Source organism: Typha latifolia, chromosome 9 (assembly GCF_019914945.1).
Source record: "Typha latifolia isolate L0001 chromosome 9, TyphaL0001v2, whole genome shotgun sequence".
In the NCBI taxonomy this organism is placed as follows: domain Eukaryota; kingdom Viridiplantae; phylum Streptophyta; class Magnoliopsida; order Poales; family Typhaceae; genus Typha; species Typha latifolia.
The window spans coordinates 4,645,597-4,784,976 of record NC_133094.1 but is presented as its reverse complement, the minus strand read 5'-3'; the positions used below and the strand labels follow the sequence as shown (position 1 = coordinate 4,784,976).

The following is a 139,380-nucleotide window of genomic DNA, read 5'->3' as shown; positions in this document are numbered from 1 at the left end:
ATTAATATCCCTTCATCACCGCCATCGCTGCCCATCATCTTCCTTACTATCATCACCTCTATCATTCCTCCTTTCACCCTCTCCATTCACTATCATTCACCCTAATCAAAGCCTACATTCCCTTGTTGCGGATCATCTCTAGTAGTTCGTAATAAATGCCTGCAGCATTCGCAAGGGGCATTTCGGACGCACCCTCTCCCGCGTTCGAACGCGACATACAGAATTCTTATTACTCTAAAATAAACAACTAAACACAAATAAATGCATCGCTTCCCGCATTCGAACACGACATACAGAATCCTTATTATTCTAATATAAACAACTAAACACAATAATAAAAGACTCTCATAGGGTGTTTCCATGCTTGAGATGACTCGGTGAGGTTCGAATCACATCACCTTTCTATTAGACCAGGTGTAAGCTAGTCCAGTGAAGCCCACAAACTATCTACTGGAAATCCCCAATAATGTTGTAGGGAGCCTCGGGATTTGCTACATAATTGCTTATCAGATCCCATTTAGAGATGGAGGAAGAATGATAAAGATCGTCATAAACACCATAGAGGAACCAATTTTGGAGGGTGCTCCAACACTCCACTTTAGCAATGATGAAGCTTGAAGAGCTTTCCAGGACTTTCAATTTGAGGTTGTCATCTCAGAGAAGCCATGATCCGCCTAAGAAGCGGATCAAGGGAACAATGAAGCAATTGCGAAGAGAGAGATTTGTTGTGATAGCCCGGGCCTTATTCTCTCTACACTTCGTTTCTAAAAGGAAAGAGAGGTTAGCATCCATGCTATGGAAGATCTTTTTGAGGCTTCTAGCTGTCGAGGCTCCTCCACACCCTCGACAGTTCTAGGATAGCAACTTCATAGTTGGTCATGCAACACCTTTGGCACTACCACCTTGGCCATATCCTTTGGGGGCTTTGATTCATTTTTTCCTAATTTGAGAGGAAATTTAGATAGTCCAAGGTTTATCAGCTTTGCTCCTCTCTTCTTCCCTGGGGAGAGGAGTTTGCTAAGGGAGAAGATGAACTGTTAGGTTGGGGCTCAGCCACAACGATGGCCGTAGGAATAGAGGGGTTGCTGCAGGTTTTAGTGGAGATATTAGGGTTTATCAAGCTGTAGGTAGGAGTGTTTCCAATGGGGGTTACGACGATTGGTATGAGGCATTCTTGCATGGGTTGGGTCTCCCACGTACAGCTTGATTGGATGTTGGCAGTTGTGGTGATTTGACATATTGGCACATTTATTAGGGAGGGGGGAATGAAGGCTGACATGTTGGAGTGTGTTATGGTTTGACGTCTGTTTCCTGATTTGGATCAAATGCAGGAAAGCATCCCACCCAATCGAGGGAAAATATTCACTAGATATTCTATCGTGGACGGAAAATTATAAAACCAAAGGTGGTCGATCCATAACTTTCTCATCTATATTTTTGGTTATGCCCCTCGTAGATTCTGATTGCAACCGAGATGAAAATACATAAAAGTGGGGGTGAGGGTGGAAGTGACAGGTGGTGGTGATGATAAGGTGAGGAATGATAATGGCGATGGGGTGGAAGAATTATGGTGTTTAGGGGATAAAGATGAGGGGGGAGAAGGGGTCGAGATCCCAATGAGGAGAGAGGACTCGATAGATAAGAAAGGTTAGAGGATCACCCACGTCGAGATAGTGCATGGCTAGGGCTTGAACGAAGAGGAAGGAAGATTAGGATAAACAGAGAGGAAAAGGGATAGAACTCAATAATCATTCATCATAATATTTTTTGTTATCATCCACACCTTAAGAGACTAACTAAACAAGCCAAAAATGACAGATAATAACCCTAGAAACATTGAAATCTTGCTGACCGCATTAGAACGGGGTCAAGCACATTCGAACGCGCATTTCGCATTCTCTGTTGTTGTGAATGTATGAAAGCGTTCGCACGCCAGTATTCAAATGGGGTGTTCTCTATTGATGTGAACGCTTGCAGGCGTTCGCAATAGGCATTCGAATGCACCCCCTCCTACGTTCGAACGCAATATATAGAATCCTTATTTTTCTGAAATAAATAACTAAACAGAATAAGAAAAGACACTCATGGGTGTATCCATGTTTGAGACGACTCGGTGAGGTCCAAATCACATCATTCCATCATGCTTCTGCTCACTTTGTTCTCAAAATACGAATTTAGGATATCACTCCATCAAGGTTGTCCCGAGTTCCCATGTGGCCTGCTCTTGTGTTTGTCCCATCCAGCTTGCTAGCACCTTTGTGACTCTTCGTCCTTCATGTCTAACCCTCCTTCGTGCTAAGACCTTCTTTGGAGCGGGCTCAACTGCCTCTGATTCGGACTCGGGTAGTTGTGTTGCAACTTGCTTAACTGGACCAACTCATGCTCTCAAGTTGGATGCATGGAAAACTAGGTGAACTCGGGATGACTTGGGTAGGTTTAGCTTATATGCAACTGCTCCCACCTTATCCAGGATCTAAAATGGACCAAAGAAGCTATGTGCCAGCTTTTGGTTTTGAATAGTTTGTACCGAGATTTGTCGGTACGGTTGGAGTCAAACATAGACCCAATCGCTAATTTCATAGCTTCTTTCTTGGTGTTTGCAATCATACACTTATTTCGCTCCGTTCTGCACCACTGCTAGATGAAGCTTGGGCCGCTTGAGTACCTTATCACGTTCCACTAGCACCTCATCTATGTCCATATGGTCAAGTGCGCTCGACCAATCATATGATCTCAATGTTAGGGGTATGCGCCCATAGAAAGCCTCAAAAGGGGTCATCCCAATAGCGGTGTGATGAGCCGTATTGTATGAGTACTCCGCCCAAGATAGGTAAGCTAGCCATCTCTTCAGTTGCTCCCCAGCGAAGCATCGCAAATATTGCTTGAGACAGCGATTAACAACTTCGAATTGCCCGTTGGTTTACGGATGATACGCCAAGCTCATTTTTAGTTCAATACCTTGCTGTTTGAAGTTTGCCAAAAGTGACTCATGAAGATTAGATCACGGTCTAAAACTATTGACCTTGGCATTCCATGCAATCGGGCTATTTCCTTCACAAAAATTTCTACTACCTTCCTTGCAGTGTACGAATACGCTAGAGCTGAAAAGTGCGCACTCTTCATCAATCGGTCGACCACCACCATTACCACCGTATGTCCTTTGACATGGAGCAATCCTTCAATGAAGTTTATCTTCACATCTTTCCAAATTTGCTCCAGAATGGGTAGAGGTTGCAGCATCCCTGTTTGTTTCGTCGAGTCCGCCTTGGCGCGTTGACAAACTTCACATGCTCGAACATGGGACAGCACCTCCTTTTTCACCCCTGCCCATACACAATTTTGTGTCAGCCTCTTATAGATTCCAGAGGTTTGCTAATGTCTAGCCATAGAAGTATCGTGGAAGTGGCGAATTAAAGTCACCCACCCATAGTTTGGGTTTGGCTGGTACTCATACTCGCCCTCGGTCTAGTAGTAGACCTTTCTTCACTTCTAATCCAAGATAACTAGATGGTTCTTCCTCGACCTTCTTCATGAGCTCCCTAACCTCTGGATCTTCCACACATGAAAGGAAGGGAAATACTAGAATAGAAATCATGGCTAGCTTAGTCGATTCGGGTTATCGTGATAGTACATCGGCGACCCAATTTTCAGTTCTCTTCTTGTACTCCAATTCGTAGTTGTAACCCAACAACTTTGTCACCTACCGCTACTATACCGGAGTGTGAATCAAGGAAGTAAGGAAGACTTCGCTAGTCAGTACGCACCATGAATCACCGACCGATGAGGTATGGTCTCCATTTGGTGACAACATGGATAATGGCTAGCATCTCTCGCTCATAGGTAGACATCATATGGTTCTTCATTGATAATGTCTTGCTCATGTACGCTGCCGACCTTCCTTCTTGCATGAGAACATCTCAAATTCTAGTTCCTGACGCATCGCATTCCACTACAAAGGGATTGGTGAAATCGGGTAACACCAAGACTAGAGCAGTGGTCATTGTCTTTTTCAATGCTTCAAAGGCCTTCATTGCCGCCTCAATCCAATGAAACTCTCCCTTCTTTAGTAGTGATGTCAAGGGAGCGGCAATCTTGCTATGAATAGACAATAGTAGCTTGTCAATCCAAGAAAGCCCCGTAATTCTTTTAGTGTCTTTGGAATTTGCCATTGCACATGTTTTGCACCTTGGTGGGATCGGCTTCCACTCCCACCACGAAAATAATGTGGCCGAGATACTTTACTCGCAACTGGCCCCATAAACATTTGGACTCCTTCACCTTCAACTCATTATTCTTTAAAATTTGCAATACTTTATGAAGGTGAACAAGATGCTCCTTCCATGAGTGGAAGTACACAAGAATGTCGTCGAAGAAGACTAGCACAAACCACCTCAATAATGCCCTAAAGACATCATTCATCAAACCTTGGAATGTGGAGGGGGTATTAGTAAGTCCAAAAGGCATAACCTTGAACTCATAACACCCATCATGTGTGTGAAATGTGGTATTGTGCATATTCTCGTGCCTCATGCGAATTTGGTGGTAGTCGACTCGCAAGTCTAACTTACTAAAATAAGAGGTCCCCGAGAGCTCATCCAAAAGTTCTTCAATGAACTGTATAGGATACCTATCCTTCACTGTGATGGCATTAAGTGCACGGTAATCCACGCAGAATCACCATGTCCCGTCCTTCCACACTAGGAGCACCGGTGAGGAGTACGAGCTCCAGCTCGATTGGATGATTCCATTGTCCACCATATCCTTGACAAGTCTTATGATCTCCTCCTTTTGTACAAATGGATACCGATAGGGCCGCATATTAGCTGATTTCGCTTTGGGAGTAATCTCAATGTGGTGGTCTTCGGGTCGAGTCGGTGGCATGCCACGTGGCTCCTCAAACACCTCCCTAAATTCCTTTAGTAAGGCAAACAAATCAGCGGGTATTTTTTCCTTTCCATCGTCTACTTGACTCTAGATTAATTGCATTAACAATCCATGGCATCTAGCCTTTGGTAGTCCTACCATCGGTTGAAGTTGCGCTCTGAGCCGCGATCGAATTCCATCTAACCACACTCGCTTGCCACTTCGTTTGAAGTCTATCCACATTTTCAAGAAGTCAAAGGTTACCGGGCTCAAACTTTGCATCCATTGAGTACCCAATACAATGTCATCCCCTCGTAAGACCAATGGGTGAAGATCCAAGGCAAAGGAATTGCCCTGAATCTTCAAAATAACCCCTCGGTGTACGTCATTGGCCCAGAGCGTCATGCCATCTCCTAACACTACATCGAATCCCGAAGTAGCATCTATAGTCATCCCTATCTTCTTGACTACACTCTCATTCATGAAGTTGTCGGTGCTCCTGGTGTCGATAAGAATCCTCATCGTTTGATTCTTCACGGTGCCATTGACCCACAAGTGCATTGGCGTCGGTGTAGGCATGCATGGATATCTCAGCGTGGATCTCCTCATGCCCTCTAATGCTTTTTGGTCTTCCACCGCATCCTCTAGTTCATCTTCCATTATTTTCTCTTCCTCCACATCCTTTGTTTCGTCTAACACCATCACCGTGGCCACCGATTTGGCACATTTGTGCCCGGGGGTGAATCGCTCATCGCAATAAAAACATAGCCCTTTTGCTCTTCTCTCTTTAATTTTGGCTGGGATAAGTCTCATCATAGTAGTTCACTTCTGGTTATGGCCATGGAGTTATTCTTGCACCCGTTGCTCTCAGTGGAGGTGCTAGTTTATCACGTGCATACTCGTGCTAGTTTATCACGTGCATACTCGTGCTAGTTTATCACGTGCATACTCGTGCTAATATGTCACGTGCATACTTGTGCCAGTCTATCACATGCATACTCATGCTAGAAATTATTTTGACATATAGTCATAACAATATAGTCATATCTAATCATCTCTATATATCACCAGCATACTCATATCTAAGATCAGTCTAATCAAATGCATAATAAAATATGTTCAACTAAAATTATCTCTATATAAGATCATATAATCATACTAGAGGCCAAAACATGCATATACATAATTATATAATATATCCTAATTTGAAAAATGTATCTAGGGGATAAAACTACTCATTATCTATGGGTAAACCACTGTTTCATTGCAGGCCGCAAGAGTGGTGCCAAATCGAGGTAAACTCTAAATACTGAATATGACCCTAAAATATAAGGTCAAGGTCGACCAGTGAGACAATGAGGGATAAGCTTCATCGTCGAGAGAGAAACAACCCAAGGAGGTTGGTGACCTAATGACAGGGTAGTCGGCAACTGGAGGCCTGGTGAGGAAGAAGAATAGTATATCCACTTACCCACCCCCATGGATAAAGACTCTGGGCAAAAACCACCACACCTCCATGTACCTACAGTAAAGGCTCCAAGGCTCAATCATGTAAGAAGTGCATCCACAAGAAAGTCTGTGGTGTACACCAAAACCCAAAGCAATGAGTGTCACTCCCAAAACTATTGTTTAAGAGAAAGATGACCTGCTATATGAGTATCATCCTTTTAACTCTTCCAAGAAGGTGGACAAGATAAATATGATATCTACTTATAATTTTAATATTTAGGAATATTGAAGCATCAATTTTTATACAAAAGAATTTATATACAGACACAAGCTAAAGAAAACCGCACGTCAAACAGTGAGTATTGATTTTAGAAATTCTCTGAAGCTTAGCATAAGTCTCTAAGTAATTTCAGCAAATGGTTTATTACTGGTCAATGAACTACTAGGAAATAGAAATGAACCGCATGTGTTTATCTAGCATGTTAATTATTCTAAGGCTAAGTTCTAAACTCTACTAATGTATTGGTTAAATAATTAAAATTGTAGAAGCTTCTTCCTACATATCAACAAGTTTATAGGAGTGATAAATTTGACTCCTAAATATTTTACTCTAGTCAAAATAAAGATATGATTGAACTGTTCATACATACTAAAATGATACAGAAGGAAGAAAAGTACGAAGATAGAGGTATTTTTATGTACCAAAGATTATTTATCATTTATATGGTAAGGGCCAAAATATTTCTATAAAGAACAACTTACGAAGAAAAAGACAAGAACTAGATATAAAAATAAAACATCTATCTAATTCACAGCTTGATCTCTCTTTGACATAACAACAAACACTTCCTAGGCATAATTTTAGGATGATGCTTGAGACCTCTTGATCATGTCCATGTCTTTTACGTAAACAACCCAATCACATTTAGGAATGTGAGAGTTAAAGAGAATTTCATAGAAACATAAGAGAAGGAGAAAGAGTAGATGTTACTGGCATTCATGATTGACGACGAATGTAAAAACAATACGTAAAAATGGTGGATAGTTGCAAACTAAATAAACCAAAATCTAATAGGAAATATAGATAGAGCATATAGCGACAGATGAAATTATGTGCTCCGCGAAATTTGACGAAGTCCCAACCATTCACAGTCTTCTTCAAGTATTCACGAGTAAGAGAGAGTTGAGAGAAGCAAGAGAGAAGATGAAGTGAAAAGGAGGAAGGAGGTTCCTGAGATTATAAATAAGGAGGGGAGAAGTTAGGGTTTAGGTTAAAGGTAGTTTACGATGAGTCAGCGATCTCGACGCTCATTACGTAAAATCTCAACGGTTTTGGGATTTCGATACATCAGGTAGAGAGGAGTTCTACGCTTACACTTTTTCACACTATATTTATTATTATTATTATTATTATTATTATTATTATTATTTTATTTATATTTATATTTTTTAGGGTGTTACACTATCTATCACAATAAGTTCACTATTTTTTATTTTCCTTTTCTAATCGATATTATTTATGTGAAATTTAAAACCATTGATTGCATAACATTTATAACTCCTAGCTACGAAATATGGCTACTGCTAACACCTAAATTACCTTCGATAACCAATTTTTCACCTATTTAGGAAAATTTTATTTTCAAATGTTAATGAAGTTATGTCACCAAATATAAATTATTACAAAAACAAAAGTGAGATAAAAATGTCAAGTTACATAAGACAAAGGTTGATAATATTATATTTGAATAACACATATATATGTGCTTAGGTAAATTTGTATAGTCTACTGTGATTCTGTCACCATAATCTAAAGCACAACCATCAAAGTGACAAAAATTATTTTCCATGTTTGTTAGAGAAGATATATAGGTTTTAATATAATGTATCAAAATTACGAAAATAGTCTAGGTACTCATTTAAAATTAATAAAAAAATTAACATGGTAAAATAATTTTGAGCATAAGCACAGGAGTAAAATATATTAAACCTTATATTTTTCTTTCTTTGACGCACACTTGACTTAAAAATATTAACTGTATAGCCATCTAAATTTTTTTTTTATAGTTAAATAGAGTAAATATTGGAGTAAGATATGACTCTCAAGCCTGTCAATTCTTATAATTTTGGGTTAAATATATTTTACTCTACCCCCCGTATATTTATATCAAAAATTACTTTACCTCCCTGTATTTTAAAAAGTCTCAAACTAATTCATATACTTATAATTAAAGTAAAACTATTAGTTTCTCTGTTAAACTGAAAATATATAGATTTTAATATAATGCATTTTTCTCAATATTATCAAAAGATATTGCATCATGTTGAAATTTATGAGCATTATTTTTTAGGACATACAAATTAATGTTTTATATTCCACCCAGATGAATCAAAAGTCTAACACCCTTGATTCACAATTCTGGCGATTCATCTATCAGGGGTTATATATAGATATCAATATCATTTCTATATGTTGATAGAATAAGAATAAGAATAAAGTATGATTATTTCATGCATATTTCAATGGGCTAAATTGTATGAAATCAAACTGACAAACTATATGCTGTTTGACACTTATTAACCAAAATAGATTAGAGTTATCACTAACTAGTCTTAGTCATATATTACAAAGTTTCACAGGGAATTCTTGATGTTAATAGCCAAAGTTCTTCCATACAGAAGAATCAGTATGATGTGTTAGTATTTTATCCTTTATATATATTCTTCGTTATCCCAATCTATGATTGTTATTTTAGAAGACATGAATAGTCTTTGAAGTATTTGTTTAATGGGAAAATATTTTAATACATCTCATACTTGAATTTATTTTTATTAACAAGATATACAAAGAATGAGAAGATTATTTCTTAATTTGTATTTATCTATTAATTGGATAAAGTGGAGATAAACCAGAAAGATTTATCATGTTATAACCATGTTACAATTGGATAAACTAGAGAAAATATAGTAAGTTCAGATCTGGATAAGATAAATACAAATAAATTATTTTTTCACCCTCCTCACTCTTCTAAAATATGTTTATGTTAGTATGTAATTCTTATATAAAATGTTTTATATTTTAGATAATTAAGATTATATTTGACATTTTCATAAGCTCAACATCAATAAGATCAATTTAAATATTAAGTTTTAAGAGGTAGATTATTAGGTAAATAGGTTTGTGATGAGGCCTAGTTTTGTTAAATACTTATAAAATTTTCTAACTTCCTATCTCAAGTAATTAAATTTAGTTATATTAATTAAAATTTATTTTAAAACTACAGTTATAGCTCTTCGTGGATTTTTTTATTAGAACGTTATATGCGCGTGGTGTAATTTTATTATGGCCTAATTGTGCAAAAATTATTTTTAAATAATTGTGACTAAAAAGAATTTTTAAAATATCATAACTACCACCAAAATCAATGTGATCTTACAAAAATTATATTTCATTAGTTAAATATAACTAATCATTATTAAAACACTACTTAAATTTAAAAAAAATCTATTTTGCCCTTACATAAATTATTTATAATAATTTAAAAACTGTAAAATATTATACCCAGTACCAGTATCACATTACAACAAAAAATATTTTTGTTTAATTATATTTTACATTAATTTATGTGTGTTGCTAACTTTAATAATAATCTGTTATGAATATTTTCTTGAAAACTAACGATAAGAGTCAAAAGAAAATATAATAGCATTTGTGTTATTTTAAAGAATGCAACATCAATTATGAAGGTTTAGAAGTTTTCATCCGCAATTATGTAAAAAATTCAAAAATAAACTTATTCAAAATTTACTAAAATCAAATTAAAATTAGCATTATTTAAAATAAAATTCCTAATTGATTGATTTGGCCCATTTGGGTCTGTGCTTTGTTCTCTCTCACCCTCCTCCGTCTCTATTTCTCAGCTATTTCTCTTATACTTCCTCCCTTTCGCACCACCACCACCACCGCCGCCGCCGCTGCCTCCCCCACCGTGCCTCAGCTCCGACGGAAGCAGCTCCTACGGTATATACTCCTGTCCACTCTTCTTCTTCCTCTTCATCTCTCTTCTCTCTCTCTCTCTCCTCTCTCCTCCTCCTCCTCTTCCCCAACCCACCGGCTGCGCCGCTCCCGCCAAAAACCGCAGCGATGTCTGCCACCCCTCCAGACCTCCTCATTCTCTCCTCTCTTCCTGCTCCTTTTTTTCTTCTTCTTCTTCTCTCTCTCTCTCTCTCTCTCTCTCTCTCTCCCCCTCTCTGTCGTCAACTTTTTTGGTTTTGCAAGGACCCGTTTGATATATTTTGCCAAGGTCTCGATTTGTCTTAAGACATCCTTGCTCTCAAAGCGGACTCTTGTTACAATTTCCATAATCCATCTACCTGCTAATGAAAAATCCTAATCTTTTTCTTTTCCTTTAATCGAGGATTAAAGATCATCGAGGCTCTCTTCTTTCTTCGGCAATGGAGGAAGCCAAAAGTCAGTTATCTTCCCCTCATTTCATTGATTCTTATATTAAAATTATTATTCAAATTCTTTTAACCGATCTCTTTGCTCGTTTTCAGTTCCCTCATTATCAGTTGACAAGATGGAGGAGATTCTGTTTGATGCGGAGCAGAAGATTTCTCGCATCTTCTTGGATTTCATGACAAAGTAAAGGATGAATATGCCCCTAATATTTTCTTGATTTCCACTGCATTTATTGGTTTATTTCTTATTTCATTATAATGATTTAGGTATTCAATTTTCTAGTATCTTCAGAATGTATTTCTGTCATTCAGTAGTCATAGTTTCTTTCTATTGGAAATTTTTTTGCCTCAGTTTGTGTAGTTACTGTTCAATAGGATGTACTACTGATGATCATTTTCACAAATGTTCTGTAGCTTTTAGTATGGTAATTTGGTAATGCCGTGCTATTCTTCCACTTTCTGAAGACTTAGTCCTGTTTAATATCTTTTTGTGCTGAAGTCTCTGACCAATTGAATACACTTGTTCTTATATCTCGTACATTATTTAAAACCTTTATTACATGAAGAGCAGAGTGACTGATGTATGTTACTTGATGTAATTATGTTTCTTTAATCTTTATTAATTGCATTTGAGTTACTAGAGGTTTAGAACTTAGACAGATAGGATTAACATCTCTGTTACATGTGTTATTTATTCTTTTTCTCATTAGTCTTTTCCTTGTATTCTTTGTGATGAGTACAAGTAGTGCTGATAGCTTGACAAAGTTATTCTGACTACCTTTCTATTATTTTATTTACATTTTCTTCCCTTTTACCATTTTACAATTTAAATTGAAAAGAATGAGATGGTGGTCATGGGGAGATTTAGCTCCTCTATCTTAAATTTCACACTCTGTCATAAAACCACATTCATGTTCCTTTTTACTAGTGGCCCTGTCATGGTAGGACATGCTATGGAGAATCTATAACATCTTGCGTGGTTCTACCATTCATTGAATGTTGTTTACAATAGAAATGATGGCAAACGTAGTGGAGAGAAAAAGATGGAGGAGAAAACAAAGCGAAGAAAGGAATGGGGTTTTACACCTCCACCCTAAAACTGGTTTCAGACCAATTTTCTCAAAAGAGCAAAGTCAAATAATCTTCATTAATTTCAAACGAAAATACAACAGATCTATATATATAAACCTACAATAAGAAATAAGTAAAAGAGACCCTAAATCGAAAATAAACAAAAGACACCATAAACAAATAAAAATACAAAATCGATCATAACTAAATTTCTATAGGGGGATCATCAACTGTCGGTACCTTTTGCGCTGGTACACACGCCATTGAATCCTATCAGTGATGTCCACATCAGGAAATCAAATCAGATATAATTTTGGATATTCTATGTACACTGATGCTTTATTAGCATTAGTTCTATTTCTTTTAGAGAAATATTTTAATTTTTTGGTACATATGATAACAAATGAACAATTCAAGTTTTGTATATCAAGGATTGCCATGTTAGTGATACGTGTCTTGTCGATATCCTGTCGGCACCCCCAAGTGTGCCACCAACACACTGACTCACCTTTAATACAATTTTAGGGGTTTTATACATATTTTAGGTTCTAATATATGTATTAAATCCTAAATTTAGAGTCTTATCATTAGATAATATTGTAAATGACCCACTTTATGTCATTTCTAATTATGTTGAAATTTTAGTTCAAAACTATAAAATTTGGATTCAAATCAACTTATATAGAGTTAATCTAACATGTTAATTTGAATATATCTGATATATTAATTTCATATTTTTTTAAAAATCTTGGGCAATATTTGGGGAAGTCAAATTTTCTTTGATTATTATATTTTGATAAGCATTTTCTTATAGACCTAGCTTCAAGCTAAATCTTTGTAGAGTGACTCTTACAAATGAAAGATCTAGTAAATTAAGCTAGATCTATTATTTGTATACCTTAAATTAATTTTACTTTTTGATAGGAATGGGATTTGAAGAAAAAAAAAATCCCTCCTAAATATCCAATCCAAGGATGGTCATGTTGATACCCGTTTGGCATGGCATGTGCCGGTTCAGTATGCCCTTGTGATGTGAATCAGGTTAGATCGGATCACATCAAGGGGAGATTGAGCTTAATGGATTGAGTCTAACACAACTTATATAATGTCTAGATCATATGTAACTTGTGTTATATACAGACAGAGAACACTTCAAGAAGCTTTTAAACTCCAATGTCCAATTAATAATCCTTCACATTCTTCCCTATTAGATATTCCATGATTTTGATAGTGCTTTTTTTGTATGTCTATCAGCATAACATAGGATGTTTTCCTTTTAGATTCTGATATATCATATTTCTAGGTGATTTCTTATCTAATAATTTTTTAGTACTTAATTGGTAGTGTTGGTTTCAAGTTATATCTTTCAATTCATTGGAGCATCTTTCTTTACATTTCTACATTTTTGCTGGGAATAGTTGTGCTGTTGTAAATTTGAACTCAAAAGACTTAAGAGCCTATGTTTTACAGGATTGCGAAGTTTGAGGAGCTAGTTGATTTGGGAAAGCGGTTTCTTATGAGATTTTATCAAGAGGTTGGTAAGTATTTTGATATCTTATTTTTCATTGACAGAACTTGTGATGAGACTTGTAATATGCATTACTAACGTCCGAGAAGGTTTTCAGTGTAGTTAAACTTTTACATAATTGAAGGAAATTTATTGCAAACTGTTCTTTCATTTGGGAGAAGATTGAAGGAAAAATGGCTCAGTAAACCTTTTTCTTGTCCAAAGTGCTGATCTCAGGAGTTTATAGCATAAAATTCTCTTTTTTGCAGTACTTATCTTGATCAACAATGAGATGGCCTTCTAATGATTTAGTGGATAGATATGTCATATATGGCTTTTGTATTCTACAAGTGAACTTTTGCTCTTATCACTGTCCAAATGGAGATTGTTGGAATGATGTAAGGAAGTAGAAAGGGATTGTAAGTAGCTGTGTCATCTGAGGAGGAAACACAGGTGGAGAGGGAGGTCAACATAACCTCTTGTTTTTCTTGTAAATTCTATGGTAATGACAATTGGCCAATGTGTGAGGGTTTTCTTGGTATACTCCTCTTTCGTAGGCTACAGGGCTTCACAATGTTTTGAAGATCTTATTGAAAAGAAGTGTTACAAATTGTTAACAGTGTAAATATTGATCTTCTCTAGCTAGCATTCAGTATCATTGAAACCTTCGTACATAAATTATGCAAAATTGATATCATGTGTAGATCAACATAATTAGTTCATTTCTTTTAAATTTCTGTTATTGAGTTCTTCATACTCATAGATCTCAAACAACATTTGTCTGCATATCCATTTAATTATGTGGATATGTAAACTAATTTCTATCTCTTGTTTTTTATTTTATTCTTCCTTTGTATATCTTCTTATTAGTAATGCATCAGTAAAACTTTTAACACCCTCGAGGTACCTAACCTAATCTATTTAGATCATACTTGCTGTTCTCTACTTGCGTCATACATGATATAATGACTTTCTTCATGTGAGCAGAATATTTTAGAAGGCCGCATCTTGATAAGATATCAAAAATGGTGGGTGAGATAATCAGATCTAATTCGACTGGCAGAATGAAGGCATATGTTGAAGCTGGGTGCAATCATCCACACCAAAGTCTCCAAAATATAAGCCAGTGTGAGTAATTGTTGTTCTAAATATTTTGTCAAGTGTAAAAATGAGGTTATTAAGTTGCAATGCATATTTATTTAGGCTAGTTAATGATTACTTGTAGAAAATTGTTTGCAGAGCTACTAAATTGTCTCATAGAAACTATTCAAGTAAGCAAATCATGATTTTTAATTTGAGGTTTGGATAGTTATGATTTAGAGTTTTAGACTTATTTGATCCTTAATTGATTGTTTAACTTAGGTGAGTCTTCTAGATTCTTGATCTCTGATTTTTTCTAAAAGTCCATGCACTAGTCATTACAAAAGGGGGTTACAGTGAAATTCGAAGGTGGATTAGTCCATTCAGACATGATTGGTCTCGAATGGCTAGACTGGCTAAATTGTGAGCAACGACATTTTTCTACCTGCTCGAGTAGGATACTCTAATATTGGAAAAGAGCTCTATTCACTTGATACAATCTTAGATAAGAGAAGAGATAGTCCACTCAACATACTTAGAATCCCCGTTAATAGCCTTGGCTACCCTAACTGAGTCACTAAAAAGCCATGCATTCTTTGGTCCACATTTACAGGAGATTAAGGATCGCTCTAGCTTTACCTTCCAGAGTGTTTGCACAGTGGTGGAGGAACACCGTTTTCACCAAACAGAAATAACTTGGGAGAGAGTAGATGAGTATATTAATGCCACCACTACTATCAAATTTCCAAGCTGCATTCACCCAGTAGATAAAATCACCATCTTGACAGCAAGAGGAGCTGATGCAGGTCTCGGTTGGTGTCTCGACAGTAATGGATTCGGCTTGAGAATCTGCATCCACTAATTACAAGACTGTTGCTGTTCTTGATTTAGGTGCATAGTGAACATAATTAAACTGCTTCACTTTGTATCAATTTCTGTTTATGTTTTAGAAAAATAAGATAGTTTTTGGCAGGTGCGTTTGAACGCAAATGGATGGCGTTCGAACGCCTGACTTGTGTTCGCATATATAGAAAATGCATTTTGACCATTCAAACGCCTGATCTCGCATTCGCACATACAAAGAACACTTTTTGACTGTTTGAACGAGCAACAAGTAAGTTGAATCGTAATAGGATTTTTTTAGGATTTTTGGATGGTTGGCTAGCCTCCAAGTATGTGGAAAAGCAACCTCTTTAGATTATTGAACATTGAAATTAGTTTTCATCTAGGCTTGAGCCATCTTCTCTGTCCTCCTTCCTCCATCTCGGAATCTATTTCTTGTCTATGGTCGAGGTTAATCCTCAGTCGCTTCTCCTTTCTCTCTCTAGCGACCAGCCATACCTAGAAGCTGCCTTCTTCCATCTCATCTAATTGTCATTCCATGTTTGTTAAATAATAATTATAGAAATTAAAGAATGGCAAATGACAAAAGTTAATTGATGATGATTGATGAATATAAAAAAAAAGAAAAAAATGGGTTTTACATGTCACATCATGTTTGTTAAGAAAATTAGTAAAGTTAATTTGTTAAAGATTGATAGAAATAGAAAAATTTTAAAAAAAATTGTCTCTATATTAGCACATGATCGGCACGAGGCCATGTTGGACGGCACGCGGCCATGCCGGATCGGCACGGGGGTGTGCCACTGACACACCCCGTGCCTCTACCGGCATGGGACGTGCTGACCGGCACGGCCATCCATTGTTTTAGCTGTGACCCATATAGTTGGGAAGGGTTTAGAAGTTCAGTAATATACAGAACATCATGGTTAGCGCATGATAGAATCGAAAAACTATTCTGATTCATAATTGTAGTCTTCCTTTGAGTTCTAATTAGGCTCGAGAAACGAGAAGAATGTATCTATATATGGAGAACTATCAAAGATTTTGCTTATATTCCATCTTTGTGTTAAGATTGGTCATCTAGTGGAAAAAAGGTCTACTCCTATATTCCAACCTACTGGTTTCATTGTGCATACTGCTTTATTATTTACTCCACTTTGCCATTTTTAGCTTCGCTTCAACGAATTCTTTTAGATACTGATCTGATGCAGCTACGCCTGAACATGCAAATTTTAAGTAATTTTTTTTAAGCTTAATCTAATGGGTGAATTTCTTGCCTAAATAGTTTCTAAATTCCTGGCAAACACTTTTTCTGAATGTAAAGGCTAACCTGGAAATAAGCTCACTGGTCTCTCAGTTGCTCTTTTTATTTTCTTTCAAAATTACAAATTCAATATATTTATGCCTTCAAACTTGTTGAGACAAAGTCATTTTTCATTGTCAATTTGATGATCCTCTAGTGAACTGGATTTTGTGAACATAGGCTATTTTTTCACCTTTTCTTTTTCACATCTTCATGCGAATGGGGTTAAGTATGCCGTTCTGGATGTAGAATTCCGCAGGATGTTCCATAAAAATTCCATTTTCTTCTTTTCCTGGTAGCTGCATTAAGAGTCCATTAGTATAAGAAGTGTCACTATAAGATCTAGAAAGTAGGACTCAAAGTAGAATGCTTATGGTGATTTAACTATGAGATACTTCCTTTATCACTTTATTGAACAATATCTTTTCTTTTTATATATTTAAGTTGATTTATATCTGATGCTTCTTGTGTTATCATGACTTTATCTTTGTAGTGCATTCTTGTGAACAAGGGCTTCAAGACCATCTGAAGAGCGGTATTTTTTTGTTAAATTTGTTGATTTCTGTTACCTATAATATCATCTTTTACTACTAGCAATTTGCTGCCTATTATTTCAACTTTCTATATCTTATATAAGTTTTGAGGGTGTTTGGCAACACTAAATTTATGGGGTAATAGGTCCAAATCTCTAGAAATTCTAATTACAGAGTTTTACATTCCTAAATGCCGCTTGGATACAAAAAGAGAGTAACAAAATACTCCACTTTTCCTCCAAAAGTCTTGTAATTTTGGGGTAAAAGATAATCTACTCTTAGCAATATAACTTTTTGCAAAAGTAATTCCCATCCGTTCTCTCTTTTCGCCTTGTGAACTCCAAAAACCACCGGCTGCTAGGATCCCTTTTAATCCAATGAATAAAGCCTTACTCAATCTTATTATATCAAAAACATTTAATCAAAGTAATTACTCTAGAAATAATTTCTAGAGTAATAACTTGGACAACCATCTAAATTCTTTAGAATTGAAATACTCTAGATTCTTATTACAGAGTTGTCAACAAGCTCTATGTGAGTTTATGAAAACAAGCATTTTTACTAATAAGTGTAGTGTATGCTTATATTCCTTTTCAATTATTGCTGACCTATATAAGGTTTTCGTGACGCATAACTGAAGATATTCTCATCTTCTACACAGAAATCCTTGAGTTCAAGGGATGAGGAACAACTGAGTATCCATAAGGAATTGTTAAGATTATAGGTAAATCTCTCTCTATATATGGATAGGTATTGCTGTTGGAAAGAGATTTGGATTAGGGACCCCCATAAATGTTAATACTTTTTAACGACTACTATTTGATTCTAATATATTTTGAAGAAAAAAAGTTCATTTTTTCCATATTCCTAAAGGAATGATAAGAACATGTTATTCACCATATTGTGAGAAAGACATGAACAATATACTATCATACCCATTTCCTTATCCCTAGACTTTCTCTGCAATCCACCTTTTCTTACAGTCTACTGACTGATTTTAGTAAGTTCATTACTCAAATTCAGGTTTTCAGTTTCATTTTTCAGATGTAATTTTAGTATTTATACAATAGTTCTTTGATATGAGGTGTCCTTTTTGCTTGCAGTTTTTAATGTATTGCTATAGTATCAATGTATTATGTAGCCCTTTTTATCGATATATATTGAATTATAATTTGCATTTCTTTTGGGATTGTGTTCTCCAATATGACTCTTGTTTTGATGTTTCACAGTAAACCAAGAAATCAGAAATATTCGTTTATGTAAAGAGAATGCTTTCTACTCATAAGGACTCTATAGGCATTAGACAGTATTCAAAGCTTTTCATAGCTTACGTGCACATTTTGAGTTTTTGACACATTTTCAAAGGGGTACATAAGACATTCGCAGTTTTCAACTGGAAACTTTGCAAACAAGCACTTTTGAAGATTATAGACATTGATGGTCATACAACGGCCTTGTCCTTTACGCCATTTTCTTATGCTACTTGATGAACATCAAACCCATTCATATAGTGCACTGGAATTTAGATTAATCTGTTAACTTTCATAAATGATTAATTCATTTATTTTTTACTGATTATATGCACATATTACATTTATCGAACAGTTAAAACCTTACTTGATGAACTTCAATGCCTCACGGAGGACGCATATGCTATTACGCAGACAACAAATGAAAGCACATCATTTATTTTAGAAAACCACATTGTTGACAGTGTCATACATGAGGTATAAATATCTAACTGCAATTCCATTATAATTTGTTGTGCAAATTGTGACTTGATTACTGTATACTGTCCAAAGGATTGTCTATGTTCTGTTTTGAGAATTGATTTGTTACATGAAGACATTGACTAAACTATACTTTCAACACGTGAATGTTGCTTTAAACTGAGATATACGTTGTGTTCAGAAGTGGTGATTAGTTGATGCTTGTTTCAACAACTACAAAATATACCAACAAATATTGAAACATGGAATTTGACAAAAAGTTTCTAGGTTGTCATTCTTTCAAAATCTCTTATCCAACCTTCCAACAAATTGCTAAAAACTAGGAAGCAATCACCAAAATTCTCTTAAACTTGGATTGTTGGAAAGATTGAGGAAGGTGCATGGAAACTGCACCTTATCAAAATATATTTACCTTTTTTTTTTCCTTCTGATTAAAATTGTCAATGATCCTTACGGTTTTGAGTTTTGGCTTAAAACTATTTGTGAATGGTCCTGAGAACAGGACCCTAGTAGGTATTCATTACAAAGGGTAAAGTACAAGTCAAACATGTCTTTATAGGTTTTATCACTTCAAACTTTGGAATCTAGGTTTTCTCTCCTCTAATGTTGGCTATTTGGACATAACTACCTATTTATCTGAATGGTTTCTCTATTGTTTTCTTTTCTTTCTGTGCTTATGTTGGTCCATTATGAATCTGTTGGGATTGGCTTTCTTTCTTTCCCATCCAGGATGAAGTACATCCTCCATTGAATCTCCAGGACAAGTCAATGTCATGCGTTTGTATGATCATGGCCATTTATGGAATGCTGAAGCTTGACTATGCTATGCAGGTTCATTTACATTTCAACTTTCATCAATTCTATGTTTAACTCGTAAGAAGAAAATTTTCATTTAGTTAACAATTGCATACACCACAGGAAAATATCATTCGCTCAGTAGCCCTTAATACACCATCGTCAGAGCTGGAGAGTTATTGTCTCATGTGGGATTTGCGTCCATATATAAATGACAGTTTCATGCAGTTAGCTTGGAAATTTGTTCCGTAATTCGCAATGGAAGTTTATAAAATCTTGGTTGAATTGATGATACACCTTCTGGTCCTTGTGGTAAATTAGTCAAGCAGAAGAAAGTTGGTACTTTTCCCAGAATTGGCCTTATTATTCAATTATGTGCAAGAATGGCAGTGCACTGAAGACAGATAAGTCAGGAAACTTGGAATCAGCTTGCAAAGTGAACGTGTGAGATGCAGATTGAATGGTTGTAGTAGTTCTTTTCCAGAAATCTCATGTAACTATGTCAATTATCAAATGGATGCGATACTTCTTATTTTCTTTTCCGTGTTTGAGCTCCAATTCGATCAGCAAAGGCTGGAGGGAATAAGCTGGTGTCGAAATATCCTAATTATAATGCAGTTATCTCGTAAAATAACAGCCCTATGTTTAATAATGCTCTGGTATGTTGTCTGCAGGGAGCTATACATTGCAACATGAAACAGAAGGCACATGTTGAAGTGGTGGTATTCACAATCTTCGCAATACATGGGAGCACAAGTGCATGTCTTTTACAGAAGATCCATTATTTGTGGATTTTTGATTATTTTAAGTCAGCTTCTAATTATTTTTTACACATCTAATTTATTTTAAAACTTAAATATGAGAGTAGGTTTATTTAGAAATCGCCAGCGATTTATATAAAAAATTGATGACTAATTCGACTTATATAAAAATTTTTATGTAAATTATTTTAGTTTAATGATTTCTAAATATAAGTTGTAAATTTTTTATATAAATTATTCTTTTGTTCAGTAATTTTTAAATATAAGTGATTGACTGAAATGGTATGGTAATTTTTTAAATAGGATTTAAAGTTTCTATATAACTAGTCGATTTTTTTTCTCTTTAGAAATCGCTGTCTAGTTAATGGTTTGATAAAAATAAACTCCTAGTTATGTACACATTCAGCTTTATTGGAAACCTCCCATGCCACAAGCGGTTTCAACTGTATAAATACCTGAAATGGGTCCTACCTGAAAGGGCATGGCATTGTGCATGTTTTGAGTTTAGCCTAGATTGCATTTAGCATCTCTTTATATTTTCAGCGATAGGTAGATGATTTATTTAAGGGATAATTTGTTACGAATCAGATTTGGAACGATCCGTTCGTAGGATGATATTGAGATTTTGACCTTGGAAGTTTTGGATCTAATGGCTTTGAAATAAAGTCAATAAGAAATCCGGATAGAAAGTTATGATCAAAATAGTGGAGCAATATCGAAGTATGGCAGAATAGTAATTAACCGATGTTGCGGCGATCGTTGGAGGGTGGTGGACGTAGACAGCCAAGGGTGGTGGTGGACGGCTATAAGATAGGATGGCTGCTGGTGGAGGAAGGTGGCTAGGGTTTAGAAGGTTGAGATGCTTCTACGGCTATAATCTACTCTTAGAAATATAAATGCGATCTAACGGCTAAGGTAAAAGATAAAGGCGATAAGAAATATTGGTTAAACTAAGATTCATCACCTTCATTCAAAATAACCTAACCCTAACTCTAGGGTTGAATTTGGAATTCGGCTTAGGGGCGCCACTATAGATTGCATGGTGGGCGGCGACAACTGGGTTCGATCATGGGTCGTGGCAGTCGACCCCTGGCTGGTCCTCGCGGCGATGGAATGGCGACGAGTGGCGGTGGAAGGCCAAACTCGAGCTGGTGTAGCGGTGGCCTTGGTGCGTCGTCGGTAGGTCCATCGGCCCTCGACGACTATGGAAGGGACCATTGGCCCCACTGTAGGGGAGTGGCGATGATGGGAAACCGCGGTAGAGCCACCCCGATGTAGGGATAACTTCCCACGGTGGTGGCTATCTGGTTCGGCCATCTGATGGTTGCTGGTGACTACGGCAGCCACCACTAGTTGGCACTCGGCCCGAGGAAGCTAGCCGTGGTTGTTGGTGGTTGTGGAAGCACCGGACCCACGGCCACCAGCCGCGCTAGCGGTCTTCTAGCCGGTGCCGATGCAAATGGCGGCCTGAGCTTGGGTGCAGGTGGTCCGCGGAAGGTGCCAAACGTGGAGTTCATCGTTGGTGGGGGCTAGATCACTGTCGATGGAAAGCTAGGGTTTTTGGCCCTAGCTTAGCTTCCACCGTGTGCGGGGAAGAAGACCTCGGCTCTTGCGGTGGCGACTGTCGCGGTAGTGGTGGCTGTTAGGATTTGTGGTGGTAGAGGGACCTCCACCGTAATAGGAGGAGGGGTCAAGGCTGTGGTTTTGGCTAACTCGTCCCCTCCCTCACGGCTTGGGTTTTCTTACCGTGGGTAGCCGGATTCCATCATGGCCAACGGTGGTGGCGGTATAGGGTGATTGTGCTAGGCTAGGAGAATGGCTGTCAAGCCTTGGATTGCCTTCTCAATCCTCTCGAAGCTTTCCGTGGCTCTCTTTGATGATTCTCGAACGAGTCCATGGACTCTACCCATGCCTTCGCCCACACCAGTAGCTCGTCGTCGACGGTTGCTGGGGGTGGAGGGGGCACCAAAGAAACTCCCACAAGAACTGAGATGAGTTCCTAGTCCTCCATGGTCGCTCCTTCCTCGTTTATCTTGGATCGCGTGATAACCATTGTTCGAGAAATGTCGGCTCTAATACCAATATTACGAACCAGATCTAGAACGATCCATCTGTAGGATGATCTTAAGATTTTGAGAAGTAGTAATTTCAGAAGTTCTGGATCTAATAGCTTTAGAATGAAGTCAATCGGAGATTCGGATGGAAAATTATGATTAAAATAATGGAGTAAGGTCGAAGTAGGGCAGAATAATAATTAACTGATATTGCGGCGATCGTTGGAGGGTGGTGGACGACCAAAGGTAGTGGTGGATGGCCATAAGATAGGGTGACTGCTGGTGGAGGAAGGTGGCTAGGGTTTAGAAGTTTGGGATGCTTCTACGGCTATGATCTACTCCTAGAAAGATAAATGCGATCTAATAGCTAAGGTAAAAGATAAAGACGATAAGAAATATTTGGCCAAACTAAGATTCATTCCCTGATCTTATCAAACACATGTTCACTCTTATTTATAGGAGTAAAAATTTCTAGTGGATCGGATCCACATACGAATTATCCAATTTATTTAAAATTCAAAATAATAATATAAAGCTAAGTAACTAACTTGACTCGACTCGACTTGACTCAACTTAACCCATGTGGTCGAATCGTAACATAATTTCTCTTAGCCTCACTAAATAATCACATTTTTTATATATAACTCCTAAATGTTTTGATTATCCACGTAGAACTCCTAAATTAAGAAAAATATTTATATAGACTCCTAACTAAAGAAAAAAAAGGGTTAATTACGCTGACACGCCCTGAACTATACCCGATTTTCATGGAGACCCCCTAAATTTTTTTAGGTTACAATTTCACAAGAAATTTTAATGTCACCCTTCTATCAGTGTACCATGAGAAAATTTGGGCGAGTCAGCTTACGTGGCACTCATATTTCTTAGAAATAACCTAAATGCCCTCATAAGCCCTTTAATTAAATTAAGATAAAAAGATATATATTATTATAACTAAATTTAACTTATTATCAAAATTTACAGTCTTCTTCCCCATCCATCATCCTTCTCCCTTCACCATCGCTAACAGCCCCTTCACCAACGCCAGCCACCGACATTGCCTCCCCGTCGTCGGCTTGCGATAGACAGGAACTAGCCGGTCAACCTCCTCGCCGTCGACTTGCCCTCCTCCTTCTTCCCCTATCTCACCGTCGGCAGCATTGGCTAGGGGGCAATGATGGCGGATTCGACCGCAGAGCCTCCACAAAGGTAGCGAGCGAGGGCGCGATAGCGAGCTCGCCGCGGCCTCGTCTTTCCACGCGGTGCGGCAGCAAGCTCGCCACGACCTCCACTTTCCACGCGGCACGGCAGTGAGCTCACCGCGACCTCCCCGTCCCACGGCCTCACTCGCTGTCGTTGCAGAGGCACTACGGTTGGATTCGCCAATGCTGTCGACGGTGAGACGGGAGAAAGGGGAGGAGGGCAAGCCGATGGTGGGGAGGTTGACCGATTGGTTCCTGGCTGTCGAAAGCCGAGAGAGATGGTGAAGGGGTGGTCGGCAATAGTGAAAGGAGAAGGATGATGGATAGGGTGTTGGCGGGAGGGAGAAGAGAGTAAGGAAAGAGAAGAGAGTAAGGAGAGAGATGTAAGATATTTAATATTTTAATTTATTTTTTAAAATTAATAATATTGTGATATATTAATTAGGGGTATAGTTAGTCATTATGCATTTTCCATCATTACCTGTTTCACTTTATCCCAAAGTTTAAGGATGACATTGTAACTAAAAAAGTTTAGGGAGTCTCCATAAAAATCAAGTATAGTTTAGGGGGTGTCAACGTAATTAACCTAAAAACAAACTACATAGATTCTCTGATGTAATGCCCTCGCTCGGCACAGGCACGTGCGGCTCATGCGACAAGACGGGCAGGGCTCGTCACGCACAGATACACTCCTGTGCATATATGATCATGGCATCATCAAATAATATCTGCTAACATATCCATGCTCACATAATCCAACACCAAATAAATCATATTATCAACCAAATAAATATGCCAAGTCCATAATAATATACACTAGACCACTACATAATCTGGTAGGACCCACACATGCCACGATAAACCATTAAGATACAACTAAACAGCTGATACATGAGTACACTATAATCTGATATGTACTATACAAATTATCGTTTGATATAATAAAGTACAAATATAACAAACAATAATACAACTCAATTGCTATACAAACTATCATCTATACTGTCTCGCACCTATAGCTCACCTCATCAATCTAAAATATCTTCTCGGGGTATCTCAAGTCGTTATCACGTACTACATATCTGAGAATGTTAGAAAAAAATAAAGAGAGTTATGAGCAAAAGACTTAGTGAATAGACCTTACCTCGAATCAGTGATACCAAACAGAGAGTAAATCATGTACTGGATAATATGAATCAGAAAAAGCATCATATCATGAATGAGTATATGAATGTATTTTCAATAATATATAAATAAAAAATAGATAACATGTCATAAATGATAAAAGTATATAATCCTCGACAATGAATAAACAAATCTCCTTGTCATATTATCATCATAACTCTCTCTCAAATATAACACATGATGCATGCCGACTATGACCATGCTATGATATCAAATGCAACCATATATGATGTATATTGACTACTCGATAATCAGGTAATCAGATGATAATGAAATCATATGTATTTTTCAACATCTCAATCATTAATGCCATCTTTGTATGTCATCATACTAGACCACTGTGTACAATCAACACTTGGTACCCAGTCTCAACATCATGCCCGAAGGCTTAGAGCATACTCTGCCACCCGCAAAGAGTATCTCAAATATAACCATACCCTGCCACCTACTAGGGTATCAACATCCATCCAGACTGGGCACCTTTTTAGCTGATAGAAACCTTGTGAGGATAACTCGCCATATATGCCATGGCAAATGACATATGTCCAAATATCTGCTGCGCACACAGACTAACGACCTCGGACGTAAGGCCAACATGATCGCGAATATGTCGAGCGATCAATCATCCACCAAGCGCGTCCTAACCCTCGCACCCACTCGAGTATCCTCACGATTTCTATCAAGTATCCTATCAATTACATTTCATGCTTTCCTTCTAAATGACAGATCATATACATATATCCATTATGATAACAAGTCAATGCATAATAGGAATTTAGATGAAATAGGAATCAAGAGAAAATGATGCAATATAGTCTCCAACCATGTATCTAACACATGCATACTCCTGCTAGTTTATCACATGCACACTCATGATAGAAATCATCTCGATATAAAACCATAACAATATAGTTATCTCCAATCATCTCTATATATCACCAATGTACTCATATGCCATATCAACCTAATCAGATGCATAATAAAATATGCTCGACTAAAATCATCTCTAGATAAAGTCATATAATCATGCTGGAGGCCAAAACATGCATATACATAATTATATAATATATCCTAATTTTATCAGAAGACCCAACACACGTATCCCTTAGGTCTATCAATCAACCGCCACTCATCGCTAGTGAGATCCCCAGGGTATCGAATAAGGGGGTTCAAAGTCTGAAAATATCTAAGTAACATAAAATTAGTTGTTTATCTAATTATAATCTGTTCGAGTAAAATATGATATTTAATTAGGTTTAAAATTAATTAGATTCATAGGATAAATTTAATTGTGATAATATTAATATGCTATTACCATAATTTATATTTATTTAATAAAAATCCTAGTTTGCTAATTATAGAATAAGTTATAAGTATATAGTAATTTATCTCCTTTTGTAAATAACCAAAGACGACTATATATATGATTTAATAAAAATATAATTATAAAATAATATTATCAATAATTATTTTATAATACCTACTCTTATTTAACTAATCATAAATTATACGCAAAATAGTCAATATCCTATTATACAAAAATTATATGCAAGTTTAGTATTCCATTTTATACAAACTATTAGACAATAATATACTAAAAATAGTCATATAAAATATAAATTAAATATAAATATAAGATTATTATCAATAAGACTACATAAACTAATAAATAATAACTAAACTATAAATAAATTTATAGGCAATATTTATAATTATAATTAATAAATTATTATACTAAAAATACTTAGTAAAATTATATTAGTGAGTATAAATTATTAAAATAATTAATTATCTAAATAGACTAATTTACCTAATATTAGAAAATAATTATATAAAAAACAATAATCCTCTTTGCTATAGTGAGCAAGAGGAGGAGGGACTGAGAATGGAGAAGAAGAAGAAAGGAAGAAGAAGAGAAAGAAAGAAAGAATAAAGAAGAAGAGGAGAAGGAGAAGAAAGGAGGGCGCGAACCCGGGCCGACGGGGAGGGCACCGGCCGTTGCTGGCCAGCCAGCGGCCTCTCGCCGGTGGCTCGGCTCTGGCGAACCCGAGCAAAAGAGGAAGAAAGAGAGAGAGAGAGAGAGAAAAGAAGAGAGAAGAAGAGAGAGAAGGAGAGAGAGCTCATCGGCGTCGGCGGTTCTAGGGGAGGTAGTGGCGGGTCGGTGCCGGTAATGAGGAGAGAAAGAGAGAGAGAGTGTGTGTGTGTGTGTGTGTGTGTGAGAGAGAGAGAGAGAGAGAGAGAGAGAGAAGGTGGTGGGGATGTTGGCGCTACGGCTGTGGCGCCGGCGAGCCCACCGGAGCTAGCTAGCCCGGCCTGGTTGGCCGAGTCGGCGGCTGGGGGTGTGTGGCACTCTCAACTCGTGCCACCGAGCATGGCACGAGGCCGGCAACGTCATGCCATGCAATTTTTTTTTAAAGAATAGGTTGTTACATCTGAACTAAATTTTTTTTAAAATCAGTGTTCATGTGGTTAAAAATGATGATAATAGTTTTTGTTTTTTCGAGAGGCTAAGTATAATTAATTTTTTATTTAAAGATTACAGATTTTATATAGTACAATAAGAAGAAAATACCAATGAAAATCTCAAATATAGGCCTCCAACCTCTTACGGTGGCCTAACAATTGAAAGCAAGTAGGTACCACATAAGAAAATTATAAAAATAATGTGGTGGTAGCATCATGAGTTAGAGTTCCAATGATTTTAATCTTTAAGTAATTCCAACATTGAGATAAAAAATTATAAATGAAAGAGTAAAGGAAGGTTAAAACGGGGTATAATAGTAAATATCTGACATTGTGGCTGTCGTCGGAGGGTGGCGGATGGCCAAGGGTGGTAGTGGTCGGCTGTAAGGTAGGGTGACTACTGGAAGAAGGTGGTGGCTATGATTTGAATGCTTGAAGGTGGCGGCGGCTAGGATATGGGTGCTTGAAAGTGGATCTAGGGAGTTATGATCTACTCCTACGAAAATAAGGGTGATCTAACGACTATAATAAAAGATAAAGACGAAATAATAATTTTAGCTAAACTCAATGATTCTAATAAAGAGATGTCTACTCATATTTATAGAATGAAATACCTTAGCGAATCGGATCCACTTGCAGATTATCTGAATTATTTAAATTTTTTAAAATAATAAGAAAAATTTAACTAACTAACTTGACTCTATTCGATTTAACCAACGTAGTAAGATCATAACATATTTTAGCAAATAAAGAATTTATTTGTGAAATAAGAAAATGAGGGTTTTATTTATAATTGGTGTTATTTGTAATCTTCTCTTGTTAAAATAATAATTTTTTTTAAAATATAGCACATATATTTTGTATTTTTGACTAGATTAGGCTATTGATAAACTTAACTATCTATACATATGCCACTCCTAAACTTTGATAATATAGTTCTTTACTCTTGTGAATTATATAAGAATTTTCCACCTTTAAATCTCAATCCAGTACCTCTTTAGTTTATACGATCGTAATCTAATCTGATAAATTTCTCTAGTTTATCTTCTCGTAAATTAGCGATTTATGTTTAACCATGTTGGCCTTTTAGATAACAATATTCCGGTATTAATATCTCCGAAAAAGCCTAGTTTGGTAAAAACTCACCTATTTTATGATTTATTTATTTATTTCATATTTTATTTAGAAAAATTACAAATAACGTCCTACGTTTTAATTATATTACAAATAAAACCCCCTCGTTTTTACTAAATTATATCAAGCCACACTCTACTGTTTGAAGAAAAATTAAAAATATCGAGATTAAATGGAGACTCTAAACAGTAAATCCTATGAAAATAAATAAATCTAAAACTATTATTTTTTACTTATTCTAGAGGAATGAGACAGGAATAATTTAGAATATATAAATTTTTTATTTAAAAAATATAAAATATTTTATTCTGTTAGGTGCTTCTTAAATTTAACTGAACTAAAAGAAAGGGACAGGTCGGTTATATTTAGGGGTTTTATTTATAAATAATGAGAAGAGAAGGCTTTAATAATATTATTAGTTAAAATATAGTTTTATTATAGAGACGAAAAGCAAGCTGAGCTGGAATGCATAGACTCCAACTCCGAAGTCCGGAGAGGCGTTTCGAAAGAGAAAACGTAACAAAAGAGTAAACGCATCTTCTCGTGTACTCGATCTCTCGATCTCGATCTCGATCTCGATGTTTCCGTCCCACCAAAGTGAGAAGAAGCAATTATTTTGCGCACACCTCTTCCTTTTTCTTCTTCTTAATTTATTCGATCGCTCGGATTAATTTGTTCCTCCTAATCCATCCCTATCCATCTCTTTGGATGGTTTTTCGCTCCTAATGAAACGGTTTAAAGTTTGAATCTTTTTTGGTTTGGATTATTCGGTGCCAGCTGTTGAGATCTTTTGCTTCTTGATCAAGCTCCGCCGAAGGGAGACACCGAATTCTAGGTAAAAATTGAAGCCTTTTCTTACAAATTTTTTAATTAGATTCAAAGATGAACAACAAGCACGGCTTTTCTATGAACTATGGAAGAAATTTGAATTTGATCAGAATCAGATCAGGAATAGAAAAGAGAATAGAGTATAGAAGTGGTGAAGAAGTTACCTTCAAATTGTCGTTGTCTCACATGCTTTTTTGATATATAACTTGAGAGTAGAGCATCAGTTTACCATTGAAAACTTAACCTTTTTTCTCCCTTCTAAGTTATCCGGCTTCTCATGCTGGCTTGTCAATTCTAGGTTGGATTCATGAGCAATGCAGAGGTCACGTAGAGCTCTTCTCCAAAGAAGAGCTGCGTTGGAAAAGAGCAGCGTGGCAAGGCGGAATCGCCTGTGCTCAGTGTCTGTGTCGGTGGTCATCGTGTCGTGGTTTCTGATCTTCCTCCTCAATTTTTTTATCAGCCATAGCAATGGTTATAGAGGTAATGCTCCTCCATTAGTTATTCTTGTTTGTGTTATTTATTCTAGCGACCTTTGGACGTGCCATTAGCATTGATCTTGTTTGTGTACTCTGATATTTTTTATGGGCTATTGATTGATTAACATGCTCTTGCAACAGAGTAGCTTTCTATCCAAGCTTCCTCCAAGGAAGAGATTAGGATCTTGAGTCAGTGGATCAGTCGTGATTTATAGGATATTGTATATGGTAATACCAATAAGAAGGTGATAATGTTGTGACAAAAAAGTCTGCATTGCATAATTCTCTGATTGCTTCAACTCTCCCCTTTCTAGTGGGTTCTTAAAGTGAAAACCCCATTGGCCATGTAATTTATCAATGTTTTCTGGGATATAAAAAGATAGAAGCACTATTTCTTGGCACAATCTACTTGCCCTTCATTCATTGTCCTTGAATAAGGAAAACCTGTTCAGTAGTTCATTAGGAGCCTCTTTACTTGCAGTTTGTATTCTTGCCATTTTGAAAGGATCTTTAGTATACACATTCTTTGCTCCCAATAAGACTTACATATTATGCATGTTTAGTGCTACCGCACATCTTTCTACGTTGGTTTATCCTCTGCTACTATCTTTTAGGCATGGATCCAAAAATCGGCCAGTCTTGAGTCAAATTGGCCTATCCGGTTTTTTTTCTAGGCATCCAATCCCGATCCCAATGATCCGGATTGTACGATCCCGATTCCGATCCAGAGTTTCGGAACCTTACTTTTAGGGAAGGAGTGGACTTGTTTCACAATATCATTATGCAAGTTGTTTTTTGTGAAAAGAATGCACATAAGAAATAATAGCAGTGCTTGGCTGCTGCTGCTGTTGTTGATACTGTTTTTACTATTTCTACTATTATTGTTATTATTTTTAGTATTGGTATTCTTTTTAATTGTCATCATTGTTATTATTGTTGTTATAGTTGTGCTCTCAATTTTCCAAAATTTATGCTTTTTATTTCAATGACATGTAGATGGACAGGGTGTTGCCATTGGTGAATCTAGCTTGCTTGAAGGTTCACCCAATGCTGACAAACAGTCAGATTCTGGAGATTCTTTAAAATTATCGGATTCCAGTTTAAATCATGATGTTGAGAACATCCGGATTTCAGAGGGTGCAACTGGCAGTAGTAGTGGAGAAGCTCTAGCTAACAAAGACAATAGAGTAAACCTCTCAGAAGCTGTGAATGAGCAGATACCTGAGACAGAATCACATCCAGAAACCAATGGAGAAAATGAAAGTGCTCCAAAAAGTGATAGATTAACTCGAATTGCTCCTCCTGGACTTGATGAGTTCAAGCTCAAAGCTTTTGCTGCGAGGGGGAAGATGATTTCCAAACAAACAGGCACTGTGATACACCGCGTGGAGCCTGGTGGAAAAGAGTACAATTATGCCTCTGCTTCTAAAGGTGCAAAGGTCCTAGATTTTAACAAGGAAGCAAAAGGTGCTTCCAACATCTTAGACAAGGATAAGGACAAGTATCTTCGAAATCCTTGCTCAACTGAGGGGAAGTTTGTCGTGATAGAGCTTTCAGAAGAAACATTAGTTGATACAATTGAGGTTGCGAACTTTGAGCACTATTCATCTAATTTAAAAGATTTTGAACTGTCGAGTAGTTTGGTGTTCCCCACAGACAAGTGGGAGAAACTTGGGAAGTTCACGGCTGCAAATGTGAAGCATGCTCAGAGGTTCTCTCTTCCAGAGCCAAAGTGGGCTAGGTACCTGAAACTTAATTTGTTGAGCCATTATGGTTCAGAATTTTATTGTACACTGAGTCTATTTGAAGTTTATGGAGTTGATGCAGTTGAGAGGATGCTGGAGGATTTAATCTCATTTGAGAACAAACAGTTGGAACCTGAAGAACATAACAGAGAGCAAATTGCCGTTCAAGAAACCATTGACCCAAACAGTTCCTGTCAAGAACTTGTGGCAGAAAGTGATTATGAACCAGATCATGAAAATCCCGAGGCAAAACAGGATCCATCAAAAGTTCGTACTAAGGTAGAGACGAAGCCATTGCAAGTTGGAAGAATACCTGGAGATACTGTTCTTAAGGTATTAATGCAGAAGGTCCAGTCCCTTGATGTGCACTTATCTGTTTTCGAGCGATACCTTGAGGAACTGAACAACAGATACAGTCAAATCTTTAAGGACTTTGATTATGACATTGCTAATAAGGATTTGTTGCTGGAGAAAATCAAATTAGAGTTAAAGAATCTCCAAAGCAGCAAAGAGACTTTTGTACGTTATTTCTAACTTTGTTCATATTTTTGTGATCTGGTTAAAATTTAGCTGTTTAGCTCACCTTTCATTTTTTTTTGTTAGGCCAATGAGATTGGAGGGTTCCACACATGGAAACTAACTGTTGCTTCTCAACTGGACCAGTTAATCAGTGATAATGCCATACTTAGGTTAGACTTGTTCTTTCTCCGTTTGGTGTTTGCTAATCCTGTATTTAGTTATTTACTTCCTGTATAATCAAAATATATGTTTCTATCTTCTAGTTAAGATTATATTATCAACTAGGATTCAATTTTTAATACATTCTTTAATTAGATACAATCTGAGCTCCATAATTTCTAGTGCAGTTTTTAGTAAGAGAAGGATGTTTGTTGATCAAACTCCAAAGAGGTTGTTTTGTAACAAAGATGTACTGTAAAGTGTTAGGAAAAATGCAGTCTTTGAGGCTTAAGGAGAACCACCAGTTTTCCCGCACCAGTTTTTATCTGTTAAGTTTTGTAATGTTTTGAAGAACTTACTCATTGACTGCCAGATTGAAGTCAGCAACAAGGTCATTTAGAAGTAGGGTAGAAGTTGGTAATAAATTTGTATCACCTATTTTATAAGTTAAATTTCTTCTGTCCTTTACCAGGTCCAGTCCTCATTTTACACCATACTATGATGGGGAACTACATTGTTTACTTAATTTCCTTTTAACCTTTAATGTTGGTAAACGAGAAACAACTTTTCCATCTGATGAAATACAGATTGCTTTGAGAAGTTCTAAATATTTATAGTTCGTTAGTTGGGAAGGATACATTGTGTTTAGGTGCTTCTGTGTATATGCTATATAATATTTCTTTCTTCAACTGGAAAAGTAACTATACCATGGTGCCATGGATGTATTTCCATTTTGTTTTGTGAGCTTTATCACAAAAATCATCACTCAAGTGAGTTGCATGCTTCATTTGACAAGTATGTCATAATGTAGAAGATAGAACTTGTAGGTTTAAGTGCTTTATTTTGCATGCTGAATAAATATAAGATCGTTCCGTTCTATAGCAACTAATCCTGCCGGCAAGAATAAATTAAAGTTTTTGTATCATTTGCATGTGGCCCCATGCTTCAATAAAGGACAGGACTATTTTAGGTACTTTGGCAGCTACTCAACAACCAGCTGTTATATTCTAAGGATGGCATTCAAAATGGACCTTTAAAGTTAATTCATTACTAATGGATGATCAGTTTAAATTTTTCTTTCACCTGCATCCTGTATTATGGAATACCTGCTTTTCTTTTACCTTTTCTCAGTTAGCTGTCTCTGATTATCTTATGCGAATATGATGTTGACTTAATATACTGTTTATTTAAGTATGGGAGCAACCATGCTCTAAATTCATAGCATATTGAGAGGTAAGTTTATATATATGGGAATATTTCTATCTGTCACCTCACATTATTGTCTTTTTCTGATTATTTTATGTGAATATGATGTTGACTTAGTATACCCTTTATTTAAGTATGGGAGCAAGAATGCTCTGAATTCAGAATTCGTAACATATTGAGTGGTAAGTTTGTATATTTGAGAATATTCCATTTGTCACCTCACATTATTGACTTGTTCTGCTTCAAAGCTACCTTTTTTTCCCTAGTATGTAAACTGGTTCCTACACTTTCCTAAACATATTCAAGTAACCCTAGACCCCTAACTTGGGTAATAGACTGCAACCACATTCCTTGCTTAACTTAACATACCTAGCAAGTTACTAGAATGCCCCTAGTTTGACTTGATCACAACCTAACAGACTTGAATCTTAAAATTAATGATAAACTGCATTGTCAGGAATGTCGAGAAGAATATGCAAGTGTACAGATTTGAATGCGAGAAATAAAAACAATTTGGAGATACGAGATCTACATTCAAAGGGAGCATAATATTCCCTCTGCATTAGCTTCTCTTAGGAGCTGTTTTGGCAAAACTTGTTCTAGGATGCTGTTTGAGCTAATAATACTCAATTCAGAAATAGTTAAAAAGAAGGGCTAGGAACAGAATAAGCAACAAAGTAAAGGTGCAAAATTGAAATAAATTCATCTATTTATGAGTCTGCATCAAACATTTTATTCTGTTAATTCCATAAATCAATGTGTCTATATATGATCTCAAGCTCTATTGCCCTATCTTTTGATCTGGGTTAAGAGCAATTTTAAAATAGTTCACACAATGTGGTTGGACTTTGTGATTTAGAAATACTTGATATGTTTGCATCAAATGTTTTCAAATTGCAGTTAACAGAATCACTTTTATAACACAGATCGGAAGTTGAAAAGGTGAGGATCCGGCAGGATGACATGGAGAACAAGGGTCTAGCTGTGATATTTTTAAGTTTCGTCTTCGGATGTTTGGCAATTACCAAATTATTTGTGAGTATGATTTTGAGCATATGTAGAATACAAAATTCTGAAAAATTTTGTAGGGCGAATGCTGCTTGGTCTTTCTTGCTGCTGAGCTGTAGCATAATAGCTTCCATCTTGGTGTTATAATATTTCGTGTATCAATTTTTTTATAGTTGCGGCATGAGATTTTGATCCGGAGATAATTGTTGTTGAGCATCAACTTTTTCTTTTTCATTTTTTATTTGGAATAGTTTAAAGAAAACTGGAAATTGTCAAAAGAACAAGAAAAATAATGAAATCCTCCATGAAGACTGAGGAAAAGCTTTTTTTTTTGTGTCCATCATGGTTGACATATATAATGATTAGTATGATAAAATAAACTTGAGATATTTCTCCAAGCTAGAAAAGACCTTTGAGATTCATGGTATTAATTGATGAACTGAGTTGATTCCACAAGTGAAATCCTATCACCAGACAGGAAAAGAAGTAACCTGCACAATTTGTAGAATTCTATTACAAGTAATTATGTTTTAATTTAATCTTCTTCTCTACTACAATAATTTCAATTTCCCTTAGAAATGTGCTTCTTTTTGGAGTGTGTGTGTGTGTGTGTGGTGGGGGGTGGGGGAAGGTGGTTTGTAAATTAACATGACTTTTGCCAAAGAATATCAAATAAGAAGTTGGTCTTTTATGGGGAAACTCTCTCATGTGCTCTTGTAGTGTTACATTATTCAATGTGTTTACTTGACTTGGTTAAGATTGTGAATCCAATCTAATTTGGAAGTAACTTTGATTATTCTCCAAAGAATCTGAATGCAATTGCCAGTGAGACGATTTAGTATCTGCACATAGAAGCTTAAAATTATAGTACTCTTTATATGTAACTCTCATGAATAATTCAAAGGAGGTCAATATGCCACTCCACATGTCAGTGCTAAGATTGTCTTAGCTATAAAACAGGGCATTTGTACGTGTAAGTTTATTAATTTTTAAAATAATAAAAATAAGTTTTTGTGCGTATCTCTTATGTAAATTGTGTATTTCCATTATAAAATAACATGTATCTAATATAAATATAAATGCATTCAATTTTAAAAGCCTAACCTTATATTTTTATTATTTTTTATTTCTTTTTGTAAATAGCCCACTATATAACTTTTCAGAGGATTCATGTTAATTTGACAGCCAACTCTAAACTTTGAATTATGTTCTATCAAATCACATATTGGCAGGGAAAAGTTTGGATTATTGTGACGGCGGCGATTGCATTGTTTTTGGGTAAAGTTTTACACAACTGTGAATTGCTAAGTTTAACAAGTTTCAATCAGATTGAAGAACTTTTCACAATAATTTAAATTGCAAGACAGTCATCAGCTGCTGAAACTGTATTTGAAAAAAGAAGATAATTTCAAGAACTATTCTGCTATCACACTACTTTTCTATGTGAACTAGATACAAAAGATGGAAGGGTTTTAAATCCTTTTGTCCTCCTCAATAGATTCATATTAGCGAAATATTGTAAAGAACTCTGTTGGAAATAATACCATAAATCAGAAAAGAAACAGAGAAAAAAGAGCATGATTATAAAGAACTCTCGGTAAGATCACTGTCTGTTGTCATTAACGACATAGTATTAAGTACAGAGAACAAGAGATTGCTTAGTGTCCTCATGTTCTAATTACACGAGGAAGAGACGATCATATGTTATGTACCATTTTCCGAGTATGAAAGTTATCATCTACACTGCTCCGAGTATATGATCATCTACACTGCAATTCTAGCGCGGCGCAGATGTCTCTTCGGGCCACTGATTGCAGCAGTCAGATCTATAGACATGTTCCTCCTGTCCCTTGGCTTGGCCATGGGTGGAGGATCGAAAGATGATGTTGGCCTCCTAACATAGTCTCTCAGCTTCTCTACTTGCTGCACCTCTAGAGGTTTTAGGAGGAACTCCTCAGCTCCAGTGGCTTTACACCTGAATAAGGAGGAAGCACCACTCAGGGTTTATGCAGGAAAAATATGACAGTCTTCCATTTTCTAATTTTATAGGCAATTATTAACAGTGGACACCAAATGGCCATAGTTGCAGTGTCCAGGAAGTGCTCTTATTAAAATTGTCAACTAAGATTCATAGTGGAATTGGCTATACCTGGTGACTCTTTCGGGATTATTTTCAGATGACATTATGACTACTGGTATCGATTTGGTGATGCTGTGGTCCTGGCTTTCACAAATGAAAGAAGTAAAGTAGCAGAAACACGTCCAGAAAAGGTTCATAAAATTTGAAAATTACTTGGCATTATCTCTGAAGTGATTAAAAGTTTGATTGGATAGACTAGGATAAATAATTGGGGTCAAATGATGCATACCTTGACGGCCTTGAGAAGGTCATAGCCAGTCATCTCTGGCATGCAGTAGTCGGAAAGTATCAGATCAATCTTCTGGTCCTGAAAACACACAACATTTGATTCATTAGGTTGTGCAATGTTTGGATAAATCGGATAGAAAGTAGCATATTGGCTTCTAATTGTAGGAATTAAAAGATAAAGTTCATGAGGTAAAAAAGTTGATTAACAAAGAACGCTTACCAAACTCAATGATCCAACACTATAACAAATTCATCACGAAGAACAGAAAGAACTACATATTTGCATGTTTATTGAAGTTAATGAATCTAAACCTGAAAACTATAGTGGAACGAGATTACAGTTGAAAATGATACTGAGGATTCTATAATTTGAAAGTTCCAGAATTCAGAAAGTCACACAAGGTCAGAAACTCCCATTCCTATTTAAAAAACAGAAAGAGATAGCGCAATTTGTAAAGTTTACAGGAGTGAGGGGAGTTCCTTGTAAAAACCTTTCTGTGCAAAGGTTGTTCAAGCCATTCCAAATTCTACAGTATTGATATGGTGTATTTGATACCAAAGTAGTGCAAACCATCGAACATTTAGGTAAAAATCTTTTCTCTACATACACAATCAAAGAACCTCATGAGACTGTTGCTTGGATCACATCCTTGATCAGTCAAGAGACTACTGTAAGCACTTAAAGAATCATCTAAAAGATTGTATGCTCTTAAGCACCAGACTTATACCCTTTTCCCACATTATGCGATGAGGTGTATATTAATGTGGGAAAAGTTTGAATAAACTGATAAATATTATCATAAAAGCTGAGTTACATTAATGTGGGATGCTTCAGCCTTTTCTTCTGTCAAACCAAGTACTTCAAGTGCTCTCTTTCCACTATCAACAGAAATCACTGAAATATAAATGGAAAACTTTAGGAAAATTTAAGCCGCAGATATCAATCAAACTCTTAATTTGAATATCAATAAGGTTGGTTAAGACAAAGAACTAAGCTAGAAAATTATGTCATTACAGTCAGATAGACCAGACATACATACATGACCAAAACAGAGAAAATAGGATGTAACGATATCTTCGAAATCAGTTGCCAAAAACAACAAAAATGGTTTATTTTCTACAATTTCTGCAATTTATTTATGATGAATGAAAAGCTACAGTAAGTTCTTCTGGAACACATTATCAGATATCCTTTATTGGACTTTAGTTCTTATTGAACAGGATAGTTTCATCACCCAACGGAGAAAGAAGTTGTAATGAGAGAGAATCTTGGGAGATGAAAGTTCTAATCGACCATCATAATCCTTACGATCAGAATGAATGCATTAAGTTAAAAGAGTTTTGAAGTAAAAGATGAGTTTTAGAAGAACGAAAGACTGAAGGAAGTTAGATTTGCCTGATTGCCTCGATCTAAAGGAGAAGGAGACGGAGAGAACTCATCTTAAACATCTCACTCTGGACGTGAGGATAATCCAAAATTCTTTTAGGAAAGATGGACAATTAGAAAAGAGAAAATTCTACAAACAAGAACAAATCCGTATAAGCAAGAATAATCATTGCAAATGTAACAAGAAAATCCAAAGGAAAAAGCTATTCAAAAGACAACAAATTATTACAACCGAAATGAAGAAAAAAAAGCAAACAACGTACTCCACCCGACAAATTCTGAGCTAAAACCATCCAAAACAACAGCAAAATTATCAGAAAAGCATTCGAGAGAACACAATTCCAAGAATCATCTTCAATAATCAAAACCTAAATGCTAAACCGAACATCGCCATTTCTCTCAACAGGTAAGCAAGACCCACGTAAAGGAATGACAAGAAGAAGCGGTCAGCAGCTAAACAGTTCGAACATAAATGCCATAAAGAAGCAACTTTTTTCTCTCAAACGCCGAAACAAATCAAAGAACAGCAAACCACGAGAAGAGGAAATGTCAATAAGAAGCATTCAGGAACAAACTCCCGAGAATTACCTTCGTAGTTCACCGCGCATTTCCTGAGCATCTGCCCCACTACGCTGCGGTCGACGGAGGAGTCGTCGACGACCAACACTCTGATCACGACATCTCCTCCTATCCCCCCCAGAGAGAGATGTGACTCCGTGTATGGGTATCTGGGGGTATAAATATGGGGGGAGAGGAGCGGCGTTGGATAACGGACTAGGATTTTGCTGGCTTATCTTGGACAGCAAATGCCCTTCTCATTTGACGTGTCGGAATATGACTGGTTATGCATTGGGGCCCACTGCACTGGGTACGGGGTGGCCGGAGGGATCGAGTTTTGCTGCTATTTCTCTAACAGCGGAAGTCTTTGAGAAAGTGAAGGGGACGAGATAGTTTGTTAAGCTTTTTGTCGAGGTTTTGCCATCACTGAACAAAAAATTTACAATTTACCCCCGCATAGTTTAACCCTATTTCTAATTTAGCCCCTCTTCTTCAATTTTAAAGCGCTGTTAATTAACTGTTAATTAGGATATAAAAAGACTTAATATTAGTGTTAATGAAATACTGCTAGTTTTGGATTAAAAAATATATAGTAACAGCCACTTTGTAAACTGCTTTCTCTAATAAATATTTACATAAAAAAAACATCACAACCCACTAGACAAAAAACATAGTATTTTAAAAATTAATTATTAAAATACTTATTAATAGGAAAGTGATCTCATTTTTTTTCTTCTTTTCTTCTTTTATCATTCAAGAGCTCGTAGGCCAGATATAGACCGGACATATAACTAGTCCTCTCTAAGTATAAAGGTATCACCTAAACTTAAACTTCTAAGCAAGCCACGCATGAGCTAATTATCTCATCAAACTAATGTACTAAACTGTAATGCTGTCGAACTAAACTTCCAAACTAAATACCATCCAACAAATTAGCTAATCTTCTTAGCCACTGCACCGCCCCGGTCGCCCAGCTAGAGTCAAAACTTCTTCTTTTTTTTTATAATTTACGACCTCCTCTCATGGGGTAGTACCTTTTCTTTTATACAAGGGAAACTTGTAATTGAACATTTTGTCTTAGAGAGTGAGATTTTGATGAAAGCATTTTATTATCTAAAAAGGTTATTCTAAATTATCTAACAACAATTAATTTAAGAAAACTTATGTAGATACTTATTTACTAAAATTAATTTTTTTTAATAAACAGTTTGAAAAATTATAATAATTTTTGTGAACATGAAATTAGTCAAAAACTCATAGTCTATTTATCCACTTGATTTGCTGCAATAAGAGATTATTCTCAGCTATCAGCATCTCTAACCAGACTCCAAAACTTCAAATTCGGAGTTGGTTACAATGGAGCCCCATCTAAAAATTTGGAGCCCAGCTCTAATACTATTTAACTCTAAAATATAATTTTTATTAAAAATAGTACCAGTGGAAAGGTCGAGATCTTTAAAATGAGTCTAATATTGAATTATTTAAGTTATTTTAAAATTTTTATTTTTATTCCGTGTAATATAATTTTGATACGTTTAATTAAAAATTAGTAATTTAAAATTATTTCTGAAACTATTGAATATTAGTCTTATTATAAAGATATCAATGAGAGTTTTCTAATCATATATTTTTTACCAAAAAATAATAATATTAAGAAGAATTGTTAAGTTATTTAAAATATAATATATAAATAAATATATATATATATTATAATTAAATAATAAATATTTGGAGCCGTTGGAGATGCTCTCGTATGGTTCTCGTTTTCTTTTCTTTTTTCTATTATAGATAAATGAAATACTATTCTATATTTATAATCAAATGTCAAATTATTTATATTCTAGATTAGAAACTCTTTATATTATACTCTAGGCGTAAGCTCAATTTTAATTCACCGTTAATTTGTCTAAAATTATTTTAAAAATACTCTATCCTTCCACTCACTATCTCATTCCACAAATAATTCTTATTAAATTTTTCGCTTGATTGTTCCACTTATCTCCTCTTTCTCTTACGCACCTATAAAAAATAAAAATACTTTAATTTAAATTTATATATCAAATCAAGAGTGTTTTAGTTAATTTTTTTACTTCTTATTTATACTTTTATCTCAATTTTATATCATATTAAAATTAATTATTACACTATTATTCTAATTTATAACTATACGTTGAATTACCAACTCTCCATTAGATATACAATTTTAAGATAGAAAAATTAGAATAATCATTCTAGATTTTATTTTATTTTTCAATGGGAGACAAATTGAACGCAATAGTTATTTATTTATTTCATAGAAAGTAGTCATTCTCTAAAAAAGTGAGAAAAAAAATCTATAACTTAGTGAGATAATTTCCTTTTCACCCTTTGAATTATCACTCATTTTCATAATAACCCCATCAATTTTTTTTTGTATACATTGACTCCCTAAACTATTAAAACTACCTCACCCCCTGATGTCGTTGATGAAACCGATGAATTAATCAAATTGCCCCTCCACTTATAATAATAATGGGTTAATTAAGTAGTTTAGCTAATATTAAATATTTTAATTTAGTTCATTGCCCACGTGTCCCTCCACTTTTCTTCCTCTCCTCTCTCTTGATCACCAACACCATCTCCTCCGTGATGGCCGATCGAGCCCAATCGCCAACACTATCTCCTCCCTGAAGCCAATGTCGACTTCACCTTTGCCGTCAAACTAGGTCATCGAGGTCGAGAAATGGAAAAGCTATCAGCGGTGACTCCTCCAACTCGACATCGCGCGGCATTTGCTCATTAGCCCTAGAGAGGTCGGACTGTGTTTTCAGTGGGCTTGTGGAGACGGGGGTTGATGTCTTTTTTGGAGGTTTTGGTTGGCTTGGAGGTGGAATTGAGCGACTTCTTGGGTTGGGTCATGGCTAGATTGGTGGTATTTGACTTGGCGGTCTTAATAGATTGGCGGATTTGGTGGAGTTGAAGGTCTTGCCGAGCTTGGTGAGCTTAATTTTGGCGGCAAAGGAGGAAATAGTGATAGTGGTGGAGGTAAGGACAGAAGAAAGGAAGGAAGAAGAAGAGGCTTAGAGGTGAACTGAGATTGATTTATATTATATATAGAGAGATAGAGATTAGGGACCGAAGAAAGAAGAGTGTTAAGAGGGAATTGCGTTGACCGAGGAGAAAGAGGAAGGATGGGTCGAGTGGAGACAAAGGGTAAATTGCCAGCGAGTAAGCCAGTAGCGTTGTCGATGTTGATGACGAAGCAGAGGAGTTGAGAAGGGCTGTCGAGGTGGAGGGAGACGACGTAGTGGCCGGAAATGATGAGAGCAATGAGGGAGGAGTAGGAAGAAGAGGAATTAAGGTCATATTATCGTCACGTTATCTTCATATGACAACTTATGAATGAAAATAGATAACATAACTATAACGAAATCGATTATGTAAGGCATTTTTGATACTAAAATAAAATTTAGGGAGTCATTATGAAAATAAGTGATAGTTTAGAAAGTGAAGAAAAAATTATCCCTATTATACTTAAAAGAAGACATTTATCTGTCAACCATTAATTTATCCAATTTAAAGCCCATCCAGACTTGATAGCATAGAGTGTCATCTAGTAATTAATTGGTGATGTCATAGAAATTTTTTTATTCCAAGTGGCATAAAATGCAATCCATTTGCACATAAAATAAGACATTTACTTGGTCAGGTCAGTCACGCTATAACGAGTCTTTCAATCTCTTTATTATCCAATTCAACAAAGAAATTAAATCACCCGTTGCCCAACCAATTATCTATATATCAATTCTTCTCACTTTTGACTCATTCTTTCAAATAGAAGAAGAATATAATCAATTGGTTACAACTAGAATATAGCCTAATAGTAGCTTAATAGTTGTGTCTTACCAACTTATGACGAAAATTATAAGTTCGATCCAGTCAAAAACTTAATTAACTATAGCTCTTTAGCTGAGAGTTTTACTGACTCATAATGTTTAATTTCGGTATAATTTAGTCACATTGTAGCCTATTTGTTAGCGGGTGAGGAGATTAATTCAGTTATCTGATCTATTTATTAGAGAGTACTTTCTGATATTGCCAAGCTAGCGATTTTTATTTTTAACTCAGAGTATTTTTTGTATATATTCGTTAAATTATATGACTTAATTTATAAATAGTAAAACTATAAGTTATAAATTATAAATGTATTAAAAATTAATGTGTTATATTAACTCCGGGTAAACTCCGGTCTAAACGGTCTTAAATTAAAATAATAAATAAATTCCATTGGCAACACTTGCCATTTTCTTAAAATTACCATTTTACCCGCGTAAGTCTGAATTCAAGTGCATCAGCAACAGAGAAACGTTCCTTCGAATTAATGCATTTGCGGTCCCTCCACATGCCCACCCCCAGAAAGGGTCTCGGAGGGGTAAAACGGTAAATATAGATTGCCCCTCCTTGCGTTATCAATATCTAAATTTAAATTAAAAAATAGTTACTAAATAAAACACTTAACAAAATATTTAACTATTAATTTTTTTTTAATTAAAGATCTTTCTAGACTATGGAATATGAAGTGTTATCTAAAGCATTTCAATAAAAATACTGATAAGATTAATGTTTTATTTAAAAGAAAATTTACTTTACGAGTGTTTTAAGTAAAATATTTAACAGTTAAACGTTTTTCTTTAGAGTTACAGTAAGAATGTTTAAATTTAAGATAATCTATTTTAGTAAATAAATTAAATAAAAATATATTTCGGTCACCAACTCCTCCTTGCAATGCAAAATTCCCTGCTGGAAAGTCGAAAACCGGCACGCGTCTATTGATGGCACCGCCCACTAACCAATTTCGTAGAGCATATTCGTTTTGGGTCCCACTCGAAGACAAGGTTGGTTCCATTTCCGAGTCCTTTTTTAACGGCTCTCACCTCCCTACTTTTCCTCATCCCCAAAAGAAGACAGTTGAGTCTCCCCTCTTCTCTCTCTCTCTCTATGCGCGTCGTTGCGGCTCGCGGATTTCGACGAAGAGAACGGGAAGAAGAGGGGATTTCGAGCGGCGGCTGCGATCGATAGCGATTATTTGATTACTAGTTGGCCTTTCGGCAAGTTTTACGCGGTGTTTGATTGATTTAAGGCGATTTCCCTCCCTTTTCTCCGCGACTCGATTAGCGCTTGGATTTGGGAGGAGTTGTATTAGGTTTTGGAGCTGCAGATTAGATCGAGGAGAGGGGGAAGGGGAGGGGAAGATTTTTAATTATCTTTCGAGATTATTTTGGGTTTGATCGCCATAGATAGGGTTATTTGATTCCGATTGTTTTCTTGTTAGTATTCCGGGAAAATAAGATTTGGGTCTTTCACTCCAGTTGTTGTTGAGTGCTCTTCTGGCATCAAAATTTGATCTTTCTTCTTCCTTCGAAATTGTTGGTGTTGATTCTTTGGTGGGTCGGGTTTCATATCTTGGATTGTAGTTTCCATCAACTCTCAGTCAATCTCCGATTAAGACCGGTGATAAGAGCATGTGGAGCGAAATGAAGCCCGGTTTCAAGACCAGAATGGATGAAATGGATTCAGATTTCTTCCCTTCTACTCCAAGGAAGGGTTGGTCTATTGGGCTGGTGAAGTGTGTGACCTGTTTGGTCATTTTTATGGCAGGGATGATCCTCGGCTTGTCCGCGAGCGCCCATTTCATGCGCAACTCCAATGTGTCGCAGGCCGAGCTCTTCTTCCCGACGACCATGTACACTGCAAGTTGTGATAAGGCTTGCGTGAGTTTAAAGAGTTTCATTAAACCTACGCATTTGATGCATACCATGTCCGATGACGAGCTTTTCTGGAGGGCGTCAATGGTGCCGAAAATGGAGTATCCCTTTCAGAGAGTGCCGAAGGTGGCCTTCATGTTTATGACACGGGGGCCTTTGCCTTTCGCGCCGCTGTGGGATAGGTTCTTCAAAGGCCACGAAGGGTTGTATTCAGTTTATATGCACACACTTCCTGATTACAAGCTCAATGTGTCCAAGACTTCTGCTTTCTATGGCCGTCAGATTCCAAGCGAGGTTAGATAGCATAATTCAACTCCCTGGCTGCTCTTTTTGATAATTTTTGGTAAATCTCTCATCTGATTATTGGAGTGCTCATCTTAATCTTTTTGCTAGTTGTAGGAGTTGTACTATGGGCAACGCATTCTTATTTAGTAGTATTATAATAGAGTACAATAAGTGAAACAACACAGAGATAATTATGTTAGATAAGAACCATATCATGTGCGCTGTTCTTTGAAATAGAAAACCGATCATACTTCAGTAGGTTCACTTAACAAACATGTTGTAATCTATTTGTGCACATTAGAGCAATGTTTCACAATGCATGGGGTTATGCAATTATTTCCCTACTTGTTCAGCATAAATTTAATATTATTGTTCAGATTATTCCATATAGAAAGGATTTAAACGCCATGTATTTAACATCCTTTTACAAAATATAGTGTAACTTTGGAATATAAGAGTTAGAAACTATGCCACTTTCTTGTGAAACTTTGAATGTATATTTCAACTAAAGTTGCAGAGTAGTTCTATTCGTGATTGTAAAGTTCCTATTTTGTAGAAATTTTCATTGTCTTGAAGATACATAAATTCATAGATATGTACAGTTGAGGAAAGCTCCTGATAAATCGGCTAAAATTAGGTAAAATCATGCATGCATACATATTGTTTCCATAAAGAGTTTTTAGCTGCTTTCCAACAAAAGACAGTAAAACTTTGTTTTATCCATTAGAATTTACATTATTTTTCTGAGCACAGACAGTTGATATGAAGCATTCTCAGTTGGTTTACTATCTCATTGCATCTAATAGCACTCTGTTGCTTCTGTGCAGGAGGTGTCATGGGGATCAGTGACATTGGTTGATGCAGAGAAGCGCTTGTTGGCCAATGCTTTACTCGATTTCTCAAATGAGCGTTTTGTACTTCTGTCTGAGAGCTGCATTCCTTTATACAATTTTCCAACTGTTTATGAGTACCTCATAAACTCAGCTGCCAGCTTTGTACAGTCTTATTATGAAGATACCAAACAATGTCGTGGACGTTACAACCGTCGCATGGCTCCCGATATCAAGCTGTCTCAATGGAGAAAAGGGTCAGAATGGTTTGAACTCAACCGAGAATTGGCTGTGAATATTGTTGCAGATTACAAGTACTACTCCCTGTTTAGGAAGTACTGCAGACCCTCATGTTATCCTGATGAGCACTACATACCGACGTACTTGAACATGTTTCACGGGGCTTTGAACGCAAACAGGAGTGTGACTTGGGTCGATTGGTCAAGAGGAGGTCCTCACCCAGCAACATACGGTGCTCCAAGCATTACAGTTGAATTCATCCAGGCCATTAGAAACAATGGAACGTTTTGTATGTACAATTCTCGTCCAACTTCACTTTGTTTCCTCTTTGCCAGGAAGTTTTCTCCTAGTGCTCTGAGACCGCTACTCAACCTCACAAAGACAGTGATGGATTTTTGAGCTCTTCATCGCTTCATCACCACCTGTATAGCCCTAATTGATCAAAGAGGGGGCATTTCTTATGGTAGAAATATACTAGAGATGGCTTTCTTAGCATCTTATCTGGTTGATGGTGCATAGACTTTGGGGGGAAATCGATCCACTTGTTAAGTTGCTTGCCGAATTACTTAGCAGGGATCTTTTATATTTTTTTTAGTTTCAAAATTCTTTTGTACAAGAGGATATTTAAAGACTTATTTCAGATACTAATCTTGTGAATAGCAACTCATATTCATTGTTATTGTATTCCACAAATGTCTGGGATGTTAGATAGAATCTCTAATGATTGCTAGCAGATTACTTTAATCTACAGCTTGGCATTGGTTGTTGGATTGTTGAGAATAATCTTTGGATAAAGAAGTAGGTCGAGAAACTGGAATTATATGCTCTCCATGTGCAAGGTTTGGTATATATGAATCTTGACATTTATCTTTATCAGGTCCTCAACTTTGATGTTTGTTGAAGTATGTATTATATTGATACCTTGTCCAAATTGTTTACTGAGATTGGTGTAAAGTATGCCCCCATAGAATGTATCATTTCACATGATTTAAGTAATAGGAAACTTAAATTTCTCCATCAAACTAACAAAAAAAAATTTTAACAAAATTATTAGAGAAAATTTCTCAGCATAATGAATACTAAAATGTTATAATTGCCCTTTTCTTTCTATGAAATTAACTCATCTTGTTGTATTCTTTAAGTCTAAAATAAACTGCACTTTTAACATCTTTTATCTTTTCCAATATAAGATTACAGACTTTAAATCCTAGTAATTAGCTAGTGAATCTATTGACCAATGTGTTAATTTCTGCAGTGCATTATTATTCAAACTAGTTCACAATCTATTAGAACTTTTATCAGCTCAACAAATCGTCATCTCAGATAGTGTTTTGGACTCAATTAATCATTATACCACCATGCCAAAAAACTGTTAGGAAAAACAATTAGAAAATCGCTATCCTAGAAAGCTATTCATATATAATAAATACACTGACATATCTCCACATCCTCCTCCCTTTCTCCTATTGTCCATTTATCTTTACAATAAATTAATTACTTTCTCCATAATTTTGAGAATAGTTTAAAATAATTTGAGGGCGAAAAAAATACGTGGTCGGCAGGATTCGAACCTGCGCGGGCAAGCCCACATGATTTCTAGTCATGCCCGATAACCACTCCGGCACGACCACGTAGATGAAATATATTCATTTTAATTTTAATTAGATCAATTTGATAGTAAGATATACTAATATTCTTAATTATAATTATATATTTAGTCATTGTATGCTTTTATATAAGAAGAGTTTAGCCATTAAATTTTACTCTATAATTAGCGTAGCTAGAATTACTACTGAAAAAATAGTTTGTAGTAGTAGCATATTAATGTTATCATAATTAAATATATAATATACATTTATTTACTTAATAAAAGTAAAATGGATAATTATAAACCTAATTTAAATCATCATGTTTATATGAATGCATTCTAATTGAATAAAAGACTAACTTCATACTGCATGAATATTATTAGATCTCAAATCTCCTACTTGAGACCTCTCGAACTAGGCTAGCAAGGAGTTTGATGTTTGATTGATGACCGTAAAAAATATGTGTTTGAGTATTCTTTAGTCACATGGTGAGTAATATTGCTCCTTAGGTATATTTTCTAAATTAAGATATATAATATATTTATTATGTATATATTATGTTTTAACTTTCAGCATAATTATATGAGCGATATAGAGGTGATTGGAAATAGACATATTATTCATACTTTGTTTGTTGAGTTAATTCTAGTATGAATATACATACAAAAGATATATGATTGGAGAATAAATATCATTATATTTTATTTGACTCTTTTACCCCTTAGGTTTCCAATATGCATAATCAATTATTATACTGGATAAATATATCGGTGTGGTAGTTATCAGAGAGATACTCTGTCTAGACTAATGTTGAACATATTCTTATGTATGATAGAGCATAATTGTGATTGATAGTTGTATTCTTATGTGTGACAGATTATGATTATGATAGATATCCTCTTATATATGGTAAGGTATAATTATGACTATTATTATACTCGTGTATGATGAAGTACGACTATGATTAATATACTCTTGTGTATGATATAGTATAATTATAATTGATATACTCTTGTGTATGATATAGTATAATTATAATTGATATACTCTTATGTATGATAGAGTACAATTTAAGCTTTTGGAGAGAATTGTAAAACTAGATATCGAGTGGGGAACATGTACTGTGACCTAGGTAGAGTCGGATCAACATTTATAGGTGGTCATAGACAAAAATTTCCTTCCTAAAATAAATAATACTAAATTGTAAAATTATAATACCCATTAAATTTTCTTTTATTATTAAAATACAACAAAATGCTCTACTTATATAAAATTTATCTATAAAGAGTATAAAACCAATTTTAAATTTTCTTATTTATGGAAGTACATCTACATATATAGTAAATTATATGCACTTGAATAATATAGAGCCCCGTTCTAAGTGGTGCCCTAGGAGGCTGCCTCAATAGCTTAATGAGCCTAGATCTAACATAGTGGATGATATTGAAATTGAGATTGATGACTATAATATTACATTTTGATTCTATCATTCCAACACATATGAGTATTTACTATTTGTCATGTATAATATGTTATTGTGTCTGAAATTGTTATAATATGATCGTAATTATCATCCATTATATGTTGTTATATTTGGTGATGTTATAATATTATTGTATCTTATATGAGAATTTTGTATTATTATACACACATTTTCATTCTCATTCATGGCATGATTTTTTTTTTCAATTTTACATTATCTAGTATATAATTTGTTCTCTTCTTAATATCTCTGACTAAGCAAGGTCTGTTTATTAAGTCATTTAGCTCATAATTCTATTTATTTTTTTAATGCTTATCTAATAGTAAATCAATATATCGTGAAGAGATATTATATTGCAAAGACGAGGTGAGTTAGAAATAAGTAATATAGATGATAGTTTATATGAGGATTTAATTGTACCACTATTGTACCTTTATATTTCATTATATTAAATAATAATTTGCATAATAGGGGAAATTGTATTTATATTAGTTGTATTTTTATTTATATATTTTTTGTAAACTTGATGATTTATCATGACTTGTGTGGTTATGCACTTCTGCTGGTCTTTATAGTTGTTTAGTATTACTATAATATATACATGAATTCTTATGCTAAAAGTTTTATTTGGATTCTAGCATGATTTACTTATAGAGTGCATTATTATGAGTGTAGATTTATTATTGTAGCGATACTTGTTCGTTTTGTCATGTGCGTCGCGCATGTGTCGTGTGAGCTCGCAAGTGGTGGGTGGGTATTACATTCTTATTTACTACACTAATTTTAAAATTAAAAAATCATGTATACTTTGAAGTCAAGAAATATGCTGATTGGCTTGTTAATGGGTAGAATTTTTGGAGATGATTATATTTGGATTCTAGGTAGAGAGAGATGCTAAATTTTTTTAACTTGATGCTACATACTTTTGCAGAGGTAAAGATGATGTATATATAGATGTTTTAGAGGCCTATGTATTTTTACACTTATAATCTCCAAACTAGTTTAGCTCGTTAACTATAAAAGATTTGGTTTGAAAAATTATTTTAACATCGGAGTTTTAAATTCTTTTAAATATTAATTTTAAATTGAGTTGAATTTAAAATTACGATGTAAATAAAATCGTTGTAATTATGACTGACGAATTTTCTAATCGTGGCTAGAGCTGTCAAGAAAGCTTGTAGGGTCGGCTCGAGCTCTAAATGAGTCTGAGTCGAGCTGATCTTTTAGGCTCAAAACTATAATCAAGTTGAGCCGAGCTAGTATTGGCTTGCTCCAGCTCAACTCAATTAGCTCGATTGGATGCACTATAATATATACACATGAGTAATTATTACTATATGTGTTAATTTTATATTTTAGAATTTATAAATTTTAATTAGATTTATTTTATTATGTTTATCGGACTCAGCTCAGTAAGCCTATCGACCTAATAGAGCTGAGCTCGAGCCTCGTCCAGGGGAGATGAGCCGAGCTCGGCTAGTTCACACACCCCCTGTCGTGGCGATCAAGTAACACTTTCTTTCTTTTCTTAAACAAAAAGTTACTACAATCGAGCGGCTCGTCCTCTCTCGAACTCGAACTCGAACTCGAACTCGAACTCGAAGTAGTTTTAGTTTGAGTTCGCATTTCACCGCAACACACAAAGCCCCCAATCCCCATCTCCTCCCTTCCTCTCTCTCGCGCTCTCTCTCTCTCTCTCTCTCTCTCTCTCGCTCTCTCGCGTTCTCTTTCTCTCTCATCGCAGCGACATGAATGCGAGCTCCTCAGACCCTCCGAAGCGGCTATTGTTCGACCGCCGCTACGGTTGGATGTAAAGTTCTATCTCTCTCTCTCTTGATTTTTTTTTTAATTTTTTTTTGTATATGTAAAGATTTTATTTTACTTTAACACTTCTGCACAAAACAAACAAGAGATTTCATCTTAAAGGCGCCAATTTTGTTGTTTTGCAGATTTGACGAGTGGAAGGATCCGTCGGAAGAAGCGTTAGCCGGTGGAAGAGGAATGTTAGTGATCTTACTAACAACTGATGTGAATTTTGCGTCAAAGAGAGAAAAATTAGTCATTTGATCTCGGCGTGTGTTTTTTTCTTTTCAAAATCAGACCTTTTCTGGCTGTTCTTTTTGTTCTAATTTTAGTGTCAATTTCGAATTTCAGGTTCTGCGTGTTGCCCATTGCAAAATCTCTGCTGAAGTTTGTCTCACTAACGGTATTTAATTATTGAGTAAACTTGTGTTCTGATAGCTTATTTGATAGTTTGCAACTTCTTTGCTAATCGCAGTATCTTTATTTCTATATGAATTTTTGTTCCTTTTTAAAAGCTTTAGATTTTCTGGGTTAATGCTGTAGTCAAGTTAAACTTTTGCTGAGATTTTAATTAATTATTTATTTGGAAAAAAGGTCATGCACCAACAGTGCCAGAATATGTTCTAGTGCTGTTATTGTGAAATACAATGGAAAATGACTGCATGACGGCCTAGCTACAGATAACTTTCGTTAAGGATAAGATATGAGGATATCACTTTTAGTGGAGTAACCAACAATCTCAATTTGATAAAGGAAATTGTTCAAAACAAAGTTGAGAGGCATGAATATAGCCCAAGAAGCAATTAGAAGTTTAGAACATAAGACTTGTTCTTGTTATTTGCTAAGTTCTGTCTTTTTCATTTTTTTCTCATCCTAGTATCCAACGATTTAACTCATAATCCCTCAACTCTTTGTAAGAGTTGGCCATTTCCTGGATCTTTAGGAGCACATCTCGGTAGTGCTATGTCAGTTGTATTCTTGTCTTGATTGATTGCCTTGTCTCTGAACTGTTTGTCCTTTAATTCAACCATTAGAAGAAACCTCAACTTTTAATTTGTTCGTCCTTACACCATTCCTCCATCTTAACATGATTTTTGCATGTGGATTTCTAATTTCTTGTAATTTCTAATATTTAGAATTAGTATTTGATAATTAATTCTTTAGTTGGATGTAATAATAATCATGTTAAGATGGAGGAATGGTGTAAGTTTTCATGTAACAATTATTGCAAAGATGGAGAACAAGATGGTGACATCTATCAACTAGAGATCTATTGTTGATAATTATCAAAGCAGTTTGAATTATCTCAGTTACTATAATAATAGTTTTTCCTAGTTTAGGGATTTGAAGGAAGATCCACTTCTTCAAAAGATTCAAAGCAAATATCATGAAGAAAGAAACTATTTTTGTGGTAAAGGATTTTTCATATAGTTAAGAGGATATACTCTTTGCATTGATAATCTGATGTTGCAGCGAATGTTTTATATGACAATCATGATATGATAGTCACATCTTTCTGATAGTTCTTTTAATATAATATTTGAGTCACCTTCAAACTTTAGGTCCTTCCTATTGCCCATTGCGAATTGCTACTGAAGCTTGCCTCATTGATGGTATCTAATTGAGTAATATTTTTTTTTCTTTGAAAGATCTTAATTACTGCAACAATAGTTTGGGGATTGAAGAAAGCTCCACTTCAAAGATTCTAATCAAATGTGACAAAGAAAACTATTCTCATTAATTTTTTTTTGAAAAATCAATTGAGAGGATATATCTTTTATATTGCTATTGTGATGTAGGAGCAAAAGTTTTAGATGATTGGATCCAATAGATAGATTGGATATGATCAGTGATTTGAAAATTGGATTTGGTGGGGCGGCATGTGAGCTGCCCCACAAACCCTATTTACAGCCCCTGATTGGCTGTCAACTTGCCGTAGTGAGCTTGGTGGCTCGCCTTGGCAGTTGGCGGGCTTGATGAGCTACTATGCTAATCTATAGTATTAATAGTATATATTATCGTATATTAGTATATCATATATTGTATTAGTATATATTATATACCACATATAATTATTTTTTAACTTTTATATATTAAATATGTTAGACCGCTAAGGCATCCGCATACTATGGGCACCTTTCAAAACATTGGATATGATAGAAATCCTTTTTTTTTCTGACAGTACTTGGGAAATAGAAGGTCCAATTGATGAGGTAGATATGCTTACTTTTAGTATCCTTACATAATTGAGTGTAGGCCATAATGATTAGGTTGATGGATGAGTAGAGTTGGTAGAAAAGGTTGAAGAAGAAATGACTATATCTGACGAAAGTTGGGTGTAATACTTATATCAAGTAGGTTATGTGTGAATCAGTTGAGGAGGTTTAGACATATTCAAATGAGCCACATAATGCTCATTGTGTATGGCAACTAATCTTACTGAAAGTAAAAGGTGCCTTGGGAGTTGCCTTAAGAGAGGGGTGAAGATATTGACTGAGATATAGGAAAAGAGAAAGTATAGCTTAATCTGGATAGAACCTTATATTAAATAGATAGAAATAGCACTTTATCTGGAAAAAAAACCTTACATTAAATATATTTAAGTGGAACAAATGATCTATTTTGTCTTCTCAAATAATTAGGACTTGCAACTCGTTACTTTAGTTGGTTTAAGCATCTTGTTTCAAATGTATAAATAGGAAACTTTATCATTACCATCATTCACCCAAACCTTTTGCCTACATTTAGGGTCAGGTAGAAAACTAGTGAAGTTTCAGAAGGCTTGCAGAAGAATTTGGCAGAATAATATATCTAGCTGGCAACCTGGCATTAGAGTACTAGAAAGTCTAGGTTAAATCCTGGCAAAGTTACACCAGGAAGGAGAGGGGCTTGCCATGAAATCTAAGAAGCCTGGCCAATACATCAGAAGGGTCTGGACTGGCTTTTGCAAGTTGATACAGGAAGTTGTACTTATCTTCCTTGGAAAAATTGTGCAGACACATTCACATAAGTGCCTTCCTACAATAATGTTGTCTACTTGTACTTGCGTAATGCTAACTCATCTCTAATATTTTATGCTGGTTATCTGGTTGTTAGTTTGTTAATGTCAACCTTTTCATTCTACCATCTAGATGAACTTCTGGACTAAGAATTGAATTATTACCATTAGACATTACTCAAACTTATTCCAATTTGAGGCTATGAGAACGTAGAGACAGTTACATAAAGCATTGTCACAAGTTACTGATTAGAGAAAAAATTACTTCTCTATGAAGCCAACTTACTGAGCTCTACCACTTCATCCATTCAAACATAACAAATCATTCCCACATTAGACTGATAAGACCAAATGTCTTCTCTTATTTCATTTCTTTTATTTGATGTTTGAGATAGAAATATTGAGATAGCTTATCCTATGGGCCTGTGGGGAAGAAATGAAATCCTGTCTATATATATATATATATATATATATATATATATATATATATATATATGTTACAAGTGATGACCTTTTTGGTTTTCTTTTCTGCAGATAAATTTAGCAAACGATTCTGTGAACAAATTTCGTAGGAACCCTAATTCTTGATCTCCCCAGGCACCTCATGCAGATCAATGTACTTGGCTTAAAGAAATAAAACATTCTGCACTTACAGCTGATCTCCAGTTGATAACATGCGGAGCATCAATGTTGAACACTATAAAAGCTAAACTTCGATCACCATGATACCTTTACCGTTGACAGCACTGTAATTGAGCTGCATGAACCTCTGGTACAACATTGTATTCTGATGAAGTATGAAAAATTGTACACTGCAATCTTAAATGTTTTTCAGGAACTGGCAATGACAGGTTCAATTTCTTGTAAGAAAGTAATTGCTCCTCTTATATTATAGCATATGCTGATAACCAATTCAAAGGAAAGATCTATTGCATTTATATTATAACCATCACATGGATATTAAATTAAACTATAGTAAGTAGATTATGAGTTTTTTTTCTTTAGAATTTAATGGATTGTTGAAGTCATTTTGATCAATTGCCAAGTTCCGCTGAGGAAAAAGTGCCACAAACAAATCAAGGATATTTAAAGGATCATTACTCATTGCAGTCTTCATTTTTGCATTCAGGATCTTATGATCCTGGTTTATTGTCTTGCTATTAGATGTTACAAGTTATATATAAAGCCTCTTCGCAGTGATTAATTAGGAACATATTCATAATTATTCCAGATGCACTGCAATTATGAAATGAAAGTTTGAGATATTTGACGCCTGAACAAATAAGGGATTTATTTGAGGTGTACAAGAAGAGGCCTGATTGTTAAAGAGTCAAGACCTCTGCTTCTCAACATCCGCTGCCTTGATGAAGAAATTAGATAATTGTTTTTTATGCAAAATATTGGTGCATATAGTTTGATCCTGTTGTATGAGTTGAAGTCGATCCAATTGTGACAGATTGAATCATATTTTCTGATTGAGAATTTTCTGTAAGTGCTTACAAACTCTATACTCTGTTCTTTATCCATCATTGCCATTTGTATTCTTCTATTCTGTTTTCTTTTCCATGTGTCCACAGTTGTTAATCTCTTCTTGAACTTAATTGATAATGATGCATAATGCAACTGTTTTAAGTCTATTTAGATTATATCTCAATACACGATATAGCATATAGATTTGAAGGAGCTTAATCATCTGCAGGATATGCCACTGCTTACCATGTAACCATATAACCATGCAAGTTTCCAAGGTTCCATGGCACTTTTTTTTCTGAGAAAATTGGATTGTGCCTAGTTATATTTAGTTAGATCATGGGATCTTTTTATCGACAAAAAGAAGAAAAAAAAAAGAAAAAAAAAATCCATGGCATCTCAAGGTTACTAGGGTGTAGTCGAGCGGAGCTTGATCGACCTGATCTTTGTTTAAGCTTAGTTGAAATTAATTTTGAGCCGTAATTATATAATTATGCTTGGGTTGTTTTATTTCAATTTGAGTATATTTTGAGCTGAGTTGAACTTTAGCTTAAATATTTCAAGCCAATCTAATTCAAGCCTAAAGTGGATCAAGCTTGAAATAAATTTTGACTCTAAATTAATGAATCAAGCTGGGCTCATCTACTAACTAATGAGTCGAGTTTGATCGAGCCTTATCGAGATAAGTTCAAAATTATTTTGCCAGCCCTAATCCTATTAGGGCACCAACACATTTAGCTAGTAAGAGAGGAAAAGAACACATACAAAAATGTCCCAAGGAGATATAATGACAAAATTACCCATTCATAATACAACCAAGCCTTAGTTATCCAAGATTGCATGTGAATTTACTTGATATACAAGTGGTAAAAATTAACCCTACGTGATGATCTGACACAATAATTCAGCTTTTAAATAAGTTCAAGTTTTGTCTAATAAGATTAGGATTATAAATAACTCAATTCATCGAACCCGATTAATAATCCAGTCTTATTTATGTTGTATTACCTCAATTTATTTAATATATTTATAACCGGATCCATCAACATATTTATGACATGCTAATCTATTTATAACATAATAATTTATTTATGACTCGAATAATTTTTTTTCACCTAAATAACTCTTTTATAATACAAAAAAATTATTAAAATAATATAAATAATTTATATAAATTTAAATAACTTGTATTATCGGATAGTCAATTTATGATCTTTAATAAGTGAATTGTGTTCACTGGCTAGAAATTTTGACTCACTTAATAAGAGATCGTGTTTGTGTTTGCCTTAAATGGACCTTTATTTATGAAGCTGCGGCATTTAGGAGTACACGTGGAGAGAATCCATTAGACCTGGGAATCTACGTGTCAGTCGTTTGTTGGTATGTCAGGACTACTTTACACGTGAAAACGGAACTCGTAAATTTATAGCGACGAAAAATGGCTAATGATAATTATATCCCTAATATGTAAGCAAGCTCTTCAATTTAGCCGGCAAAATAAAATAAAATAAAATAATTAGTGAAATAGCCTCAACTAATTTATATAAGTTTTTAAAGTAAGTTATTCCACCGACATTCCTCAACTCAAATTCGCTGCCATTCCTCATCTCCCCACCTTTCCCATGCCTCATCGTTGGCAGCACCGACGACTGTGCATGTGGATCTTGCAGTGTCGACGGATCCGTCCGTTGACCTTAAAAAGGAGCTTTTGCCTATAGTGGTCGAGGAGGGTGGAGATGGCCAAGGTTGAGGGCGGTAAGGGTAAGGGTAGCCACAGTCACAGGTTGTAAGAGTAAGGACAGCCAAGGGCGAAGGGGGTCAAATCCTAGGCAAGCTGGTGTCAAACTGTCGCAAGCTGCTGGCTTCCGAGAGAGAAGTCAGCAATGTTGAAGGGGAGGTTGGAACATGGATTGAAGATAAGGAAAATGAAAGGATATCTCTTTTTTATCCTAATTTAATTAAACTATATTGAAATCTCTATTAATTTGATTGAAATGCACGACGAAGGCATCTAGGTCATTTTGGAGTTAAGTATGTCTAATATGACCTCTATGTTAGCTGACTCATCTAATTTTTCTAACAAAATACTATCGAAATGGTAGCATTGAAATTTCAAAAAAGTTTATAGGAGACATTGTAATGAAAAAAAATTATGGACTCTCTGTGAAAACTAGGTATAGTTCAGAGTTGTTGTCAAAATTAACCATTTATTAAATTTAATTATGAGAAATTACACCAACACCTCCTTAACCGTGGACTATGGTGCAATATTACTAACTCTCCTAAACTGTTTTTTCTTACAAATAATGAATAATATTCCCTTAATTATGGATTCGTCTGTTAGTCTGCCGTTTGTCTTTTAAAAAAATTTGCTGACAGGAAAGAAAAAAAAAAAGAAAAATAGAGAGAGGAATGAAGAAATTAGAAAAGAGAGAAAAAGAAAAGTTAGGATTTATCCCTTTGATTGGTTTTCATCTTAGATTAAGGATGCAAATTTGATGCCTATCCTTGTTTGTTGGTAGTTGATTAGAGCTATTTCTCTGTTCATCATTTCTTTGACAGGATAACATCCCCCCTCATCTTGTCGATTTGTTTTCGAGCAATTTCATATGGTTTATAATTGGTTTAGTGCTTTATATGCCAAGGTTTAATGTATGTGTACTCAGTTTCTTATTTAATGGCTTTTTCTCCTTGTTTGGCGTGTTCTATGGATATGCTCTCTTTGTTATTCACATTAATAGAGGTTGTGATATTTTGAATCTCAAAGTGTAGCTATGGCATTAGAATGTGTTTCTTTTTTTCTAAAAGAAATAAATTGCATAACACACTACATTTTAACTATATTATAAATATAATATTATGTCTATTTCAAATAATATTTTATATTTCTTAAATTATCCTTACCTATAACACATTAATAGAGTTAAAATGTATTTTTCTTATCTATTCCTATAACATTACATACATACATACATACATAACACTACGGCAGCTTTGTTTCCATCAACATAACATATAACGTAGAACCTCAAACTCTTATTAATTTATCATCTCACTCCCAACTAACTAATAACTATCAGACATCCATCACATGACTTTGGTTTTTCTCCGAGAGAAGTGTGAATTTAATGATGTCAAATAACATTCAAACTTAAATATACATACAATATGAGCCTCTTTTTATCTCTCTGGGCACCATCCATCCGTTGACCATTTCACAATTCACATAGATAATTTGGTAGAAAAGGATTATTCATAGACCAAAAAGGTCTTCCCAGACCTCCTGGGAGGATGTCGTCTTCCTCTCCCTCCTCTAAACCTTCCCATTTTTGCCACTTCCAATCCTCCACAAATGGGTAACACCACTGATTCAATATCTCCTCCTCTACTTTTCACCACTCGTGCATATAACGTACCTTCTTCTTCTTCTCCTCTCTCTTCCAAGGCGATATTGCTCACCACCACAACTCCTCCACTAGGCTTCACCTTGATGCCCGACAAAGCGTCGACGCATCCTTCGACATTACGATCCACCACCGCGAACTCCACGTCCTCGTACCGTTTGACCACCTCGCGTGGCTCTCCCATCTCGATCTCACTCACGTCGCCAAGATCGAACCTTTCTGTATGCTTCTCAATGTCTTGGGCATCCTGTTGGTCAGCTCGGATGCAGACGAGGCGACCTCCGCCGTGTCTGGCGGCGACCGCCAATGCCAGTGTCAGCGGCGAGAAGCCGCCGCACTCCACGTTCAGCAGTAGGCGAGCGCGGTTGCCGGCGGCGAGGGCTGATATGAACTCCATGCACTTGGGTTCCATGAGAGCTGAGCCACCTGTGGTGTGATGATCATTGGTATTGAACTCCTTGCACTGTAATAAGTAATCAAATATATTACTACTTAGTAAAACAACATAGCTAGCAATCTATCCATCTATATATATATATATATAACAAAAGATCTACGTGAACCTTAATGGTGCATATGTACATGAGATCTAGAGAGAGAGAGAGAGAGAGAGAGAGAGAGAGAGAGAGAGTACAAGGTGAAGAGTGTGCATGTAGGCTTCCATGGCATCCAAAGGTGACCAAGCCATTTAGCCGAGAGATAGGAGAGGGGAATTAATATACATACACTTGATACACTCCTATAAGGAATCATATATGTATATATATAGCACTTAATAAAGAAATAAGTAGTTGGAACAAAATGAGAGAACGAGGAGAGAGTAGTGTGACACGTGTGGGATGAGATATCTCTCATGTCAGCTTCAGTGATGTGACACGTGTTCTTAACTACTTTTCGTATTTATTAATAACGTGTCCTCAACTGCTTTTCGTATTTATTAGTAACGTGTCCTCAACTACTTACTAAAAGGAGGACACAAAAGGACGGTGCCCATGCTCCTCATGTGATTGCAACTGTTTGGGAATGTTAAAGCATTACGTGGAGATTTTCTATCGGCTAGTGGGCCAAGTATGTACCCGACTCTAGAAGGTTAGCATAAAAGCTTTCAATAAAGAATTTACTAAATATTATTCCTAATATTCCAGGATTGAGATTTTGTTCGATCGAAATATTCTAATCTAAGCAAGTATTGCTTCTTACTCTCTCTAAAAAAAATAATAAAAAAAAAGTGTGTGGGTTGGTCGGGGTAGCTGATATATACACATTCGGTGGCTCTAATTGTATATATCAATAAGCTCGTATTTAATGGGTGCCGAGATAAACTCAGAATTAGGGACGCATTTGAGCTTACTCTCCAAAATTTTATTATAAGACTATGAATTAATTCTTTAGATGATAAATAAATTTGGCAGCATGACATTCAATGAAAAGTAAGTGGTAAGTTCATCCGTATACTTTTCTAAGGCCCCAAGCTGATTTCAATGGCTCGAATGTGCTCTACAATCACTTTGGCATCAACTGAACTAATTGTGATTGGGTATAGTTAGGTGTGAACTAGGAAAAATTATTCTGGATACCACCATTGGGAACAAGGTATGTTTTGAAGTTGCTAAAAGAAAACCTAAATATATTGACTTAGATGACTCTCTAAATGGCCATTGAATACTATAGTAGATGAGGTGGTAAGCAGTCGGGAGGGATGGACTGGTTAACGAGGTACACTCCTAACCAATGGGTACATGAAACTCAAGTTTGTTGGGTTAGAGGAGCAGCTTGACAAAAATGGTGAGGCCAGACTTTTTAGGCTGATTGAGCTTAAGTATTTATGCACAACTCAACCCACCAATCACTCGAGCCAACCAGGGTTCGGGCCCAACTAGAATACTATAGCCTATTACTACCCACTAGCCCATTATATATTAGGCTTGGGTTGGGCATAATAAGTCTAACATAAAGTGTTAAATATAAAAGATATTATATCCTATTGGGCCAAGTTTAATGAGGTTATATAATGACATTTTAGTTATCTTTCATGTGAATATACTTATATATTGATATATAGTTAGCTAAATATCTGATGTGAGACTAAAACAATAATAGGAATAAATATGCATTATGAATTGAGCCATAGATGTGACTCGGTCAGACTTTTGGGCTAAAATGAGCGAGCAAAGGCTTAGTCAATACCACCTACTACCATCTCGGGCTCGGGTTGGGCCGGGCTTAGGTCGATTAAAATTAGGAGGGTTCAGGTCGGGTTTGGGTGAGTCAGCCTAATGATATTCTCTAGCTCCTGAGATAAAGATCCTTGCCCTTCACTGATGTAGCCTACCACAAGTACACTAATATTATCATCCAAGAGGATTCTAACATTGCCAGCCTTGTTTAGTTTGAGGCTAAGTTTCGAAATCAATTAGTTAGTCTTATTTTTTATTCTTAAATTTTTGGAAAATAACTTGATTAAATATAAAATACATAGAAAAATATTTAATTGCAGAACCAATTTAAGAATGCTGAAACAGTTTGGAGAGAGTCCAACGACTCCCTTCCTCAGCTTTTATCTATTTCTTTTGACTCCTCGGGAGCCTCAACTCTCACGACGTTTAACTAAACTTTAGCTAGACTAAGCAGCTCCCTTGCATAACATTTTTCTTTATATTTGGGAATTATTGAAACAATCATCCAACCGACTTGGATTTCTGTATATAACCTCTAAATCAAATATTTGGAAAGTGTTTCACCAAAAACGTCCAACATTAATCGAATACTTGCTTATACATATATAGGATTCAGATTTTAACTTGGAGCGATGAAGTCTTGAGAAGGATTATTAAAAAAAAAAAAAAAAAAACCTCAAGGCTATGCAGGAAACAATTATTCATGCAACCCAAGAAAACTCAGTTAACAGACAGGAACTCGCTTCAAAAAGTTCAAATCGTAGTGTGTATAAATATCACAAACATGCCAATGCAAGTATTCATGTTTGAATGTTCTCAGGCCATCCCTCTGGAAATTCTGAGATGGGAAAAGAAATATTCGTCAAAAATTTAAGATTGCGTCCATGGCTCCATTGCTTGCTAGAAGCAGGTGACCTTACAGGTCTTATTAGCCGGGAGAAAAAATAATTGTCTACAGTTTGATATAAGAGAAAGTAGTTTCATGGTGCTGTGGATTCTTTCAGATATGCAATAAGATCCGCACGCTCCTGAGGCTTCTTCAAACCAGGGAAAACCATCTTGGTACCAGGAATGTACTGCAAACATCAAAAGTATCGTGAGAAATACTGCTAATGAAACAGATAAACAGTTTGTATTCGTATCGTTCGCCAGCAAATGAGGAAACTAATAGGTCGAGATTGACCATCCCCTAACTCGATGAGCTTGAGTGAGCAAAAAAGAGATCTCATAAGCTTAACAGATGGATATCCGTCAGTAAATAGTCTCAAACACCAATCAAGTATGTCTAATGTTAGTAGTCTACATCACAATCTAGTATAGGTATAATTGATCAAGAAACTGGTGAATGATATAATGCAACACAAAACAATAAAAAAAATTGAAAGAAAAAGGAAAAGTGGAAAACCTCCAGACCAATGAACAGTGTTTAGCCTAACAGAGAATCCAGAACAGAGCCACAAGAGGCTCACCTATAAAATTGTGCTTAGTTACGAGCAATAACAATCTAAATGACCATGGCACATGCTGAACTATGTGAAAGGTGAGATACCTAAAGAATAGAACTGACAGTGCACTGCATTACATGATAGGCAAGATGGTCACCAAAAAGCAATGCTAGTAAACAACAGAAATCTCATAAGGAATTTATCAGGTACCAGGAAATAACTCAATACTAGGGGTGTCAAAATAATCTCCTCGACCTTCTCTTCCTTCAGTAAGCTACTGCCGCCGTATCCTCCTCCAATCAGGCTTGGGCTAGCTCGGCTTGAGCTCAGCTTGATTTGAGATGAGTTGAGCCTAAATATCAAACTAGGCTCAAAATTAATTTCGAGCTGAGCCTAAGCTAAAACCGGCTCACTCAGTAGGTGCCGTGCCACCATCAGCACGACACCTGACACGGGGTGCGTCAGTGACACACCACCATCCAAGCCGTGTCGACCAACACAGGTGCGTGTTGAACCATGTCAACATAGAGCCTTTTTTTTTAAACTTTTTTCTATTTTCATCAACATTATTAATTAACTTTAGTCATTTTTTTAACAAATATGATGTCATGTGGAACCCATTTTTTTACAACTTTTTCTATTTTTATTAATCAACTTTAATCATTTTTTTATTATATATTTCTATTAGAATAACAACTTCATTCATCAATCAACCACAAAGCAGGATTTATCAGAGACAAAAAAAAAGACAAAAAACCATCTGAAGCTCAACATGATAATAGTTATGAGAGAAAGACTCGAGTCTATAAATAGCAAGACATCAAGAGAGGTGCACTTATAGGATGATAAGTTCATCATCATTACCATCATACCCACTAGAACCACATCAGCCTTATTAAACTCTATATTAATAATCTACATATGTTTATTATGTACTTGTGCTGGTGTTAGTCGCTCCAATGCATGTTGAATATTAATATTATATTATAGGAGAATTACAAATTTTGCATTTATACGAAGACTATGCGAAACATTACAATGAGCAATACTATTAATGGATGAGTTTTAAGAATTATCGATTATTTAATGTAATATTCTGGTGTTATTCTTGTGCCCACAAATGAAGACGTTGATTCTCCCTGTTATATTATTATGTATTTAATTATATTATGGAGTATTCAATCATATTATGAAATGCTTAATCATTAATAATAACTTTAATGAATATATACAATCATTTTATGTGTTGAATAATATTTATCCTTGACTATTGCTATACCTTTAATAAAAATAGGTTATTTACAAAAATAATCTAAAGATAAAAAACTATAATGTAGATTTTAATACATATATTAAAATTAAAAATCAAAGAGTGACATGCCGAAAACCCAAAAGTATCTCTAAATATTTCAAAAATTTTATTAAAAATATGTTAGGCATGTATTGGCACATCGGGGCATGCCGATGGCGTTGTGCATGACTATCTTTGTACAAAGAATGAACATTTGAAGATATACCTCAAATATGATAATGGCATTTATACCTACCATATGCACGACACCATCGAATCTCAATTGTACAAGATTGCCGTACAAAAAGCTTGGGGTTACTAGGGTATTGCCTTCAAACCTTTTGATGGCATCCATGCGTCAAAAGGTAATAGATCCAACTCCCATTATAGGTGCATTTTTAAGTTGTGCAAGAAAGCTCAGCACAAAATATATCATGATGGTAGGTCCAAGAAGTTTGTTACTTTCGACTTGGACTACAAATTCAAGATCAGCATTGCAAACTGTGAACTAGAAAATGTGGTGATTGAAAGGCTACAGAAAGGTTTTCTGACAGATGCAGGTGATAATAACCAAGATAGTCCCAAACATTTCTACTCATATAGCCTTTTAATCCATTTATCTTTACTTAGTGCAAGAAGGCTTCTCAAAAAATATTCTCTTGCGTTTACTCCTCTCATTATTCCAAAAATTACAGAATATAAGGATATTTATGCCAAAAAATTTCCTTAATCAAGAGGACATAACAGGCACCACAATTGTTTGTAGAGATCTATCCATTGACTAAGGTATAAGAAATATCCTCCCCATTGTTTAAGATTACCAAACACGAGGAGAACTGTGGTAAAACTGAATCCAGGCCAAGGAAATTTTGTCAATAATTATGATAGGATATTATTTGGGCATCTAACTCCACAAACTGGATCGATATTAGTTAAAATCATATTGGATTTGAATCAGACAAGTTAGATCAGATATCAAACCAGATTTAAATTTAAAATATCCTACTTATATAGCAATAGAAATGAAAAGCTGCTCATTATTCAATCTACACATTTAACATATATGGGATCAAATTACTCTGTAAATTATACATGAAAGTGCCAAATCAGTAAAGTTAAAATAGTAAAATTCCTGCAGTTAAAATTAAAAGAGAAAATAAAGACGAAAAACTGCTAGATGTTTTCTACTGTAAGCAATAAACAAAGATCAAGAACCAAGAAACATGAAACATGAAAAACTATAAAACAGTGAGAAGTTATGAATCAATGTGCCAAACAAACTTTGACTCGTATCAGCAGATCGGTAGTCATCTAACACTTTCAACCATGTTTGCATATACCATCATAAATGAACAAACAAAATATGGACAACAAACTCAAAAGTCAGAAAGGAGTAGGCCTGAACAATGAACGATAGTATGATACATAACAACAGGACAACAAACTGATCGAGAGTGCACCATACCTTCTTGGGATTAAGTAAGTAGTCATACAGTGTCTTCTCCTCCCAAATTACAGCCATGTTCTTATTTGCAGTTGAGTAGGAATAACCAGGTGTAGTACCAGATTGCCTCCCAAAAAGGCCATTCAAGTTCGGTCCTGATGTGCAGCAACAGGAAAAACAACGAATAAGAAAAAATTTAGCCAGAGAATAATGAGAATAACCATTAACCACAATAAAAAAATCTGATCAATAAGACCAACGGAAGATTGTATACAAACACACACAAAAATGAAAGTTTGTTATGCAGACAAGCAATAGATCTTCAATCATCAGATCACAAATTCCTCATACAATCCAATGTTACTAACAAGTTCAGCATAGCCATGAGAACGTCTATGATAGTATATCGAGATGCATAACCTCCCAAAAAAAGGCAGATCAAATAGACCAGCTGAATTAGACATAATAACGAATCCAATACAAGAAAACAGAAACAAACCGTGAAGATCACCCAGAAAACGTCAGATACAACAGAGAAATCCATGGATGGGAATGGATCTCCACCGAGACAGAGGAAAATCACCAGGGAGACACAGATCAAGCAAAAAATCCAGCAAAAAGAGGGGGGAAAAGAGAGACCTTGTTTGTGGCCGGCGCCCTTATCGACCGTGTGGCACTGGGCGCACTTCGTCTTGAAGATCTTCTCCCCGGTCTTGGAGTTGCCGGGCGGAGCCTCCGCGAATGACGCCATTGGATCTCAGATCTAGGGTTAGGCTTTGCTTCCTCTTCGCTCCTCTTCTCCTTTTTCCCACGAGCAGCGGCAAAGACCGACTTGCCTGCCTTTCTCTCTTGGCTTTCCAAGGCGCATCCAAATTACCCCAGTACCCCTAATGACCCAGAGTGAGGAAGTAAAAAGGTTTGGTGAGATAAGGGTAGTTTGATAATTATGACATAGTTCTGGAATGTTTGCGTATTTTGCTTTGGCGGTGGGAAAAGGTGCCACGGTTCGTAAAGCGTGGCCTTGACTCGGGTTTGGGTGGACTTTTTTACCGGAAACCCCATTACCATAGAGATATTTATTATTCGACCCTATATTTTACCAAATTTACTTTAAAAAATATTTTATCATAAAAAAAATTTATATATAATACCTAATATTCTGAATTAAATTTAAACTAACACTGTCAAAATATTTCGTTAAGTAAAAATATTTTTTTAAATAATTAAAATACTTATTTTTAGTCGATAATATTTCTATAATAATAAATGTAAAAGGCTGTGTGCTTTTCATAAAAAAACATTTTAATTATATTTGACCCCGCTTAACTATAGGTCATCTTCACACTCAAACCCTTGTTTTACTTTATGTAAAACGAATTATTCAAAATCACCCCTGATGTTAACATAAGTTACAAAATAACTATTATACTCTAAAAAATTTCATATATATATATATATATAAGCGACTCCTCCGCTATCATTAAAAGTAGGGGTAATTTTATTTAAACCCCTCAATTATTACTGTTTTTTAAATACTTTTTTATTACTCATGTGCACCCATGAATAAGAAAAATATTTTTATATATTCTTTTAAACTAAAAAAAAATAACTAAACAGACTTTTAAATAATAAAAAAATAGATCTAAAAAAAAATTTAGAATGTATACAGAAAATAATGATAATTTAGGTGTCAAAATAGAATTGTCCCTTAAAACTACGATGGCCTAGAAGATGACGTGATAGTGGTGCCTAGACATGATCATCAGGCGAGCCGGGCCGAGTTCGGGCCGGGCTTTTCAGGCCAACCGGGCTTAAGTATTTGTCCATGGCCCGACCCACCAATCACTCAAGCCGGGCCGGGTTCGGGCCGAGCTAGAATAGTCTAGCCCGTTACCGCCCGTTGGCCCGTGAGAGATTGGGCTAACCGGTCGGGCCGGGCCGGCCCGACCCACCAATCACTCGGCCCAACCCATATTTTAGCTATTTTTAGAATTTTTTTTAACTATTAGCTTATTTTAAAAAATATATATTTATATTCCTCCATTTTAAAAAAATTAAAAAAAATTAAATTTTTTTAAATGTGTGCTTAAAATAATGCAAAACTGTATAATACCAAATTTTTTTTACTATAGCAGTGGTAAATTAGCAGAAGGGCAAAGTACTATAGCAGACGGGCGGGCTTAGTTGCGGGCCAAACGGGTGGGCTTTCGGGCTGGGTCGGGCGGGCAAAGAGCTGGCCTGTGCCGCCCATGGGTAGTTCGGGCTCGGGCCAGACCGGGCCTAAACCGAGTCCGAGTCGGGCTTAGCCCGGTCCAAACCGGGCCGGGCACGGGCGGGCTGGGCCATTTGATCATGTCTAGTGGTGCCATTGGTTCTTGAGATTTATGCCTAGGATTAGATTCAGAAAGGAGAATGTAGAGAGCAAGGGTTATTTAAAAAATATATATAACATGTTATTTAATTTTTTATATTTAAAAATATGTGTATTATGTATCTCTAAATGTTATATCGAGAGAAACAAATGGCTTATTTTGATTAATTATATTTTATAAAATTATATTTGTTAAATATATATCTTGTTAGTTATATTTAATAATGATGTATTCAATAAATAAGTTTTTAATTAGAGAATAAAAGAAAATAGAGAAAGATGACTTAGAGTTGAGGATGGAAATGAGAAGAGAGGCGATAGATGGGTTGGAGTTGGGGTTCATTTGGGACGAAATAAGAGGGAGATGGATTTAGGTTGGGTTGAGGTCGAAACTAGAAGAAAAGAATATGTCCGATTTGGGATAGCTTAGATTTAATCTTTTGACATCCATTTGATCAAGTAGATGCTACATCTAAATCCAATAAGTTATTTTTATGTTCTTAATTACATCTAATATATATATATAACTTTATACTAACAATCATAATTACTCAAAACTTATTTTTATATTTTTAATCTTTTTATTAGTATTTTATATTTACTTAAATTACTGTGGTATTAAAAAAACTTTATTTTACTATTAAACATTTTTTTTATTAACTTATTCTATTATTTGTATTACTTTTGTTTTTAATTGTGATTACTTTGAATTGAACGTTATTAATTTTGATTAATTAACATAATATAATTTAATGGTTATAATTTAAGTTTGAGAGAATCAACAACACTTTAAAATAGTAATTTTTGTTACTAATTATTTTATTGAGGATAATAATGTAAACCAAACAGTAAACTAAAATTATAATATAAGATTAGTAATCCTAAATTAACTCTTTAGATATACATAGAGATAACTTATCCCGTCTTATTTAATTCTATAATAAAAACACACATTCAGGTGGTGTATATATATATATATATATATATATATATATATATATGTTTGGGATTAAGTTTTGAAAAGAAAAAGAGGATAAAAAGTTAAAGAAGAGGATATCTTCCTCTATAATTAAGTAATGTGTTAGGCATGTGATAATTTTCTATTAGAATCCCTAACAGCAAACTAATGGAAGAATTATTTTATTTTAATTAGTTAAGGAGGGTCACTTTGTATGAGAAAAAGATGGATAGCTGAAATAAAAATAAGATGAACCTCAAATTCATAAGATTTAACTAATTTAAATATCTAATTTTCTAAATTCACTACTTAAAATCATTAAGTGATGAAATTCCAATTAATTTTTGTGGATTTGAGGTCAAATCTAGATTGAATTATTTGCTGCTTAAATTAACTTTTTTAAATCTCAAAAGTTACTCTTCCTTTGCTAAGCTAAATTTGAAACTAGAAAAAAAGAAGATAATGAAATAAATTCCTGCCTCATTTCAAAGAACATAGATTAGATATATTTTATTTCAATTCCATAATTTCTCAAATAGCACAACTCATTTTAAAATAAAATCAATAGAGTTCTATCCAAATTAAGATTAATTGAATTCTATCTAAAATTAGTTTCAAACAAACACTTATCTTGCCTCCTTTTGTTTTTCCAGAATCTTCCTAGGTTTTAGCAATGGCTAATAGGTCTTATGATCACCACAAACATATTAAAAGATGAAGTATAATACTTAGTATCTAAAAAGATTGGCGGCAGCCAAGTTTTATTTGAACACTAGCTAACTAAATTTAAACAAGAAAAGAAACTCTCAAAGCACAACATAATTTGAATGCCTTACAAACTTTACTCAGCCTTCTGATTATGAGGAGATGGGGAGAAGGCAAGAGGCGGCGGTCTTTGAGGCGGTGCACCCTCGAGAGGTGGCCTCTTAGCGCCCTGGGTCGATAGCAACAAGCGAAAAGTCCAACCAAGAATATCGGGAGCAAGCACGCGGTACAGCAGGAATATGTCATACCAGCTTGGATGCTTAACATATGCTTCGCCTCTGCAGGCACCTGCGACCATCGCCTTTGCAAACTCTTCGACCTGTCCTCCGGTCAGGGACACCTATACAAGATAAAATATTTCTCTCATCTTATTTTTCTCTTCTCTTTTCTCTTATTCTCTCTAGCCAAAACTTCGAGCAAAAAGTTCACAATCCTTTGATTTTTTTTTCATTAAATGAGTTGTTACCATCAATCTTTTTTCCAAAATAAAAACAAAAAGAGTATTGACTAAATCAACAACATTCGGGAATAATAGTGAAGGCAGAAGGAAGGAGGCAAGAATATATATACTGCGTGATGTTGTTAAGTTGGTAATGTGAATGATCTGTTAGTAACAAACATTGCATACCTCTCTTTCTTCCTTCCATTGCATCTCTGCTCCTTCCTCGAGCATAAACTTCCCTTTGCTCATGTCACTTCCGATCAATCCATCGGTTGCAATCGTAATTCCTACATCGTCTTTCACTTCGAATCTAAGTGTATCATAGAAATTTATCACCGCTGCCTTTGCGGCCTGACAAATTCACAGCAAGAGAAATAATTCTTATATGACATTGTTCAGTTATCAGACTAGTAACCATTTCAGAATAGGTAAGTAGTGATGTCTGTCAATACTTACAGCATATAGGCTCATCCTTGACATAGGTAACCAGCTTTCTACCGATGCATTGACTAGAATTCGACCATGAGTTAGCCTCAAGTAAGGGAGGGCGACGTATGTTGGATAAACATTTCCCCAGAAATTGATATCCTGATTCAAGAAAGGAATTTAAGCAATGCTAATATTCTCACAACTAGCTAGTTCTTCCAATCTCATACTAGCACTTGATAATTAAACACACTAGCAATAACTTGGTGATGCAAACATGAGATGCTGTTTGTGAGTCTGAATGAACTTAATCACTAGGAAATACAAATTTTAAGATCATGATCAAGCAAATGGATATCATGGCAATTTTGTACCATCAAATGCGGGAAAAGAGAAGTGTCAGAAGCCTCCTCGAAGTAGAAGGTATGTCCAAGGCTTGCAGTATTCACAAGATGATGCACTGTTAAATCAGAAAATGAAATTAAACAACAGAGCTTTCTGAACATTAAGAAGTAAGAAGTAATCAAGTATATATACATATATATATGAGGATATGAATACTGTACATTCGCGTATTTGAAAAAAGAACAGTTCATTCAAGTAGGATTTCAGAAAGAACAGAGAAAAGGAAAGGAAAAGAAAAGGAAGAAAGAAGTTTAAATAGAAAAGGCAAACAAATAGTTAGGATCATTACACAGACTACATACTAAAATAAAATTAAGCATGGAAATTATTTTAACATTAACAATATCAGAACTTCTTACCAGTACTCCTTGTCTTTTATGCATTGCACTTTGGTTCTACGCTGGGGGTCGAGAGAGGGAAGATTTACGCAACCTTATCCTCAATTCTAAATCGGTTGTTTCTAAAATTTGTATCCATAACCTTTTGAAGGCAAGAGGAATTAAAATTTTACCATGGCAACAAGTGCCGCCTTCAATTGAAGATATATGCATAAGATGTTACATGAAAAGAATTTCAAAATGTGTAACACATTTTGCACCGTTTTCTAATAACTTAAGCTTTTAGAGTCAACAGAACTAATTATAGAAGGAAATTAAAGAGATACTCACAATGGCCAAAGTAACTTATAGTATCACCAATGAATCTTCTGCAGTCCTCTTCCTTCACAACATCTGCAGCAATGACCATTACCTGCTTTGCACCCAGTAGCCTGGCATTCTCCCTTATGCCAAACAGTCTTTGCTCCCTTCTTGCCACCAAAACCAAATTTGCCTGCCTTCTCGCATACTCATATGCGATTTGCTGCACTTAATTTGTTATTATCATGTCAAGCTTGATACAATCCGACAACTTTTTTTTATTTAAAAAAAATGTTACCCATGCATGTATTTATCACATAAAATCATACACGCCTTTTTAGTGTTCTTTTACATATATATATCACCATCCACACTTTGCCAGTTTTGCAAGTTTGCAGAAGGCCATCCTTGCAACTACATTAAGGTCTACGAGGGGTATATGCTGAATACTATTGCATGTACATGAGGGGTTTAGTCTCAGCGTTGGAAAGAGTTATGGACATTTATGAAATCAATCTCACATTTATATTATGATCAACCATCAATTGAATACAAATTTTCCATCTTAGAGTTATGAGATACACTACTGTGATTAAGCTTTTGAATCAATTATTTAAAAGGAAACTTTTAATGCAACATATATAATATAATTAATACAGATTATTCAAAGAACGGAAGATCTTGGTATTACCTCCCCGATCGCCGATGAAGCCCCGGTGATGACCACCACCTTGTTCTCCATGTTTTCTCTGAACAAGCTTTCGAAGAGCCACCTCATTGCATGGAAGAAGGTCAAGGTTGGCCATGCAAAGGCCAGCATCACCATGCTTGCAGGTGGCACTACAAAATTCAATATAGAGTTGAAGATACTCATGATAATTACCATATATGTTGGAAGAGAGACACACACAGAGAGAGAGAGAGAGAGAGAGAGAGAGAGAGAGAGAGAGAGAGAGAGAGAGAGAAGATGATAGATAAGAACTGAGAGAGAGAGAGAGAGAGAGAGAGAGAGAGAGAGAGAGAGAGAGAGAGATGCATGTACACGTCGTGGTTATTGTAGGATGAGAAGGTGACGGGTGGATGGGTCCCCTTTTGAGTTGCTTTTTTTTGTTATATATATTTATGTATAAAGGAATCTACCAAAAAAAAAAAAACACTTGTATTTTTATTATTATTTACATCTTTATCATATAAATTAATTATTAGATATGTGCATTTTTGTCTAAAACTTCTTGGTGTCGTTAGTTTTGTCAACTATCAGGTTATCAATATATACATGAGCTAATATATAGCTATAAGTGCTAACTAATTGTAATACCCTTGAATAAATTTTCTTAGATTAAAGTAAAATTAAATGAATGACTATAATTTAAAATTAAATAAAGAGTATTTTAAACATAGACTTCTTAAAATTTAAGCGCATATTAATCTAAAAATTAATGGAAGAGAAGAGTTGGTCCCGGCGGGGCTCGAACCCGCGACCTTCGGCTCATAAGACCAACGCTCTAACCAACTGAGCTACGGGACCAACTTGGGAATATTTAATATAAAAAAATACTATTTAAATGCTCTTCTTCAGAGGAGTTTCAATACCGAAAGACGAGAAAATTTTGAATTTAAAAGTTGAAAAATTATTAAGGAATTAATTTAAACAAAAATTATATGACCATCACGTATGAGCTCATTGTGAGTATTGACAATTATAACTTAGAAATTAAAAAAAAAAGAAACTTTGAATAAGATGGGATATTTCTTTTTAGACTCTTACATGTTATGATATTGTGAATAAAATTTTTATATAGCCAAGGACTTTATTTTTCATTTCCCTTTGAAAGAAATTCTTTATTTTTCCTATCGATTTCCCTTTAAATTATAACAAAGTGAATTGATGTTCCTCAAAGGTTCTCAAAAGTACCTGAATTATACTTCTTATTTGCTAAATATTTCCTATCCATGGATCTTCCTCATGCCCTTTTGTCATTCTTCTCCCTCTTTGTCTTGCAATCTGAAATGGATTTATTGAATGAAACCCTTGTCAAAAGCTTCTCAAAACTCACTCAGGAGGCAAGATGGATATCTTGAACTCACCGATGAAAGGGCATACCATCTCCTCCCGAAATCCGAAGCTCTGTCTTGTTGGTAAACTCATCTTCGACAAGTTTTTAATTCTAGTGTTGCATAGAGGTGTAAATGAGTTGAGCTCAAGCGAGCTGAGCCTAACTTGGCTTAGCTTTATAGGCATTTATTTGGAGCTCGGCTCGAGCTTGAAACAAGCTAGATAATGTTAAGCTCGAGATCAGGTCACCTCAAGCTTGAGAAAGCTCCAGAGATTTGGTTAGTTTCTCAATAGAGTATTTCATGGGTATAAAAAAAAATCAACAAGAACATAATTCAATCAAATTAATAAAACTTGACTGTAGCTACTCAAAAATCAATAGCATAGCTATAGGAACGTCAAAATATAACATCATTTACAAATTTGATTGTAAGTATTGAAAAATTTAAATAAACACATTGCCAGACCAACCAAATCATATACTAAGAATCATATATGGAGACAATCTAATCATGGAGTATTTAATCAAGATGAATTTTGAGCAAGAGACATAGACCTCAATACTTAAACAGTCCAGTTCTAAGTACTTATTTCTACAAAAGTTATGATATATATTGATCTGGTTTGGATGGATTTGTAGTTTTTTTTTCCTCTCTACGAATTGAGAGGTTTTTGTGTTGAAAAAATATTAGGACCGTGTGTTCGTTGTTCTCCTCTTACTTGGTTTTCAAATTTTGACTTGAGTTGGGTTTTCATAGTTTGAGTAGGAGTTAAATTTCTATCTCCTACTTTGGTTTGGTTTTCAAAATATGGTTCTAAATTGATTTTCCTAAATCTAGTAGAGTTCAGCTTTTCTAGTAGAATTCGGATTTAAACTTTGAATTTGAGTTTGAGTTGAACTTTTTATATATATCTCTAAATCTAGTCAAACTAGGAATCTCTGTCTCTTACAAATTTTCAATTGGTATCAGAGTAGGTCACCCTCGGATTAATCATATTGACTTATGATTAGAAATGGTGTCATCATCATGAGCTTGATTTGATTTCTTATGCATTTTTTGCTTGATTTGATTTCTTATGCATTTTTTCTACTATTTTCAAGTAATATCTATAGATTCTAACTAAGACGAGTTAATAGTTCTAAGTTCTTACTTGTTATCTATCGATAAATTATTATGAGATATCTCATTTAGATAGACAATTTGAGAGCGGCGATTAATAACGACCTTCAAGCCACTTACGATGTCATATTTAAAGAATTTTACCAATTGCAAAAAGGAAATATTAAATTTGTAGGAAAGATACAAAGCTTGACAACGAAGAAGGAAGAAATGAATGAACTACTAGACAAGTAGATTAATGAAGGAGAATGCCTTAAAGAAGAGGAAAAAAAAAAAGCTTCAACAAGATCCGAAGAATTCCTTATCTCTCTCTCTCATGATATAGTTTTGGAAAAAAATTCTTACTTGATAAAATTAAATGTTTAGATGCTCATATATATAAAAACAAATAGAATTTAGGTGATGCCTTGACGAGAGAATAAGGAAATTAGAATTTAATTTACTAAAGGCTAATCAACCTCTTCTTAAATTCTCACTAGGTTCGTTGAAGATAAATCAAAAGGAGGAAAAGAAAGAGCAAGGATTGAAATATCAAAGTGACACATTTACTTCCACTTTTGTCGACGAGAAAAAAGAAATTCCAAACTGCAGAAGAGATCACCTAGAGCTCAGAAGGAATGGAAAAAATAATAATAATATGAAGAGCATGATTATATCAGAAACACCATTTTAGATATATCTTCAATAGAAAGCGATGCGATATTATTTCTACACTTTATCTAGTGAGACCTATATATATTTTTGATGAAAGGCATGCTATGAATAGGAAGAATATTCATATAATTTTTTTTAATTTCTATTTTGTCATAGATGAGATAAAAAAATGTCACACTAAATCTAAATTGTGTTAATACTCCTCAAGAATTCATTAGTTTTTACTTTAATATTTTCTTACCTTGTCAATTTATAACAAAAAAAAGAGAGAGTGGGATTTACTATCTCTGGCTTGGACTTAGGAATTATAGGGGGAGTTTTAGAAGTAATTTACATATTTCATGACTTGATGACAATGGACTTGTTTACTTTAGCATATATTGAATTTTTGTTTTTTATTGGTTATGTTCTATTTCCTTGGCATGATATTGATATCCTTATTTGACTTGCTTGATCAAGTATGGTAGTCACTATGATATATGTACTATGAGCTTATTGCATAATTGTTACTTAGCCAAAAATATCATGTGACAACTTTATTATTACTACAATTCAAATATGAAATTTGATTTGGGATTTGTTTTAAAAATTGTGTATCAAATTAATTTCATATTACACATGCTTTTCGTAGGATTATTTCTAGTGTTCTTTTTTTATCTTTAAAGGGAATAAATGCAATATATGAAATAAATTCGTGTGTCTTAACCTTAGAAAAATTTGTGAAATCTAAAGATTTGTTTAAGAATTGTGTATTGTTATGAAATTGCCAAGGAGATTGTAACTACAATAAATTTGTAATGACATATTCGTAGACAAAATTACATTTTTATTGAGTTGTATAATTTAGATTTAAGTATATAGTCAAGTCAGAGTTTATAGAAGATCAAATTATGTGAGAAAATTAAAACATTTGAAGCAGAATTCAAATTTAGCATGCAAATTTTAGAATCTCGTTTAGATAGGGTTAATGGCATTCGAATAGCTAGAATGCCACATTAAGAAAACTTAAGTAGAGTTCGAACAACACTTAAAGGCATTCAGACAACATGCACATAACAACAATGGAGAATTTATATTTTGAATCAAATTTGGAGTTTTGCAAGGTTTATCCTAGTACAAATCATAGATGTTTCTTTCCTCTTTTAAAGTGAACTAGAAGCATAAAGGAAGATATCTAGGGAAAAGTTTTCCTTTGCTGGTGATATCATTTCTTGGTGGTGCTTGCTTCCTCATGGTCTCATCCTCCCTTGCCTCTAGATTCCTCTTCCCATATTCCTTTTTCTATGGAAACTCCTGCATCATTCTTGGTGGTCTCTCTCTCTAAGGTTGAGCACCCTCCTCCTAACTAAAGGTTGTGGGCTGCAATGACTAAGGATAAAGCATCAAAGGTGTCTTATGTTGGCCTAATCTAAAAGGAGCAGCATGCTAAGATCTAGGTGTCCACTACTAATAAGGTGGAAATCGACCTAGACTAGCTCGTTGAGAGCTGGGTTGAATAGGAGAATGCCTTGATTAGTAATATTTTAGGTAAAATTTATCTTTACCTTGTTAAAATTGAATTGATTAAGTAGTGACACCTGATTGAGATGATGATGATCGCTGATAAGCCGAAGGGATTCTTCACCTTTCAATTTACCTACAAAGAGGGCATCAAAATTGTTAGAAGAATGTTGGAAGCTTAAATTTTTATTTTAGTTGTGGTTAAGGTCAGGAGACTCTTCTTATTGATGACACCATGATGGTGATCGGGCGAGGTTGTTATGCCCATGTCTATGTGGAGCTCGATCTCACTTGCCCCATTACACATGGATTCCATCTAGGACTACCATCTCACTAATATGTGTCGTATGTTGCATATGAGAACCTTCCCTCTATTTACTTCACTTGTGGCTTAGTTGGTTACCACTTGGCTATTTGCCCCTCTCATTTTCAAGCATTGTTTGGTTAGGTGATGAGGGGGAGTGCTTTGGATAGGGTAGAGATGCTATGCCCATGGAAGTAACTCATATCACTCCACCATAAGAGGAACCTAGTAGGACTGATCAACTAGGTGGTAAGTTAGAGTGCCTGTAGAGCCTACTTAGCAGTTTGTGTTCTGGGTTATGGTAAGATATCAAACAACTAGGCATGACTTCAAGAGCCAAGGTCTACGGGTAATGTGGTGATAGGTCAAGGTAGCACGCTAACCCATGGGTTCCTTAAGTGGGTTGCTTGACTAAACTTGAGTTGATGGACTTGGCCCTTTGCCTAACGACTATGCTAAAGTTGCCCCATCTAAAGGGGCCAAGCACATGGTTTTCACATGCTCTTCTTAGAACCAAGCTATTACTGATGTGGGAGATCGTTTTGCTCATCATCTGAAGGATGTGATTGGTAAGGGCTTTCTTGGCAAGGCTCAGCATCAATGAGACCGCTCTAGGTCCCAACTAAAAATCTTAATTCCAAAAAATAATATTGTCACTCGTTCATTACTTTCCATTAGCACCTTGTTGGCCTCGACCTCTCAGAGTGTGCCATTTAGAAATAGGCCCAAGAAGAAGCATTCCATTAAGTTTATTCATGTGGGAGGTTTTAACATTGCAGTCTCTAACCTAATCCCATTAGAGCAACCTAGAGATGGATTTGGTTTAAATCAAGTTTCTCTTAAGGTGTTGAACAATTATCATGTCCTTGGAGGCTCTCAGAATCCTTCTTCAAGTCTAGAATGGAGTTGGACGATACCATAGGAGATGTCCTCATTCTAGTTTGTGTGGGCTGATCTTACTTGTCCAAGCTTGAGAGAACATGGATTTGGCTCAATCCAATCAAGTGTACAAGTAGGCATGCACGTGGGCCAGCTGTAAAAAGTGTATATGTACGTGGACCAATCCTTTGAGTCGGTCCTATCACATGCAAGCTCTTGGGCTAGGTTAGTTGAGCCCTAGCTCGAGCCCATTGCAGGTCTTTCTAACCATTTTATTTATCTTTATATATGCAGATTTTGGGTGGTAATTCAGTATTCTATCGTAGATCTTTCTAGGCCAACACGTCTCTCAAATTAGACCGAGTTTAGAGTGGAGCCTACTTCACTAGAAAAATGAGTTATTCCAAACAAGTGAGCTATTCTCCTTTTTTGTTAATTAGTAATATGTTATGGTTGATAGTACACAAGAACATTTCATGCATGACATGGTAGAATTAGCTTACATTGCTGAACATATTAACTCAGTAAGATAGTTGAATAACTGTAGTTGGCATGGTGATTGTGTATCTTAATTAGTATGTTCATTTATGATAATTTGTAATTCTTCTATGATGATGATATCTTTCGATGTGGGTGTTGATTACCATGTTAATATTTTTCTTATATAGCGTGTTTACAATATATCACTTAATTATTCTATGATGATGATGATGTTCTTCATTATGCTTGTCGATTGCTATCTTAATATTCAGCTTAAATGATAGCATGCTAATAGCACACGTGCACTATCTTGAGAGGTGCGACTCGTTGATCTTGGCAATACCAGACACCTCTCAGCTAGGATAAAGGATGAAAATTTTATATTAAAGTATTATATAGTAGGGCATACGCTTGAGGTCTCGATCTATAGATCCCAAACAATTAGAATATTGTTCGTCGGGTAGCAGGCAACATGTTATTATATTATTGGTGGACAAGAGTAAAATCCTTGGGATATTAAGATAGTGGTAGAAGGGTGAGATGTAATGGACATAGTGGTATCCAATGATGCATGGTCATGACATTCTTGAGCATCGACTCATGATTTCTGCATTGGCGATGCAATAATGTTGAGCTGAGGGCTTGGACGAGTAACATTGAGGTGCGATGCTAACCCATAGTGATGCGCTATGATTGAGATCCTTATTTTGCTATGATGGACAATTAGTCAACCATTTGTTAGGTAATGGTAGACAATTCTACCACTAGGTATATTCTCCTTTTTGAGGTTATATATTTAAGTACGGGTGTCAATTAATGGGCCTAACATTGGGTAACCTAATGATAGGCGAGTCAAGTGGACTAGTGAATATAATAAAAGCATGAATTTGAATCGTACTAACTAATATAATTTAATGCTCGTCTTATGTCATACATAGAGACGATCGAAGATGAGTATATTATTAATATATCATCTATTGGGTTGATATTTAATATGATAATACAAATAATATATAGATGATTTTGTGATTATTTAACATCACATTTTCTTTGACTATTTATGTACTTACATATTAGGCGTAAATGTGAACTTTTTCATGTTATGAAACTCTCCATACATATTATGCTAGCTACTAGCTAAACGTTAAGCTCATCTACGTTGACATATGATGCAGAATGATTGTAGTTGTGGTGGGAGTTTCTATAATACTTTATTTAGTAAGACATTAGACCTTTCTTATTTTTTATATATTATAGTTTTATAAAGGATTATGTTCTTCACTTATTGTAATTTAATTTTTAGCATATACTCTTGTATTCGATGACTCTACTCACTTTTATATTATTGATGGACTTATTGTGGACTATGGGTTTTATTATTATTTGGTTATTTTTATTTTATCGGATGATAATGCGTATGTTGCTAGCTCTTCTAGAATATACATAAGTCTCATGTGAGGGACAGTGGTAGGATTGGGGTGTTTCAATATTCATCTCAGAGATGAAGTGCAATTCTAACAATCCTCTCGTTATCAATACTCTCCCTCCCAAGTACAACTATGTGATAAGTTCCGGGGGGCATTGTAGAGGCCTTTGGTTATTTTGGCCTTAGGCCATTAGGGATAGATTTTGGAAGCAAATGACTACTTCATTTTGGCTCTTGTCCATGATGTCTACCCTAATCACAATTGAGTCATGTGTGGTGTTTTTTAAAAATCCTTATGGTGATTATAACTTTTTAGTCGCGGATCTCCCAGTATTCTTTCAGCTTCCTTTTGCTCTATTGCATTAATAATTTCAATGTCATTCTGATCCAGACATGAAAAGAAAGGGATCACACTGCCAGCCACTCAAGGCTTTCACAATTTTTTGACCATATTTATGATGCAAGGCCTTCTAGATCGGGTCATTTAGATCGACATACACCTAGTCTAATAGGAGGCATGATACCTTCCTCGTCCAGGAGAGGCTTGATAGAGCACTCGGGTCGATAACTTAGTTCTTTGTCTTCCCTCATGTGCGTGTGCTATATCTTCCATTTTCTTTTTTTTTTAGCGACTTCAATTCGATCCTTCTTGTCACTGAACCTGTCGGAAGAATTTTGCCCAGATTTCGTTTCAAAAACTAGTGGACGACTTTGGAGTTGTTTGAACTATTATATAAGCAAGCATGGGTGCTCACCTACAAGGCCAACAAACCCATCTCCTTTAATCTCTCCATGCTCATGAGTTACCTCAAGAGTTGGGATCATTCCAAGGCTGGCAACCTTAAAAGACAGATCAATGACATAGAAGATAAGCTCCTCTGACTACAGAGTAGTAATTGACAGTCCTATGATTATGTGCCAAGAAGTAGACATGAGTATATGCTCCTCAAGTCTGAAATGTACTAGCACCAAAGAGCCCGCTTTAACTGTCTTGCATGGGGTGATCGAAATACAAAATGCTTCTCTCCCTTGCTATATCCTAAAAAAGAAGAAAGAATATTTGTTCCCTTCATAAAGATAGGGAGAGTTGGCTCTGTGCTTCTAAGGAGATTGGAACTAAGTTTGTATCGCACTTTCAAGTCCTCTTCTCTTATAATAATCCTATTTCTTTTCATAAACTTAACCAGGTGGATTGGTTGGGTGAAGGATTTGGCTATTATGCCTTTGAATAAGAAAATCACGTACAGAACCTCAAATATTTTGTAATGATGAGTCCCTAGGTCGAATGTTTTTCGACATATTTCTTCTAGCTCTATTGGAATGATCTTAGATTGGTAGTGGGCTTTGTAGGAGTTCTTCTCTTTGGGGAAGATGGATAGAAATTAATCTTAATATATCCACTATTATCTTGATTGCCAAAGCCATCTAAAGTAGGTGACTACTAGCCTATCAGCTTATGTAATACCATTTATAAGATTTTTTTCTAAAATCATAGTGTGAAGGAAAAAGCATTTTCTTAAGAGCATCATTGCACAAAATGCATTTATACCAAGTCATTTGATCATTGACAACTAGGCGATGGTTTGAGAGATTTTGTGCTACCTCTAGTCAATCTCATAGCAAGACAATCGCGTTCATGCTCAAGGCTTACTTGTCCAAAGTCTTTGACCAGATGGAATGATGTTTTCTAAAGGGCCATCTCTCTATTTATGGGTTCCCGAGAGACTTTGTGAATTTGGTTTATGAGTGTATTTCTACTTCTAGTCTTGCTTTGGATCTCAATGAGACTTGGGACGGCTTCTTTAAGTCATCGCAAGGATTCTAACAATTCTTTCTTACCTTCTTGATCAAGGCATCCAGTACAAAGTCTTTAGAGGGATTAAACCAGGAAGGAGCGCTCCTATGATGAATCATGCAATGTTTGCTGATGATCTTCTTTTGTTGGGGAGGGTTGAGATCAAAACTTCCAACATCTCTTGAATCATAAACAAACACTCTAAGATCTCCGACCGAGTCATCAATCTATAGAAATTGGCCACATTCTTTAGACCGAAAGCAAGTGAAGCACACCAAAGGCCAGACCGAAAGCAAGTGAAGCCCCCATACTGAGAACATTTGAGGTGTTGAAGACCAAACCGTTAGAGTATGGGGAGAAGTATCTTGGAGCACCTCTCCTTACACCACACCTAAGTCTAAACATGATGGTTACAAGTTCATTTAAGATTAGCTTCGTTTGAACTTAGGGTGTTGGAAGATGAATCTTTTCTCCTTTTCAGGGGGGTATAATGCTAATCAAAGTAGTTTTATGCTATATCCTCACGTATTTCATGGGCACTGTCATTCTCCCTGGCTATCTTATACCCAAGCTCAGTGCATTAATGCCTAATTTCTAGGAGGGTTCGATGGGAAGGAATTGCAAGCACCTTCATCCAAAAAGTTGGAATAGCATGTGCAAACCGTTGGACAAAGGAGGTTTGAGTGTTAAAGGCCTGGCCCTGGTGAACAAGTCTCTAATCTTAAAGAAGGCCCAGATGTTGATAAGCAACCCTGTTGCATCCAGGGCTGCTCATGAGGATTAATCTGATTGTTTTCAAGAAAAAGAAAAGAGCACCTCCATAAAGTTGCTTGCTTTACGTAGAAAAAAAGGGGTGGTAAGAATTCCTTGCTAAAGAAATTGAAGTTAGAAAAAAAATAAAAATAAAGGTGCAACATAAATAGATCAATGGCATTAAACCCTAATAGGGTCTTTTACAAGATAAGAAAGCACAACAAATTTCCAACATTATTGTAGTAGTAGTAGTAGTTGTTGGAATGAGAGCTTGAGGGGTCACAAGACTATACAGATACAAACACAGACACAGTTTCTGATTACACACTGACAAATATTAAAACCTTTTAACAAAGTAAGTCCCTCAAGCTTTATTGCTATCAGTAGGAATAGCCCATCTCTGAGCCCCTACAATTGGAATAGTCATTCTCTATGGTTAGTGGGTAAGTTATGCCATCTACAATTGGGGCTTCAGTAAAATGCCAGTTCTGCTGTGCTACCATTGGGGCTATGTCAAAAACCCCATGTTGCTCTACTATCTGCAACATTAGTAAACAAGTTAAAGAAAAGAATGAGATAAAAAAAGATTAGATTATAATATATAAGAACATTTATTAGAACTAACACCTTACATTTTTTTACTTTTATTGCATCTCAAACACCGACCCTGGCGAGAACCAACTAAGATACCTAAAAAACCCCTAATTTTTATTTACCTTAACCTTAGAAAGCTTACTCAAGAGTATTACTGTCATTCGCTTTGATGGTTAATTTTAACTTGTCTATATACTTAAGCATTAAAAGCAAAATACAAGAGTCAGATGATAATAAAAACAAAATATATATATAGGTGGTTTTGATAAATTTCCCTTGTGTATACTTAGAACATTAAGCCATTGGTAAAAGATAAGTTTAGCATGTGCTTTAACCTTCTCTTGGAGAAACTCATTAGTGGCTTTCAGTATGCCTTCCTGTGTAAAACAAAATTACTATAAGAAAGAAATTTATTAATGAATATCTAAAAACTAATTAAAAGCATCGGAGATTTGAACTACCTTATTTTTCAGTGATTGGATCTCTTGGAACATTATCTGCATCTGTTCATGAGAGGTTTAACATTAGTTACATGCAAACTTTAGGGTTAGAAATTAATATCAGCAAGCATATGAAACCTAGCTAGTTACTTACCTTTGCAGAGCGTATGTTGTACATCCAGATCTCTAGATGTCTTTCTAGGGCAAGCAGTTCTTCTAGTGTCATCTGTTCAGTGGCTCTATCGCCAAACATGTACCTATCGACATTTAAAAATTTCATTCTTCATAAATAGATTTCATGAACAACTATATTCATGTGTTTATGTTTGTTCTTGCTTGGGTGTGTAAAGTTATTTGACATGGTTTGTTGATTAATCTTCATATGTTCATTTTATCAACCTATTTGGATAAATTTGTAAGCATACACGTAAATTTTAGTGGCAACTTGAAAGTACTTTAATACTTTAAGAAGATAGACAAGCTAGTGTTTCAGCTTTTTTTTTTTTTTTTTTTTTTTTTTTTTTTTTTTTTTTTTTTTGAAGTTGTTAATGGCATCATATTTTTAGGTTTCTACTCGGTCTTGTCGAAATAAAACAAGAATTCATTAATAATACGTATGCATGGATATACATGCTTGTGTGGAGGATTACCTCAGACCCTTCTGTAATAGGTTGATCTCTTGCTTTAACATCCTCGCCTCTTGTTCAGACTCCTGCTTATATAAATATAGTGCAGATCATGAGAAAAATACTTCGCTCTTATATTGTTTTCAGTTTATATGTCTTGCTTCATGCTTCATAGATGGAAAATTAATTCTAATCTAGAAAATTGCAATTGCGAGATGAATGATCACCATTGCAAGGTTGCTAACAAATCACAATACTTTCTTTCAGTTATTTTAGGAAACAAAACCTTGTGCAGTACTGTGAGTAACTTCTATTAAGTTATTTTATATAAACCTTGAAAAAAGTGTAATATAAAACTTAAAAAAGTTAATCACCATTCCTTTTATCTAAGCAAATAATTTAGGTAAGATGCAACATTCTAAAGTTGTTGCTTTCCTTGTGTTTGGCTACCCAAAGATAGATACATTAATGTCCATGTCTCTTGGAGATAATTAAATTTCTAAAGAATTTTATAAAGGGATTATTATAAAGATGCCTGCATGTAATTCAAAACTCTTTCTTCTAACTTGGAACCCCACCACTTTGTTGTGGACCAATGGAGAGGTTTGCTGCCTATATCCATTGAAATGCATTGGTTTCTAAAAGCCCCTCCTAACAAGAATATGTTTTCTTTTTCCATCAGGTGAGGCTGGAGGTAAGTGCATGCACAAATGATTGATAAGAGGATGCCCCACGACACTGTATTAAAAGACCAGCTAATTGATCCAAAATCTTAACCTACTAAGTAATAGACCAACAATATATATTACATCGTAATAATATACATCGAACCGGTCACCCTACATGTTTACCAGAGTAAATTCTTCACCATTTGTGACATAAATGCCTTACAACAAAAGGCTGCATAGGAGGTCATATGGTTTTATTTCCGGGTCCAAGAATAAATGTTGGAATGTGGAAAGGAACTGATTAAGAAGATATCACTCCAAATTGGCTATTAATGCTTTGGCACTTAATCTATTAGTGTCACTATTGTACTTGATAAAGTGTTCAGAATGCAGATATCTATGTCTAGAAGAAAATTTAAACGTCTTTTGTCTGATACACTTTTGAATACTGATGATCTCTTAAAGCATTCAAATTACAAGTCCATTCATGTATCGGTTGTAAGCTTAAACTATATTCCTTGAAACATTCAAATTACACAGTAGAGTCAAATGACAGGTATAAAGAGTATAATGTCAAGAATGACATATGAGTGGTGCCTAGAAAATGGACGACACTGACATTGTTGTCGGATTCATATCTTCTGAGGTATCATTTACTCTCTTTCTCTCTCCTACAATTCTAATTTTTATGATATTCTACGTTCCTACACTTTGGGGCTGTTTGGCTTCATGGTTTTGATAAAAAAAAAAAAAGAACTGCATCTACACATATAAAGCGCAATACAAAAATCAATTTCTAGTTTATGAATTCCACGAAATATTCTTTCCAATTAAGATTTTGACATCCATTTCAACTAAATGGATTTCAATCTCTTTTGGAAAGAAAAGAGAGAAGGTCATAAATTTTATTATTTATATCGATTTCTTATTTAACATTATAGATGTTGTATCTTGAAACACAAAAAACCAAACGACCCTTTTATGTATTTTAGCAGTTTCTTGTTCAAAAGCGACAGTATAACTTGGTAGCTTATTTCTCAACCCACATGATCTTAATGATTCCAGGGGAACCCTAGCTATCCCTAAAATCATATTCCCCATCAACTTGCTACTTAAATGAAGTTTGCCCTATCCAGCTTTTCTCAATCTGGGCTAGCTCATGCCCTACATCTTATTAGTGTAATATTAACTCACTTTAATATAGTTTGTGACTCTCTCATTATACTTCCAAATTGTACGGTAGAACTTGATGCATGAAGTGATAGACCTATATATATACATGCATACATATTCTTGTAGGTTCTTTATGTGTATGTTCTCTCTTCTCTATTCGAATCTCTATCCAACCCCTTTATTATACCCACATTCCTTAGACTACTTTTGCAAGAGCAAACACCACTAAGAATGCAAAAACAAAAAAAAAAATTTGAGAGACTGCAATATAAACCTATATCTTGTTATATATATATATATATATATATATATATATATAGTTTGCAAATTAATTAAATCTAAAGGGTATAGAGAAGCAAGAAGTTAACCATCTGTGGTTGGCTGAGCTCAGGACCTTCAGTTTGAGCATCCCCACATGCACTCTTGTACCTATCGATCAGTCCTTCCATCGTTCTTCAACAGTCCCAAGAAATTAAAATGTTCCTCACGATCAGTTCAACTATGAAAAACTTAAATATATATATATATATACTTGATGAGGGAGGGAGGAAGGGAGCAAGGGAAATGATACACCTACCCCTTAGTGGCGAGCTCATAGAGCTTTCCATGCGTGGAGAACATGATGATGCCGATGTCGGCGTCGCACAACACCGACAGCTCCTTGGCCTTCTTGAGCAGCCCCGCCCGGCGCTTGCAGAAGGTGACCTGGCGGTGAACGGGGTTCTCGATCCGCTTCATCTGCACTTTTCCGCGCGCCATCTCGCACACAACCTCCCACTAGTTTGGACTAGCTTCGAGGTTGTTGCCCACTGCTTCGAGCTACGTACCTACCTTTCGCTCTTCCTTCTCCTGCTCCTCCTCCTCCTCCTCCTCCTCCTTCTCCTTCTCCTCCTCCTCCTCCTCCTTCTTCTTCTTCTTCTTCTTCTTCTTCTTCTTATTCTTCTTCTTCTTCTTCTTCTTCTTCTTCTTCTTCTTCCTCACTCTTTATTATCACAACAATGGCCACTTAGGAGAGGGAAGAGAGTCATAGGCTTCATATAGGTGTAAAACCCTAACTAGAATAATACGCCATGCCCATCTTTACACATCACAAGGCTTTGTCCTATCTTTGATGCAATTTGATGTACCCTCTTGAGCCCTCCTATTGGTCTGATGCTACATTATTAATTCTCCATTCGCTAATGCATGATCGTGTCTTCTTGGGTCCCTCTAAGTTTTAATGGGTTAATTTTCAACTACTGCAACTCCTTTATCTTTACACAGGTGTGAGTTATTCTTCCTGAGAAAGCTACTAACATTTGCTTGGACATCTCCTCTTTTCGTTGCGCCTTTCTGCAAAAAGAATCATGTCAAGAGGAATTCCTCCTCCCTAATTAAATGCCATACTTCAAATCCATCACTGCATTGCTGGAGTTATGAAGGAACGCCACTTTCTTTCTATTTTTTATTTTCTTTTTCAAATCTATGAGACATCCGCGTTTAGAAAAGAAAAAAGAAAAAAAGAAGAAGAAGGATTAAATTTTGGAATGTAAAAAGAAAAATGAGGAGGAAATGAATGCCACTTGGTGCAACTGGAGATGAAGAGACATGTCCTTGTGGGATGCCTCATAGATGCTAGTGGTTTGTGGTATAAAGCTTAAGTAGATTCCAGTGACTTTTCCTTAATAAAATAGAAAGGCATGGAGAAAGCTCATAGGACTCTTGCTAAAAGAGGCCTTAGGTGTCCTTCCATGTCTCTATTTGAAATTTATTTTACTCATCTCTTTGAGCTCTTTCATCCTTAGCCATCAAGTAAACTCATGAGAAGCTGCAAGCAAATTGGATTAATTTTAAAAGAAAATTAAACATGTGATCATAAGAAAAAGTTGTTATCAGCTTAATAGATTTAAGGGAAATATATCAAAAACGCCTTATCTTACCTTTTGTTTTTGTTTTCATTTTTATTTTTTAATCATCCACATTCTCTCCTGTGGATATTTATCATTTAACCCCTGCATTTTACATGTAATGCCTTATAGAGTTAATTTTACCCTCACAGCAGCTAACAAAATAAAAAGTATTCAGCTACCATTGAAAATAACAAATTAAAATATTTAAAATACCCCTAAATTAACTTTATAACTTAGAATACACGATGAAACATACAAATCCAGTCCCAAAATAGATAAATCTCAATTTTAATTAGTATGACACCCTTTGTTAGGAAGGACAAATCTTGCGGATTTACTCTTGACGAGCAAAAAAGTAAGGCGAGAAGAAGGCGGACATGTGGCCTGTAAAAGTAATTCTTTATATATTTTTATCTTAAGCTAAAAAAAAGAACTTGTTCAAGTGTATTAAGATCATTTTGTATTTACAATTATTTTAATTCATTTATATGATAACAAATCGTTAGGAAAATTAACATCACGGTAATTTTAAGGTATTTTAAGCAAAATGTAAGGGTCGAAGGATAAATATCTATATGAAAAAAGTGTGAATAATGATAAAGCCAAAATGTATAGTGAGTTTGAAAACTTTTTCTAAATTTAAATTGATAAAATGATAAGAGTAAATGAGCGAGAAAGTGTATGAACTGACGTCACCGAAAGACCTAAAGAGAGCAAGATATAAGCAGCCTTTACCACTAAAGAGGATGCTTCTATGGATGAAAGTTATAGTGATCGCATAACGTGGTTGCATGCATAATGCTGATTCTTGCCATGACACTAAGTAACACCCTTTTTAATCTTATTTTAAGAACTATAAGAATACCTTATGATATGCCAAGAGTTACTTCTTTTACGCAAAAATTCTCTCTTTATATTCTTCTCTACTTCATGATTCAAGTGCAATATAATCAACTCTAGTAATTGTCATCTGATTCAGCTAATAAACCTTAAGTGAGACATAAATATAGTGCTATTATTCAGAGGATACAAATATGCTTTTTATTTTGTTCAAAAGAAAAAAGTATAACATAAAGTTTCAGAGTTCAAATATCCAACATGTCCAGTTGGTAAAAAAATTTCCTTCCTAATGAGATGCAACATGAAGGCATCTATAGGGTCATGGTCAACAAATTACTAGTGTTCAATGACAATTGCCTCCTTTTCCTTTTATCTTGATTTCCATACCAATAAAGACGCCATTTGATTATATATGCAAAGACAAAACAGTAGCATAGAAGAGAAGGCCATTGGTCTGATGGAAATCTTGACACTAATTAATAATTTAATCAAGTTAACAACCAGGACCACTTGTTTGGTGAATCTTAGAACATTGATAAAAGCCTCTAGCTTTCTTCCATTAGTGAAGGCAAAGAACAAAAGATCATTCGCTGGATGTACTAATGTGCAACTACTTTGATCCACTTTTGTAGAATCATAATGTACGACTTCAGTTTGCACCCTTCAATTCATTTTCACCGTTTTTTCTGGTACTGTCTGCTATAGTTTTCAGATCATTGGTCTCCAAATGCAGTATATTTTCCTTTTAGGGCATTCTATATACATCTTCTATTAACCCTCCCAAGAAAGAAGAGTTAGAATGAAACCATACACATATAGAACTACGGTGGAACTGAATCTATCATGAGCTAATAAATCTCTCTCTATTACTCATTTATCTCTACGTTCTATTGTATTCCTCTTTAAAAACTTAGTGGATCTATCAAAAGTTGTCGCTAAGAGATAGTTAGGGTAGAGTTCCGAGGCGATATTTTATGTCTTTTCAACCTTTTTTTTTTTTTTGGATAGAAATGTCCTTTCAACTTTATTTCTGATGAAAATATAATATTTTTGTATATTTTAGTTAGCATCTTGATAGGCATCCAATTTTCTAAGAAGGAGCTCGGCTGTTTAAAATATGAATTAGATATGTTTGAACTCAACTGTCATTGTAGACATCGTTAATGAAAATGACAAAATAACTCAAATAAATAATTATGCTTCTGGTAAATAAATATAGAGGAGTATAAAATACATTTAAAACTTATATATAAAATATCTGGTGATCATGACTAAGTAATTTGCACCTTAATTAGTACATGCATTTAAAACTAATTTCCTGAAGGGCCACTACTTGGAACTTAATTCTTTCCATCTTTTGAAGCTGTCTTCCTTGTTTGGGAAGTACTTCATTGCCACAGATAAGAGCACTTTTGACTGACGAATTGCTGGGCTTGGAGGCAAGTCTTCCTGTCTGGGGGACAAGTGTTAGGAGGTGAGGAAAAGAGAGGATGGGGATCCCCCAAAGCAAAAGAATAAAGCATTCCCAGTATTGCAAGGATATTCTATTGGCAACACAGCACCCAATGGATAAGCTCCACAGGCTGCACTTAAAAAAAGAGAAAAAAGAGAAGAGAAAAAAAAAAAAACACCCCCTTTCAGCCAATTTATCAAACAGTTGGTGGGCAACACTGGGCAGTCGTAGCTCCTCCGGCAGTCTAGTGGAGATCACATGCTGTGGGAAGTGAGGCAGTGGACGTCGAACACCAGGAAGGAGAAGAGATTCTCAGATGACCGACCTTTGGATGCTTAGCGATTTGTTTAAGCGATCACTAGCAATTTGTGTGCATTAATTGTCACTGTGGAGAGAATAAAAATCAGAATCATGATCCTTTGATTAGATAACAAAGGGTTAAGAAAATGGGGATGATTAGCATCTCGACTGGGTAAAGGAAGCCACACTTTCGTGTACTTGTCTTCAATAGTAGTAGAATGTTTATTATGCTTAATAATATACTAATAACTCCCGTTTGCAGAGATTAATTTTTTATTAATAGTAAAAGACCAAAATACCCTCTCTCTCTCTATCTCTCTCTCTCTTTTTAATATAAATTTGTAATAACTAATTAGAAAAAAAAGAAGAAGAAGAAATTTCTTTGCTTTATGCTGCTGTCATGTCATGTCATCTCAATGGTCGGTTTGAATAGAGAATTAATTTTTAGTTCTTTTTTTCTTCTTCTAATATATCTCGCGCTTACAAAGAGGATATCTTCTTTAGCTCTAAACTTTTATCAAAAGTAATCATTGCAACAGCTTATTTACCAGTGAGATTATAATGAAATGGTTAAAGTAGGCTTATAAAATATATGTGATTCTAGAAATATATATATAAAAAAAACCTTATCTTTTGCTTTTATTATCGGCATAGATATTTATGCCTAAAAGTTTCTCAAAAACACCATGCTATTAGTTTTATTAATAAAACTGTCGGTTACTGTATAGATAAGTTAAGATAACTTTATAGATAAAAATGACTATACTACCCTTGAATCATAATTTTTTTTTTAGGTTAAGATACAATTAAATGGAGGACTGCATTTTTAAAGCAATTGAGGGGTATTTTAGATTTTTTAGATTCTCTTTTTATTTTTTAAAGTAATATAATATTCTCCTTCAAGAGAGGGATTTAACAAACTTCACTTTTAACATTAATAACAACGATATTAAATAATACTAACATTAATAAAAAATATGGTCTAAAGAATATACTACAATCTACACCAATCCTTTTAAAATCTGAAGGAAGGAGAACTTGATAAATGCATAACAAAATTTTTTGGACAACTAAAAAAATAAACACACACCCTAAAAAATAGGTTATCGGCATTTTGAAAGGGGCTTACACTAAAGTAACCTTCAATTAGACATCAACAACTCACCCTAAAATCACTCTTAAACAATAGCTAGCAATACTCCAACAATCCTGATGTACGCACTTAGTCATTTGTTATGAAAGCTGATCCGTAAGAATATAACATCTGTTTAAGAAAAAAAAAAAAAAGGAAAACATAAAATAAAACTAAACAAATTTTACAATGCAATGTCAAAATAAATAATGATACATCATAAAATATCAAACAAGTGATAACTATGTCAGCAATCAATCTACCACATAATTTCCATCCCAATTAATTTTACTCATAAACAGAATAATTCAAGCAACTCAACAATTGAGATACTCATTATGTCTCCAAATTAATAAACTAAACAAACCCAAGTATAATAAGGGTCAAAATATGAATTAATAAATACAATAACAACCTTATCATTATGAAATCACGAATTTGGTTACAAATCTAGTCGACGAACCCCAACCACTTATTACACTAACACGAGGTAATTTAAATCCACTCATTACAAAGTATATTATAGAATAAGGTGCACATCTTATCAAGAAAACCTATAAAAACAACACGTATGAAGATTGGCTAAAGTAATCATTGTTAATTCAATCTTTTTTCTAAAAATAATGATTAGATCTCAGCATATAGCTTCATATCATTTTCTAAATAAATGACCACATATGAAGGACAAAAATATAATTTAGAAATAGTTGGCAAGCAAATTACATGATTTAAATGAGCAACAATGCATTATTTATTTACCAACAATAATTTCTAGATTCATATTCAATTAATTTATGAATTTTAAAAGTAAAACTTAGATGTAACAAATGTCAATCACATCCAACTATATGTATTCTATACTTTTTCCTACATACAGTTTGTATGAATAGTATTTTATAATACATAATATGCATAACTTAAATCATCAAATTCTATATCTCGGGCTCACGTAGAGTAATAATAAGAAATAACATCAAGTAAATCCTATCGAGGCGAGAAGACACGTGATAATTTTGTTAGCCTCGCTCAACAAATAGTTGATTGTTTGCCATGCGGATTATAAACCTTAATCGTAAGTCCATCACAGGGTTAATATTGCACATCGATGCTACCCACTTGAACCCTCAACTTCGCACCATATGTGTAGAACAAGTGAGTCAACGCTTAAGGACGCTTGACCCATGCGGCACAAGTATTATACGGTTTATGACCCCTACCTCCTAATCATAGTTTAAGATCATTCAATGTCTAGCCTACATAATTGACAGTATTATGCCTGCTCAAATCAGCGCACATAGTGTCTATTGATTCCTTTTGACCCTATGACCTCGACTTTAGCTGATAAAATATAAATAATATATACACTCTACCCCTTGACCCTAGGCTAAGCAAGTAAACAGACACTAACGAGTTAGGACTTATGATGATACATGCAACAGATGCAGTGATTATGCATTATGATTGCATAAACCATATATAATTATAAAGTAGTAAAATAACATAGTTATACTGATAAATAAATAAATATTTACACATGCATGACATGAATACAATGAAATCATAAGTAAAACATCACTTTAGTATTATAGTTCTCTTAAACTATAGAGGAGTCACTTGCATGAGATAGCCGAGGGAGGAGAAGCACGAGCTGGACCGAAGATAGAGCAAGGACCCATCACGATGAGGAGAGCTCAACAATGAAGGAAATGAATTGTTAGCGATATAAGTCGCTAGTGGCAAGTCTAGTTATGTTATATAAGCTCTTAAGGCAAGTCTAGTTAAGTCATGTAAGCTACTAAGATAAGTTCAATTAAGTTATATAAGCTCCTAAGGCAAGTCCTAGTTCAAGTAATATAAGCCTTTAGGGTTAGGCTAAAGCAAATTCGAGTTTGAGTTGTATAAACCTTTAAAGCTAGTTTGAGTAGGACTTATTGTGTTTGATCATTATATAAAGAGGGGTTGGATTACTTTGTTTAAGCATTCAGGTATCCAAGCATTGAGAAATAATTGAGCCGTTAGATCGTCTTTATCTTTATAGGAGTAGATCATAACTGCAAAACTCTCAAAGTACCCAAACACTAACCACCATCCTTTACCATGAGCCACCCTGCTATACGGCCGTCCACCACCACCCTGGGCTAGTCGGATATTTACCAATCTGTCCTATTTTGACTTTTCTCTAGTATTTTATTTATACCTTTTAATCTTAACCTCAAATTTATATGAAATCAAAACCATTAGAATCCTAACTTTTGAGGCTACAACCATATAATTTTTTATAATTTTTTTGACTTTTAAATCAGTCTAGATTTAGTTTGTAACCTTGGTATCAGAGCTAATGTTTCTTGGCCAATGATTAGCACGAGATCGAAGAAGATGAACAAACAAATGTGACCACAGAAGACTAGAAACTTATCTCCACTCCTATGGGTGTTTCCCTAGCACCACCTCCACCTCTAGTAGTCATCGGCGATGAATCACCCGCATAGGCGAAGACATTTGTAGAGTTTATAGACTCATTGAGAGAATCAATAAAGGAGACGAAAACCTCCTTCATGGACTCGATCTAAGCCATGACAACAACTATCCTAGCTCGATGTGACCCACTTGTGCCACTAGCACTATTGGCCACAGTGGAACCATCTCAGCCATGACTAGATGGTTCCACCCATGAAGGAGATGGATGAGATTTCAAATTGCCACAACTACTCCTCTTCCGACCGCAGTGGAGATCCCTCCACACACTAAGCTCTCTATAGCAACAACGACACCGGAGCATCTCCTAGCGATAGACCAGACGACATCTTCCCCATCCATGGTGGAAGCTAGGGCAAAAAATCCTAGCTTTTCATCGGCGGTGATCCAAACACTTTTGGTCCATGCCACCATCATCAACACCTTCCTTAGACTAACCACACTCGAACCATGGCCTAAACTGCATGCTCTAAGATCTTGGCTCGAATCACACATGGCTAGGATTTGGCCCAAGCCACCCGCGGCTAGGGTAGACTATGGCTTGAACAAGTAGACCCTAGAGCATAATTCACCATGGGGCCCTTTTCCATATGGCAAATGAGACCCATACGGTGTTCGATGACATATAGTTTTAGAGCGTCAAAAGGTATGAAAATCACTATAGACACCTTGAGGACAAGGTGGTTGGAAGCATGATGGATTGATGCGAATTAGGACATATTGGATCACATCATGAGGATATTGAGCTTGATAGATCGAGTCTATTTATCTTTAAATTGATTTATGCTTATGTAAGCCTTTAAGGTAAGTTTAGTTATGTTATGTAAGCTCTTAAGATAAGTCTAGTTATCTTATGTAAGTCCTTAAAACAAGTTTAGTTAAAGTCATGTAAGCCCTTAGAGCAAGTCCAATAAGTTATGTAATCTAAGGCTAGGTATAAGTCTTTAGGGTTAGTCTAAGGCAAATTTTAGTTTAAGTCGTATAAGCATTTAAAGCTAGTCCGAGTAGGACTCTTTATGCCCGACTTCTATATGAAAAGGGGTTTGGCTGCTTTGTTTAAGCATCTAAGTATTTAAGAATTAAAAAATAATTAAGTTTAGTTATTGTACTATCCTCCATCACGAGCCACCCTACTATATGACTGTCCACCATCACTTTTGGCCGTCTGCCACCCAATCTGTCCCATTCTGACTTTCCTCCACTATTTTATTTATACATTTTTATTTCGACATCTGATTTATGTGAAACTTAAACCATTAGAACCCTAACTTTTGAGATCTAAAATTTTATAATTTTCTTATGTCCAGATTGGTCCAAATCTGATTCATAACACAAACCAAGCTATGAGAACACCAAAGGCGGCACCAAAAGCTTCGCCTCGCAAAAAGGAAAGCTTCTAACCAAACGATGGGAGGAGACGACAATAACGGTATGTGGAATCGTGTCGAGAAGTAGGTGGTGGGAGGCTACAAGGTGTAGCATCCACTGAGAACCTAGAGTACCCATGAAGGGTACCCAAGGAGAGAGCACATCAGGGAGAAGCTCCTCGGATTGGCACGATATCAACACGAGGTCATCAACTAGCTGATTTTCACAACGAGGTTGAGATAAGAAGAGAAAGGGAGAAAAATACTAGCGTAGTAATTTAAACTAAAATTAACTCCTCAAGATAGTAGAGGACTCATCGACAGTGCAAGTCACGGGGTCGGCGAGCTCTAGCGATACTCTAGCAGGGTAAGAAGAAAATTGGGGAAATAGAGGGTTGCAGGGTGAGGAAGGGAGGCAATGTACATGTGAGGCACGTTCGCTCAAATTTTTTTTTATGAGATGTTACATAAAACATCTATCTTAGATAGTTTCTACTAATGGGTTTAATCTCATCATATAAGTATTTGTGTAAAATTCTCCTTTGTAATAAATAATTTGAAAAGATAATCCATGCTCAACAATTATCATTATTATCAATTCATGTTATTTCTCTTGATCAAACTTATGAACTTATAAGGACATAGATCCTTCTAATGTGCATTGAGCTATATATTTAGTTTTCAACTTTGGGCATATAGATATATGACATTTTATATCTCTAATGAGAGAGCAAGACGTTTAAAAAGCACAACTCTAAAACACTGATTTCTAACAAAACATAATTAAATTGAACATCTAAAATAGTAAAATTACATCTAGATGCTGAATTCAACAAAATCAACAAAATCCAAAAGTGTTGTTATTTAATCCCAAATATCATGTTAAGAGGAGTGAGATAAGAGTAATTTAGAAATTGCCAAAAATATTATTTGAAATGGATGAAATATTTTTTAAAATTATACTTAAATAATAAAATGAGATGGCTTATTTGTGTTACAGTTATACTTTCTCTAAAAAAAATAGTCAACCTAAGGTTGATGTGCTCCGGATCGAATTTAATTTCGAGCCAAAGCTTGAACAGACCCCTTGTTAAAGTCAAAAGATCAATTGGACTCGGACTCCAACACCATCTGGGCCTGTCTTCAGACCCGGACCATGACCCAATCTTGAAGCCCATGGCAAATTCAAATCTGGGTTGGATCCCATGGGCTTTCATTTGAATGGGCGTAGCATTGCCCATCTGATCCATTTAACTGCCCTTAATTCTAGGGCAGATTTTAGGGGTGAAAACGGGTCGGTTGTCCGAATTTTGCCAAATATAGGTTGAGATGTTTCTATCCGTCTTGATATTTGAATTTGTATCCGTATCTAAATTGTCTATGTGAATACGGATATATGTTGAAGAATAATATTGGAATCAATATATGTATTACCATATAGTTTAAAAGTATTATAAAAATAGTTCTACATAAGTTTGTTTTCATATTTTTTTTTTACTTTCCTCAGTAGCTCAGTGGTAGAGCGGTCAGCTGGGTTACCTAATCTACTTTTTTCAATGTATTTAGCAATTATGTTATAATTTTCTTTTAAAAATTCATAAGTTTTTATAGATATAAAAAAAATGAATACAAAATATATCCGAATAATCAATGTGTATTTACCTATGTATTTTAAGATATGATAACTAAGTTTACTATCTAGATTTAAAAAATAGGACATAAAAATATGATTGTACTACGTTCGCCCCTGTATTTTATTTTTAAGAACTTAAAATATATTCTGAGTTAACTTATAAACCTCTCATAGGATAGAAAATATTATATTGTTTTAAAATAATAGAAATTAAAATACCTAAAATATCTCTTACTTACCTTTAAAGACTGTGGTGTTCCTTTTTTTAGAGGTTTTTACTAATCAAACCCTATATTTTATTTATTTTATAATTCATACTCCATATTTGAGGATTTATAATTCGCCCCTTTTATTTTTTCTATAATTCTCATTTAACATCCTAATGTTATTTTGACTAACTAACGTCGATCAAATTATAAAAATACTCTCACCATTCCCTCTCATTTTGTATATCCCTCCACCATATTCCCTACCTACCTCCTCTACCTCGTCGCCACCATCTTTTCTTGTCTTTCCCCATCCCCTTACTCCCTCCTCTTTCCTCCTTATCATTTTATCTATTTTTTTTTAAGTAAAAAAGAGGAGGAAGAAGATAGAAGTAATTTATATATTTATAAATTATTTTATATATTAATAACAGAATATTTCTTTAATAGTATAGTATAAGTTAACTTAGAATAATAAATGAGAATTATAGGAGAAAATAAGGGTCGGATTATATAATTTTAAAAGACGAAGTGTGAATTATAAAATAGATAAAATATAGGGTGTGATGAGTAAAAATCCTTTTTTTTTAATAAAAATGCAAGAGTTGGATGGTAAAAATCTATATATACGATTCGGTGTGAATGAAAATATAGGCAAAATGCAAGGTGTTTTTAATAAAAGTTATAAACAGTGAGACAAAAGAATTTCTATTGCCTATACGAGTGACGACTGACTATACGAGGGGAGAGAGGGGAGAGAGGGGAGAGAGCAGGTTACAAGGTTGAAGAGGAGAGAGAGAGAGAGAGAGAGAGAGAGAGAGAGAGAGAGATGAACACAGCAGTACGTGGGGGATCCACTCGAGTCTTCCTCCTCCTCGCCTCGATCTCTCTGCAGTTCATCGCAGGTTCGATTTCCTCCAACCATGACTTAAATTCATCTCCTTTATGAACTCGCACGTCGTGGATCTCATGGAGGCATTCGTGATTCGTCCACTCCCGTAGCCCCAAATTCCCTGATTTGTTTCTTCCCGACTCTTTTGGTTGCCCATAGATCCAGCCGGTCCTTTTTTCCCATGTTCTTGATCTCGATTGCGGTGTAGGTAGGGTTGATCTGTTTCTTGTGGATCCATGAAATATACTATGGTTTCTGTGATTTGGAGGAGTTGCCGTGAGAAAGGTAACTTCTTGGGAAGAGATCTTGGCGGAGATGAGCTTTATTTGACTTGGATTGTCGGCAGTTCTTGTGACCATACGGGTAGCGAGTGGTGGAAGATAAAAGAAAGAAAAAGGCAAAATGCAACCTTGGTTGTCTTGCGACATTGTGGACTCTCACATGAGAATTTAGTATTATTGCTTAATTTAGAAAGAGAAGTTAGGAATTGAAGCAACTAGAGTAGTAAGTACTTTTTTCCCAGATTTTGTTGCAATAATGGTTTTTCATTAATTGTATTACCTCATTGTGATAGGGTTATGGTGGTAATCATATATTTGTTCAGAGATTGGATGTTGATATGAGGAATGTGTATATGGGTGCATGTATGGCATTATAGTTCCAGTTGTGCTTCTTACTCAAAATCTCTAATTTTACATTTTAGACAAATTGAACTTAATTGCTTGGATTACAATGCTATATGGTCTCATATCTACTTTCAGAAATTATTTTGTTATTATTTCTGAGTAGAATGAGTTAGCCTGTTAGGCCATTTGAAAATGTGATCTTCATGAGAATTATGCAAGTTTAATTTGCTCTTATAGGTTGGAATATCTTCTAGTTCGTGCTGGAACTTTTTACTTGATAATATTATCTTCATTTTTCATTAATACTTCCCATTTTATGTGCTATTTCCAGCCTTTTTGTTTGAAGGTCAATGCAATGAATGCTTGATTAATATTGAAGAGCAGGATATGTATCGAATTGTTGAACCATTAGCAAGAAAACAAAAGGCTTGTATAGAAACTAATAAACTAATACCTCTCCGCTCTCCTTGAACATGAATTTTCTTGTCATATGAAGAGAAGGTTTATCATTAGGTTTGGTAGATCTATGGACCTGCAGAAGTACAAGATGTACACATAATGAGTACAGGAATGGTAATCGACATCAGCATGAAAGGAGGAATCGACAATCATAAGAAAAGAGCAATGAGATGTATAGTTGTATACTGTGATCCAACGATGGCCATGCCATGCCATGCTGCCATCAACATGCCCCTGCGTGCTATTGGCACGCGTTTAACATATTTTTAATAAAAATTTTAGGATATTTAGAGATATTTTTGGGTCTTCAGAATGTCAGTTTTTAATTTTTAGTTTTAAATATATGTATTAAAACCTACTTTATAGTATTTTATCTTTAGATTATTTTTGTAAATGACATATTTTAATAAAGATAAAATAATAGTTAAATATAAATATTATTCAACACATAATATAATTGAATACTTTATAATATAATTGTACATATCAATATATTAAAAGACAACCATGGGTGGTAGGCTATCATTCCACTGCCTATTGCCAAAGCAAAAGGCAAGCGCTAAGGCAATTTAGTATTTTTAATATATAAAAAATAATTATAATATATATATATATATATATATAAATTTTTTAATAGTGTAATTTATGATCATAACAACAAATATCATAATTTACAAATATGTATATATATATATATATATATATATATATTTACATTACATATTTTATTAATGCATTTAAAATTAATAAAACTGGGTCTTTGGTGTATGCTAGCTACTAAGAGGGAGAAAGAGAAAGGGACACTTGTCGACTAGCTAGTTGGTCTTCCATTTAGTCAAACTATGGATGCATGCTAGCTAGTGAGAAAGAGTGTTGGGTTAGGGCTAGCAGCTGGGAATTTTTTTTAATTAGTCACTAACTATCCATTGATAGTCCGATCTCACCCGACCCGCTATAACAACTAAGCAGGCCACTAAAAGGAAAAGGTGAGCCACCAAAAAACAAATGGTGGCCTGCCCGCCATTAGTAGGCCACCTGGCTGCATGGCGGGGTGGTTGGGTTGCTGCCTCGCCATAGCGGCCGTCTTGGCCACCTTTAAAAACCTTGGTATATATAATAACATTCAATACGTAATATTAATTAATAATAGTTCAATAATTAAAATTAATATATAGTTGAACGTAGAATGATGGGGAGAATTAAAAATTTTATTTGATGATGATTGATAGGAAAAATTTTAAACAAAAGACACCATCAGCACAAAGATTGGCACGCAACCCTAATGGACCAACACGGCTCGGCACGGGGTTGTACCACTGGCACACTCATATTAAGTGCTTTGCCACCATCAGCATGACCATCCTTGCTGTGATCTAAGAAGAGAGAAATTAGATGACTTAAATGCAATGAAAAGAATTGAGATGGTTTGTATAAGAGATTAGAAAAAAAAACTTACTATCTAGGAGCTTATTCTTCAATGAAAAAAGGAGAAGAAAGGTAAGGAAGCTCCTTTCTTGTATTGCATATTAAGTATGTATATTCCGCTTATTAATTATTAACTTTCATAATGAGCATAGATATGTACCGATAATAAATCTTCTTTGAATGGTTGGAGTATTTTAACATCTCTGGCATCATAGGTAGAAGATGTGAAACAACCTCTTAAAAATTGAGGGTAAGACCGTGTAAATCTTCTCTCCATAACTTGTGAAGGCAGGAGCCTCGTGCGCTAGGACGCTTTTTATAGGTAGATGATTCAACCTTCTAAGCCCAAACTGACCAGCTTAATGCGTTTGATTCCTATATTTGCACCTTGTAGAGCATTCTTCTTTCCTTATCCTAGTTATTGTTGTTCTAAAGATCTGTAGTTGTACACTTGTACTATGTGGTCAACCATAACCCAAAATTGTGAGGCTTTTTCTTTCCTTTTCAAATTGGCATTTGAGTACTCATGATTTCATAAGTACCAAGTGAATCTTTGAGGAATCAAATGATCAAGGAGAAGTAGCTTCTTTTGTTTATGTTAGAAACTTTAAGAAAACTAGCATGATCATGGAATGCTGCAATTGTTTTCTATGGCTAGCTAACTATAGGAAGAGAACAAGTGGTTTTTGACATTGAAATCTTTTCTCCTTAATACCTCAAGCGAGGATCATTACTTTTTTCTTCTATTAACTACTCTGACTCGTATTAATTTATGAGCAGATTTTTTTTATTGATCTTTTTAATGCATTTTTTCAATATGTGGTGAGGGTGGTTTGGATTATTTGGAGATAGCTGGATCTCTTTTCAAGTTTATTCTGGAAGAGATGGCAAAAGAACTTTTGATGTTTCTCTATTTTTGAAATTTTAATTGTATATGTAAGTTGGGATGAATAAAGGCTTGGTTGTTTTCTTCTCTTTTTAGGTCTGGGTGATGATCCATCAACATCCAAGGACACAAAAAAAGATGATGCACATCCCAGTTCAAAAAGTAACACAGGTCGCAAGGTACTATTCATAATCTTGGGAGTAAGTGGAGCTGTTCTGCTAGCAATATTCCTTTTCAAGTATTGGCAGAAAAAGAAGAGAGAAGAGCAACATGCACGCCTTTTAAAACTGTTTGAGGAGGATGATGAGCTTGAGCTTGAACTTGGTCTTCGGGATTGAGAATCTTTTTCACCTATTAAATGTGCCTTGTGGCTGAGGTATTATAATTGAGTACAAATGTACACTTTCAATTGAAAAAATAAGATTATTATTTGATTGCTTATAAGTTTTTATAGATTCTTTCAATATTAGCATATTATAGTCTTGTGGGGCTGTTGTTATCTATATGTTGAGTGAATTCCAACTATTGTCCATGTACTTTCTAGAAGCTTGGTGCTTTATGGTCTTGAGAATTTACTTGTTCCCATTATCAGTCGAAATGTTCAAATGTCTGCAAGGACAGTATCATAATTCTTGCTGTGGGTACTCTTTATCACTGCATAATGTTCCATTCTCTATCCAGGACATGTATCTAGCAGTTCTAACTCATTTTCCTAGTTCTTATATTGATGGTGAACTTGATATATCTACAATTATAAACAGTATTTCTCCGTTTTCATTTACTTTGTTAGGGTCCCAAAATAGTAAGTGAAGTGAGGAACGGGGTGGACCTAGGAAGCTAGTTATTGTAGGGTGCACCATCCAATGAAAATTGTTGGTTTCTCAGTACCTCTTGATACATAAGGCATCAATTTTTGCATATCATTTGTTTCCTCCTATATCACTGTTTTCATTTCACTAAACAGACATGAGATTTGGCCATCATCCTAGGTCTTTCTCCTTGTCCAAACTCACTTATAAATTTCATGGAACTTAGCTAATGCATACATATTCTTTCAAAGTGAGGTATGTCATAAATAGCTGTCAGTTTTTTCTTTTTATTTGGTGGCTCGTGGCTGGATAAAAGCTTTGGCATTAGTTGAATTTGAGGTTCTATATTGGAGCCCAAGAAGATTTAGATCTGGTATTTTTTCTTTGATAAGTTATGAAACATAATTTCTTTTATTAGAGAATAATCAATGATCCTTGTGGCATATCACAGCTGCCTATTTGGCTGTTATTTTATTTACTACCTTCTTTATTGTGTTTCACTCTTTTCCTTGCTTGAATGCAGGTTCCGGTGATTCTTCATTACAAAACTCTCTTAGTGATGTAAAGATTTTGTTGTTTTCAATACTTTTAAGGTTGCAGACAAGGTCTATCACACATTATTTCTCCTCTGCGGTTAGTGTAATGAATGATGTAGAAATGGATATTGTCAGCCAGTGGGCAATCTCCTGCTTTTTTAGTGGAACTATTTGTTTGTAAAAAATGTATGAATCTGTTTTCACATTAGAACTTACAGTAGTTTATGTGTGATATAATACATCTCAAGGTATGGCTTTGTTTCTTTCCGTAAATGATGCGAGAACATTGTTGGCAAATAAGTGGATTTGTTATTTGTTCCTCGAGTTAAAAATGCCATTTTTGCTGTGTAATACATATAATTGCTATGTTGATATCTCAAAATCCTCCAATATGCAAATTTGTCTTTTTCTTCTTAATTTCCAGATATATTTACCCACAAATGTAATACATAAGTAACATAACTTACATCTGAACATAATGATGTTTTATCATATGTGCTTCTTGACATTCATCAGTATTCAACCATTTCTGTCAACAGTGAGGGCTTTTGATTAGTTGATTTATCTATGGTGGTTGGTCAAATTTTGTCTCGGCTGTAGAGTGTATTACGCTCGCTCTATTTCTTGATGATGGAAAAGTGCTGATGGTAATAAGTAGCACACTTGCATCTCTCCTTTTCTCTTCTAACTTCTGATGTTGTACTTGGGTGCTTCAATCATAGCAAAACTCTATTCAATCTAAGATCACTATACTTTCTATACAAATTGGCTTATCTGGATGTTTGGACTTACTATTTCCTAGTTTTCATTGCTGATAGGAGAGGTAGGATGAAAAGGGGATCGCCAGAGATCTTCACGAATGAGATTCGGAAGCCACTAGGGCTGTCAAAATAATCAAGCCAGCTCAAGTTCGGCTCAACAACGATGCTCAACTCAAAAGTGAGTAGAGCCAAGGCTTGATATCTAGAATTAGGCTCGAAATTAATTTTGAGGCAAGCTTGATCATGAGCTACCTTATTAAGCCATACTTGATAAAGCTCAAAATTATAATATAATATAACTTAAATAAATTTTTTTAATAGTTTATGTTTATTTTTATGTTTCTGTAATGTTTATATATTAGATCAAATATCTAAATGATTTCTATTCGTTTAGGTGATTTCTGTTCATTTATATTTTTTTATAGCTGAATTAAATTTTATTTCAGTTCAAGCTTGATAAGACTTAAATATAGGTTTTAAATTATTTATTAATCGGCTCATTTAGGCTCAAACTCAACACTAGTTGGAAATTGACTCGAATTAAAATAATTCAAATTTAAGCTTGGTCTCATATTTAGTGTCAAAATTAATTTCAATTTAAGGTCGATCGGGTCTCGCTCAATTACCTCCCTAAAATTCTGAGCATTAGATTCACCCCTTTTCCAACAGGCCGGAAAAGATATTATCTCCTCCAAGTTACCAGTATGACTGCTTCTGGAATAACTACCATACCTTAATAGCCCGTTTTTATTTCTTAACTACTAGTATTGCTGTACGATGAGCCACACATTTTATTATTTATTATCTATTCACATTCAGAATTAGAGGTCTGATGAGACATGCTAAATATATAAGGGATAATTACACCTTACACCCGAACCCCTTGAACTATTTTCTATTTCCGCATGTGTTACATTGGCCAAAGGGCGGCAAAATTTGACCCGACGCGATAACTCGACTCTTAATCGAATTTGGGTCATAAACGGATCAATACGTTAAACATGTTTAATAATCAGGTCGTGTTCGGGTTTATACTATTGACCCGTTTAAGCATACGGGTCAGGTCAGGTCGGGTCAACCCGCTAACCCGTATATATATATATATATATATATATATATAAACTATCCTAAATTTAATTATATCTACCCTAACACGCCTTTCCACTCCTCTCCGGCCGCCTCAACGAAAGGGGAAAAAATTTGTCTGCCTCTATCTATCACCTCCGCCTCATCCTCCCGCTTCACCTATGCCTCCATCCTCCGCTCCCTCTCGTGGATGGCAACCCCTCCCCTCTCCTTCTCCCGATGCAACCCTCTCGTCGCAATCTGCTCCTTCGACCGCAACTAGCAGTCGAACTTGATCATCATCGGTGGTGCTTGCTACATCGGCGGTCTAGTTGATTCGAGGATCGCCTCGCCGTCGAGATTTACGATTCGGCGGCGAGGACTTAGGAGCTTTGTTCCCTTCTCCCCGCCGACTTCAAATCTAGCAACTCCTCCTAGTGGTTGTCGTCAGCGCTCTAGCAGCAGCTACTATTCTTTGTGCTCAAGATCTACTCGTGCTAAAATTAATATAATTGTAATTTTTATGTTTGAATGAGTTTTGAGATGAAAATAGGTTAATATATTTATTTAACACATTATTTATATAGAATAAATTAATAAATTTTAAATTTTATATAGGGTAATTGGGTTAGGCGGGTTGTGTTATCGTGTTGTGTTAACACAACCTGTTTATTAAATGGGTTAGACGAGTCGTGTTACCGTGTCGTGTTAACACGACCAGTTTATTAAACGAGGTAGATGGGTCATGTTGTGTTACCCGTTTAATAATCGGGTCATGTTCGTGTCTAATAAATGTAATTTATTTATTAATCGAGTCATGTTCGTGTTTGTGTTAGGGTAAAGTTGACCTGAACCCGTTTAACTCAACCGATTGCCACCCCTACATTGGCCAATAACTATAAAAGAAAATATCTAAAATGCCCTTGCCATTAGTTAGATTTTTTTTCGTTAAAAAGATGTCATTTTGGAAGAAAGAAAGAGAAAATAAAAGTTGAGAGTGAAATAGTTATTTGATGTTTTTCTTTAACATTGTTAGGGGTGAGGTCTTCATTATTTAAGAGATCAATATGTTAATAAAAATGAGAGATGCTTGTGAAAATGGTTCATAGTTCAGGGTCTTAATATAATTATCCCCGGATATAATATATGTTTTTAATATTTTATCCATCAATTTATATTTCTAGGTCTACGGGTTATCTATTAGAAAGAATTTTGGGTAGTTATGCAAAATGGCTTTTCTAATTATATTTAATTTAGCATATAAAATTGAGTGCATATATTTTCAATAGTCTATATATATATATATATATATATATATATATATATTGTTATAAAAGAATGTACACAATTCACACTAAAATTCATTATTACAAATAAATTGCAAAAATCCCTCCTACAAAGCGAAATCGAGAAATGGCGGATACTGCAAAACTGAAAATTGATTTTGATTTTCTACGCAAATAACCCAAATTAAAACAAATACGACGCTATTACTAGAAAATCTTCCACCATTTTCAAGGCAGACAAGCACTAAAGTCAAAGGCCCCAAACAGACAGAAAGATTCCATTAATCTTTAAACAAAGGCAAGATCTTCTGGAGAGAGAGCTCATATCATCTGAATTAGATATAAACAGCAGGAGGAAAGAGGATCCAAAGCCCCTTTTTGGCTTTCTCTCTCTATCTTCTCTCTCTCTCTCTATAGGTGGCTAGAGGGAGAGGAAGAGCTGCCAGCCTCCGCACAGCCTGGTTCTCTGATCATTGACAGACCCAACTATCCTTTCCTCCTCAATCTTCTTGCTTTCTTGGTTCTTTTCAATCTAGAAGGTAGTCATAGGCAATGGATGAAAGAATCCAAACCCCCACTTACTTCCAGTACTCTCCTTCAGGAGTTCATTCATCTCCCCATCATTCCATGAGGTCACCTGCCCCATCAGAGAGAGAGAGGTCTGCCCCTCTTTGAGAATCTGGTTGGATCTTTTGTAACTTCTGGTGTTAAATCCAATTGGACATTCTTGCTTTTTTGCTTGTCTTTAGCTTAATCATTTAGTTGTGCACTTGTGCTTCACATTGGTTCTTGTCACAGTTTCATGGATGCTATGAATAATACTAACTGATGAATTCTCTTAGGTTTTGGTTGACTCTGGGTTGCTCTTGCTTATATATATCCCAATGATTGACCAGTAGAAGTACTTAATCCGTGCCAGTTGCTATCAAATCACCATCCTTTTACCTGGGAAACTATATATGTGGTTGGGGATTTACCGATGTATGTATTAGGTGCTTGTTAAATCACCATTCATTAATTGATTATTATTGTTAAATTTTTTATATATAATTTCTGCATCAGTTGATGATTTGAATGGCTATGTAAGAGTTAACTCGATCCATATTCCATTTACTATCCCAATTGGTTCCTTCCTTGACATTCTTCTTTGTGGTCAAAGCATGTATGTTCAGAAAAAAGACTAGCAAACAATGAATATATGTCTAATTGCTCTATAGACTTAGAATTACGCAGCTTTTGAGTATCTTGCCATTTCTGTTATTGACAATTGTAGTTGTCCATATCTAATAGTAGAGGTTTTGATTTTTCTGCTAACAGATATATAGCTGAGTTGCTAACTGAGAGGCAGAGATTGGCACCCTTTGCACCAGTTTTGCCATTATGCAGCAGGCTTTTAAATCAAGGTGCTTTTCTTTTCTCTGCTAGGTGTTAGATTTTACTTCCTTTCTGGTTTCTTCATGATATCTTGTGAATTTATCACATTTATGCAATTGCCATTTTGCAGATTTCTTTCATAAATTTCTCTTAGAGCTTCTATAGTTTTTGGTCTATTCACAATTGGAAGTATTTGTCTATGTCGGCTATGCGTCTCTTGCCGATTGTTTAAACCTGGGAATAAAATGGTTTCCCTTTATGTTGATTTATTCTGGCCTTCCTGTCTAAACAACACATTGTGGCCATTAGTTACTTTTCTTAAGATACAGAGAGATGTACATGGTCTTTCTGGTTAGTTCTAAATTACTAGTCTGTTTGTTGAAACCAATGGTGCAAAAAGCCTGGCAGATCAGTTACACAGTGGGTAGTAGAGCTAATGCACTCAAGAGATAGCTGGTGCCACAGAATTTGTTGTGAGCCTAAATGGGGCTTTAGAAGTTATCAAATTAACATAGCCAGACATCTTATTTTGTGAAGATATAATCACTAACCACTCAATCGTCTCCAAGCAGAAGCTGACTTAAGGATATCAATAATAATTAGATACTTATATCAAACAATTAAAGTTTTCGTAGATAAGTGAGTAAAATAAGTAAAAGCTGCTAAATAGTTTAAGAAAGAAAATTATGTGAAGAAAGTAACATCATCCATAGATTAGAAGGTAAGATTTGGTAGATGTCGCTGTTTATTTATAACCAGTTAGTGCATGAACATTTTTTTTTCATGTCTATGCTGATATAATTTCTTGGAGCAGTAAAGTACCAGTCCTAATGTTTTACAGAAACATTAAGGTACCGGTCTTAATGTTTTACAGAAACATAGATATTACTTATATCAGTGTGCAGTTTAAATGTTTAAATCCTTCTATACCTTACATATTGAAATATCTAAATCAAGTGCAGAAATTTTACGGGCATCTTCTTCGACTCTGAACCAAAATTTTCTTGATTCTGAGAGAATTGAGCATAACAGTCCACTAAGATTAGGCACCCACCCTTCAAATGGTGGACCAGTGGACCTGGAGGGATGGTCACGGATGCAAACAGAGGTATTGCAATTTCCTGTATCCTTATTTTTATGGAAATAATTGATTTTGTTTTATATAGGTAATTTTTTATCTTTTAATTCCCTCTCTTCTGCTCCCCAGTAAAGGAAAAGATAAACATCAATTGTAACAAAACAAACACATTTTTGGACCTTATCCAGTTCTCTCTTATAGATATAGTGTGTGTTTTCTGGTATCCTTTGGAGGTTACAGCTTTTATTTCTGATGGTATAAATTGAAAAATACTGCTTGATCTGATCTTGCTTTCCTTCCCTTCTTTGTTCAGGAAGATTCTGGCCACTATGTCCTGTCTTCTTAAAGTGGATGAAAGATGAGCTTTTACAATGTGAAGCTAGATGATGTTGGAAATTTGGAAATTATATTAATGGTTCCTGTCTTAGCCCCCACTTCTTAGCTAAGAAGTTCACATTATAAACTTAAGTTTGTGAATTAAGAGCTGATGTAGCTTTTCGAAAAATTGTTGATACTGTAATGTTATAGATGAATTATACATCTATCTTCTTGAAAAGCTTTACACCTATATCATTGTTTTTGTGAAAAATATTTCGAAATGACATTTCAAGAGCAGCAACAACTATAACAGTAAGCTAAAGCCGTTGTCATGCATGTTAAACTAGAGGAAAAACTGTCCTTTCATGGCAGTGACAGTTGTCTAGATCTTTATATATATATATATGTGTGTGTGTGTGTGTGTGTATGTATGTACATGAACAAGCTCTTGCACTCTGGAGTACGGTTTTTAAAGCCAGGAACAAGGACAAGTAGCAACTTACAATAGTGATTGGAAGATGACAATAGTTATATTCTTAGTTATGTGATGAGCAGTAGTAATACTGATCTAACTCCCTAAGTAATTCCTGGTTCAAACAAACAGGTAAAGATGATATGATACGGATATGTAGTTTCTAAAGAAAGCTACACTGCAAAATATGAAGCCAAGTTTTCATATTGTTTTAGCTTTTTTAACATTGTACAATTAACACAATCAGATATACTCCCACCTGTTTGTCCAGAGTAAATGGTACATTCAACTAAAAGATCTACTTGAAAATTATGAATTTATTGTTTAAATTCTTTTGTATTGTTGTTAATGCCTAAACAGTGTTCTAATGGACTAACTTTCAGGGAAATGGATATCTTCAACGCACTGCAGTTCTTCAAGCATCACCGATGAGTTGGAATGGAGCTCCTGGAGTTGTTAATAGCCCTACTGTTAAGAAAGTTGTGAGATTAGATGTTCCTGTGGATAAATTTCCTAATGTATGAGAACTTTAACTTTTATATGGCTCTTTGTGAAATGGGGAACCAAGAGCCTAACCTTCTCTTGTTCTTATGGTTAGTACAACTTTGTTGGTCGCTTGTTGGGACCAAGAGGAAACTCCTTGAAAAGGGTCGAAGCTACATCACAGTGTAGAGTTTATATACGTGGACGAGGTTCAGTGAAAGATTCTTCGCAGGTAATGTAATGTAGTATTATCAGTTATTGCATGTCATAATTTTGTCACTTCAATGTTTGCTTATTTCTCTACTAATTGTATCACTTGAAAGTTTTTATTATCTGCTTCTTGGGATTTTTTATTAAATCTAAGCTAAATCTACTTTAGAGAAAACTATTGATCCATGCCCTCTTTTTCACCCAAGAATCTGATGGGTTTATTGGCACAAATGTGTGGCATGTAAAGCATAATTTTCTGAAGACAAATTTGACTATTTATACTTGCTATCTTGAAATATGAAAATCGTAGACTGCCAATAAATAGATGACATGCACTTTTCTAGTCTAGTTGGTCATATTATTACATATCTATCAATTCGGTCAGAAAAAAATGGACAGGAAAATTACTAGGAAATTGGCATTTTTTTATTTTTAATCTATTATAAACTGGGAAGCTCTTTTCATGAAATGTTTATACTGTCACTCTCTCCGCATAATGGTCAGCTGTAGTCTTTTTACTGATAGGCTACTGTAGGACAGGGAATCAATGGAGCTTCTTCAGCATTGGTAAAGGCTGCTTTTTAGCTGCAAAAAAAAAGTAAAAAAACAAAAAAAAATCCCTATTTTAAGCTTTATATAAGGCTCATAAACAAATTCAGCTCAAGAAATAGAGTTTGGAGTCTATGATAAAGCCTTGCTTAAAGCCTCAAATACAAGAACATGAGATTGGCAGCTAGTCTGGAATTGGCTTCAGGGTCTCAGCTTTGTTCATTTGGGTATGAGACGAGTCTGAGCAGGAGATTTAGAGCTTGAGAAGGTTCCATCTGCATGCATCTGTCCTGCCTCATTTGATCTATACCTATGAAGCTGTCAAACTTGCCATCTCTTCTTATTCTCCTAAAAATGATAGGGCCATCTCTAATATCTTGTTATTGACGGAACAAAATTATGCACATCGACACTTTGTTTTATGCATTGTCAGAATCAAGAATTAATTGAATTGCTTCTATTAGCTGTATGTGTTCCTGCCAATTCCTAGTCAAACACTGACATCAAGAAGCAAGGCACTGTTCCCAACAATTTTGTCTTAGCTATATGGATCATTTTTCTGTTCATTGTTTTTGATATTTACCAGCCATTATCAGTGAGTATACATTTTCTGGCACATTGAGTTGCAGTAACTATGCTGGAGGTTTTAGGTGCTTGGTGGGGTCACTACATAAATTTTCATCATTCCTGAAAGTTTGACCATCATATTAGTTATGCAATTTAACACTCAAGCACTCAACTAATTAATTCCAGTATGATTTTCATACTTGTAGACCAAATTAAGCAAAGATCTCTTGGAAATTCAATGCTTATAAATGCTTGGATGTTTCTTTCTGTCAATATTTTTCCCTTTAATTTTGTGAATAAAAGGAGTTGCGCCAGCACATTTTCTGCAATGTAGCTTGACTATCCTCCAATATTCTTCAACCTCCAACTCTTGTTGCCTTCTGTGATAATGGCCAACTGCAAAAGCTTTTACATTCCAATATGTTCTATTGTTCTTTTATGGTCATTCCTGTAATTGAACAATTAGTATATACTGTTCTCTATCAAGAAAAAACTGATAGTTTGAGTCAATTTTTCCCTTCATGATTGACACGTCTTTCTTTTCCATTAGGTGATGTTCTTTCCAGAGAAGATTTCAGTTCTGTTGGCTAAAAGTTTTCATCCAAGAGAATTCTCTATTTTCAGCAATAATATTTATGTTCTTTATTAATAATTTTTTTTACCAAAAGTTCCTTATTAATAGCCTCTAACATGACTCAAATTGTTCGTTTCAGTATCCATTTGTTATCAAGCTTTTTGTGCATACCCACTGATATTTTAGGCGTTCTGTCTTTCTTTCTTCATTCACTCTGCTCTACACAATTGATAATTTGATACTTGCTCTACTACGAATATTTTGTGATATACTTTCTCTGATATATATTGTCGCAAACAACATATAGAGATTTTAAATTGTTCTTTCTTTTCCGTTAACTGTTGAGAACCTATCTTGAAGTGATTATTGCTCTTCTTCAGGAAGAGAAACTAAGAGATAAACCTGGATATGAGCACCTAAATGAGCCATTACATGTGCTCGTGGAGGCCGAATTTCCAGCAGATATAATTGATGCCCGCTTAAACCAAGCTGTGGTGATATTGGAGGATCTTCTAAAACCAGTGGTACATAACAGAAAATCTCTCTACTTATCAGGAGTGTGCTTGTATATATATATATATATATATATATTCTCGATACTACTTATTTCACAACTTCGCTATCATTGTTTCAGGATGAGTCCATGGACTACTACAAGAAGCAACAATTGAGAGAACTAGCCATACTAAATGGCACCTTAAGAGAAGAAAGCCCTCAACTGAGCCCCAGTGCATCTCCTTTCAACACGACCGCAATGAAACGAGCAAAGACAGGACGATGATTCTAATTTTGGTGACTGAAAGAACCACCTCCAAGACCCCTATTCGAGAGAAGTACTATTGCAGATGTCATGGATGCCATAAGAAAAGGATCAGCAGAAGAGACTTGCAGTCTTATGATTTACTTGGATAGTGCCTCAGAGTTGATTATATCCTTTTGATACATTAACAGTTACTAGAGCCACCCACATCGCTTGGCTCAAAGTTTGAAAGTGATTACCTATTCTTTCTGTATCTTTGCATTGCATATTGTTTACAACATTATTTATTAGGATAACTTTCACGAAGATAATTGCTCCATAGGTGGAGCTAAGACAATGTAACACTTAAGTCTTATTGACCCTTCTGCTAAGGGCTTTTCACTTAATTGCCACTGAAATCTTTCAAAATATCATAATTTTTTTACATTCTTTAAAATATTATAATTGCCACTAAAATTGAGTTTTCAAAATTGTTATTATGGTTGGTTTTTAATGAAATATTTCTAATAGATTATTGTTAAAATTAACATACATGTGTAAATAGTTAAAATATCAACCAAGAATTCGTAGGTATCCTTTTCTACAACTAAGGAAGTATTGTAGGATAGAATTCAACTCTAAACAATTATTATAGAGAAAATTATTTAGTGGTTGGCTTTTTGTCTAGCCAACCACTAAATAATTTTAAGACTCTTAAATTATTTAAAAAATGACTAAAATATATTTCTTTCTTGAATTTGAGTGTAAAATATTTATTAACGATTTTTTTCTTGCATAAAAGATTTTTTTTTCTTGTACTGTGATATTAGATAAAATATTGGATAGTTTTTAGACTATTTTAAATAATTTACACAAAAGTAAGATGACTTTTTGAATTTAAATATTTTGAAGGACGTAGTAGTATTAATTATGATATTTTGAAAGTTTTCAATGAAAATAATGTAAATATCCCTTCTAAAAATTGACATATTGGTCCCGTTACGTACGTTTATAAACTTTCGATCTTTGCTTACAGAGTTGACCATATATTATGGTATGATGTTTCCCTTCGGCATCCATGCGTCGAATAAATCAGGGATCTTTTTTTCAATATAATTATGCCTATATTGCCTTTGGATTTGGACTTATCTATCTGGAAATTATAGTGTGCCATTAATCTTCACATTCAAGTCTCTTCGTGCAAATTTGCCCCTAGCATGACCGTAGATTTTAAAAGAGTTAGATTAGTTTTTTTTGATAAGAAGCGTTCTTATTTCAGTATCTTCTTCTTGTTCTACTTTTTATACCTAAAAACTGCAGATAGTTAATTAAGAGCCGAACTGTTCCCAAGTCTCATTCCCTTAAGTCAACCCTTAACCAGTTTAAAATTTTTATCCCAAAAGAGAAAAGGTTCCGCTAACCAATTTAAAGATTCCCCAAGTCAGAAATTTTCAAGCTGACAAACTATGGAATAAAGTGTAATTCTATACGTACACCTCCATATGCGTAATATTTATACTTGAAATAGAAGAGAAATGGTGAGGTCAAGCAAGTATAAGTCTGAAGAATCTTTTTTATTTTTTAAAGGTAACAAATTAAGGCAGAAAGTTGAGAGAACAACAGAATTGCTAGTCTAACTGGCAATTAGTCATGAAAAATTACATAACCAAATAGTAAACACAGCTGTTAAAACATGAAACCTGTTTAGTAATTCAGGCAAAGATTTCCTTCCAACCAAGGTTAAGTGGAAATCATCCAATATTAATAAGCAAACATGACGAGGAGATTACCTAATTAACTGGTGTAACTTATCATAAACAAGCAAATGAGAAAATAGACTACCCTATTCAAACTTCTAAAGACTTTTTCATCAATCACTAATACCTAGTTTGGATTTACTTCCAACAATGTCCAAATGTCTGCCAAAAATAGCAGGAATGAGATTAGAAAGATGAATAATCTTAAAGTAGAGACAAGTAAATGATTCTAGAAAATAGAAACTTAACAGTTGATCCATATCTTCGCACATCTGATGATCCAGAGATGTTCTTCCTGGTGTTATGGAACACATATTCTACATAAGAGACATAAAGTACTTATGCCCTAGCCCTCTTGTTGGTGCTGCAATCCGGGCATTTGTACTGTTTAATATGCTCAGCTTTTGCAGGTGTAATCCGGACGCACTTTCCATGGAACCATCGCTCACAGACATCACAACATATCCAAAAATCATCATGAGCACTGCCGCATGCTCCACAGAGCGTGTTGCCATGTTCCTCTTCATCTTCTTCATCCTCCTCTTCTCCACTCTCTTCATCATCTTTAGGGGGCGCCATCTTTGAGGCCTTTGTATTTTCCTGTCTTGGCTGCTAAGAAGTTGGAACGAAAAAAAAAAGGCAGACTAAATATTAAGAAAGAAAAAACAAGAGATCTTATGTAAGGTATCCATATGTACCGTCTTAGACCCTGATTTGTTGCTCTTGCTGCTATTGTGAGGGGTCTTCTCCTTGGTTTGCTTCTTTGCAGCTCCAGTCACAACCTCATATATCGTTGGGAGATTGTTGATCATGTTGAACAACCTCATCCTGTATGCAGACAGTTATACATACTAGCTTTTAGAGGAATTTTGTAAGTCAAGCATTAGCAAACAAATTGAAATGTTCATATAGTTTATACTTCACAATGCTGCAGGTCAAGCGCTATATAAGAACAGTGTATTAAAACAATAGTATCCAACAGTTCATCCTCAATATAACAAAGTACAGGCCAGTAACCTTTACACAGCATTTCTATAACAGTGATAGAGAACTTCAAAGATAAAAAGGTACAAATGAGAGCATTTTCAAATAAATGTAACATAATTTGCACCAAAAAGGTCAAAGAGGCATCACCAATTGTCAGTTCTCCAATGAAATTGGAGTAAAAAATCTAACTTCCCACCCACCTACAGTAAGGTTGTAGATCTGGCAAATTATTCACATGCTGACACTACAGTAAGGTCCAACAACTTCCACTACCTCATACTGTACGAAAATTTATAAAAAAAAATAACACAGATGTCTTAGCTTGACTCCTGTCTAAGCTGCACTGTGCTAATTAAAAAGCAGTATATTCATTTAGTTCTATATATTGCATGGTCAAAGATTTTGCAAAACTAAAAGCATTACAAACATTACAAGCATTTTAACTAGTAACTTTGCTTTGCAGCTCAGGTTTGAGGACCTTTCCTAATAAGGTTTGCTATAATCTGTCAATAGACTAGATCCATATATCATATATACACCTTAGAGATTTAAAGTAAATCTCTACTTTGTCAAGATAAAATGCTTCAGAATAAACTCATAGGTCCTCAACAAATTTCCCTACGCAGAAAACTTAGCCTCCAGCATACTGCAGGAATACTTTCGAACATTGTAAACTGCTTTTCTTAAATTTAAATTGAGGGACTGCCTTTTAAGCTTTTTGGTTCACGAATATCTTTTCATTCCATTGCAGCTTTGCTTCAAGACCAGTCTCTCGTACCCTAAGTTGATAAGCAAGTCCCAGCTGACTCTACTGAAGAATGCCCTTTTTCTCCTCAATGTTAAAGCTTAATCCCATGTTCATGGATAACTACTAATCATGGGCTGCTTCTTGGACAATCCTTCGTGACCCTTACTCAGACAAAGCCTTTCTAATAGGTCCCATACCTGACTGGAGCAAGTTACAAGTAACCTCTTTGGTTGTTTGAAAGGGAAGGCATACCTCTGGTAGTCACCTTTCACATCCAAGACAGGAGAAAAAGATAGCATGACAAAGGGAAGCCGCCCAACCGCTATCTACTAAGACACAAAGTAGATGATGACTCGTTTCTTAGCAGGTCGTAGATTCACTATCTGCCTGACTAGCAGATCGTGAATAAATTCTCAATTCGTTAAGAATAGAGAATAAGCTCTCAATTGACCGTCCTCTCAATTATTAATGAATCGTTAATTTAAATTCTCAATCAGCTAGTGGATCATAAACTTAATTCTTGATCCACTAAGGATCAGTTCGCCTATTTGGCTCTACAGTCATCAGCTTCCTAGTTCTCTTTATTCCCAAACACTACTGGGATGATAGGCAACGATGGTGTCCAAAGGTAGTTCATCTTTCCTCATCCAATCCATCTCCTCCAATTAACTCTTCTCAAGTTTGTATTGCTTCTCTTGATATCAACAGATTGGCAAGAGAATGAGAGATGTATCACCCAGCACTGTGACTTCTGAGCAGCAGTAAATCCTTGAGAGCAAGGATAATTGTTATGCTATCATTAGAGGAAGAAAGTGTGTACATGATCCAACTGGTATAAAATACAACAGAGAATACAAGCTTAGACTATTCCATACAAATATGCACCTCCTGGAAAATAGACAAAAATGTCAAGTCCTTTGCTCAACCTCTTTATGCTGGAGATCTTAGTGGGACCAATCAAAACCTTAAAGAACTGAACATCTTCAAGGTGTCGAATCAAGAACCAACTTTTCCCAAAGAGTAAAATAACAAGCTAACTTGCAACCAGATAAATGCTATCAAAATTCAAAGCTACTGATAAAAAAGCAAATAAAGGCTGGTATTGGAATAACACTTGGGCAATGTCAATCAAAATGAAATGCTCAAAAAACAACTCATTAAACTCATACAAAGTATACAGGCACTGGTACATGACAAAATATTAGGAGAGTCAACCTAATAATGTCTTCCTCTAAGGAATAAATGTAGTACAACAAACAGGTAGGAAAAAACAAATCCTATGACATCCTTATTATATATATCCATGTTGTTCGGGACTGGAGAAAACCTGACTTGATAGGTCTGACTACTGAGCGCACAAAATTATGGAGGAGGAGATTATAAGCTAAATGATGGTCTTACAATGGGTAAAATGTATAGAAGCATACATATGTATAATACATACATGAAGCAAGCATGCATGCAGGTAAGCACAAAAAATGAGAAAGGCAGCACGGCATCTACTGACATGAAGCTGTCTTCATTCATACATTTAGTGAATCATCAAAGTGAGCAATTTGTTGGGAGCTGTCAACAACGAAAGTTCTATGATCGTAATGAGATGGAATTTGAGTAGAGGTTTATGAAGCCAAAAAAGATCTGAAGTAGGGAAAAGAATGTCATGGTCCATAACTATCTTCTTAAGGCCTTTAAGAAATTACCAAACATATGTATGTCAGCATGACTGCTCTCTTTAAAATATTAAAGAAGAGAATCATGAATGTCAATACCTATTCCCTGTTCAAAATTACTTCTTAGAATATTGTCACAATTAAACAGTTTACTAGCATTGACAATCAACAAATACACAGGTTAAGTAAAAGCAGCAGTATTCTCATAAAAGGAAAAGATGTTCTGACTAATGCACTACAAGGCATGGTTTCCAGTTTCGGCTAGGGTATTGGCCATTTCGGCCGATACCCGGTCCGTTTTAAGGGGGATGGGTCAGATCTCCCGACAGGATATCAATTATTGATATCCCCCCACCAGCCTCTCTTTCTCTCTATTCTCTCTTTTTTTCTTTCTCATTCTCTCTTTCTTTCTTTTTCTCTTCTTTCTAAAATCTCACCTCTCCGACCATGATCCGATGACCTTGGGTCAGTTAACTTTTTATTTCTTTTTCAGTTTTTAATTCCTCTTTCATTTTCTCTCTTTCTCTTCCTATAGCGCAGAGCAGCACCTACTGCTGTTGAGAGAGAGAGGGGGAAGGGGGAGAGAGCGGGGGATAACAAAGAAAAAAAAAATTAAGAGAGGGTTTTATTTTCTTAAATTTTAAATTATTTTATTTTTATTTATGTTGATGTACATAGTTACAGTAAAAAATTAAAAAGGCTCCAAAAGAGAAGTCGCATGATACCGACATTGGGTGGCAATAGTGAAGCACTATTGGACAAGATAAAATATGTTTTAAATGTAACTGGTGTGGGAAGAAAATAAGTGATGGTGTCAGCCATTTGAAAGAACATTTAGCTGGAAGGTAAATAAATGTAACAGCTTACACTCAGGTGACCGTGAAAGTTGGAAAAGAGATGTTGGTTCTAATTGGCAAAAACAATAATAAACAATCTATAAAGTCCTGTACACATTGATGATGATGATAACAATGAGCAAAGTGATAAAGATGATGAAGAGAGACAAATGATGAGGGCAATAAAAAAGAGCAAAAATATATATAAAAATAAGAGATAAGAAGAAACATTGATGATAACTTTCAAAGATCTATATGACTATATCAGTTCATATACATGGAGAAAGAGAATATAAGGGTAGCAATTCTACCCATAGCACTCCTAGTGTTACAGCAAAGTCTGAAAATAGTAGACCAATAGATGCATACCTTCAGGAAAAAAAAGATCGTACATAAACTTCTATCAAGACAGCTTTCAAAGAAATTAAAAATGCAAAGAATCACATTGGTAGGGCTATCTCGAAATATTTCTTCTACAACTATATTCTTTTCAATGTAACTGATAGTCCTTATTATCGCACTATGATAGATGCTATACAATTAGTAGGGTCTAGTATTTCGCCTCTTAGTTCAAATAATATTACTACTAAATATCTTGATTCAAAAATAGATGAGCTTCGTACTTACATTGAGACATTTAAACCGTATTGAATGAATTTGGTTATATATTGATGTATGATGGATGGAGTACACAAAACGGAAGAAATATAATTAATTTTTTAGTATACTCGAGCATGAAAATAATATTTCTAAAGTCTATGGATATTACTGCTCATTTTAAAAGTGCAAATTATATTTGTTAGATGATAGATGAGGTGGTATAAAAAATAAGTGAAAAAAGAATATCCAAGTGGTTACTGATAATGGGTCTATTATAAACCTACTGAAAATTTACTTATGACAAAAGTACTTCATTTATATTAGATGTCATGTGCTATACATTTTATCGATCTTATATTAGAGGATATTTTAAAGGAGCCTAAAATTGACAAAGTCATACAACTACAGTTAGGTTCTTAATTTACTTAGACAAATAACTGGTAGTAGAAAGATCATTCAAACTCGGCATCACTAGATTTGCCACTCATTTTTTTGCATTGGAGAACATCGTGCGCTATAAGGATGATATTATGTAAATGTTTATATCACATGAATGGTCTATAAAAATTAAGAATGTGAAACCTAAAAATAAAACTTTATATGAAACTTTGAAGAATATAGCTCTTAGAAATGTATTTTGGGATAATATTACAATTGCCACCGCAATATTTGATTCTCTTGTCAAAATATTACGACTTGTAGATAGTGAAAACAAGTCTGAAATGGATTTCTTATATGAGGCAATGAATATAGCAAAAAAATCAATCAAAAAAGTGTGGGCCAAGGTTATAAAAAGTGGTGAAAGATAATTAATTCTAGATGGAACAAAAGATTACATAGAGATATACACGTTACTGATAGGGATGATATTACAATTGCCACTGCAATATTTGAGTCTTTTGTCAAAGTATGACTTATAGATAGTGATAACAAGTCTGAGATGAATTTCTTATATGAGGCAATAGATATAGCAAAAAAATCAATCAAAAAAAATGTGGGCCAAGGTTATAGAAAGTGGTGAAAGATAATTAACTCTAAATGTAACAAACAATTACATAGAGATATACATGTTATTGGTAGGTATGCTTCTAATTTACTAATTTATTTTTATTTATGAATATTAAAATTTTGAATTCTTACAAATTTTAATTTTAAAATTTCTACAGGATATTTTGTTAATCTAATATTTCAATTATCTAAAAATGTCAATAATGATTTTGAAGTCTTATCGAGAATTAGGAAGGTAATTAGTAGGCTTGAGCCCAACATTCATTAACAAATCATTTACAATAAAGAAGTGAGTTATAATTCAATTAAATAATTTTATTATTATTTGTTTCATGATTTAACTCACTATAATCGATTTCTTATTAAATGCATGCAACAACATATTTCAGATTTCAGATGGAGAGATAGATAGAGAGCTGATCAATTCAGTATTGCTAAAATTGTTACAGTTATATCTCATAACACTCCAGCTAAATAGTAATCTATATATAGATAGGAGAAGACACTAAATTTAACACCAATAGCAAAGAAAATTTTAAGTCAAACCGTGTCTTCATCACAATATGAAAAAAATTAGACAACTTTCTCTTTAATCCACACCAAAACACCTAATTGATTGACAATAGGAAGATTGTAGAAATTAGTTTTCTGCCATTATAATATAAGATTGAGGGAGAAATTTAAGAAGGCAAAATATGAGCAGCTAATTAATTTAAATCTTATTTTTGATGAAGAAGACCCGTTGACTCGATAGAGAAGTAAAAGATAGATTATTAGATGATAGAGAATTTTTTCTAAATATTTAAAAAAAATTCTATATTTTTAAATAATATTTAGAATTTTATGTAATTAAAATATAATCTGATCTGATACGAGCGGCCGATACGGCCAATACGTATCATTTTTTCATATGACCGATACCGATCCTGAGAACCTTGCTATAAGGGGTACCTAGATTATCTAGCATTATCTAATGGGCAAGTTAAACAATGCATATTTTGTGAACAAATAAGAGCTTTGAATGATCTTGCAACGTATAGCACATACAAAAATGAAGACCTAAATTACTAACTATTATGAAATGACAGTACAGATAGTAGAGATTGATATATTTCCATGTGGATAAGCATCACAAGCCATGTTGAAATATTTCCATGCAGTTTAAACCAGTTAGCAATGAAAATTTTAAATAACTTGCTCACTGTTAAGATAAGAAGGTCCATTGGAAAATCTTTTTGACTGGTCACTTTAAGATTAGGGTTAATTAAATGGATGTTAACTCAAAGAGCATTAAATGTGAAAGGTTGTATGTAGGACAGACCATCCTTACATAAATATTAATGAACAACTTTTACATTATATTCTAGATAGTCTTCCAATAATAAATATTGACCCTAGAAACCAAAGTAGTATCTTTTCTTTATTAGGTCATTGTCTATTCCACAGTGCAGCACTTCGTGAAGTTGTGCAAGTAACTATTGCAACTTATCAACTATGCATGTACCACCTTCTGAACATAGAGTGGTTGTCCTTTGTCTCTATGCTCCCCCAATTTCTTTGCAAGGTTTGATGGTGCAAAGCACAAACCACAACACCATTGGTTAATATTCCAATCAAATAGCTAAACCAAAATTTTCTTGATCATGATATCACTATTATAAACATTATTCATTCAGCAATTTTATTGTGCCTATTATAACAAACATCCATGTAAGGAACTATCCACTTTTCAAACTTATAAATAGTTCCCAAGGTCTAGTTTGGGACACGTTTGACACATGAAAGATTTTAGAAAAAAGATGTTCCCATGTAAAATCTATACTTACACTGAAAGTATTCTTTTTTTTCTTTTTCATGTTTGTGATAGATCATGAATATACTAGACAAAGAACTAGACCTCTCTGATATATAAATTGGGTAATTGGGACAACCCTTTCAAGAAACGGGTCACAATGGGCCCAATTCACATATTTGGCTCCAGTAGAAAATCACTAAATATCAACACCAACATTCACAGATGAAATTGAACCTATAACCTCTACCATAAGTTAGTGGGACTCACCATTGAGCTACAACGATAGCCTAAATGACCCCATCTTAATAGGTCTTAGAAGGATAACCTAACAAAGTTGAGATAAATCACATCATGTCATCACAACTATATCTAAGAAGTATTTCTTATATGCTGAAGGAACTGTGACATCCAGTTATTAGAATGTCACATTTTCATGATGAGGTGGGCCACAATAAACATAAAGTGAAATCTATTATTCTCTTGATTTCCCTCCAAGGGTCAGCTACTAAATTGGTATTGGAACATCAAAAACCTTCCATAATCCAAATGAAACAAGAGAAGGATTCACACACTTCCACCCAAAAAAAAAAAAATCAAGCACTTATTATTTTTCTTTTCAAATTTGCCCCCAAGAAACAATTTGAATTGGTTAATGTCCTATATAGTAGAGGTTTAAAATATCAGATCCTACTGTTGTTATATAATGGATTTATAAAAACTCAAAACTCCTTGGCATCTAGCTTGTGAAATTTCAAGTGTCTTTCTATATGGTGTTCAATAAAGTCAACTTGCAGGTTGGTGTGGCTGTAAGAGTGTCTGATTCAGGAATAACTATGAAAAAGAAATATTTGAATTGCAATCTCATCAATATTATAATTATCATACCAAATCCCATCAATCGTATCACTTTTTTGAGAAATGCGAGACATCTAAGTCATACAAGTAAAGAGATAAATTCATACACGTAAAGAGATCTATTCAACTACATCAATCAATAGGCTTTCTTCCATAAAATAGAATTTCCTGCCTTTGAACTACATAGAAAGGACTCGTAGCTCATTTGCTCCAATTCTAGAACATATGTTCTATTGACACTTCCTATTCTCTCAAGAATCAAATTTAAATATATGTGTAAACTATCAATTCTTGACAACTTGAATTGTGAGACCAAGATGTAATCAATTTTGAAAATGTTACAAAATGATAGGTTCCTACCCGATGGAACCCTATCAAGCAATACCACAGCAGAATAATGGTGAAAATAAAGAAGACAAACTCTAGCCCCCTGGCTAGACTTGAGAGAGAAAAGATAAAAGAAGAAAATATTTTTTATTGCTTGCCCTAACTCACATAAAACAACATATATATAGTCTCTCAATCAGACTAGTCACTTAAGGAAAGAAAAGAAGTCAAACTCTAATCAAACTCTGAAATAAATCAACTTAAAGTCCTACGGAAATTCAAGTAGCCTAGAGGGCGTTCAAATGCATCAAAAAAATTTCCAAGCAAATTAGACTGGCCTTTGAACATCCGGAAGGTCATTCAAATGCTTCTTTTTTTGCTCTCGAGCACTAGCGTTCGAATGCTAGGAAGTCCGTTCAAATGCTAGGAAGTCCATTCAAATGCTCTACTCAGGATTCATCCGTTTCGACAAATCTTCTCCCGCGGCCAGACGTCTGTCTCTTTTCAAATGTAGACTAGAATGGAGTAATTAGACATCCATTTCTATCACTCTCCTTTCTTTGAAAATTATCATATTCTGATGGTCCAAACCTCGATCTTAATCCTCAAGTAAACTTTGACCAATCTACCATCAAGTTCATTTTCAAAAACCATTAAGAACCATTGTGAGACCTCAACATGTGAGCGGAATGTGGCAAACCTAACCCTTTCCACTGGTTGCGTCCCTTGGTGGCGAAAAATTGCTCCGCCTTGAATAACTAACCTATAAGGTCTTCACAAAAGTCCAAATGAGTGATTCCGGGCTGAACTCGCCCAATATGGCCTTCCTTAATTCCCCTCGTCAAAGCAGTTGTTGATCTCCTTTCCATCCAAGCCAACACCTCTGTGATACGAAGCATCTACTCCTTCATCTCCTCCATGTTTGTATTCATTATTTGCATGGCCTCCTCATGCTCCAACTTCTTCCTAGCTTGCTGATGAAGAGTCAACTCCAACATGTCGAGACGGTCCCCAACCAATGTCGCCCATGTCTTTGACATCCGTCCAACCCTTGTGGCAAGTTAAATAACAAGGTTTCATCAATTGGCCACATAAGCTCTAATACTAGTTGATAGGTTTTGAATCGACAAAACCATATCAAGCAATACCATAACAAAATAATGGTGAAAATAAAGAAGACAAACTCTAGCCCCCTAGCTAGACTTGAGAGAGAAGAGATAAGAGGAAAATATTTTTTATTACTTGCCCTAACTCACATAAAACATATACATAATCTCTCAATCAGACTAGTGACTTGAGGAAAGAAAACAGGTCAAACCCTAATCAAACTTTGAAATAAATCAACTTAGTGTCCGTCGTGCGTTTGAATAGATTGGAGGGTGTTCAAACGCATCAAAGATTTTCCAGGCAAATCGAACTGACGTTCGAACATCAAGAAGGTCATTCAAACACTTCTAGTGGCCTTTTTGCTCTTGGGCACTAGCGTTCGAATGTCCAACTTAGGATTCGTTTGTTTCGGCGAATCTTCTCCTCCAGCGGCCAGACGTCATCTTCTTTGATATGTAGACTGGAATGGAATAATTAGACCTCCATTCCTATCACAAAACTTCATTTGATTGGTTTCAAATCTTGTTCCAATACACCCAAAAATGTAACAACAGAAGTTAGAAATTTGATGGCACCTTGTATCAGTTTGGTCACTCATTTACCTCCTTGCTTCTTTAGAGATACAATTGATCATGAGTGAACTATTGTTAGGTGCAAATATATTTTCCTTGCTTGAACTATGACTTGGTATCACATGGCAATCCTAAAAAAAAGCATAAAATCTGCCTCCTGAATTCAAAATCTCCACCCTTATAGAAGGGTGTAGTGTGACATTTTAAATAGTGTAAGAGGCAAATTATATGATTTTATTCTTCAAGTTGTAATGTGCAAATGTGATATAGGTCATAATGTAAGGGGTGTAAATGTAACTAAACCTTATTGTCATTATCTTACTTAATAGATGAAAAGTAATGCTTCACCAAACAATACCATACAAAATGTTGGAGATTAGAGGGAAAAAAAGAAAAAATTGCATTTAACACCCTGGCTTTTTTACTTATTTTGTGATTTACATCCTACATTTTCAATATTTGCAAATCAAGCCTTACATTTTTACCAAACCTTTGCTAGAAAATATCCTTGATTAGGTTAACAATAACACTATTTTGGTTGATAACATATAAAAAAGGAACATTTCACCCACTATAAACTATTCTTTTTAAATATCTAAAATGCCCCTATCTTCCTCCTTTCTTTTAGGGAATAATGATTAATGAGATTTCATCTTCTTCCGTAGCCAAAATCTCAAAGCAAGAGGGAACAAATTAGATCCAGTAAAAAATGAAAGCGAGTTCTTATCCTCCAACCCCCTTTCTCTTCCACCTCCTCATCTCCTTCGACCTCTCTTCTCCTCCACCCGAAATATATCATTTTATCTTGTGTTAGGTAAGTTAGGTTGAGTAAGATATTTTTTAAAAAGGAAGTTGGGTAAGATATTTAAGGTAGGATGAGAGTATTTAGGTAATCTTCGCAGCGTACTTAACATAACATTAGAGTTTGGTTAAATTCAATTAATAGATCTCGTAGCATAGTGTTTCTTGCAAATATTTGGTAAAATATAAGACTCATTTTGCAAATATTGAAAATGCAAGATGTAAACCGCAAATAAATAAAATAGCAGGATGCTGAATACAAATTTCCCACCAAAAAAAGAGATTTCAAATTAACTAACTGGAAGCCATAGGTTGGCATCCTGGCCCCAGAAGATAACAGGCATTGATTTTTTTTTCCTCAATAAAAGCATCAAGTTTGGAAAAAAAGAGAGAGAATGACGCAAACCTAACAGGGGGAGAGAGAGCAGAAAAAAGAAGTTCAGTTATGATCTAACACTAAGCGGACAAAATACAAATGGGATCTCAAAATAACATGTGGGTATAAGACATGTCACATTTCACTAAAAACAAGGTATCTACATGATCGGATGGTATCATGAAACCATCATTTTTCAAAACCTAGAAGAAATTAAGATATAATCTCTATAAATGGATGTCCACTTATTTCAAAATCATTGTGAAATCATGCAAATACATTGTGCTGCTAACTGGCTATAGCCCCTATGAGTTAAGCATCAATGTTAGACCAAGAGAGTAAAAAATTGCAATAAATAAAGCCACCCATCAAGTAATATCAGTGAAGTGAATAGATTCTGATATTTCAGAAGCTTAAATAGGATGTACATGTGACATTGAATCCAAATAAGTAACTTGGAAGGTTGAAACATTAAGATCACTAATTTTTGTGGAATAAGATCCCAATCCAGAGAATAATTTGCTGGACAGCAGAAAGGAACAAAGCTAAGAGAAATATCATCTTGATTGTCGTAAAATGGTCGACATTAATGTCTAACTGCTAAAATAGGCAAATCATTAACTAGAAAGGGGGGAGAGAGGCATAAAATACAAGATAATTGAAAATAGCTCCAAGTAAAAGAAAATGTAATACCTGGCCTCTTTATCAAATCCAAAACGTGCTGCGAAGTAGAATGCAACAGCCAATAACCATGCATCACTGTGAACAGCAACAAGTGCCAACCAATCCTTCTCATCCATTCCATCCCTAGCAAAATTGATGCCCAATGCTGGTTCAGGAAGCTCCGGAGGTACTTCCTCAGCTGGCAAGTTTACCTCCCAAGTCTCATTAGGAAGTCCATAAAGACACAAGTTCTCCTTCTCTGCAGGAAAAGAAAAAGAAGCATGATAAATTATGGAGCAAAATCTGTTCCTAATTAACCACGACGGATATCCCTATAAAGTTTTAAGTTTCTTAGCAAGAACTTCCCATGCTTTACAGTTCCACCAACAACTACAGAAATTGATCTTACCAAGTATAGTGATGAAAACAGATCAAAATAGTATTTGTTCCCACTCACTTCCATATCCAGAAGACGTCGATATGACACAAGGATTTCATGGATCCAGAACTACATATGGTTGAGACAAAAAAAATTCCATATGCTGAGCTGTATATGAATATATAGATTATACAGAACTGTGGATAAGCATCTGAATATCTGCTTATCTATATCATTTTATATTTCTCACATATGAAGTAATTAGTTAGGATATTCATTCAATCAGCATCTTATATGTGTGGAATTCAAATTCATTAGTTAATTCTCATATACTGACAGTACTTTCCCAAGAAATGTATCTATTTTTGCATTTCAGTGTGATTCTTTAGGTAGAGATCAAGCATATCATATAATCTTAGTTCTGCAAAATTTAAATGTTTTGCTTTAAAGCCCTAAGGTAAAATGTATAGAAATAGTCTACCTGTATATCTAAAGTAAAACAATTGTGTGAATCAGTAATCAGGTTTAGGTTATATCCATCTCAAATCCTGTCACATGCAATTACTATACATCTTAATATCTGTTCAATATCCATGTTAGCATCCATATCCAGTGCCAGGAAATATGGATAAAGATACTGGTGGACCACTATTTGATATATATCGGATCCCTTTTTCCGCCCCTAATCTGCAACTGTGCCCTCTGGAAGTACTGCCATGCAATCAACTGCAAGGTTCAATATCCCAGGCAAATAATATATACTTTATCCCGCGAAGAAGCAGAAAAACCACAATAGTCTGCAAATTCTCTGAAGGTACTGTAATAGAATAAACTACAGATTATCTCCTAATAAATGACCAGCAAACAAGTATTGAGTATTGCAGGAACAAGCTTTTGAGCCATGATAAATTAAAAAATCATTAATTCCATGTACTATCGGAAAGATAAAAGGAGTAAACATAGTGGTTCTCTGCAATACACAATACACAATATCATTACAGAAAGACCATCAGAACATAAACTTTCTACCCCGACTAAGCTATCACTCTTATATAGCAATGCAACAGTAATGGGCCTAAAGAAATCGCTGAGAAACAAAACTCCTCGCACTAAATCTACAACATAACAACCTGTACCAACTAATCGAACGACAAGCACATAGATTAAAAATCGAGCGATCCAAAAGAAAGAGATCAGCCCAAACTCACCGGGATCACAAAGCTGGTAGAATTTCTCGACATCTGCAACACGAATAAGAAATAAAACACATCAATTCCGAGCAAAAACCAACAAACTCCCAAGTAATCGAACTCGAGACACGAGGTCAGAGGAGGAGGAGGATGCGAGAGTTACCGTTGGTGAGAGCCTTGATCATGCCAGCTCGCCGGCCTCGGAAATCGCGGAAGACCTCCTCCGCGGTGCGAGAATTGTACGCCGCAGCGCCGCCTTCCATCACCTAACCCAGAGGAGGAGAGAGAGAAGAGTACGGGATCGCGATTAGGGTTTCCCGGGGAACAATTAGGGTTTCAAGAGGCGGAGGCGTGCAGATCGGGGCTCGGAGTAGAGGGGGGAGGAGGAGGAGGAGGAGGAGGAGGAGGAGGAGGAGATGGGAGGGAATGTTAAGAGGGAGAAGGGAATTTGTGGTTTTATTTGCAAATATTTGGGATTTTAACCTTCTTATGTATCCTTCGTTCTTTCCGTGCGGAGAAGTTTATAAACCACAATTCCACAAGATGTTGTTTATAAATAACACCCTAACTTTTGTTTATATCACAGATAAAGATTTTTACTATTTAAAGATCATGTTAAAACGAAATATTCTACTCTCTTTTTTATTCGACGTGGCGTTGTATTTTTTTACCTTCATAACGAAGTGAAGGACTCATTCTATAGTTAACGGAAAGAGAGGGTTGGATTTTATTCATAATAGAGTCAAAAGGTAGGGTCCTATTTCTAATTTTCTCCATATCTTATTAGAAATTTTACAGTTTACACCTTACTTTTCCACTATCTACAAATAGAGTAAAGGTTTTACTACATTGCAATTTGCGCAGCTTTTTTGCACAAAAAGCACCCTAGAATTAGAGGACTTTTAATAAAGATCTTGCGAATTGGGAATTAAGTCAAATAGATTTGAAATAGAATATAGTGTGTACCATTATAGATAACTTTTTCTACAGTCCTCAATTTAGGGTCGAATTAAAAGGAGTGATCATTATTTTTATGCTCAAAATTAATTTCAATCTAATCTTGAACGAATTGGGAAAAGTTGTATAACACTATAAGATTAAAAATCAAACTATCTTATAAACTCTATATCACTCTACTCCCTGGTGCTCTAGACTAAAATAAAAAAATTAAAAAAAAAACTAAATGATTATTAATGAAAATTATTGGTATCATTTTTATTAAGTTTGAATGAAAAATATACCTATTCATAGTCCAGACATCATTTTATTTACAAAATGATGCAAATAAAAGTTTAAAAAGTAATTTAGTTTTTTCTACAGGAGATAATTGTGATTTATACTAATTTATTCGTATCAAAAATTGAAATAAATTTCAAGCAAGCATGATCAAAGATATAGGCATAATCTAGCTCGCTAACTCAGTTTCTTTTATCATTTTTAGACAACTCTAAAACACATTTTTAAATTTAAGCCGGCTAAAGCTTGAATTTAAAAAAGTAATAATAAAGAAGTCTTGAGTTTTAACTTTTCCATCACTAGGTTAATAAACTTCTTATACGATAGTCCCATAATAATAAACGGATTTTGTAACTACACTTCTCTTTTTCTCTATAATTTTTATTTAACATTCTAAGTTAATTTAGACCGTACTAAAAAATATATTTTATTATAATATATAAAATAATTTATAAATACCTAATTATCTTTATCTTCTTCATGTATTTGTTTTCTCTTCTCCGAAAAGAAGAAGAAAAAGAAGAATAAGAAGAAGAAGAAAAGAGGAGGAGGAGGAGGAGGGGGAGGGGAAAAGATAAGGAAAGGTGGTTGCGGCAGTGACGACGACGGCGAGGGCAGAGAAGGTAGATGGGGAAGATGGTGGAGTAGAGGTGAAAATGGATCGAATACGGATTAGATAGTGCTCCCATATCTGGATCCATATTTTTAGTTTGGATACAGATTCGGATACGGATATTGAACGGATAGCAAAATTTAAAACCATATCTTAACTAAACGAATAGGGATAATTTTCACATAGAGTATCGAATCTTAAAAGGATATTGATTAAATTTAACATAATTATAATATTTTATTTAGATATAATTAATACAAAAATATTAAGAGTTTTACAACAAATAAATTTTTTGTATGTCAAATATATAAATTTAGAGAAATTAATCTCTATAAATAATATATAATGTATTATTAGTAACAATATTAATATTTACTATTTAAATAAGCAAACTAAAAACTGTAAATTATTTAAAAAAATATACGGGTAAACGGATATCCGATATCCTATATCTGAATCCGAAAAATTTATCCGACCAATATCCGAATCAGTATCTGAATTTTTTTCAAAAATTTTATCTGTATCCGAATCGGATAGAAATTTTTTATCGGAATCCGATCCGAGTCGGGTCGGATCGGAATTAATCCGACCCGTTTTCACCCCTATGATAGAGAGATAGAAAACGAGAAGGAATAAATAGTAAGATTATTTTAGTAATTTGGTCAATATTAGTTAGAGTCGGGTTATAAAATTCTCATAGATAAGATGTGAATCACAAAATAGGTGAAATATAGGATGTGATTTGTAAAAATCTCAATAACATATATATATATATATATATATCTTCCCATTGATAACTACTTCTTAGTTTATTATGCATCGGTCATTCTTTATCTAAACAATCCTTCCTTGAAGTCTCCTCTGAAGATCTTGAACTCCACTTGACTTTGTTTGTAAACCAAGTTTGTTAGAATTTTGTATTGACAATTTGAAAATTATAGAAGACTTACATTATTGGTTACTATACAGTTTACAAAGCTGCCAATAACAAAGCTTTGGAACGGCATGTGAAACGTACGTTAATTTATCATGTTTTAAGGCCTTGTTCACATCTAGAATAGAGAGAAATAGAAATAGTAAAACCTAATTTATTATTCCTATAAGAGAGCAAAATAGTTTACAAAGCATTTGAACACTTCTAGAAAAGTGTTAACAGAGAGCAAGTGCTTTATAGACGTTCGAATTCTTCCCAAATGGGCGTCATCAAACAACAAGCATTTCACAGATGTTTGAATGCTTCAGAGATGGACAAAACATGATATCCTTGGGTGTGCAAAGATAGAGAAGTATTTTTTTTCCAGATTCTATTCAGAATTATTTTGGGTTTTTAACTTTCAACTATACAAGGAAAAGAGTTGGGCAAACATTGAGATAATATATTGGAGCCCTAGAAAAACTTTGTTGAAGTGTTCTTCGCGATCATACGATATTCTAGAGATCGGTTTTATCAGACTGTCTTTGACATCCGACATCAGTAGTCACTGAAATCAGTCGATCAATTATGAAAAACAAATTATTAGGTCCTAATGAGGAAGCGAACTTTAGATATAATCGTGAGATTTAGCGAGTGGTTTGTAAGTAATTCTTGTATTTGTTATATTATTTAGCGGTTGATGTGGTCTTCCGATAAAGGATTCGTGGTTTTAAACTTTTGAAGTTAAACCATGAGTGTTCATTTGTGAGAGTTTCCAACTTGGTCGACACTAATCGTGGAAAGTAGAAATTGTTAAAAATCAAACCTCAAAATTTGTTTACAACTTTCTATCCAGATATTTTATAGTCTGTGGACTCGGTATCTTACACAGTAGACTTTTAATTTTTTGTCTGTAGTTTTATTTTTATTAAAGAAAATTTTCACGTAAATTTTTTACGGATTACACTTGAAGAGTAAGAAATTTTTGGACGACTGAGGTTAGACTGTACACAGTAAGCAATGTAGATGAAATTGACATCTTAATTAGAAGCTTTACTTTTAACTTCCTACAATCATCTTTAGAAAAAAAAAATGGTGAGAGATGCCAATGGAATAGTACGATAATTGAGAGAGAATTCTGAAGAATATATGGCAGTCACGCATTCACATCCAGTTGAGAAGAAACTTAGTCAATCTCCATGAACTCAACTTGTTATTTGTTTTTACTCGCAACTGCTATAAAAAAAATTGGACGAGGAGGAAGAAAACATGTTTCAACTGTAGAAGTTAATTTGTAATTAAACTTTATTTCTATAAGTCCAAGAGTCAAGTAAAAGAAAGATCTTATAAGCCCAAGGGTTATGCATGAAGTCATGAAAAAAAAAATTGAAAGAGTTATGAATCTCAAGAGTCACTAGAAACTCTAAGAGTCATCTATGTATCTATCTATGAGATCAAGTCTTTAGTAACATATTCTACTTTTACTAAAGATCTTCTAAATATCTTTCTTCTTATATCCCTTATCTCTAACATCAACCTGAAAGAAAAACAAATGATCTCAATCGACAAACTTTTCAATTCCCCATATCGATCATCGAAAGTATTCTCATACTCAGTAACATTGTTAAACTCAGACACAGATCCAATATACAAGATACAAAATATATACACCGATTCTAAAACATCCTGAATCGGAAACACACCCACTTGTACAAACCAATTAATACAAAATTTCACACCGTACGTCCGAAAAGTCAACTCTCAGAGTCTGTTAAACAGTTCAAAGATATAGTTGAAACTCATATTACCAGTTAGACGATGACTCCTGGCATCTTCCTGGAGTTCTCAAAGACTGAAACCATCACTTACAAACTAACTAAGGATGACAGAATCCCAGGAAAGATTCAAGAAAGCAACGACTTTACTCATTCAGATATGAATGAATATATATAGATACGTAGATACAGTTATGATCTCGTGTGACATGGAAGACTAGACTCTGTCTACAAGCAATAAGAGGCCGGCTGCAAAGCCCCGGTGGTGGCATCGGAAGGCATGAAGAAGGCGAACACCATCAACAGCCCAAGCAGACCGATCGGAACCAGCAGCAAGGAGAAAGGCGGCGGCGGCAATGGCGGGAGTATCAACGGGAGGACCAGCAGCGACGCGGCGAGCCATAGGAATACCAGAACCGATTTACCGGTGAAATAAATCGACGCAGAAGACTGTGCGCCGTTATACATCTCCTGAGGGAGAGCCAGCCTTTTATGCTGATCATCAGCATAATACGAATATCTCTTAGCTGAACCTCCCCTACTCCTTACTCTCCTCTCCATTCGATCACTTCACCCATATATATGCTTCACATCATCTACAACATAAATTGAATGGTAGAAAGAAATCAACAAGGATGGAAGCAAGCAAACAGTAAGTACCTGAAGCTCCTCTTATCTTTCGTCCTCTCTTTTTCTCTCTCTCTTATTTTATGCTGGAACTATGAAAAAGGTAGCGTGTGTGTGTGTGTGTGAATTGGGTATCTCAGTCTAAATATCTATGGAAGGACAAGAGAGAGGTGGGGAGGTTGAGATGTTTGGGCTTTATAGATGGATGCAGTGCATTACAATCCAGTGAGTGGTACTACGGATGGGGTGGTGAACCTGGTCGGGTGACAAGCAACTCACAGCGCATTCATTGTACTAAGGTTCCTCCCCCTTAGCTCTACCACTCCAACAACCATCAGATCTTATCTTTTTCTCATTCTTGCAACCATAGGCCTTTTAACCTTATATCTATATATATATACATATATGAACAAAAATTATATTTCTTTATTTTTAAATAGATTCTTTTACTGCATTTTGAACCCCTTGACTATGTAAAATCTTTCAAATATGCTTCTCTCATTAGTTGTAGGTTTAAATTTTCTTCTTCTTTTTTCTGTAAATATGTTACGACGATCGAGAGATATTGAGATAATGAAAAGTTTATATGAAAATAGGCAATAGTACGAATAGAATAGGTGAGTCTACCTTTTTAAATAAATTTAAATTTAAATCCAATTAAATGAAAGGTTTTTTAAGGACCACATTTCACTACCCTTGTCGAGGAAATTAAGATTCCTTAACTTGTTTTTATCTTTTTGCTAATAAAAAGATAAAAAATTAAGTATAATTAAAAAAAAAAGATAGTTTCTTAAGTTGAATATATTTTTTTGTGTGTGTGCAAAAGTGAGAAAAAGGAAGAGGAGTGACATTTAGCTGAAAATACCACTCTTAAAAAATAGTCAAACATGGCGAACTGAGGAATTTTCAGCAATAAGGAGACAAAAAAAAAAAAATCATGAACAACAACAACAACAAAAAAAAAAAAAATCATAAAATTGATTGCAATCAGGAAAGACAGAGAACCAAAAATAAAAATAAAATAAAAAAAATCTATCACGCAACCATCATTGAGCCACACGAATTGTATCACATGATAGTGCAACTTGCTACTACAAAGCAGGACAGCTCTCTTCGATGATTTCTTTTTTAGTTGACCAAATTAGGTCTTAGAATCTTTTTCTTAACGAGCTTTTGACCAAAATAGCTTTATTTTTTTAATTTTTTACCAAAATTAAGTATCCTTAAACCTATTCACCAAATGGGGTCTAATTCACTGTAGCTCTAATAAAAACGCTAAACTTATCAGTTTTTTTAAAAATGATAATCAGTTCAGCGTTTTTATCGCCAGATAATTTTTTTTTCTAAATTGCTAAAAGACTAAGTTAAAGGGATTTATATACATAAAACGCTGAAAAGATCAGTGTTTTAGGTCCAGATGAAAATGCTAAACGGATCAGCATTTTTGCCTAAGAAAAAAATGTTGATCAATCTAACATTTTTGCTAGGGCTACAATAAATTAGACCCCATTTGGTAAATAAGTTTGAGGGTAGTCTATTCTGGTAAAAAAGTTTTGGAAGAGGGCTAGTTTGGTCAAAAACTCTTTCTTAATAATATTATACTTTAAAATTAAATACAAGACTACTTAAGTTTTGCTACGTTGGTAAAATTATTAAACCAGATGTAGCATTATAGGATCGCTAGGAGCTAGAAATGGAGCTGGGTGGATGAATTGCACTCGATTCAGCAGACAGAATTCTAATGGAAGAGGAATTAGGGACTTGCTTCTTCTCAAAGTTGAGAAGAGCAGATAATCTCCATTAATTTTAGAAATCTTCAATACAAATTATTTTGAGAAGTCTGATATTTATACTTAGATCCCTTCCAACTAACCAAAATGGACCCTAACTGTCTCACGTGACTAGCATAAGATGACTTAAGGGCCCATCGGTAAACAGACCAACTAATACATGACGCTTTTGTAAAATTTGGCTCCTCGTATTACTGGTACGTGGTTTATTTGTAATAACCTATCTTTTTCTTCAGCTGCAGTAGTACTCCTCTTGAGACCATGACAGGCGCCCGCCCTTGAGATCCTTGCCCTCGAGGATCTAGTGAGGGGAATTGACTCACTAATGCATGATAATCCTCCCAACTAGCCTCCTCTGGATTTTGCCATTGAACTAGAATCTAGGACACAACGCAATCTCCTCTCTTGACTATCCTACGGCCTAAAGTTTTTTTTTGGGTGGAGAAGAGACTTGCCTGCTATATCTACCAAGGGTACGTTGTTACCAGCCTTGCTTCCCGATCCCAAGTGGCATTTAAGTTGGGAAATATGGAAGACAAGATGGATCTTAGACTCGGTGGTAGGCAAAGGTAGTATGCCACAACTTCAATCTTTTCCACATTCGATACGAGCCATAATACTTAGCTGCTAGCTTGAAGTTTGGTCTGATTTGGATAGATGATTGCCTATGGGGTTGCAACTTGAGATAGATCCATTCACCAACTTGATACTCCTCTTTTCGATGCTGATCCGCGAAGTACATTTTAGGTTAGGCCTTGGATAATTTAACTCTTAGGAGCTAGATCATTTGCTTTCTATCTTGCAAGTAAGATTTCACTGAATCTATTGGTGATATATGCTCCGTTGATATAGCTAGCTGAGGAGGAGCATAACCATACAAAGCTTGGAAGGGAGTGATGTTCAAGTTGCTATGAAAGTTTGTATTATACCACCATTCGGCAAACACCAGCCAATGCTCCTATTTTTTTAGGTTTGGAATTAGTCATGCATCGCAAATATGACTCAAGATAGTCGTTTACTTGCTCCGTTTAGCCATTAGATTGTGGGTGATAATCACTGCTAAAATACAATGAATTCCTAGCCATCAAATTCTTTTGTGAAAGCTAAAGTCCTTTGTTCATATAGACAAGAGAACATGGTTGCCAACTGAGCAGTCAATATAGAAAGAAACCAATGGCAATTGATTATGAGAAAGTGGTAACGAGGATATGCTCCAACCACTTCATAACTTTGTTCCTTTGACCAATCGAAAATGTCTTGGTTCAGATAATATAAACAGTTCAATTGCTCTTTTTACTCCAAAAGAAATAATAAATTCTATCAAATTATTTTCTCATCATATTATAGTATAAAAGAAATTGTATAACTCTCTTTTAATGAGGTAAAACTTCCTTCAATTCTCATTGAAGGTGAAGAAATTATATTGTAACATAATTGAGTGATGTCAAAATGTAGCGTATTAGCTTAAATTACTATGTAATGACCCATTATCAAATATTGTACTTCAAGTATATATTGGTGCAGCATCTTAGAAATATTGCACCTAAATAACAGTTTTACTAAGCTATTGTTAGTAAATTCTTTGAAACATTTGATCAGACTAGGTCAACTTAGAAACTTAAATACCTAAATAGGCGGATCTCTCAACCCGTTCTTTTTTTTAAGAAAAAAAATAAATTAATTAACCATCATGAGTACGAAATGCGTGCTAATTTTAGCGACTAAAAGATGTACGAAAGATGAAGTGAAAAACCCTTCTAAAGTAAAATCATAACCCATATAGCTATCACAATTTATGAGCTAGTAAGCGAGCTTATTAGATATGGTTGACATAAAAAAAAAAAGGAAAAGAGGAAAACAAAAGGTTGTAATCATTAATAATGGAGGCCATGATCTACGGAGCCGGATGAATGCTTTTGATATTGTTTACAAGAATAAACGAATTGATCTCTACTTACAATAGGTGATATAGCGGTTTTGAATGCACACAGAACCTCGTAGAGGCCGGTTGCTTGCCCAAACGGCACGTGCGACGCACGTGCATGCCCCATCTGATAGCCACGTGCATGCCCAAACGGCACGTGCGACGCATGTGACACTAAAGACGAGTCCACCACACAAAGATAAACTTGTCCCCAAGATAATAATACTACACACAAATAAACATGTTAGTAAATGAATATTTAAATCTATAATAACCATACTAAACTACTATATAATTTGACAAGACATATAGACTACGACAAACCATCAAGTACGACTAATGCATGAGTAAATAATCTAATATGTATTAATATAGACTACGACAAACCATCAAGTACGACTAATGCATGAGTAAATAATCTAATATGTATTATACAAATCATCATATAATAAAATAAAATATAAATATATATAACATTTGTATAACTCACATCTAGCTCACCTTATCTTCATTTTAGAATATTTTTTTATGGTTTCTCAAATTGCTATCAGATATCATATATTTGAGATTAGAAAAAGAAATAAAGAGATCATGAGTTAGAGGCTTAGTGAATAGACTTAATTAGGCTTAGTTATGACAACATTGAGTTGGCGGTGAAGGAAAACTCGACACTTCAGGCAAGCCACCTAGTGGTGTGGTACATAATGGTAATAGTATGTGCCCCGCTCCGAAACAAAGGAAAAGGTGCATGCCGCACTCACAAGGGACTGGCAGTGAGATACTGGAGGAAGATGGGAAAGACATAAAGTCTGCATGGCCCTTATGGGCTGGGTCACACATGTACTACAATGACAATAACAATGGGAAGCAAGGCTTTAAGACATAGTGAATTTGGAACTAAATTAGCGATGCCAAACAAAGAGTAAATTATGTACTGAATAATAAAAATTAGTAATAAGTATCATACTATGAATGAGTATATAAATGTATCATCAATAATATATAAATATATAATAAATATTATGTAGTTATATCCTCAACAATATATATATATATATTACAATCTCTTCAAATATAACAAAATATGATGCATGGCAATCATAAATATTACGACAATTTTTAATGGAACTATATGTGATGCATGATGACTACTCGATAATCATATATATTAGATGATAACAAAATCAATATATTTTTTAATATATCAACTATTAATGTCAACTCTGAATAATATAATTATACTAAATTATTGTGCACGACCACAACTAGTATCTGGTCTCATCATCTTACACAAATACTTAGCATATCCTGCCATCAGCTAAGCGTTTCTTAGTAATAATTATACTATGTCATCCACTAAGGGTATTAATATCCATCCAAACCACTTACTTATCTAGCTTATAGAAATTACATAAGGATAACTCGTCATATATATCCTAGTAAACAACATATGTTCCAATGTCTACTGCACACATAAACTACTGACCTTGAACGTAAACCATAAGATTGCATCTCTAATAATGAATATACCTCCAAGTACCCCTAACCCTAGTGCTCACTTGGGTATCCTCATAATTTTTTATCAACTATTCTATTAAGAACATTTTATTCTTTTCTTCTAAATAATAGATTATATGCATCTATTTGGTACTATAATAAATCACACATCTAAAAAATTAGATGGTAAGAAAGTCAAAAGAAATATAATGCAGTGAAGTCTCAAATTATATATCTATTATATACATATTCATACTAGAGATCAACTCGACATAAAATAAAGATAATATATTCATCTCTAATCATTTTTAGATATCATATAGATATCCATATCTAAGATCAATATAACAAATAAATAGTAAAAATATACTTATTTATAATCATCTGTATATATGATCATATAATCATGTTGGAGACGAAAATAGAATGCATATATATAAATATAAAATATATCATAATTTGAGAAAACTATTGAGGAGATAGACTACTCATAGTCTTAATTAGAATATGCATCATCACGTCTATCAATCAAATATCAACTTATCGTTAATAGGGGCTATAAGTTCTAAAATAAGAGGTTTAAGATCTAGAAAGTTTAGGCAGCATAAAGTTAGCCGTTTATCTAATTATAATTTATACATATAAAATATAATGATTTATTAGATTTTAAATAACTAGATTTATATGTATTTATTTAATTTGATAACATTAAAAACACTAGTTTGCTAATTATAAGCTTATAATAGTTAATATCTTATTATATAAAAATATAAAAGCTATACATATATATGTTAAAATATAAGTATACACAAAATATAATTATAATTATTTTGTGATTCTTACTCTTTCTTAGGAACTTCATATAAGATAGTATTTACTTCATTATATAAAATAATTAATAAATAAATAAGCCTACATTTCATTCTATATATAATAATATACCATAAACTGCGAGGATTATATATATATAATTCATGAATAGTATCATGTATATATATATATATATAGATGATTATAATTAATAAAGCTGTGTACTAATCTAATAAAAATATATACATACTATCATAGGTATATTTATGTGCAAATATTTATAATTATAGTTAATTAAGAGAATAATAAAGGAGGAATAGATGTCATATTGCTACAGTACTAAAATTTTAAACTCTAGTCATCATCTTTCTCTAAGGACCACCCTATCTTATAGTCATTTACTATCATCTTTGGCTATCCACCATACTCCGACAACCGCTGCAACGTTCAACGTTAAATATTTATTATTCTGCATGAGTGAAGATCATTTAGGGGAGATCACATAAACCCACTCCCGCTTCAACTAAGGATGAGCCCCCACTCGGTCCTCTCCTTAATGACTAAGCTTACTCTTAATCGTCGATCTGCCACAGACCTATTTTATGGTAGTCTATTAACATATTTCACAAGTTTTTAAGGAGTTTAATTTGGTCAAATACTTCTTGCTAAGATTTTAAGCAATGTGATATTTTCTGCACTTTGGCCTATATATATCCTTTTAAGGTTGGTGAGAATAGACGATTGAGACTGACAAA

The 139,380-nt window shown here is 34.8% G+C and overlaps 12 protein-coding genes, 1 long non-coding RNA gene and 2 other non-coding genes across 20 annotated transcripts; 6 read left to right on the top strand and 9 right to left on the bottom strand.

The window, feature by feature from the left end:
* Nucleotides 1-10,182: 10,182 nt before the first annotated feature.
* Nucleotides 10,183-20,271, top strand: LOC140794604 (uncharacterized). Of its 3 annotated transcripts, none has more exons than XM_073146697.1 (9): nucleotides 10,183-10,333; nucleotides 10,731-10,783; nucleotides 10,870-10,957; nucleotides 13,315-13,382; nucleotides 14,339-14,479; nucleotides 17,071-17,112; nucleotides 18,716-18,837; nucleotides 19,570-19,671; nucleotides 19,759-20,271. In XM_073146697.1, the coding sequence occupies exons 2-9, from the start codon at nucleotides 10,768-10,770 to the stop codon at nucleotides 19,885-19,887; spliced, it is 708 nt and encodes a 235-aa protein (XP_073002798.1). In that variant the 5' UTR covers nucleotides 10,183-10,333; nucleotides 10,731-10,767; the 3' UTR covers nucleotides 19,888-20,271. The 3 variants fall into 3 exon arrangements, with proteins under 3 accessions (XP_073002798.1, XP_073002799.1, XP_073002801.1); XM_073146700.1 differs by having other exon boundaries at nucleotides 10,194-10,333; nucleotides 10,739-10,783; XM_073146698.1 differs by lacking the exon at nucleotides 10,731-10,783.
* Nucleotides 20,272-28,823: 8,552 nt separating this feature from the next.
* Nucleotides 28,824-34,715, top strand: LOC140795756 (SUN domain-containing protein 4-like). The gene is made up of 6 exons (XM_073148514.1): nucleotides 28,824-29,031; nucleotides 29,212-29,269; nucleotides 29,561-29,742; nucleotides 30,735-32,002; nucleotides 32,087-32,172; nucleotides 34,294-34,715. The coding sequence occupies exons 3-6, from the start codon at nucleotides 29,577-29,579 to the stop codon at nucleotides 34,520-34,522; spliced, it is 1,749 nt and encodes a 582-aa protein (XP_073004615.1). The 5' UTR covers nucleotides 28,824-29,031; nucleotides 29,212-29,269; nucleotides 29,561-29,576; the 3' UTR covers nucleotides 34,523-34,715.
* A 1,241-nt stretch (nucleotides 34,716-35,956) lies between these two features.
* LOC140795426 (two-component response regulator ORR3-like) lies at nucleotides 35,957-38,821 on the bottom strand. Its single transcript, XM_073147970.1, has 5 exons — nucleotides 38,719-38,821; nucleotides 37,559-37,638; nucleotides 36,745-36,822; nucleotides 36,525-36,595; nucleotides 35,957-36,350 (listed from the first exon to the last, which is right to left on the bottom strand). The coding sequence occupies exons 1-5, from the start codon at nucleotides 38,747-38,749 to the stop codon at nucleotides 36,140-36,142; spliced, it is 471 nt and encodes a 156-aa protein (XP_073004071.1). The 5' UTR covers nucleotides 38,750-38,821; the 3' UTR covers nucleotides 35,957-36,139.
* Nucleotides 38,822-43,620: 4,799 nt separating this feature from the next.
* Nucleotides 43,621-46,471, top strand: LOC140795446 (glycosyltransferase BC10-like). Its single transcript, XM_073147999.1, has 2 exons — nucleotides 43,621-44,726; nucleotides 45,545-46,471. The coding sequence occupies exons 1-2, from the start codon at nucleotides 44,190-44,192 to the stop codon at nucleotides 46,184-46,186; spliced, it is 1,179 nt and encodes a 392-aa protein (XP_073004100.1). The 5' UTR covers nucleotides 43,621-44,189; the 3' UTR covers nucleotides 46,187-46,471.
* An 866-nt stretch (nucleotides 46,472-47,337) lies between these two features.
* Nucleotides 47,338-47,418, bottom strand: TRNAS-AGA (transfer RNA serine (anticodon AGA)). The gene has a single exon. It is a non-coding gene; the product is annotated as a tRNA-Ser (tRNA).
* A 3,041-nt stretch (nucleotides 47,419-50,459) lies between these two features.
* LOC140794676 (uncharacterized) lies at nucleotides 50,460-55,209 on the top strand. Its single transcript, XM_073146803.1, has 5 exons — nucleotides 50,460-50,669; nucleotides 50,809-50,862; nucleotides 51,014-51,065; nucleotides 54,258-54,432; nucleotides 54,892-55,209. The coding sequence occupies exons 1-4, from the start codon at nucleotides 50,608-50,610 to the stop codon at nucleotides 54,384-54,386; spliced, it is 297 nt and encodes a 98-aa protein (XP_073002904.1). The 5' UTR covers nucleotides 50,460-50,607; the 3' UTR covers nucleotides 54,387-54,432; nucleotides 54,892-55,209.
* Nucleotides 55,210-58,048: 2,839 nt separating this feature from the next.
* LOC140795392 (uncharacterized) lies at nucleotides 58,049-59,269 on the bottom strand. Its single transcript, XM_073147928.1, has 2 exons — nucleotides 59,169-59,269; nucleotides 58,049-58,997 (listed from the first exon to the last, which is right to left on the bottom strand). The coding sequence occupies exons 1-2, from the start codon at nucleotides 59,220-59,222 to the stop codon at nucleotides 58,380-58,382; spliced, it is 672 nt and encodes a 223-aa protein (XP_073004029.1). The 5' UTR covers nucleotides 59,223-59,269; the 3' UTR covers nucleotides 58,049-58,379.
* A 2,185-nt stretch (nucleotides 59,270-61,454) lies between these two features.
* LOC140795309 (cytochrome c) lies at nucleotides 61,455-65,790 on the bottom strand. The gene is made up of 3 exons (XM_073147807.1): nucleotides 65,531-65,790; nucleotides 64,913-65,046; nucleotides 61,455-61,787 (listed from the first exon to the last, which is right to left on the bottom strand). Exons 1-3 carry the CDS (start codon nucleotides 65,640-65,642, stop codon nucleotides 61,692-61,694), a joined length of 342 nt encoding a protein of 113 aa, XP_073003908.1. The 5' UTR covers nucleotides 65,643-65,790; the 3' UTR covers nucleotides 61,455-61,691.
* Nucleotides 65,791-69,061: 3,271 nt separating this feature from the next.
* On the bottom strand, nucleotides 69,062-71,770 carry LOC140795055 (11-beta-hydroxysteroid dehydrogenase B-like). Its single transcript, XM_073147415.1, has 6 exons — nucleotides 71,588-71,770; nucleotides 70,927-71,119; nucleotides 70,228-70,313; nucleotides 69,884-70,015; nucleotides 69,614-69,778; nucleotides 69,062-69,325 (listed from the first exon to the last, which is right to left on the bottom strand). The coding sequence occupies exons 1-6, from the start codon at nucleotides 71,768-71,770 to the stop codon at nucleotides 69,062-69,064; spliced, it is 1,023 nt and encodes a 340-aa protein (XP_073003516.1).
* A 580-nt stretch (nucleotides 71,771-72,350) lies between these two features.
* Nucleotides 72,351-72,424, bottom strand: TRNAI-UAU (transfer RNA isoleucine (anticodon UAU)). Its single transcript has one exon. It is a non-coding gene; the product is annotated as a tRNA-Ile (tRNA).
* A 9,596-nt stretch (nucleotides 72,425-82,020) lies between these two features.
* LOC140795292 (MADS-box transcription factor 26-like) lies at nucleotides 82,021-86,373 on the bottom strand. Its single transcript, XM_073147790.1, has 7 exons — nucleotides 85,943-86,373; nucleotides 85,734-85,818; nucleotides 83,549-83,610; nucleotides 83,053-83,155; nucleotides 82,920-82,961; nucleotides 82,794-82,835; nucleotides 82,021-82,403 (listed from the first exon to the last, which is right to left on the bottom strand). The coding sequence occupies exons 1-7, from the start codon at nucleotides 86,122-86,124 to the stop codon at nucleotides 82,245-82,247; spliced, it is 675 nt and encodes a 224-aa protein (XP_073003891.1). The 5' UTR covers nucleotides 86,125-86,373; the 3' UTR covers nucleotides 82,021-82,244.
* Nucleotides 86,374-97,390: 11,017 nt separating this feature from the next.
* Nucleotides 97,391-102,566, top strand: LOC140795683 (uncharacterized). Its single transcript, XM_073148399.1, has 3 exons — nucleotides 97,391-97,565; nucleotides 101,045-101,324; nucleotides 102,281-102,566. The coding sequence occupies exons 1-2, from the start codon at nucleotides 97,490-97,492 to the stop codon at nucleotides 101,284-101,286; spliced, it is 318 nt and encodes a 105-aa protein (XP_073004500.1). The 5' UTR covers nucleotides 97,391-97,489; the 3' UTR covers nucleotides 101,287-101,324; nucleotides 102,281-102,566.
* Nucleotides 102,567-105,660: 3,094 nt separating this feature from the next.
* LOC140795684 (KH domain-containing protein At1g09660/At1g09670-like) lies at nucleotides 105,661-112,176 on the top strand. Its single transcript, XM_073148400.1, has 7 exons — nucleotides 105,661-106,064; nucleotides 106,723-106,808; nucleotides 107,742-107,887; nucleotides 109,031-109,165; nucleotides 109,246-109,362; nucleotides 111,411-111,554; nucleotides 111,665-112,176. The coding sequence occupies exons 1-7, from the start codon at nucleotides 105,958-105,960 to the stop codon at nucleotides 111,809-111,811; spliced, it is 882 nt and encodes a 293-aa protein (XP_073004501.1). The 5' UTR covers nucleotides 105,661-105,957; the 3' UTR covers nucleotides 111,812-112,176.
* Nucleotides 112,177-113,455: 1,279 nt separating this feature from the next.
* LOC140795489 (PHD finger protein ALFIN-LIKE 5-like) lies at nucleotides 113,456-127,992 on the bottom strand. Of its 4 annotated transcripts, none has more exons than XR_012110305.1 (6): nucleotides 127,604-127,940; nucleotides 127,459-127,491; nucleotides 125,902-126,130; nucleotides 114,225-114,354; nucleotides 113,776-114,138; nucleotides 113,456-113,688 (listed from the first exon to the last, which is right to left on the bottom strand). XR_012110305.1 is itself a non-coding variant. In XM_073148064.1 (5 exons), exons 1-5 carry the CDS (start codon nucleotides 127,701-127,703, stop codon nucleotides 113,866-113,868), a joined length of 765 nt encoding a protein of 254 aa, XP_073004165.1. In that variant the 5' UTR covers nucleotides 127,704-127,992; the 3' UTR covers nucleotides 113,456-113,865. The 4 variants fall into 4 exon arrangements, 2 of the variants coding, with proteins under 2 accessions (XP_073004165.1, XP_073004166.1); XR_012110306.1 differs by having other exon boundaries at nucleotides 113,776-114,135; XM_073148064.1 differs by having other exon boundaries at nucleotides 113,456-114,138; nucleotides 127,604-127,992.
* Nucleotides 127,993-131,760: 3,768 nt separating this feature from the next.
* Nucleotides 131,761-132,770, bottom strand: LOC140795347 (uncharacterized). Its single transcript, XR_012110288.1, has 2 exons — nucleotides 132,638-132,770; nucleotides 131,761-132,573 (listed from the first exon to the last, which is right to left on the bottom strand). It is a non-coding gene; the product is annotated as an uncharacterized lncRNA (long non-coding RNA).
* Nucleotides 132,771-139,380: the final 6,610 nt, after the last annotated feature.

Coding starts and splice junctions, on each gene's coding strand:
- LOC140794604 (XM_073146697.1), top strand. Junction 13,383..14,338: donor GAGATTTTATCAAGAGGTTG/GTAAGTATTTTG, acceptor TCATGTGAGCAG/AATATTTTAGAAGGCCGCAT. Junction 14,480..17,070: donor TCTCCAAAATATAAGCCAGT/GTGAGTAATTGT, acceptor TTATCTTTGTAG/TGCATTCTTGTGAACAAGGG.
- LOC140795756 (XM_073148514.1), top strand. CDS start 29,577: ATGCAGAGGTCACGTAGAGCTCTTCTCCAAAGAAGAGCTGCGTTGGAA. Junction 29,743..30,734: donor CCATAGCAATGGTTATAGAG/GTAATGCTCCTC, acceptor AATGACATGTAG/ATGGACAGGGTGTTGCCATT. Junction 32,003..32,086: donor AAAGCAGCAAAGAGACTTTT/GTACGTTATTTC, acceptor TTTTTTTGTTAG/GCCAATGAGATTGGAGGGTT.
- LOC140795426 (XM_073147970.1), bottom strand. CDS start 38,749: ATGCTCAGGAAATGCGCGGTGAACTACGAAG. Junction 37,639..38,718: donor ATGCGCGGTGAACTACGAAG/GTAATTCTCGGG, acceptor TTTATATTTCAG/TGATTTCTGTTGATAGTGGA. Junction 36,596..36,744: donor ACCTTCTCAAGGCCGTCAAG/GTATGCATCATT, acceptor TGTGAAAGCCAG/GACCACAGCATCACCAAATC.
- LOC140795446 (XM_073147999.1), top strand. CDS start 44,190: ATGTGGAGCGAAATGAAGCCCGGTTTCAAGACCAGAATGGATGAAATG. Junction 44,727..45,544: donor GCCGTCAGATTCCAAGCGAG/GTTAGATAGCAT, acceptor GCTTCTGTGCAG/GAGGTGTCATGGGGATCAGT.
- LOC140794676 (XM_073146803.1), top strand. CDS start 50,608: ATGAATGCGAGCTCCTCAGACCCTCCGAAGCGGCTATTGTTCGACCGC. Junction 50,863..51,013: donor TTAGCCGGTGGAAGAGGAAT/GTTAGTGATCTT, acceptor TTCGAATTTCAG/GTTCTGCGTGTTGCCCATTG. Junction 51,066..54,257: donor TGAAGTTTGTCTCACTAACG/GTATTTAATTAT, acceptor TGATCTCCCCAG/GCACCTCATGCAGATCAATG.
- LOC140795392 (XM_073147928.1), bottom strand. CDS start 59,222: ATGGCTTGGTCACCTTTGGATGCCATGGAAGCCTACATGCACACTCTT. Junction 58,998..59,168: donor ACATGCACACTCTTCACCTT/GTACTCTCTCTC, acceptor TACTTATTACAG/TGCAAGGAGTTCAATACCAA.
- LOC140795309 (XM_073147807.1), bottom strand. CDS start 65,642: ATGGCGTCATTCGCGGAGGCTCCGCCCGGCAACTCCAAGACCGGGGAG. Junction 65,047..65,530: donor GGGCGCCGGCCACAAACAAG/GTCTCTCTTTTC, acceptor GCTGCACATCAG/GACCGAACTTGAATGGCCTT. Junction 61,788..64,912: donor ACTTACTTAATCCCAAGAAG/GTATGGTGCACT, acceptor TGATGTTTGCAG/TACATTCCTGGTACCAAGAT.
- LOC140795055 (XM_073147415.1), bottom strand. CDS start 71,770: ATGAGTATCTTCAACTCTATATTGAATTTTGTAGTGCCACCTGCAAGC. Junction 71,120..71,587: donor CTTCATCGGCGATCGGGGAG/GTAATACCAAGA, acceptor AATTAAGTGCAG/CAAATCGCATATGAGTATGC. Junction 70,314..70,926: donor TATAAGTTACTTTGGCCATT/GTGAGTATCTCT, acceptor CTGATTTAACAG/TGCATCATCTTGTGAATACT.
- LOC140795292 (XM_073147790.1), bottom strand. CDS start 86,124: ATGGCGCGCGGAAAAGTGCAGATGAAGCGGATCGAGAACCCCGTTCAC. Junction 83,611..85,733: donor AGCTCAGCCAACCACAGATG/GTTAACTTCTTG, acceptor TTATATAAGCAG/GAGTCTGAACAAGAGGCGAG. Junction 83,156..83,548: donor CTATTACAGAAGGGTCTGAG/GTAATCCTCCAC, acceptor AAATGTCGATAG/GTACATGTTTGGCGATAGAG.
- LOC140795683 (XM_073148399.1), top strand. CDS start 97,490: ATGAACACAGCAGTACGTGGGGGATCCACTCGAGTCTTCCTCCTCCTC. Junction 97,566..101,044: donor CTCTCTGCAGTTCATCGCAG/GTTCGATTTCCT, acceptor TTCTCTTTTTAG/GTCTGGGTGATGATCCATCA.
- LOC140795684 (XM_073148400.1), top strand. CDS start 105,958: ATGGATGAAAGAATCCAAACCCCCACTTACTTCCAGTACTCTCCTTCA. Junction 107,888..109,030: donor GGTCACGGATGCAAACAGAG/GTATTGCAATTT, acceptor ACTAACTTTCAG/GGAAATGGATATCTTCAACG. Junction 109,363..111,410: donor CAGTGAAAGATTCTTCGCAG/GTAATGTAATGT, acceptor GCTCTTCTTCAG/GAAGAGAAACTAAGAGATAA.
- LOC140795489 (XM_073148064.1), bottom strand. CDS start 127,703: ATGGAAGGCGGCGCTGCGGCGTACAATTCTCGCACCGCGGAGGAGGTC. Junction 126,131..127,458: donor CTACCAGCTTTGTGATCCCG/GTGAGTTTGGGC, acceptor CTTTTCCTGCAG/AGAAGGAGAACTTGTGTCTT. Junction 114,355..125,901: donor GGATTTGATAAAGAGGCCAG/GTATTACATTTT, acceptor GTCTGCATACAG/GATGAGGTTGTTCAACATGA.